The sequence below is a fragment of the Xenopus laevis genome, chromosome 7S (assembly GCF_017654675.1).
Source record: "Xenopus laevis strain J_2021 chromosome 7S, Xenopus_laevis_v10.1, whole genome shotgun sequence".
Taxonomy (NCBI): Eukaryota; Metazoa; Chordata; class Amphibia; order Anura; family Pipidae; genus Xenopus; species Xenopus laevis.
Window position 1 is genome coordinate 43,699,969 of NC_054384.1, and position 144,179 is coordinate 43,844,147.

General features: G+C 39.4%; 4 protein-coding genes across 9 annotated transcripts in view; 1 reads left to right on the forward strand and 3 right to left on the reverse strand.

The window, feature by feature from the left end:
• Window positions 1–35,729: 35,729 nt before the first annotated feature.
• Window positions 35,730–93,040, reverse strand: LOC108703378 (L-threonine ammonia-lyase). 4 transcript variants are annotated; one of them, XM_041571161.1, is made up of 12 exons: window positions 92,773–93,040; window positions 87,753–87,779; window positions 77,689–78,019; window positions 76,679–76,795; window positions 75,906–76,147; window positions 72,829–72,994; window positions 71,371–71,467; window positions 69,516–69,591; window positions 67,306–67,431; window positions 53,641–53,808; window positions 51,185–51,242; window positions 35,730–37,314 (listed from the first exon to the last, which is right to left on the reverse strand). In XM_041571161.1, exons 1-12 carry the CDS (start codon window positions 92,871–92,873, stop codon window positions 37,216–37,218), a joined length of 1,608 nt encoding a protein of 535 aa, XP_041427095.1. In that variant the 5' UTR covers window positions 92,874–93,040; the 3' UTR covers window positions 35,730–37,215. The 4 variants fall into 4 exon arrangements, with proteins under 4 accessions (XP_041427095.1, XP_018094939.1, XP_041427097.1 ...); XM_018239450.2 differs by having other exon boundaries at window positions 92,615–93,040; XM_041571163.1 differs by lacking the exon at window positions 87,753–87,779.
• Window positions 93,041–96,400: 3,360 nt separating this feature from the next.
• On the forward strand, window positions 96,401–119,975 carry LOC108703377 (placenta-specific protein 9). Its single transcript, XM_018239449.2, has 4 exons — window positions 96,401–96,661; window positions 110,273–110,370; window positions 116,739–116,862; window positions 119,715–119,975. The coding sequence occupies exons 1-4, from the start codon at window positions 96,559–96,561 to the stop codon at window positions 119,723–119,725; spliced, it is 336 nt and encodes a 111-aa protein (XP_018094938.1). The 5' UTR covers window positions 96,401–96,558; the 3' UTR covers window positions 119,726–119,975.
• On the reverse strand, window positions 96,959–103,491 carry LOC121396321. Of its 2 annotated transcripts, none has more exons than XM_041571165.1 (2): window positions 102,195–103,491; window positions 96,959–97,522 (listed from the first exon to the last, which is right to left on the reverse strand). In XM_041571165.1, the coding sequence occupies exons 1-2, from the start codon at window positions 103,432–103,434 to the stop codon at window positions 97,407–97,409; spliced, it is 1,356 nt and encodes a 451-aa protein (XP_041427099.1). In that variant the 5' UTR covers window positions 103,435–103,491; the 3' UTR covers window positions 96,959–97,406. The 2 variants fall into 2 exon arrangements, with proteins under 2 accessions (XP_041427099.1, XP_041427098.1); XM_041571164.1 differs by having other exon boundaries at window positions 96,959–98,866.
• A 6,894-nt stretch (window positions 119,976–126,869) lies between the features above and the next one.
• The window catches only part of anxa11.S (annexin A11 S homeolog), a 43,946-nt gene continuing 26,636 nt past the window's right edge, over window positions 126,870–144,179 (reverse strand). The window contains 8 exon segments of one of the 2 annotated variants that reach the window (NM_001094375.1): window positions 126,870–128,026; window positions 128,481–128,603; window positions 129,571–129,629; window positions 133,096–133,191; window positions 133,958–134,051; window positions 135,157–135,213; window positions 136,812–136,891; window positions 140,753–140,843. In NM_001094375.1, coding sequence (NP_001087844.1) covers window positions 127,967–128,026; window positions 128,481–128,603; window positions 129,571–129,629; window positions 133,096–133,191; window positions 133,958–134,051; window positions 135,157–135,213; window positions 136,812–136,891; window positions 140,753–140,843 — 660 coding nt within the window. In that variant the 3' untranslated portion in view covers window positions 126,870–127,966. 2 annotated transcript variants of the gene reach the window in all.

The following is a 144,179-nucleotide window of genomic DNA, read 5'->3' on the forward strand; positions in this document are numbered from 1 at the left end:
CCCCAGTGAAATGTGAGCTCATGTGAGAGTGCTGTGCACACAGCATCATCACCGCTCCACTTTTCCACTTGTGTTTGTGGCTCCATGGGCACCATACTGAGCTTCGTAATATCTGAAGAAGTGGTGGTGGTCCGGAACAATGGCCCCCTGGCAATTACCGTTGTCTTTTACTAAAAAAGCAAGCTCAGCAGACACAAAATTCGGCCACCCTTGACCCAGTAACAGGAGATTGTGAACCACAGGGCAAGTAATATAGTAAACATTTGATTATTTTTACTTACAATTAGCAGCTAATGGTTTACTGCAGGCCCAGCCCTCACATTCCGGCAGCACTACTCTTTGCCCTCCACACACTCACTATTTGGCACACCTGCAATGCGCAGCTATTTGTTAGCATGCGGGGCCCGCCCAGCCAATAGGGTGTAGTATAATTTGGCACTCTTTACATACTTGGACAGATCATCTGTCAGTCTTAAAAAACAGCACCAAAACACAGAGAATTTTTTTTTTAAAAATCAATGGTTCCACATAGCTCCGGTATTATCAATCATTCCATCCCGCCCCGATGGGATGGAGAACAGTCATTTTAAAAAAGTAACGGGACGCCATCCCGCCCCAATTCAACCACTGCTCATACCTCAGACCAGCTCTCCTCTGTGTTCACTGGCCAGGGAACTATTCTAGGCAGTTCAGATTTGGAACCTGTTATCCAGAATGCCAGGGACCTGGGGGTTCTCCATATCTTAAGTCTGCTAAAAAATTATTTAAACATGTAGGGGACATGAGGAATCCTTCCCCTGTCCGTCCAGCCCAGTTGCATGCTGGATAGCGACCCGATTGGCTGGGAACCCCAGTGCATCCTTGGGAGAAAGGGTGTGCCTGACTTTGGAGCCAAAAGCATGGGGTCTCCCAGAGAGAGAGACAGAGAGCCAGCGTGAGTAGCTGTAAGACTGTAAGGTACAGAGAAGAAGCTGCTGAATCTGGGGAGATTGAGCCCAGCCTGTCCCCTGCCAAGTTGCTGCAAAGTCAGAAGGAGAAAGGTGCCACTAGTGAGATTGTTTCTGCTGCAGAGCTGTGTGTAATCTCCAGTGTGAATTCCTCTGAGAGCACTCCAGTGAGTGAGCCACCCAAGGGAGGATACTGGCACGGGTACAAGCGTGGGGCCCCATAGTGAAGACTGCTTTTAACCATTTACCTGCTACGAGAGAGAGAGCTGCTGCCAACTTCAAAAGGGAGAGATACTTTTGGGTAATAAGGTAGTGCTACCTGGGGAATAAGAGCTCTGGGGAAGGGACAATCATTTGAACTGTGTGGTTATTAACCCCTTCCGGAAGATTGGACTGTGATATTTACCAAGGACTGTGTAAAGCAACAGCACCTAATAGTGGTTTAGGTAGTGTCCCACGTGTCCCCCAGTATAGGAGTGAAGTGTGTATTAGTTTGCCCTAGTGTTAAACTGTTTATATAAAGATTTTATTTGTTAATTTGCCAACTGTGCGTTTTATGATTCCTAGTGGAACCCCCTGAGGTGTTTTCCTCAGTGTTCCCTAGGTGGAGGCACTGCGCTGTAATTCCCAGTTCCCAGAACTTTTCATATGCAAAAGGGACTCAGGGCCCCTGGATTGCCAAGGGTAAATTGCTATTTAAAGAGACAGTAACCAAATTAGTGTTACATTTGGAGGCACTGCTGAGATGTCGACTGGGAGGCTGGATATGTTTGATGAAAATATGTCTTCATTTGAAACTCCACAAAATGTTCGCCAGTGGTGTACTAAATTGGGACTTAACCCCCGAAAGGTTGCCGCTGTGGGGCCTATGGTGCCCAGAGTGACAGAAGAATTTATTTACCAAGTTCTAGATGGGGAACAGACTTTTTACCACCCAAGAGTGGCTGCGTCACGCCGAGATTCTGCTGGGGTCCTGCTGAATATTCTTATAGAGAGCCCTAGAGAGATAGATCGTGACCGGTTCCCCCTGATATTGATGCTGAAAGTGAAGGGCCCTGGAAGATTGTTCTGCCTGACTTGTCTGATGACGCAGATGAGTTAACAACCCAGGGTGAAGCCCTTACTACCCAGTATGCAGTGAAGGCACATGAGCGTGTTCCGCTGAACAAGACATTGTTTGATTCACCAGCTGAAAAGAGTCAAATAAAGAGATGTCCATCCTGTGAGAGCATGGTCTCAAAGGGGAGTCGGCATAGCTCTGGTGGTCGGCTGGATACCCCAGAGATTGTGAGCGCGCTGGGACAACTGACTGACCAAAAGACACAGCTGGCCTGGAATGGTAATTTTAAAAGACTTAAAGTGTTTTCCGGCACAGATCCTGTACCCACAGGTGAAGAGTCCTTTGAGAGTTGGAGAGACTCCACTGTTTTGTCCGTGAGAGATTGGACTGGCCCCGAGACGACTATGAGAAGGAAGATCCTTGAGAGTCTCCGCAGTCCTGCCGTGGATGTTGTAAAATCCTATGTGGTTGGTCACCCTGATGCTACTTCAGGTGATCTTATTGAAGTCCTGGAGGTGACGTTTGGCCCTGTAGAGAGTGCTACACTTCCACTCTACCTTCCAGAAAGAGAAGGAAGATTTGTCTGTTTATCTTGTGTGGCTAGAACAAGGCCTGATACTGCTAGTGAGCCGCGGTGCAATTACAGATGGTGAAATGGATTCTCTGAAAATTCGCCTATTGAAGAGAGGGACCCTGAATAGTGACCCTGTTGCCATGACAATTAGAGCTCACAACCAGGATAAGCTACCTCCTGGGTATGTTGCTCTGATGGAGAGAGTTCGGCGAGAGGAGACGGATGCCTATGTGAGGGTCAAACGGAGTTCCACTTCAGGGCATACAGAGAAATCCCCTGCTGATGCTAAACTGTTGGAAGAGAACAAGAAGCTTCGCAAAGAGTTGGAGGAGTTAAAAGCTCAACTGTCTGAGAGAGCCAAACCCCCAGCTGAGGCTAAGAAAGTTCCTAAGTGTTACAGGTGTGGCAAGCTTTGCCACATCCAGCCAAACTTTCCAGTTCCTGATGAAGGTGAAACCCAATCTGTACTGTGTAAAGTACGCCGCAGGCCTAGAAGATTCTATGGAAGATACAAGTGATACAAGTGCCAAGTGATGGGTCATCAGGCCCGGAGTTGTAAGACTTACAAAAATATAACAGTACAGAAGTCTTATTATGAGCCTTCCATCTGTGAGAGTGACTCCCCTGGAGAGGAAAAGGTGTTGAGTCGAGAGAAGACTACTGTGGAGAACCCTGTTGGCATGAAGGTGGTCTCTGAAACCTCTGATACCCCCGATAGATCTAAAGGACTGGGTCTGGGTAAGCGCAGGTCTTCAGGTAGGGCAAATGTTAGGGTCTCAGGTAACAGTAGTGATACCAACATTATTGACTGTTTTACTGTTGAGGCATGCCAGGGCATACGGCAAGCGAGGTCATTCCCAGTTTGTCCAAGGGGAGAATGTAGGGGACATGAGGAATCCTTCCCCTGTATGTCTGCCTGTGACATCATCCAGCCCAGTTGCATGCTGGATAGCGACCCGATTGGCTGGGAACCCCAGTGCATCCTTGGGAGAAAGGGTGTGCCTGACTTTGGAGCCAAAAGCACAGAGAGAGAGAGAGAGAGAGAGAGAGAGAGAGAGAGAGAGAGACAGCATGAGTAGCTTTAAGACTGTAAGGTACAGAGAAGAAGCTGCTGAATCTGGGGAGATTGAGCCCAGCCTGTCCCCTGCCAAGTTGCTGCAAACTCAGAAGGAGAAAGGTGCCACTAGTGAGATTGTTTCTGCTGCAGAGCTGTGTGTGATCTCCAGTGTGAATTCCTCTGAGAGCACCCCGGTGAGTGAGCCACCCAAGGAAGGATACTGGCACGGGTACAAGCGTGGGGCCCCATACTGAAGACTGCTTTTAACCATTTACCTGGTATGAGAGAGCTGCTGCCAGCTTCAAAAGGGAGAGGTACTTTTGGGGAATAAGGAAGCGCTACCTGGGAAATAAGAGCTCTGGGGAAGGGACAATCATTTGAACTGTGTGGTTATTAACCCCTTCCGGAGGATTGGACTGTGATATTTACCAAGGACTGTGTAAAGCAACAGTTAAGCACCTAATAGTGGTTTAGGTAGTGCCCCACGTGCCCCCCAGTGTAGGAGTGAAGTGTGTATTAGTTTGCCCTAGTGTTAAACTGTTTATATAAAGTTTTTATTTGTTCATTTGCCAACTGTGTGTTTTATTATTCCTAGTGGAACCCCCTGAGGTGTTTTCCTCAGTGTTACCTAGGTGGAGGCCCTGCGCTATAATTCCCAGTTCCCAGTATTTTTCATATGCAAAAGGGACTCAGGGCCCCTGGATTGGCAAGGGTAAATTGCTATATAAAGAGACAGTAACCAAATAAGTGTTACAAAAATTTGATGAAACCCAGTAGGATTATTTTGCCTCTAATAGGGAAAAATTACTGTATATCTTAGTTATGATCAAGTACAAGTTATTGCTGTATTATTACAGAGATAAAGAAAATCTTTTTTTAAACACTTTTTTAAACACTTTCAGGGTGACAGGTTTCCGGATAACTGATCCCATACCTGTACTATGCTGCAGTCTTATATTTGTTCCCTGCAAACTCTTTCAGCTACTTTAAACTATGCACATTCACAATTAAGTAATATCAGAAGCTATAATCCAATGTATGTACTTGCCCATTGAGAAACTTTAAATTTAAACCTAAAAAAATCCATAAAAATCTCCTCCTAAGGGTTTTGTGTGCAGCACAGCTTTGCATTATCACGAAAGGTGCAAGGAACTAACCCATTTAAGAACCTGTTGATGTGTTTTTAAAGGAGAACTAAACTGTAAAAATAAATATGGCTAAAAATGCCATATTTTATATACTGCACTCATTGCACCAACCTAAAGTTTCAGCTTATCACTAGCAGCAATGATCTAGGACTTCAATCTTGTCACAGGGGGGTCACCATCTTGGAAAGTGTCTGTGACACTCACATGCTCTCAGGGCCGGATTTACATAGCGGGAGCCCCTAGGCCCACTGCCGTTTGTCGCCCCTGCCCCCTCCCCTTTATTCGTGCAAATTTTCATGGAGATTGTATCTCCTGCGCATCCTCAGTGTTTTTGAACCAATGTGGGTGTGGTTGGGCAGCATGCCGCCCCCCTAAAATCCTGCCGCCCTAGGCCCGGGCCTAGGCGGCCTTCCCACAAATCCGGGCCTGCATGCTCTGAGCAGCTCTTGAGAAGCTAAGCTTAGTGGCAAATTACCAAGCATAAATTGAGGTTGGACTGTAATATAAGCTGATACTACAAGGTCGAGTATTACATTCTGATGCTAGTTGCACTAGTTTCTGTGCTGCCATGTAGTAATTATCTGTATTAATTACTAATCAGTCTTATATTGTGACATGTATATTGTGACATTTATATTGTGAGTTGGTCCCTATGCTCAGTAACTCACAGCAGTGCACAGCATGTGCAGTGAATCCGTAGAAAAGAAGATGGGGAGCTACTGGGGCATCTTCAGAGGCACAGATCTTCCCTAATAAAGGGCTGTGGTTGTCTTGGGCTGGTACAGACGTCCAAAACAGTATGTACAACATTTCTAGCCTACTTCTTTAGTTAAGCTTTACTTCTCCTTTAAAGGAGAAGGAAAGCTACAGAAGCATCTTCACACACGGTCCGAAAATTGTACGAATCCTCGATTCTTACGATTGGATCTTTGCATCTATGGCCAGCTTAACAGAATGTGTTATTCTAAGTAACTTTTCAATTTGCCTTAATATTTTCTTTTTTTTATATAGTTTTTATAGTTTTAACATTATTTGCCTTCTTTCTGACTTTTCCAGCTTTCAAATTTGGGGTTCTGAATCCATCTATAAACAGATGCTCTGTAAGGATACAATATTATTGTTACTTTTTATTACTCACCTTTCTCTTCAAGCCATCTCCTATTCATATTCATACACAGTCACTAGATGGAGCTCTTATCTATCACTAATAACAATCCTCTTATCAATTACTAGTCACTAGATGAAGCTCCTTTCAGGAATTCCATGCTTGAAAAAGATCTGGAACTTGACACCATAACCAGTGATGTTGCTTTAGATGGCACTTTACCAGAAACAGCAAAAAGTCACCCCTGGTAACTTTAAGGGATGTTTTTCTATTTTTGGAACAATATATTTGTTTAGAGCACAACTGCACTTTCAGGACTGAATATGTGCCCCCTAAATTGAACTGTTCTTTTAGATATTGTGCAAGCTCCAATGACAAAATAAAAAGGTGGCGCTGGTTCTTATCCATGAAATGTCGGTTTATTGAACATACGAATAAAAGTATTTCTGAAATACAGTAATGATGATACAAATAGTCATTCAGAATTATACAGTATACTCACACATAGTGATGAGCGAATCCGTCCCATTTCGCTTAGGCAATAGGCAACAAAAACAAAAAATAAAAATTTGTGAAACACATTGAAATCAATACACAACAAAAAAAACTTTTATGTTCGCAACTTTTTTTTTTCTTACTCCAAATGCATTGAAGTCAAAGGGCGATTTTTTGTGTCTTAGATATAGTCTGTCCAAATGCATTCAAGTTAATAGGCATTTATTTCTCAAGTTTTTTCTCACTCCAAATACATTAAAGTCAGTGGGTGTTTTTCCTAATGGCAACACATTTTTTGCTCATCAACACTCATATACATCATGTGCTCAGGTAAGGCAGGAAGAAAAAAAAGTTAGAAGGTGTAGTCACACTACCTCTCAGTCTTTCTGGATCCCCTCCAGTGAAATCCTCCTAGAGGTAAATAACAGCCTTCTAGCTGTGGTGTCTACACTAGACTGGTGTTGTTGGGGAGCACTAACGCCACACTAACTCTCTTTGAGGGAGCAAAGAACTGCTTTTACTAACTAATTCTGTATATTTAACATTCCTAGAGTATTTTATAACATAATCTAGTCTGTCTGTTCTGTCCTCACTACATGTTACCCTGGGGTAGTGAGTAGCTTGACATGCAGCTAAACACCTTCCTTTATTAATCCAAAAGTACAAAACAAGTAAATAATGATCTGCCTTTATAGATCAGGCTTGGGATATAAGTAATACCTACCAACGATGCTACCACGAGGCTGGATGGGGTAGGATTACTGTGGATGTGGTGAGGTACTAGCTGTGCACAGTATGAAGATGGCAGCTAGAGTGATAATTTCCTAGTATTAGACATGGTCAAATGGGGTGGGTATGGTGGTCTAAGAAGAACATTTCTTACAAACCATTCAAGTGAATCATTAGGTGATGCAACATAAACAATAAAACAATGCTGGAGGCATAACACTGTCACTTGCTCAGCCCCATTCATGAGCATTCTATATCTAGTGGCATCATTTTTTATGAGCTCTTTTTTTTACTGAGCTCAAAAGCAAATTGCTTTTCAGGTCCCCAAAATTTCTAGTGGTTGACCTGTTTTACCAATATTTATTAAAATTGTACATTAACTAGGGCATCATAGGGCCCCTTTGCCTTCGAATCCCTACAGCTTCAGGGTCTGATTCCTCTGTAGTTACACCCCTGCTTATTTTACTAGTTTCACTAAGGTTATAGTTACCTTGGGGTTTGAAATTTCCACTGGTAATGAATCCTATGCCCATACTGCACATGGGCCAATTGCAATACCTTCCTATCACAGGGCATAACTTACTTCCTAAGAACTCTTTCACATTACCTACACTTATTGCCATGCTGATACATGTGCACAGATGAATCAGTTTGTCATGATGAGCATATATTGACAAACATATACTAACATTGGTGAGTACACTGTGATGGTACTACACTGTAAGCCCTAGAGGCTAGAGAAAGTAAATCTGGGTAATCTTAGAGTATGGTTATTTTTGCAAAGTATAGCACAGGGGTTCCCAACATTTTTTTATCCATGAGCCACATTCAAATGTAAAAAGAGTTGGGAAGCAACACAAGCATGAAAAAGTCCCTGGGGTGTCAAATAAGGACTGTGTGGACTGGCATTCTACAGGAGGTTCTGTTTGGCAGTACATCTGGTTTGGCCATGAATTAAAAAAAAGCACCTGCTTTGAGGCAAATGAGAGCAACATCCAAGGGGTTGGTGAGCAACATGTTGCTCATGAGCCACTGTTTGGAGATCACTAGTATAGAGTATTCTTTCTGTAGGAGGCTTTGTAAACATAGTAACATAGTAACATAGTAAATAAGGTTGAAAAAAGACACACGTCCATCAAGTTCAACCTTTTTTTTTTTTATTATTGTATCTGCCTAACTGCCAGTTGATCCAGAGGAAGGCAAAAAAAAACACCTGAAGCCTCACCAATTTGCCTCAGAGGGGGAAAAATTCCTTCCTGACTCCAAAATGGCAATCGGACTAGTCCCTGGATCAACTTATACTATGAGCTATCTTCCATAACCCTGTATTCCCTCACTTGCTAAAAAGCCATCCAACCCCTTCTTAAAGCTATCTAATGTATCAGCCTGTACAACTGATTCAGGGAGAGAATTCCACATCTTCACAGCTCTCACTGTAAAAAACCCCTTCCGAATATTTAGGCTGAACCACTTTTCTTCTAATCGGAATGGGTGACAAACCTTTTAGTCTGTTAGTTTTCCCCATGATGGTTATTAGGGTGGGGTCCTGATATTTGGGATGAGGGAGTAGTCCCCTTAGAGTGTAAGGTGTTAGGTTTCCCCTCACACCCATGTTACCACAAGAACTTTTAAGACCATGTTCATATTTATGGTGGTAGTACACAAAAAATCAAAATGGTTTGTGCTCACTGCATTGAGTATCATTCATCATTCGTATGTGAAAAATGTAAGTTATATTAAAACATACCCTTTAATGCATATGCCTCCTCTTTCCCTATGGAAAACCCTACCACACTCACTTCCCACAGGCAGAGTATGGCACCCACACACACAGGAAGCATAGGGCAGGCAACGCAAGGCACACAAGAGCATAGGGCAAGTAGAGTACGGTACACACAGGGGGTACAGGGCAGGCAGAATACAGTACACATAGGAAACATAGAGCAGATAGAGTATGGCACACACAGGCAGCACATGGGAGGCAGAACATGTTGCACAAGGAGCATAGAGCAAACAGAGTATGGCAGCCAAGGAGCATAGGCAGGCAGAGTACAGCACACAAGAATAGGGCAGGTAGAGTACAGCACACACAGAGAGCATAGGGCAGGCAGAGTATGGCACACACAGAGAGCATAGGGCAGGCAGAGTATGGCACACAGAGAGCACAGGGCAGGCAGAGTATGGCACACAGGGAGCATAGGGTAGGCAGAGTATGGCGCACACAGAGAGCATAGGAAGGGCAGAATACAGCAGGAGACAGGGACACTCTAATATGAACAGTTTACACTATGCTACATACATTGACACAATGCTGGTGCGCCTCCAGCAGTGTGTATGAGGTCTGGGTCTGAGGTGTGAACAGTACAAGGCTTTATAGGTGTGAACAAATCAATGGGGATTACAAGTGTAAACAATAGATGTGTGACAGGTGTGAACAGTGCAGGGGGGGATTACAGGTGTGAACAATGCATGAGTTTACTTTGTGTATTTGAGGATTACACAATGCAAGGACCAGTTAATCTCAGTCCTGATACTTTATAAAATTTACACAAGGGAAGCAATCACAGCAGGCAGACTTTCATGTGGGGGGGCACTCAATCTGGCCCACAGGCCACCAGTTGGACAGCACTGCCCTAGGTTATAAAAAGAGAAGCACACATGTGCAAGTGAATAGGTGCAGGGGTAGTTTTGTTAAAATCACTCTAGGAGTGAAAGATAGGATTAGGGGCTAGTTAGCAGAGCAGCCAGAAGCTCATAAGAGAAGACCAGGAGGGACAGTACCCTGCAGTAACAAGGCTGACAGAATACTCAAGCAGTTAGGTTCAGGGAGAGAGAGATCCTTGGAATGAGGGGCCACTGGGAGATTTGCCTACAACGAGTATTGTGCGCCAAGGCAGGCAATACTACCTCTGGGGTGTTCTGAATGATAAACCTTAAAGTTTGTGAGTATGCATTGGATAATTATTGTTGGAAGCATTAACTAATTGATTGTGTACCATCAAAGTCAGCGCCCACATTCTTTATTTTTTTTTTTTAACTTTCTCTTTATTGATTTTTCACATTTTCATTTACAATAAAGCATTGGAATTTTCAAATTTTCTTTTACAATAAAGCCTTGGTTTTTCACATTGCCGTTTACCATATAGCCAACATTATACATCCACATACATTCACATAATTGGTACAATCATGAGGCATTTATCTTTACCAGGAAAAAACATACTCAAGCAATTAATCCAGAGCTATGGGTAAACCATCCGTACTCAAGCTTTGGCAGCTACCTCAGGATATAAGTAAGGAAAATGTGAACCAACAAATAGTAGAAAAAAATAAATAAAAAAAACTCCTCCTTGGGCAAATCCGCTACAAAGATATAACTGTGGTATTTTTGCTGAAACATTGGTGGCTATAGTTATGGCTGTGGCTCCCCCCTTTATTAACCCTTTCCATCCAAGATCCTATTCCGTGTGGACATGGGTGTTGCAATGAAAAAAAAAAAAAAGATGAACGAATGATTAAACCTGGCCAGATCAGTTCGATAGGCCCCTATACAATCTGTTGTTGAAATATTTTATTTTATTTTCACATTAAACAAATAAAATCAATAAACAGCAAATATTATGCAGAAGAAGAGAGAACGGTACAGTCGACTAAATAGTATTTTATTGTCAAAAAGTATACCATATAAGAAAATTAACAAGAGCTAACAAAAATAAACTAACTAACTAAGTCAGTGGATGCAAATATAATAAAAGAAAGAAAGAAAAAGCCCATTAATAATCTGGAATGTCGGATTGAACTTTTACAGTTGAAGAAACCGCATAATATGATCACCAGTTTTAGAGTTGCATATTTCAAAATAAGGAGACCAAATCTGCCTAAAAAAATCTCTAGAATCACTTCCTTGAGATTTAGTAATTAAGGCTTCTTGCCAGCAAAGCTGATTCACATAAGAAACGGTGTCCGATAATGAGGGGGGTTCCTTTTGTAGCCAAAAATTAAGTAAAGCTTTCTTGGAAGCAGCTAAAAAATAAGTAGTTAGTAATTCATTTTCATGGGAGATAGACATTGACTTAGAAGTTGAACAAAACATATTATTATTTAGATGCAGTAATGCAAGACCTGGAGACAATTTAAATTTTATCTTCAATCTTGTATTCAAAAAATTAGCGACTTCCTTACAAAATAAATTCATCTTTGGACAGGACCATAAGTAATGGAAAAGTGAAACATTAGTCTCATCACATTTAGGGCAAAATGATAGGGGAGTATTAGAAATGCTTTTAGAAAACATTTTCCCATAGCCCAAATGGATAAGCTTAAAATGCTGAACTCTCCAACTCTCTGCTAGAATTAATTTATTATAATTATAAATAGATTTTACCAAGTCTAAGGGAGATACTTGAGTTTGCAAAAACTCAGACCATTTGATGGACGAATTTGATAATGGGTGTGAGTCTATACTATAAATGTTCCAAAATTTTTTAGATAAAGAACCAATAGAAATTGAACAGGGGAGTTCCATGAATTCTGCCAATTCATCTGCTAGTTTGTGGTCAGCTAAAGCCAGATTTTTGTTGTTATGGAGCAGAGAAAGACCACACTGACAAGCCAAATAATAGTATCTATCAACATCATTGAGCTTTGACCAAGACATTAGGGTTTTTGTAAGTGGGTCAAAAATGTCTTTTACTAAAACTAATAAGTTTCTCTTAATAGAAAATAAAAAGGAGTCAGACTTTTGATAATCTGAGGGTTTAAGTAAAAGTTTAGCTGGCATGAAAGGGGTTTCTGTATAACTATACCCATGTCAAGAAAATAAATGTTTCCACACAAAAATGGAATCACGATAGAGAGGGTTTCTCTTAAAATCACAAGGAACCTTTCCCCATTTACTATGTAAAACAGATAAAATATCAAAGAAGGGTTCTTGAAAGATTTCAATGTCAGGATTTGTAAACTTATTACCTAGAGAGATCCACTCAATGAGATATCTAGTAAGGGCTGATAAATTAAAAGCTCTGAAATCAGGAAGGTTTAATCCTCCAAGTTTAACTGGAGCTCTCAATTTATAGAGGGCAATTTTTGCCTTTTTACCATTCCAAATAAATTTGGTTAAAGCGGAGTCAAGTTTCTTAATATCACAATGTCTTACAAGCAAAGGAAGATTAATTAATGGATATAGCGTATTAGCTTGGGAAATATTAAGGATTTAAAAAAAGAGCGTTCTTCCCTTAATGTTTAGGGGAGAATTGGCCCATTTGTAACACATGGAAAAAACCTTTTGACAGGCTGGGGTAATATTCAAAGAATATAAATCATTAAGATCTGAAGGAATTATTAATCCTAAGTATTTAATTTGATTCTTTGGGTTTTTAAGTTGAAATTTCTTAAGTAATGAATTAGAAAAAGAACCATAAATATTGATTATTTCTGATTTCTCAACATTAATTTTGTAACTAGAAAAAGATTGAAATTCTTGAAATAGATCAAAAACAACCCTAAGTGAAGACTCAGGATTCTTTAAAATTAATAATAAATCATCAGCAAAGGCTAATACCTTGAGATGTCTACTATTGATAGAAATTCCCTTAACTAACTTGGATTGATCCAGGGAACAGATTAGCGGTTCTAAAGCAATATTAAATAATAGGGGCGACAAAGGACAGCCCTGTCTCGTCCCTTTAAATATTTCAAAAGGTGGTGACCTAGCTCCCCCCAAAATTACTTGTGTTCTGGGATTTTTAATATTTAATATATTGGAAGAAGGGGCCCGTGATACCGAATTTTTTAAGGCAAAAAAATAGATGTTCCCAAGTAATATTATCAAACGCCTTCTCAGCATCAATATTAAGAATAGAGCTAGGGATTTTGTGTTGTTTGGCATAATATCGAATATGAATTGGAGCTCTAATATTCTTCACTCCTGATTTATTCTTAATAAAACCATTTTGGGCCTCGGAGATTATAGAGGGTAGAATTAAAGAAAGTCTATCAGCAAGGATCTTAGATAATATCTTGATATATTGATTTAATAGTGAAATAGGCCTATAGGAGGAAGGAAGGGATGGATCTTTGTCTTTTTTTGGGATGACTCTAAGGTTTGAAATTTCACTAGAAGGTAGACTTTTTCCAAAAAATAAGATATCATTAAACAAGTTTGTCAGAAAAGGTGAGATTTTATCCTTCATAATTTTGTAAAAACAAGGAGTAAGGCCATCAGGGCCACCTGCCTTTGCTGATTTTAGATTCTTAATAATTGTGGACACTTCCTCTGTGGTAATTGGACTATTTAGCTATTCTAACTGAATTTTCGAAATCTGGGGGATTTTACAATTTTCAAAGAAATTCTCCATTTTCTCAGAATTATAATTGGATTAAGGTATAGATCTTTATAATAATCCTTAAAAATACCTACAATTTTATTGGGATCATTTGTTAGCTGGTTATGAATATCTTTAATCTTGATAAGTTTAGCCTGTTTATTTTCAGCCTTAGTAAGATTAAAGAGTAGGTTATTTGCTTTGTTACTCAAATTGTTGATCCTAGCCTGCGAAAAAGAAGCAAAAAAGTTTTGCCTCACTTTGATCCAAACTTTAAGTTCTTCCAAAATATTTTTATATTTTTGAGCATTTTCAAATGAAGGATGTTGTTTAAACCTAATATAAGAGACACTTTGTCTTTTACTCAAATCAAGAACATTTTTGTGTACTTTTTTAAAGAAGTGAGATTTGAATGAGGATATTTCCCCTCTAGCCACTGCCTTCCAAGTTTCCCATAATAAGGAAGGGTCTTTCAAGTGTATTTTGTTTTCCTTGACAAACAGATCCCATCTATTAAGTAGCATCTCTATGAAGTCAGGATTGTCCTTAAGCAAATCAGGAAAAGACCATGAGACAAAATTTCTGGGAGCAAGTGAAGTGGAGACAACCAATGAAATTAGCGCATGGTCTGAGATGTTAATATTCCCTATATTTGTTTCAATAGTTCTATTGATTAGATTATTGGAAATTAGAAAATAATTTATTCTTGTACACACATGATGAGCAGATGAGAAAAAGGTGAAGTCTTTTTCAGCAGGGTGAAAAAGTCTCCAAGCATCATTAAGGTTAGTATCTCTGCAAAAATTATGTAGGAGCATAGACTTCTTACAAGGATTATTCAATTTCCAATCTGATCTGTCCAAAGAACTAAGAACGGACTCATTCAAGTCCCCTGCCAGAATTAAATTCTGGTTTAGTACTATTTGGAGCATACACGGAACACAAGTGCCACGTAACATTGTTAATGAGTACTTCGGTATAAATAAATCTGCCAAACTCTTCCTCAATTGACTTTGTAATAGCAACATTTAAGTTACGGTGGAATAAAATAGCTACTCCACATTTTTTATTAACAGCAGGAGAAAAGGCTAGTTCACCAACCCAATCTTTTTTCAACCAGATATTTTCTGAACCATTTAGGTTTCTTGTAAAAATGCTATGTCACATTTGGTTTTCTTTAAAATTCTGAGTATGCTCTTTCTTTTAGAAAAGTGATTCAAACCATTAACATTCCAGGAAACAAAGGACAGAGAATTTAATCTAGATGAGAACGCTAACCTGAAAGATGAACTTGGGCAGATTAAGATAAAATAATACATATTTAGTTGCATCCACTAGTAAAAACAAAACAAAGCAAACAGTATTGATCCACAACAACATATGGAACTGAAAAATAGTGATCTATAAATCCTAATAACAGATTAGATGTATAAAGTAATAGAGCACTTCCTTTTTTCCCTAAGGATGGAAAGCTAAAAACTCTCTCTCTATGAGATGAGTTAAACAGAGAACAGAATACCCGCTAAAGGGTCATATTGAAGAAAAATAAGACTTCCTGTTCAGCGCCTGAGGTGATGGAAGCACAGAGGTAGAGCTCCTGCTTACCAGGGTCTAGAGTCGGCACATAGAAGCTGTTCTCTTCATTTGAAATTTGTTCGTGTTGGTTCCCGGAGTGAGGAGAGCCAGAGGAGCAGAGAGGAAGCAGGTTTTTTGGTGATTTGGCTTCGTATGACTACTGAGGTGTTCCTGATGTGCTGAGCTCTTTAGTTACCTCAGATTCTGCCATTGCATTTGTCAAGCCCACGCTGTTTTCGAGATTCACCTGTGAACTTGCGGTTCTCTTAACCGGGGGCTCTGCTGCATACTGGTTATATACTACATTTTGAGTCAGTTGTGGCAAGTTCTAAGCAACATATTTGTAACAAAATGGTGGCCTCTGATTTCCTGCTGGGACACTGAGTTATCAGCTAACTTAGTCAGAGCTGCTTGCTGAGTCTTATTTTGTGTCACATTGTTTCAATCTTAGTGACAGGAATTTGTCACAAAAAAACAGTTATCTCTCTGCTGACTAAGACTAAACATTGTTAGTGATTGCTGTCCTCACTGATACTTTTGTTACACCTTTATTGTATACAATGTTGCAATTGCTTGAGGAGGATTGTAACCATAGCAACAAATCAATGGTTACTTCTTTGTGAAAGGAAAACAGAGACAAAGAATAAAACAAGAAGGAAAAATTGACTTGTAATAAAAGCTTTATTAATATTGGGATTGTTGCTCAGGTTTTCTAATATATGAAAACGTATTCTCCTTCCTTCACAATGTCTTCTAAAGCTAATGGCAAAACATATGAGAAGGCTAACAAGAAAAATGTAAAGCTACAGGATAGGGATACAAATAGTATTTTCTTATCTCACAACTCTGCTCCTACAAGAACATCTTTATCTGACGACTACTCTCTTATTACTGCTGAAGTAGCCAGACTCATCAATCCAGTTATAGAGTCAACAATTAGTAAGGCCATTGACAAACTGCAGATCAAAATGGCTAGCATCTCAGAAAAGCTCTCTACACATGATAAAAGATTCGGCGAGATCGAGGATGTGGTTTCTCAACTCCAAGATGATATGATTGATTCTTCATCCAGGTTGGACTCTTTAGAGAAACAAAATCAAGAGCTTAAGTTGAAAGTGGATGACCTGGAAAATAGATCTCGGAGAAACAATCTCAGATTCATAAACATACCTGAATCTTTCCAGAATGATTCCTTAAGCATGTTAATTTCCAAAACAATTCCCATCAAACTGGGTCTTCCTCAGGATTGTCAATGTTTCAAAATAGAGAGACTTCATAGGATTGGTCCACCTAAAGATCTCCAACCCATGAGACCAAGAGCAGTAATTGTCAAATACCTGGACTACACAGATAAAAATAGATTATTTCAAGCCTACAAAAAATTGAATACACTTGATGTTGAAGGAAATAAAATTTTGATATTTCAAGACTATTCATTGCTTCTGTCTCAAAAACGAAAGGAATTTTCCAAAACTTGCCAATCACTGGCTAATCTTCATATCAATTTTGCCTTGATGTATCCTGCTAAACTTAAGATTTTTCTGCCTTCTGGAGCCAGGGTTTTTAGTGATCCTAGAGAGGCGCACACTTTTGTTTCACATTTGGAAAAGAAGAATAGTGGAAATCTTGCTTTGGTAACACCATCTTACTCAAAATGTGGCTCTCCCCCAAAGGATCAAAGATGGAAGAGATACGATACCCCTCGACAGTCTAGATTTTCTAAGGACTCAAAACCTTCTCAAGTTCAGACCAAATCTAGGTCTAGGTCGAGATCTCCACTTCCTCCTAGAACAGGCAGTCTTCCACATTCCAGTGAAGAAGATATGATCCCTGATACTTGACTCTAAAAGGGAATACACTTTTTTTCAATATGACCCTGTAGTGGGTGTTATATTCTCTGTTTAACTCGTCTCGTAGAGAGAGAGTTGTTAGTTTTCCATCCTTAGGGAAAAAAGGAAGTGTCCTATTACTTAGTATACCAAATTTGTTATTCGGTTCTATAAGTCACTATCTTTCAATTTTACATGTTATTGCTGATAAGTATTGTTTGCTCTGTTTTTTTTATACCAGTGGATGTAACTATATATGTATTATTTTACTTAAATCAGCTCAAGCTCATCTTTCAGGTTGATGTCTTCATCTAGATCACATTCTTTGTCCTTTGTTTCCTGGAATGTTAATGGGTTGAATCACTTTTCTAAGAGAAAGACTATACTCAGAAATTTAAAAAACACCAAATGTGACATAGCATTCTTACAAGAAACCCATCTTAATGGTCCAGAGAATGCCTGGTTGAAAAAAGATTGGGTTGGCGAACTTGCCTTTTCCCCTGCTATTAATAAAAAATGTGGAGTGGCTATTTTATTCCATCGTAAATTGAATGTTGCTATTACAAAGTCGGTTGAGGATGAGCTTGGCAGATTTATTTACACTGAAGTACTCATTAATGATGTTGTATGGCATTTATGTTCTGTATATGCTCCAAATAGTAATAAGTCTGATTATTTTATTTGGCTCACAAAACAAATTTCTCTGCTTCCTGCTAACAATTTAATTCTAGCAGGGGATTTGAATGCATCATTTCTTAGTTCTTTGGACAGATCTGATTGGAAATTGAATAAGAAGTAAGAAGTCTATGCTCCTACATAATTTTTGCAGAGATACTAACCTTAATGATGTTTGGAGACTTTTTCACCCTGCTGAAAAAGATTTCACCTTTTTCTCATCTGCTCATCATGTAAGTACAAGAATAGATTATTTTCTAATTTCCAATAACCTGATTAATAGAACTAGTGAAACAAATATAGGGAATATTAATATCTCAGACCATGCCATAATTTCATTGGTGGTTTCCACTTCACCTGCTCCCAGAAATTTTGTCTCTTGTCTTTTCCAGATTTGCTTAAGGATAATCCAGACTTCATAAAGATGCTACATAGTAGATGGGATTTGTTTTTCAAGGAAAACAAAATACACTTGAAAGACCCTTCCTTATTTTGGGAAACTTGGAAGGCAGTGGCTAGAGGGGAAATATCCTCTTTTAAATCTCATTTCTTTAAAAAAGTTCATAAAAATTTTCTTGAATTGAGTAAAAGACAAAGTGTCTCTTACATTAGATTTAAACAACATCCTTTGTTTGAAAATGCTCAAAAATATAAGAATATTTTGGATGAACTTAAAATTTGGATCAAAGTGAGACAAAAATTTTTTACATCTTTTTCACAGGCTAGGCTCAATAACCTGAGTAATAAAGCAAATAACCTACTCTTTAATCTTACTAAGGCTGAAAATAGACAGGCTAAACTTATTAAGATTAAAGATATTCATAACCAGCTAACAAATAATCCCAATAAAATTGTAGACATTTTTAAGGATTATTATAAGAATTTATACTCTAATCCAAGTATAGATTCTGAAAAAATGAGGAATTTCTTTGAAAATTGTAAAATCCCACAGATTTCCCACAAAATTCAGTTACAAAAGTTAAATAGTCCAATTACCTCAGAGGAAGTGTCCACTATTATTAAGAATCTGAAAACAGCAAAGGCAGGTGGCCCTGATGGCCTTACTCCCTCTTTTTACAAAATTATGAAGGATAAAATATCACCTTTTCTGACAAACTTATTTAATGATGTACTATTTTTTGGAAAAAGTCTACCTTCTAGTGAAATTTCAAATCTTAGAGTTATCCCGAAAAAAGACAAAGATCCATCCCTTCCTTCTTCCTATAGACCTATTTCCCTATTAAATCAAGATATCAAGATACTAAGTTCCTTGCTGATAGGCTTTCTTTAATTCTTCCCTCTATAATTTCCGAGGCCCAAAATGGTTTTATTAAGAATAGATCAGGAGTTAAAAATATTAGAGCTCTGATTCATATTTTATATTACGCCAAAAAAGACAAAATTCCTAGCTCTATTCTTGGTATTGACGCTGAAAAAGCCTTTGATAATATTACCTGGGAACATCTATTTTTTTTGCCTTAAAAAATTCGGTATCACGGGCCCCTTCTTCCAATACATCAAATATCTTTACAAAAATCCCAGAACTCAAGTACTTTTGGGGGGAGCTAGGTCATCACCTTTTGAAATATTTAAAGGGACGAGACAGGGCTGTCCTTTGTCGCCCCTTTTATTTAATATTGCATTAGAACCTTTAATTCGTTCCCTTGAACAATCCAAGTTAATTAAAGGAATTACTATTAATAATAGACATCTTAAGGTATTAGCCTTTGCTGATGATTTATTATTAATTTTAAAAATTCCTGAGTCTTCACTAAAGGTTGTTTTTGATTTATTTCAAGACTTTCAGTCTTTTTCTAGTTACAAAATTAATGCTGAGAAACCGGAAATAATGAATATATATGGTTCGTTTTCCAATCCACTACTTAAGAAATTCCAACTTAAAAACCCAAAGAATCAAATTAAATACTTAGGATTAATAATTCCTTCAGATCTCAATAATTTATATTCTTTGAATATTACCCCAGCCTGTCAAAAGGTTTTTTCCATGTGTGAAAAATGGGCCAATTCTCCCCTTAATATTAAGGGACGATCGCTTTTTTTTTTAAATCCTTGATATTTCCCAAACTAATATATCCATTAATTAATCTTCCTTTGCTAGTAAAGCACTGTGATATTAAGAAACTTGACTCTGCCTTAACTAAATTTATTTGGAACGGTAAAAAGGCAAAAATTGCCCTCTATAAATTGAGAGCTCCAGTTAATTTTGGAGGATTAAACCTTTCTGATTTCAGAGCTTTTAATTTATCAGCCCTTACTAGATACCTTCTCGAGTGGATCTCTCAAAGAAATAAATTTACAAACCCTGACATTGAGATCTTTCAAGAACCCTTTTTTGATATATTATCTGTCTTGCATAGCAAATGGGGTAATGTTCCTTATGACTTTAAGAGGAATCCTATCTATCGTGATTCTATTTTTGTGTGGAAACATTTATTCACTCGACATAGGTATAGCTATACAGTAACCCCTTACATGCCAGCCAAACTCTTACTTAAACCTTCAGATTTTCAAAATACTGATACTTTTATATTTTCAATTAAGAGAAAGTCACTGGTTTTGGTAAAAGATATATTTGATCCGCTTAAGAAAACCTTAAAGCCCTGGTCAAAACTCAAAGAACTATACAAGCTTCAAGATTCTGATAGATACTATTATTTAGCGTGTCAATTCCCTGCTACGTAATAATAAAAACCTGGTTTTAGCTGAACATAAGCTTGCAGACGATTTGGAAGAGTTTTTGGAATCCCCTGGTTTGATCTCTATTAGATCTCTTTCTAAAAAATTTTGGAATGTCTATAGTACAGATTCACACCCGTTATCGAAACCTTCTACTAAATGGTCTGAATTTTTGCATTGTCAAATAACTCCCTCAGATTTGGTAAAATCTATTAGGGATTATAATAAATTAATTTTAGCATAAAGTTGGAGGATACAACACTTTAAGCTTACCCACCTAGGCTATGGAAAATTGTTTTCTAAAAATTCTTCTAACAGCCCTATTTCATATTGTCCTAAATGCGACGAGACTAATGTGTCACTTTTCCATTACCTATGGTCCTGTCCAAAGATAAATCTATATTGGAGAGAAATCTTTAGGTTTTTGAGTTATATATTGAAGATAAGGATTAAATTATCTCCGTGCTTTGTCTTTTTACATAAAGGTGATGTTGAGTTGTTTTTCAATTCCTAACTCAAATTTAATTTCCCATGAAAATAAATTATTGATAGTTTTTTTTCTAGCTGTTTCCAAGAAAGCTTTATTTAATTCTTGGTTACAAAGTGAACCCCCCTTGTTGGCAGATGCTATTTCTTTTATGAACCAACTTAGTTGGCAAGAAGCCTTATTAACCAAAACTAAAGAAAATAATTCCATAGACTCTTTTCAACTGATTTGGTCTCCTTATCTTGAAGCTTGTACCTCCAACACAGGTGAACAAATAGGACGATTTCTCCAGTTGTAAGATGCAATTTCTGACATTCCAGTCGACGAATTATCATTTTTCTTTCTTTCTTTCTTTCAATATGTACACATCCACTGGTTTAGTTTAGTTAATTTTATTTAATTTCAATTCATTGTTGTCAGTCTCTTTAAATGATATGTAGTCTTTAATAATGCAAATCAACAAAAGAGCTGAGAGAAAGCAAACGAAGAGGCAGAACTTGCTGCTAAGTGCTCTTTATTGCACACAACATGTTTCGGGCCCAAAGCCCTTTATCAAAGTCTTTAGTCTTTAATAATACTATGTCATTGTATCGATTTCAGCATTTCTGTCTTCATCTGCAAAATATTTGTTGCTATACTGTTATCGCTTGTTTAACATGAAAATCTAATAAAATATTTTCAAAATAAATAAATGTGGTCACACACTTGTAGCCTAGATAATTAAGCGAAGTCCTATAAAAGAGTTACCTCTAATTTAATTTTAGACCAATAAGAATTGCAGGAAAAAGTGGGCTTTTCTTTAAGTGAGATCCATATCTGTCCCTTAATAAAGGCAATGTAGGCAAGATCAAAAGCAAAGCAAATAAGTCAGCCAGCAGCCCTGACTAAAGAAATCTTTATTGCCTCAGCGTCTCAGAAGCTAGACCCCAGCCGCCATTTTGTATCTTCTTTTCTTAATTGAAATCGGACTCCAAGTGTTTTACTGAAACAAAAGTATCGAATATGTAAAAGACCTCACTGTCAAAGTCATTGGCCCCAAACAAACTTGTCAGGAAGAAAAAGTATTGAGCTTAATTTTGAAAAGAAACTCCCACAGCACAGCACGATAGTAACTGTAGCAAATCCTGTGGTAATTGAAATGGACTCCGCTCCAAGCTCCGCAATATAGGTCCAGGCAGCCTCTTATCGCTAACCACAGACCTTTCTGCAAACTGAGCTAACAGCCACTAACAAACTGCCTGGCAGACCAAGCACCAAACAGATCGCTGAGCAGTGAGAAGGTTTCACCGCACGGAGACTATATCAGACATGTCGGGTCCTGAGGTGATTAATGCGGACACCGCCGCAAAATTTGCGCAAGCTCGGGCACCAGCAGGACAGCCTCTCTGCACTCGCTAGCATCCAACAAAGACACCGGGAACCAGTAACGATACTTGGTAAGGGGCTAAATAGATTTTTTTTGCAGACTTTTGATCCCAAATAGCAGGAGCTCTAACCCTGCGCTGCCATCTCCTTGGGCGCCGAAACCGGAAGTCCCTATACAATCTGAGTAGAGTCCCAAGCAGACCAAATCCTGTCGAAACTGTCCACTGTATCATTACGAAGTGCTGTTAGGTATTCCATCCTCCTGATGAAGTGGACTCTTTCCAAAACGTCTGTTTCAGATATGGGATGGGTACATTCCCATTTCCCCGCAATTGCACATTTTGCCGCAGTAAGCAAAGCATTCACCAATTTCTGCATGGGATTTTTGAGGCTGGGGACTCTCTTCCCTAATAAAAAAACCAACTGTTTGTAGCCAAAGTCTCACCATTGTCCAATATGTTTGAATGCCTGGGCAGGACCAGAACATATGCATTAATGTCCCCTCCATGTTACAGCCCCATCATCAATTTGGGGAAGTTGTCAGTGGGAACATCTTATATAGCAGGGGGGGGGGGTATGATACCAGCCCATCATTATCTTATATATGTTCTCTTTCAAAGTAATACAAAGTGGAGTTTTAGTTGCATTTTCCCAGATATTATGCCAAGTTTCTAACTCAACAGGGTGACCCAGAGCTTCTTCCCATTTGCTCATATATGTATGGGGGGCAGTGGAGAGATTTTTTTCATTAAACAGTGAGTACCATTGCAAAATTAATTTTCTCTGGGAGTAGCCCCCCCCCACATATACAAACCACGGGTTGTTTTCTGGCGTCAAACCATTTGGGCATAGGGATAGGGCCAAATGTCTTAACTGTAGGTATTGCAAACTAGTGAGGCCTTCCAGTCTAGGTTCTCCAAGCATTTCTTGGTATTGTTTCATTTTCCCAGTGAGGGGGTGAAACAGTCTACCCAAGTGAAAGAGATCTCCTCTAATGGCTAATGCAATAAATTCTCTAGTACAGCCAGGTGGGAACTCTGGATTCCTAACCAGGGGGATTGTTTAATGTTTAGATTCTCCATTGCTTTACGCCATAAAGATATGGTATGGGCAGTAGAGTTAAGCATTCCCCCCTTTTCCTTGGATGTAAATGGTCTACCAGTCCATACATAAGATGCTAGATGGGGAGAGTGGACATAATCCATTTCTATCATGGCCCATTTTGTGGAGGGGATGAGATTCATCCAGTCCCCAACCTGTTTGATCTGAGTGGCCAAATAGTAGTTTAAGATATTTGGTACCGCTAGACCTCCTGTAGGTTTTGAGCAGTACAAAGTATGTCTAGGTACCCTATGGCGCTTATGTGCCCAAATAAAATTGAAAAATGCCTATTGCATGCTCGTGATTTCCGCCTTAGGAACAGGGACCGGGAGTGTGTCAAAGAGGTATAAGAGCCTAGGCAGGAGGTTCATTTTTACTGAGGCTATCCTGCCCATCCATGATATTGCGTACCCATGCCAAAGTTTCAACTCTCGCTTCAGCTTGGTTAGGAGTTGGGGATAATTTTGTTGAGAAAGAGAATCATAGTCTGCCGTTAAATGTGCCCCCAGATATTTGAGAGATGAGGTTACCCACCGATACGAGAAATTTAATTGAAGTAACTTAAGCTGTGGATGTGGGGTTAGGATAGGTAAAGCTTCAGATTTATCATTATTTACTTTATACCCCGAGATCTGCCCATATTTTGACAATATATTGTGAAGGTTCGGGAGAGTGGTCAAAGGATGTGTCACCGTAAGTAAAATATCATCCGTGTAAAGGCCCAATTTGTATGTTTTGTCCCTGAGTTCAATGCCTCTGATGTCCGAGCATTGACGAATTGCTTGGGCTAGGGGTTCAATACTGACGGCAAAAAGTAATGGGGATAATGGGCAGCCCTGCCTGGTCCCATTCCGCACTTGAAGAGGCACTGATAGGATGCCTGGCAGTTTAATCTGAGTTTGTGGAGAGAAGTAAAGGGAATGAAGAGCAGTTAGGAAATGTCCCTGGAAGCCCATGGTCCTTAATATCAAAAACAAATAATCCCATCTAAGGCGGTCAAAGACCTTTTCGGCATCTAAACTAAGAACTAACAGTGGGATTTTTCTCCTGTTTGCTATATCTATGAGGTTGGCAGCCCTTCTGATGCTATCGCCCACCCTACTGCCCAGTACAAACCCTACCTGGTCTGTATTTATTAAACTAGGTAACAATATGTTTAATCTATTTGCTAAAATCTTTGAAAATATCTTCAGATCAGAGTTTGATAACGAAATTGGGCGGTAGTTAGCACACTTTGTGTGATCCTTACTTTCTTTGCGAAGCAGAGTTATTAATGAGCTCAATATAGTCTTAGGGATATGCTCCCCTTCCACCCAATTATTAAATAATTTCAACATGTGTTTGCTTAATTGCCCTTTAAAGGTCTTATAATACCCATACGGCAACCCATCTGGGCCAGGTGATTTGTTTGAGGGCAAGTGTTTTAGGGTCATTTTAAGTTCCTCCTCTGATATGGGAGCGTTAAGATCTTCCCTTCCCTGTACAGTTAATTTGGGCAGATTTAGGTGATCTAAAAAAGTATGGGCTTGCTTGGCCCACCCATCTGTGTTATCAGTAAGGAATAAATTGTATAGATCTGTGTAATATGCAAGAAAGTCCTCTGCAATTGCCTCTGGTGTGCAAACATTACCATGAGCTGTATGAATAATCTGGGAGGTTTGCAGGGCATGTTGGGCTCTTTATTTTTTGCTAATAATGTGTGGGGTCTATTGGCCTTTTCATAATACAGCTGCCTTTACCTGTTCATCAACTTATCTGCTTCCACCACTTTAAGATCTTTCATGGCATTTTGTAATGTTACTACCTTTGCCAGAGTGTGAACTGAAGGGGCCTGTAGGTGTCTTTTCCAAAGTTGTTTGAGGTCAGATTCTAACTGCTGGCTTTTTTTTTTTTTTTTTTAAATAACTGTTTATTGAGAGTTTTATACACAAAAAGAAAACATAAAAAGGGGGGAAAATAGAGGGGGGAGTATGACATGGAAGGAAGGGAAAATACAGTGCTGTAGATACAAGCCACATTGGAATCTTCATTACAATAATAAATGACAACATAGGGTCACATAGCGAGACCATCAAAAAAAAAACAGGAATTGCCAGGCTTTACATTGAACATGACACTGAAAGAAGGTTATGTTAAACTCCTAGGAGAGTGATTGTTTATAGTAATCCGACTCCTTAAATGAAATCCATCTATACCACTTAGTATTATAACTGAGATTTGGATCAGTATCAAACAATGATAATTGTTCAAACTTGTGCAGTTCTTCTATTTTATGAAACCAATCTTGTAATGTGGGGGAGGTAGTTTGCTTCCATTTTAATGGGATCAACATTTTAGCTGCATTCAACAGGAGAGGTTCAATAGTGGAAGTGAAATTGCAAAGTGATTTGTCCATATGAAACAACATGCACATACGCCGGATCGTCAAACTGTAGGATACGGCTCATGGTTAGTATAATAGTATTCCAAAAAGGAACGATAAGTGGACAGGACCAGAAAATATGTAACAACGTTCCCTCCCCAATTCCACATCTCCAACATCTGTCGCTCGTGTGTCTAAAGATGCGTTTGAGTCTGGAAGGAGTTAAGTACCATCTAGAGATTATCTTATAGTTAGTTTCTTGCAGTCTACAACACCTGGAGCTTTTAAATAATTTAAACATACAGTCGGCTAAGGTCTCTTCCTGGAACTGAACACCTAGGTCTGTAGACCACCGAGCCAGGTAGGATGAAGATATGAAATGGTGAGGTTGACGCAGTAGTTTGTAAATTATAGAAATTATGTGTCTTGGAGCCGTCCCAGTGGAGCAGAGGGATTCAAACGGAGTCAGTTCTCGTCCCAGTGCAGAGGAACCTCCCATACTCTGGAAAAAATGTTTAATTTGGGCGAATTTGTAATGGTCAGTGGGTGAAAACGGGTGAAGCAATTGGAATTTTTCTTTAACTATAAAATCATGGTTATCCAATAGATGTAGAAGTTGTAAATTATCCTTTATCAGCCAGTGGGAGAAATATTTAGTTTGTTGGCCTGCAGGAAAGGCTGGATTATTAATTATGGGAATTAGCGGGGAGGGGAATTGGGTAAGTTTAAATCTAAGGCGGCATTTGTCCCACAGCGAGAGAGTATGAGTGAGGAGTGGATGGTCCACGTATTTGATTCGCTAACTGCTGGCTTTTGAGTAATCTGTTTTTTTTTAAAGGCTGAGGCTTGTGCTATACATTCTCCCCTAACCACCGCCTTGTGTGCCTCCCACAAAGTATTTAATGAGTCCACTGATGATTCATTTATATGAAAGTATTCTTCTATACCGGATTGTAGCTTATCCCTGGAGGAGGACGATTTTAAAATGTTTTTAAACAAAAATCTGCAATAACACATATCCCCCCCATTAGTACATACCCAAAGAAGGGGAGCCACATGTAAAGCCAAAACCACCTTGCATACCTGAAGAGTGCCCATAAGAAAAAATAAAAATAATAAAAAAGAAATAAAATAAAAAAGAAATGAACAACCATCAAATTTCCAACTTATCGTCGGTCCAATCGGTCTTTCTATCCAATCTGGCCGGCAGAGAAATAGGCCCAGAATAAATAATATGCAGGCCTGACCCATAGTGGGATATAGAAAAAGGAAGATCAGGAAAAAGATCTCACAGCTCGTGCTCCTTTTCCTCCCAATGACCAGTGCTGGCAACATAACTGTTTTCATTAATAAAGGCAAAAAGAACTGTGAAATACAACGGTGGAAAAACTTGAAGCCCAAAAAAGATATGGGCGCAATGTACCTCTATTAAATCAACCCCGTGGATCTCTCAACTTGTAGGGGAATGAGCTCTGTAGTGGATCCGATGGAATTCAGGTGGGCGCCATCTTTGGAGTAAGAGGCACCGGAGAGGTGTGTGGAGATCCTTGTTGCCGTCTGGGTCCTGGTGACACTGTGCTCCACGTTGGGGATAGTCGGCTCTGCTGTTGTTGCAGAGAATGCAAGCCTGAGGGGACATCATTATTATCTAGTCCCAGCTGCCATAGGAATTGGGAAGCCCTGTCAGGATCCTGGAGTGTAAACTGAGAACCCTTGCGGTTGACTATCAAACAGAAAGGAAAGCCCCATCTGTATGGAATCCATGTGACTGGTCTCATTGCTCTCCTTTTAGAGAGTGTAAGCAGGGATAAGTCATTAAAGACTTGGATCTTAGCTCCCTGATGTGTATAGTGGGATTGGTTGCTCAGTTTTAGCGTGATGGACTCCTTGCTTTCAAAATAATCCAATCTCACCACTATATCTTTTGGTAGATTGGAATTTGCTGGGGGGCTCCCCAGGGCTCTATGAGTTCTGTCCATCCTCCATGCTTCCTGTGGAAGGTCAGGGTTGATTGCTGAAAACAGGCCTCTCAAGTAGGCACTAAGGTCTTGATTTGTGACGGAGTTAGGGACCCCCTTGATTCTCAGGTTTTGGCGCCTCTCCCTATTTTCCAAGTCCTCTTGAAGCAGTATTACACAATGTAATTCTTCTCTTAAAGAGGTATTTTTATCTCATATGTATGATCTCATCTGAGGTGTTCTCTAATTTTTCTGTACGCTCTCCCAGGGATGAGATTTCCTGTCTGAGCTCAGCCACTGCTGATTTTAGAGAATCTGTGATGCTATGTGATAGTTTATTGTGTAAGGATTCGAGCTGCGCAGATAAAATGTCCGCTGTGATTGCTGTCTGTGTAATAGGGAGAGGGTTCACCTGTGTATCTGGATAGGTGTCCGCCATGTTCAGTTGCTCCGTCTGCATCAGCGTCGCTGCTTCAGATGTGTGACTAGGGAACTTGAGGCACTAGAAGACTAATCAGCGCCATCTTGGATTTCCTCCCCAGCGCGGTGCGAGGCTTTACGATTCAGGAACGGCGATAAAGCGCCCTTCAAGTTTTTTGTGCATCTTCTGCCCATGCCAGGTACCTTGTTGCCTCTAATAGTGCCTGGTGCAAATGGAGGCTCTACTGTAAGCTTTTAGCAGGCTTTAATTGGGAATGTGCACGGAGCTCTACCTAGTGTGCGACCATCTCCAGTCCCGTCAAGCTCCGCCCCCATCGCCCACATTCTTAAAGTGTGTAACCAGTCAATAAATAGTTCCTCTGCTTTTAAAGAATCACTAGCACCCAAGTTTATTATAAAAAAATGTGTCTTATGGAGGAGACACATTCAAAATCCTATTTCATCACATTAGTCAAGCAAAATGAACTTTAATTATACAATATAAATTATATGAACATTGTTTACCTTCAGTCTGGGCATTCATAATTACAGCAAGCAGGCAGGAGGCATTTTGTGGACACTGTTATTAAGGCAAGCCTTGCATCATCTCAGAATCTTGTTTGTGCATCAGAATGGAGGACCCGATGTCCATCCCCATACCCTGGCTACACAAACAGTGAAGAGAACGGGGGAATGTGTGGAGAACAGAGGGGAATGTGTGGAGAACAGAAACATCTAGGAAGTGCTGAACAGAAAGTGAAAGTAATTGTCTGCCTAAGGCATAGAGGAGGTGCAGACTATATTTGATTGATAGCTGAGATTTTTAAATGAGCTTACAACAGCTATAAAATGCTTTAATAAAAAACAGAAATTGTATTTCATGTTTAATCTGAAAACTACTTTTATTATACAGCTTTTTGTATCTGGGTGACAGGTCCACTTTAACCCTTCCTCCAATAGTTATGTGAGGGCCCACATGATTGACAAGAGATCTGTGCAACACGTCTACTGGGAGTTGCTACTGCCCTAAAGCCAACCTGGGTAAGATCTACTACAGTACAAAGTACTAGTGAGCACCTTGTTTCCTAAAACATATTACACTTCATTTTGCAGATTGTAAGTGTTTTGGTACCTTTTTTAGTACTTGCATTGCTTCTAAGTTATTATTAGAACTAGACATTAAGCCCGTTAAATTAACGGGCGCTAGAACATATGTAGTCAAACATTCGCCAGAGACGGTAAAGAGGCAAGACGCTCTGTGAGGAGCTGGTGGAAGTCTCTCTCAACCCCGAACCCCCATTTACCTTTACTGACTGCGCCGCGGACTCCCCGGTCATACATCCCACAGCTCGAGCTGCTCCTCTGTCACATGGTGCCGGAAAATCGCTAGCGCAGGCTTCGCGAGCATTCGCCGCACTTCGCCAGGCGAATTTTCGCCTGCGCTACGCAAATTCACTAAAGTGCGAATTTACGCTCTGGTTGGCATCTATCTACTTCGCTAGCGTAAATTCGCCAGAGACGCTAGCGTAAATTCACCAGAGACGTTAGCGTAAATTCGCCAGAGAATGGTCCATGGGGCACATGCGCAGTAGCGCAATTCCACGGACACAGGGACTGGACGCAGAGACACTTGAACTTTATTATATAGGATAGGATTGTTATTGTACCCCCAACAGTCTCCCTGTCACCTGAGACAATGTGTTTATCTCCCCCGATGCTTCCTGCTTCCCCACATCCGCCACTGCTTCTTTATCCCCCCCGGTCCTACTATATCCCCCCCGGTCCTACTATATCCCCCCCCCGGTCCTACTATATCCCCCCCCGGTCCTACTATATCCCCCCCCGGTCCTACTATATCCCCCCTCCGGTCCTACTATATCCCCCAGGTCCTACTATATCCCCCGGTCCAACTATATCCCCCCGGTCCTACTATATCCCCCAGTTTTGCTAATCCCCCCGGTCCGGCTATATCCCCCCGGTCCGGCTATATCCCCCCCCGGTCCTGCTATATCCCCCCGGTCCTACTATATCCCCCCGGTCCTACTATATCCCCCCGGTCCTACTATATCCCCCCGGTCCTACTATATCCCCCCAGTGATACTATATCCCGCCAGTGCTACTATATCCCCCCAGTGCTACTATATCCCCCGGTCCTACTATATCCCCCCCAGTGCTACTATATCCCCCCGGTCCTACTATATCCCCCCGGTCCTACTATATCCCCCCAGTGCTACTATATCCCTGGGGCTGAGAGCTCAGGTCTCAGCCATTGTCGCTGCCAGACAACCCTTCAGCCCTCGGCCCCTGACACTGCTCATTTCCCTGAGTGTCCCTCGCCCTACACATCCCTGTCACCTCTCTCTAAATATATATATATATAGTGCCACATCCCCAGTAGTAACAGCAGCAGCAGCAGCCGCAGGCTGCAGGCGCGGGTCTCCCTGCAGAATCCCAGACACATCCTCCTGCCGGGGCAGCTCCAGAGGGAACCGGGTCAGAATGAAAATTTTCCCTTGTAGTGCGCGGAACGTGACCATGTAGCGCCTACGCACACAACACTCGACGACGTCGGCGTCCACACACGACGTCACTCAGCGCGTGGCCATACAGTTCGCGTCTGTGAGAGAGGATTGAGCACGCCACAGATCGCACAGGGTAATTCTGTCAATCTGACTGCTGCCTGGCTGCAAGTAATCTGCAATTTAAGTCTCTCCCCGGTGTCTCTCCCCGGAGCACAAACTTGAGCGCTAGGAGTGGCGCCTCCCCGGGCACTGGATGCACAGCCGCTGGCTCTTATCAATCATGTGTTGTGCTTCCTGGTAAATGATCATCCAATCCCCCCTTCCGCGGGGCACATGCGCAGTAGCGCATTTCCACGGACACAGGGACGGACTGGACGCAGAGACACTTGGATTTTATTATATAGGATTGTTGCAGCTTATCTATACTTATTCCTTGCATCAATATACTGGTTGTACAGGTATGGGACCTGTTATCTAGAATGCACGGGACCTGGGGTGTTCCAGATAATGGATCCGTAATTTGGATCTCCATACCTTAAATCTACTAGAAAATCATGATAATGATTAATTATATCTTAGTTTGGATCAAGTTTTATGGTACTACTGTATTTTATTATTACAGAGAAAAAGTAAGTCGTTTTAAAAAATATGGATTATTTGGAAAATAGGAGTCTATAATTCCCATAGTTAATTGATTTACAGAATAGGGTGGAAGGTAACATACATAGTAACATAGTAACTGTGAGGGATAAAACACATATTGCATATATAACCATATATTATGCTACTTCCTTTTGTAACAAACACGCATCGTATATATATCCTGAGTTACTCCATTTTGTAATACTGTATCCATTTTGTGTAGAGTTCACTACAAGGCATATATCCCATAATAATAGTTTATTTCAAACTTGTGTTTTGCAAGTTTGCAGGTTTTTATCTACTCTGTTTAGTTGTCTAATTAACATCCTTGATGTGTACCACAGCACATATGATGTTACTCATCATACTCTTGTGTTTTGGATCATTGTGACCTGCCATCCTGTGTGCCTTATTTTCTTGTTCCCAAGCTCGTATTACCTAGCTGGAGGTCTCCCTATAAGGATTACATTCATACACTCATACAGTTGAAAAAAGACACGTCCATCAAGTTCAACCTTTTAAAAAAAAATTCAAACCTGCCTAACTGCCAGTTGATCCAGAGGAAGGCATAAAACCCCATCTGAAGCCTCTCCAATTTGCCTCTGAGGGGGAAAAAATTCCTTCCTGACTCCAAAATAGCAATTGGACTAGTCCCTGGATCAACTTGTACTATGAGCTATCTTCTATAACCCCGTGTTCTTTCACTTGCTAAAAAACCATCCAACCCCTTCTTAAAGCTATCTAATGTATCAGCCAGTACAACTGATTCAGGGAGAGAATTCAACATCTTCACAGCTCTCGCTGTAAAAAAAAACTCCTTCTTTTCTTCTAATCAGAATGGGTGACCTTGTGTTAGCTGGAAAGACCTACTGGTAAATAAAGCATTAGAGATTATTATATGATCCCCTTATATTTTTATACATAGTTATCATATCAGCACCTCTTCTCCATCGTGAACATCCCCAATTTGGCCAGTCTTTCCTCATAGCTAAGATTTTTCATACCTTTTACCAGCTTAGTTGCCCTTCTCTGTACCTTCTCTACTACAATAATGTCCTGTTTGAGTGATGGAGACCAAAACTGTATGGTATATTCTAGATGGGGCCTTACTAGTGCTCTATAAAGTGGAAGAATGACCGCTTCCTGCCGTGAATCAATGCCCCTTTTAATACAGCTCAAGACCTTATTTTCCCTTGATGCTGCTGACTGGCATTGCTGGCTACAGCCAAGTTTATCATCTACAAGGACTCCAAGGTCCTTTTACATAATAGATTTGCCTAGTGCAGTCCCACTAAGGGTATAAGTGGCTTGGATATTTTTACATCCCAGGTGCATGACTTTACATTTATCAACATTGAATCTCATTTGCCACTTAGCTGCCCAGATTGCCAGTTTGTCAAGATCCTGGATGGAATTTTTTGGTCTAGATAGTTTTGTGTCATCTGCAAACACTGATACATTACTTACAATACCCTCCCCTAAGTCATTAATGAACAAGTTAAATAAAAGTGGACCCAATACCAAGCCCTGAGGGACCCCACTACAAACCTTACTCCAATTAGAGAATCTACCATTAACAACCACCCTCTGTACCCGATCCTGTAGCCAGTTCCTATCCATGTGCAAATGACTTCATTAAGCCCAACAGACCTTAGTTTAGAAAGAAGTCGTTTATGGGGCACGGTATCAAACGCCTACTGCACTATCCAGTATCTTACTTACCTCATCATAAAAGCAATCAAATTCATCTGACATGACCAATCCTTCATAAAGCCATGCTGACTGCTGCTCATAATGCCATTCACTAGGACAACATTTGTAATGTGATCCCTTAACAAGCCTTCAAATAATTTGCCCACCACAGATGTAAAATTTAGTGTCCTATAATTGCCAGGCTGAGATCGTAATCCCTTTTTAAATATTGGAATGACATCAGCTTTTCTCCAATCCATAGGTACCATACCAGATGAAAGCGAATCTAAGAAAATCAGAAATAGGGGCAATATACTGTAGGTGCAATATACTATGGTGCTAGAGAGGCCTGTACTTTATATATGCCTTGACCAGTAGTAATTTGAGGTTTCCTATTACCCAGGGTCAGACTGGGCCCCGGCCCTCATGGGGAGGTGGGCTTTTGGAGGGTGGGAGGCCAGGAGGGCCCTTCGCTTTGCATTCCCGAATGCGCCAGTCCGACTCTGCTATTACTAGTTGCACATATAGGTACTCCCAATTTGCGACAGTTGATATGGATGCAAACATCATTATTGACAGCAGATGCACTCATAAATGTATATTCAATTTGCACCTGATTGATCAAGTAGACATCTACCAGCAGATTAACATGTTTGTAAATGCAGTTGTTTTTGGTCCATGCCCCTGTATTTTACTAGTTCTGGGAGTCCCATAAATACATTTCTGTGGTTATGCTGCATTTTGTTCTTAAGAGCTGTGGTTTTGTGGAGGGCCGGATTTACATAGTGGGTGCCCCTAGGCCCACTACCGTTCGTCGCCCCTATCCCCTCCAGGGGGACAGGAGCAATGGGGATTGGCACATTAAAAAATGATTGTATTTCCAGCGCATCCCCTGTCTTTTTGAACTAATTTGGGTGTGGTTGGCCAGCATGCCGCGCCTCTAAAATCCTGCCGCCCTAGGCCTGGGCCTAGGTGGCCTTTCCACAAATCCGGGCCTGGTTTTGTGGGTTGTTTATTTGCATTAATCAAAACCAAATTGATCCAGATCCCTTTCTTATACTCGCCACTTAAACTTTTTGTGTAAAGCAATTCTGGGCCTAAAGTCATATCATGCAATATCTATGCAGCTGTGGGAATGCAAGAAAATACTGAAAATATATCTGTGATGTATAAAGACTATATGAACATAATTTCTTCGTATTAAAAAGTCTTTAGAAAATAAAATGGGGGTAGGAAGCTACCAAGAACAGCGTGAAGAAAGCTCTTATTTATCCACAGTTGGAAAGAAGAGGTTTTGACTTCTTTTGAAGAACATTTTGAGGGAATGGAGGTATTTTAATAATCAGGCAGGGGATGACAGGGGTTACTTTGGTAGTAAGGCAGATATGTACTGATTGTTTATGTTCTGAGAAAGTATTGAAAGACTCCTATGTAAATAAATTCTTCTGTTTTGCTTATGTTGGTAATTTGAGATGCTAATTCAGGTCTCAAAATTGAATACCACACTCAAAAGTCTTAAAGCTTAAAAGGTTTGTGCATGTTCAGTAAACAACACATCATACCCTGTATATATGTTTTTATGTGTTCAGCAAGCATCTAAGCATCATGTTTATCATGTTTATCATGTTTATCAGTGCTGGGCAAGTACGTCTTAAAGGGATACTGTCATGGGGAAAAATGTTTTTTTCCAAAATCAGTTAATAATGCTGCTCCAGCAGACTTCTGCGCTGAAATCCATTTCTCAAAAGAGCAAACAGGTTTTTTTATATTTTATTTTGAAATCTGACATGGGACTAGATTGTGTTTCCCAGCTGCCCCCAGTCATGTGACTTGATAAACTTCAGTCACTCTTTACTGCTGTACTGCAAGTTGGAGTGATATCACTAACAACAGAACACAAGATAACAGCTGTATCTCTTGTTTTGGCTCCCACTTGACCCTCCTTGGTGGCAGTGGTGATCTGTGGTGATGGCAGAGGCAACAGCCTCAACTCCTGACTTCCTTTCAACCCATCCTTGCCATGGATTTCTTCCGCTTGATCTTTATAGAACTTAGAGCAAGACAGGGTGGATGGGAGGAGCAGCAGAGTGCCCACAATCTAATTTTATTTTTTCAGATTGGGCCCCTCAGAACAGGGCCAGGCCAAGCCGACTGGACGCCTTAGGTAACATAGCTGGACACCACACCCCTGCATGTGCCATACCAGAAGGGGAGGGATGGAAGAGTAGCAGAAGGGAGGGCAGGGGCGAGTGACAGAGGGGAGAGTGACAGAGGGTAGGTGAGCGTAACAGAGGGGAGTGAACTTGGACTACAGGTAGGCAGAAGACCCTTTAACAGGTACCTGCCCAGGGCCCCCTCATCTTTGGGCCCTAGGCAGCTGCCTCTTCTGCCTACATGGAAAAAATATATATAATGGGATGCTAGTCTCTACAGGAGCCCATGATTTTTTGGGATAAAGCCCCCAGTTCAAAAGTGTATAAACATCCAAAACCAAAAAAAGTTATCCCAAAACTCTATATTATATTAAAAATATATGGTCTTTATTCAAAAATCATGTTGAAATGATAGGCATACAGACCACATGGTATTTCGCCTTACGCGTTTCATGGTACTTAATCATAGGCATTAATGTCACCCACCAGATTTATACTCAAAATGGCCCCATCTTTTTGTTTCTAAACCCAATCAAATATTGCCACTAAGATGTCAGAGCAGGTTTTTACATACACATTGTTAGGGTTCCATTCCTCTGTCTGCCCATATCCAGCATTAAAGATAACTTAAATAGTACAAAATTATAAATATTATAAATATATGTTATGAACCCTGTTAAAAATACTATAAAGGTAAGCACCATACAAAATGAATATTAAACAGGGTAATTGCTCCAACTTCAATACAATTTACCATTTTTTAAATTGATCTCCAGTACAGATATTTTACTCAAATATATATATTACAATTAATGTAAGTTACTGAGAACTCATATCTATTAAATAAAGCATGTCACGTCAAATTCAAAGATCAAGTGGTAAACAAGTGTGCAAATAAAAATCCAGTACACCTCCCTTTTTGCTAAAAGACCTAACAGATCCCCACCTCTCAGACCAAGCTTAGCTCTTTCGAACCCTTGTACTGAGAAATTATTTACATTACTCCCATTACACTGTGAAAAATGTCTTGTTATATTACTTTTTTCAACTGCTTTTTGATTCTTAATTTGACCTAAGTGTTCTCTTATTCTTTCTTTTAGTGCCCTATTAGTGCAACTCACATATGGCTTCTGACACTTCAAACAGGTGACTGAATAGATCACTGTGGATGTGTTACAGTTTATATAGTCATTAATCTAATAGCTCTTTTTTGTTACTGTCGACTTAAATTCTTTTGATACTTCGATACATATGTTACCATGTAAAGCATCTGTGACTACCACATTTATAACTACCATTAACTGACAAAAGATTCCCCCTCCCTATCCTTTCTGTTTTTTCTTCCCTAAATAGGCTTCTTAATAATATATCCCTTAATGTATAAGCTAGCCTAGGGACACTACTTATTCATGGTTTTAACACTTTATAAAAGTCATCATATGCATAGAGTATTGGTAGATAGCTCTTAGTGGCATTCAAAATTCCATGATATTGTTTACTGTATCGAGTAGCAAAGGGGACCTTGTTGTTACTAGATTCAGTAAACAATATCATGGAATTTTGGATATCATTAAGATATATCTACCAATACTCTGTAAAAACCTGCTCTGACATCTGAGTATGATGTGGCGGAATACAATGTGGTCTGTATGCCTATCTTTTTAACATGATTTTTGAATAAAGACTATATTTTTAATATAATATAGAGTTTTGTGATAATTTGGTTTTGGTTTTGGACCTCTTCTGCCTACACCTAGTTCTGGCCCTGCCTCAGAAACTTTGCCCTAGGCAGCTGTCTACCCCTAGAATTCTACTCCTCATAATGCGTTTATTTTATTAGAAATGCCTCCCATAGCAAGATGTTTGCCAGTAAATGCTACCTGTTGAATGGTTGCTATTGGTAAGCAGACTGTAGCAAACTTTGTACATTTTACCTGAACCTTGTAAGAAATAAAAGGTTGACAAGCAATCGATAGTCGATTTGCTTTTTAATCACACAAACAGCTTGTCTAATGATAAACAACTGGATAGATCTCATCCTTCTTAGTAATATATATTTCTTAACTCTCTTCTGTTATGTGAAGCTGTATCTGTAAGAGACTATTTGTTTCTATGAGGATATTTTGTCCTACTGAAGAACATGACTTTGATTAACAAAAACTAATTAAGGTAAGGTTGATTTACAAAGAACACTCTAAAAGCCAGAAACATTGGTAACATGTACACATTTTGAGCGGATTAGCTGCAAAGTCATGCACTGGGCAGAAGACTGTGACACCAACTTTAAACTGTTCTCTGCTCACTGGTCATTCCACTTTAACGATGAGTATTTTTCTGTCAATGTGTCCTTTAGCTGCATAGTGTGTGTTTTGTCTCTGGTTTCCACTAGGCAGGTTACCTGGAAGACAGGGAAATAATATTGATCAACATCTTAATATGTAATCAGAGATTTCTGTACTTTCATGTTTAAAGCTAGAAAAAATATCATAAAAGGGTGTAAATACAATTCTTATTTATAAGCACCTTGTAATGTCATGGACACTTCATTAAAGACACAAAAACAAACTGATGGCATGCTGGAGGGTGATGGCACGCTAGGAGAAAATTCCCCTGTGGTAAATCTGCGCTATTGTGGGCAACTGATCTCCTGAGAATGCTTTTCCACTGGCAATAATGAAAATTGCAAAAGGGAAAACAAATGTGTTGCTTTGGGGTTTCCTCATGAGACAACTTTGTGCTACTTCAGAAAACAGAAGTGACTTGTAGGTTTCCTTACTGGCAATTTACATTATTGCTAGTGAGAAGGAAATTAGGGATGTTTTGACGCCTGCAGTAGTACATATTTATTGCGCATGACAAAATGTTCCATATACCATTGCCCTAAAGGAAAAGGAAAGATAGAATACATTTGGGGTGCCTAGATTTTATTTTGTTCTGGTGTCCCATGCATCGCTTCACCTCTTAAAGCTAGCAACATAGAAAGTAAATAAATTGGGCAGTAAAGTATGCATTATAATGCCCAAGTCAGTGCAGGGTTTACCTGGGACACTAGAGCAATAAGTCAGCATGGCACTCTCAGGAAAGATATTCCTAAAAAAAACTCTTTAAAACTCGATTTTTGGGTGTGTCGAAAAAACTTGACTATTACCAAATTTATAAATAATCTCAAATAGGGTAAACTTGAACTAAAAGCTTTCCTTTTAATCCTCTCGAAAACTTGAAAAGATTGAGTTTGAGGGGGGGGGCCGCATGTGGGAATCACACCACCTGGACATTGATGGAATGGGAGTGTTTCCGATTACGGAAGCACTCTGGTTAATGGTGAGGTGGTGTGAGTGAAACATGAGAAAGCAATGAGAGGCAATTTGTAAATTGGCCAATTAGGAAAAAAACCTTCAATCTTCAATCTTATCCAATCTTCCTGGGTTGAGGGGAAGGATATGAGCCTTCCCAAGTGCAGCAGTAGTGCCCTCAGCATTTGCATTAGTATTCTACTAAAGGTGGGCTGGCTCATGCCAATGGGTTGTGAAAATACCTGCTGGAAACTGCCAGTTGCCCAAAAATTTAAAATTGCAAGCAACTTGCACATCCCAGGAAGTGCCTCAGATCATGCCGTAACAGGTTCAAGCTCCTGGTTGATGAGCCCATTGATCTGGAGGATGGACTGCTCAGGCAGCAGATCTTTACAATCTCATCATCAAGCAGCTGGTCAAGAGAAAGTGCTGGCCTCATAAAGTGATGAGGCTTCCTGATCCTAGCATGAATCAAAGGGGCATGTTGCTGTTGTTGCTGCTGGTGCTGCTGCTTCTCCTCTGGCTGTTACTGCCTTTCTTGCCAAGCAATTATTGCTAGATCAATGATAGGCTATAGATTGTGGTTTCTGCCAAAAGCCATCTTTACCTCCAAACACTCTCTTTCAAACTAAAATTGCATCAGGTGAGGGGGTTTATTGGTAACCCAGTGTTTCCCAGCATTCCATGCAGCCTTTAACCATTTCCTGAACCATAAGGACAAATAGCCTAAATTGAGATTTTGAGTTTTAAAACTTGAATATTCGAGCTTTTGTAGTCTCTTAGGAAACTTGTCAGGTCAAAACAGGCGAAGAAAAAGTTTTCACAAATATCGAATGTACAGCGCTGCGGTGCTCCCCCCATCACGCAAAAGGGACGTGTTGTGTGGGGGGTTGGTTAACTTGCGATTGGGGGTGGTGGTGGCACTTGCAACTGGGGTGGGGGCAGCAGAACCCATGTGGGCCCCAGACACCCCAGTCTGACACTGCAAATATACAATTCAAATCTCTCTACTGAACTCTCTCGAACTTTAATAAATCTGCTAAAAGTTTAAAGACTATACTACGGGGAACCATCTTTTATTAATCGGTTTTGATATGTCATTACCCAAAGACTGAAGAAACTAAAACAACTTTTTTCTACTTCAGTTCCCCATAGACTTCAATAGAGCTTTCATGTGATAAACAATTAGATTGGGGTTTTTTTCTGAATTTAACTGCATCTCAAATTGAATCCTGTCAATTGTTTTTTTGACCCATGGCCAAGGGACCTTGATGTGGAAATTGAGCTTACATATTTTGGCCAAAGTGTGGCACTAACTACCCACAATTTGCAACTACTATTTCTATAAATTTACACAGGCTCGAATTGTGTTCTAAGTACATGGAATTGGTTTATTTAGTCACCTGATCCCTGTCATGGAAAAGGTCAAAATTCAACCCAGAAGCACTTAGAAAACTCTGCTGGTCCAAGGGGCACAGTTTTTTCATAAAATCCAAGATTTTATGCTTACTCTTGTTGCCTTGTATACCAGCCCAGTGCCACAAGATGCTACTGGAGTCTTGATGTAACTGTTCGTGTATAACAAAGTGATTTATTTGACAGTACTGGGAATGACTCAGGGGAAAATGTAAGTAGGATTTTAAATAAGATTTTAAAAATGTGCATTGTGCATTGTTGAAAATGAGGAAGAGCAAAATGAAAATCCATTACTTGCTCATTATGTAAATGTGTCTTAGTTCAGTCATTGCCTTTCTGGCATCTTAAAGTATTTTCCAATACAAGCAAAATATCCTTCTATTGAAAACAAAGATCAAAACCAGAACATCAAATTAAAACCAAATGCTGATACCTATTGTTATTTCTCTTTAAAAAAAAGCATGTTCCAGGGATGAAACATCTGAGACAATGCTTCTGAGTCATTGGCTACACACTGTGCTGCACTTTTATGTAGTGTTAATATGTGTCGAGAATGCATATCTGTTTTTCTGTTTTTGGCAATGCCATGACTGGGAAAAAATGTATATGTGTAATCGCCTTAGTTTGCACATTTTTGTAAAAAAAAAAAATAATAATTCTTAGCCCTTTGAACTTGCAAGACTAAAACTCCCAAATAGAAGAGGGGGATGGTGGTCAGTACGAATTTCAAACGAATTGTGTCCAATTCCTTTATGGTTGCTCTGTGCTGCTACATGCGATCCAAAATTGAAGAAGGAAAAGGAACTCCAGCTGAATTACTGCAAAAATAACTCGGAATTAAAGTTTTATTTTGCAGTAATTCTGCTGGAGTTCCTTTTCCTTCTTCAATTTTGGAAGACTACAACTCCCAGTATCCTCCAACATATAAACCAAGGTCCAGGCCTGCTGCAAGTTATATTAACAAGGCTAAAGATTTTGAGATTACTGACTGTAGTTGTATCATGAAACGACAGGCAGATATTGGCTTGAGGGGGTCAAATGCTGGCTCACCACCCACCCACCTACCCTAGTTCAATCCCTCCTATGAATAAGATTACTTGATCATTCTTGTTATTTCTGTTGAAAGAACAATTTTGAATCTGTGTAATATATTGGAAGAGAGCAGTGGTGCCTTTTCTATACTACATTGGCATGGCTGGTCTTCTGTTACCAGTCTAGACAGTCTCGGGTTTGACATGGACAGTGGTTTGTCCCTGCATGAAAAACTCAATTACTCACAGATTTATAATTATGTTCCTAGTTGGAAGCAGACAGTATATTCTTGGGACTAAGGGCCCTGTCCTCCTTCCAGCCCACCCCTGTGGGCTGGAAATGTAATGTTATTTAAAGTGCCCAAACACATCTGTGAACAGTACAAATCCAATTAACAGAAATGCATTCTGCTTATTGTTTTATGAAATAATGTTTTCACTTCAATGTATAGAAAACTAAAACTGGTTCTTTGGAGCACCTTTTAGAGGCTGACATAGTAGATAATTATTTCTCATCTGGAAAGCATAAGGCCGTAGAAACATAATGTTCTAAAATGAGCTCATGACACAATGTCTCCCTTCAGTAAACCACACCTACTTTCTGTCCTAATGTTTGAAAGCATAATAGTTCTTGTCCTGGCTAGTTATTTTGGCATAGGCAAAATGTTGTTGTATCATTGCTCACTGGGAAACTGTGATAGGGCCAGTGTGTAGTTCTGCCTGTTAATGCTTTTACAAATTTAATTTATAAAACCAATGGTACAATTACTACACATGTGGTTTTGTAACTGCCTTTACAGTTAACTTAATATTGTATTCTTGATACTGATTTTAAATAAAGAAAAAGGCTGAGCTGCTTTATACTGTAAATGGTTTACATATACAGTAGAGGATCAATGCTTCCTCACTTAATTTTTTGTGATGCACAAGGCTTTTGTGTAGCATTACAAAAACTATTTAACATGTACAGAGGAAAGTTATGGTAAAAGGATAAGCATGCATTTTGCATGATACTTTTTTGGGCTTGCTGCACCATGTATCAACTTTAATGTAGCAATGCACAGCGCTGCAAAATATGTTGGTGCTATATAATACATGTTAATAATAATGTTAATAATGCACGTTTTAATATTATGCATGTAATGTATTATTTTGTGTGCAATATCATTTCTTATGCATGCTGGCATCACAGCATGTGCGCACACACACACACTGAGAACCTATCTCAAATCAGATATTTACAGACTTTAAGCAGCCCTTTGTTTTCAAACATTTTATAATGCCATCATATTGAAGTACATGGTTTACATATTTATAAAACATTTTTGTAGGTCATCCCTTTTAGGGGGTATTCAGTGTGCTGTTCTCCTCATAGTTAATTGCTTACATTATTATCAATCCTTCTTATCTATGTTATTTTCTGTGCATTGTTGTACTGCTGCTTTCTGCTGGACAAAATTTGCATGCTGCACACCTCTGTTCTTGTTAGTAAAGTTTTTCCTCTCAGGGGCGTGGTTTTCTGCAGCTCAGTCCTTGTCACTTCCGGCAGCCATTTTCAGTGCCTCCTTACTGTGTGACTGGACATTCAGACATTTTGGGCTTGTGAAGGCATCAGTTTTTGACCAGCAGTTAGCCTCAGGAAAGTCATATACAGGACAGTATTGATACCACTACTACAGACAGTATTGTATCACCGTTTATTGCTGTATTCTGGATCAAATAAACCCAGGCTGATTTCATCTCTGTGTCTACGTTTGAATCCATCCAACCTGAGCGTCTGCCGGTCCGGTCTGCCCCACTGCTTGGATACGAAGGTAGGAAGTCACACAGCTACTATTAGTTATACCTTCATTCGCCTTCATGTGGGGACAGAACAGTCAAAAACTGCCTTAATGCCCATACCCTGGCCACAGATTACCTCACAGTTCAGTACCACACTCAGGAATCTCCCTGGCAACAGGCCCACCTGCAGCAAATCTGCCCAGATACAGTGCACGTCACAGAAGCCAAAGAGCAAGCACCACGTGTCTGCAGTATCTATACTCTCACCTGAAAGTCCTCCACAACCCATCAAGCCATTTTCTACATCCTGTATTAACCTTTGTTCGCATAGTACAAGAACTGTTAATGCACGTGGGGTCCCCCTCCATCCAAACCCCACAATTCACTGAAAACACTTTAGGAATCTTGTCAGGGTGCCTCGGCGGAGCTGCACTGCTATTTACAGCCCCCAATTCAAAAGTTTTATTTTCTTAAAGAGACAGCGCACCTTAAATCAAAATGGCCGAAAAAGACCTCGCACAGGTTCCCAGTGATGAAACAATGCTAATGCAACCTGATACTGATCATTATGAAGAACAGGAAGCAGATTCCACACTTCCAGCAGACCAAGTCGTGCGACCAAGACGCTCTCTCAAACCTACAATAAAGGTCAGAGAAAACTATCAAACCAAGAAAGATGAGCTATGCGATAGCCTGGAAGAGCTATGGGAACGAGTCTCTTCCATCATGTCAGGACTTAAATCCTCAGGTGATGCCACAAGTTTACAAGTTGCTATAGGGCGGCTGAATACAGCTCATGAAAGATATAAGAGACTGTCCACAAGGTATATAACCTTTCTAAAAGATGCTAATAATGATGAAGCCCCGTCAGAACTAAGCAAGGCAGAATTAATAGACGGACAAAGAGACGCCATGGTGCTGCGCGCTAAAGATAAAGCGGAAATCCGTATCTCCCATCTGCAAGAAACTAGATCCCACAGATCAAATTCATCTAAACATTCCTCTCGGTCATACAGATCATCGTGCTCAAGAAGCTCAGCCCTAAGCGACCGACTACTAGAGGCCCGCATAAATGCAGAGCAATCCAAGGTGAGACGTTCCTTCACTGAAAAAGAAGCTCTCGCAAGGGCAGAAGCAGAGACAAAAAGAGTAGACGCAGAGGCTAAGAGGGCAGAAGCAGAGGCGGAGGCTAAAAGGGCCATAGCAGAAGCAGAGGCGGAGGCTAAAAGGGCCATAGCAGAAGCAGAGGCGGAGGCTAAGAGGGCCGCAGCAGACGCAGAGGCTAAGAGGGCAGAAGCAGAGGCTCGAATAAAGATTCTTGAATCAGAGATGGAAGAGGAAATTGCATTAGCTAAAGTAAGACTACTTGAGCAAGCATTGAGCCAAGGCCTTGACCCAGTCTGCTTGCCACCACAGGAGATAGATGATCCAGCTGATCGCACCAGTGACTATGTACTGAAGCAGTTACCTGCACCACCCCCAGTTTGCAGTACTGTCCAAGCCGACAACATTGAAACCCTCAAGTCAACTCTACCTACAGTGCCAGTGCCACCCACAGCACCTGAGCAACCTGATGACGTTCACCCAGATGTGCCCTACCAAGGACAGGTGTTACAGCAAAAAGGCTACCCGGCATTTCCTGGCCTACCGCCACAGCTCAAGCAGCAGTCATCACAATCTACAGAGGCTAGACCACAGCTCAACCCTGCAGCAACATCATTCTACCCAGAAGCATCTCACCCTTTCACGCCACGCAGCCCACATGCCCCGGGGGCATCACAAGTTGTCATGGCAACAAGCAGTGAGAAATCGGATATGTCGAGTTTGCCAGGTTTATGGTGAGCAGAGAGCTAATTAACACAAGTCTCTCAAAATTTGATGACCGTGCAGAGAGCTACAGAGCCTGGAAAGCAACTTTCGAAGCCGCCATTGCCAACCTCAACCTGACCGCAGAGCAGGAGCTCGACCTCTTGATCAAATGGCTGGGCCCAGGCTCCACAAGTCGTATTAAGAGCCTCAGAACTGTCTATGTGGGACAAGCAGAAGCAGGTCTCGCTGCCGCCTGGCAGAGACTCGAACGTACATTCGGCAGTGCAGAAGCAATAGAGAAAGCCCTATTCAAGAGACTGCAGAACGTCCCAAAGATCAATCTCAAGGATGTCCATAAGCTTCAGGATTTGAGTGATCTCCTCATGGAATTAGAGCTTGCCAAAAGAGACCCTCGCTTGACCGGCCTGTGCTACCTGGATACAGCCCATGGAGTGAACCCAATTGTCGTGAAGTTACCCTACAGTCTGCAAGAAAAGTGGGCGGCATCAGTCTCAAGGTACAAAAGAGTGCATAACGTCACCTTTCCCCCATTTATTCATTTCTGCAGATTCATCGATGAACAGTCCCAGATGAGGAATGACCCCAGCCTCGATTTCCTGGAGTTCAACACTACAGCTTCAGCGACACCATCTTCAAGGTATGAAAGTGTCTTGCATAAAAACAGAGACTTTAAGAGCAGCGTGAGTGTCAGAAAGACTAACCTACCACCACCTGCAGCACCCACGGGTAAACAGTACAATACCTCATCAGTAGACAAGTCCTTCAATCGTGAATGTCCCATTCATAAAAAACCACACTCACTGAACAAATGCAGAGGGTTTAGATCTAAAACCATGCAGGAGCGGAAGAAAGTTCTCAGCGAGCTTGGGGTATGTTTCAGATGCTGCGCTTCATTGGAGCACATGGCTAAGGACTGTAAATCCATCATCAAGTGTGAGGAGTGTCATAGTGAAAGACATGCCTCAGCTATGCACCCAATTCCGCTCACCAGAGACTCATCAGCTGTCTTCACCACCAGTCCTGCTCCAAGTCATGGCGGGGAGCCTCAGAATCACGCTAACACAGCCACTGCCGTTTCTTGCTCATGTTTGGAAGTATGTGGCGACAGCCAGAGTGAGAAATGTTGTGCCCGAATATGCCTAATCAAGGTCTTTCCAGAGGGACTACCAGAAAAGGCAGTAAAAATGTATGCTATCATTGATGACCAAAGCAACCGGTCCCTAGCAGGACCTAAATTCTTCGATGCCTTTGGAATAGAGGGACCATCAGAACCCTACATCTTAAACACCTGCTCGGGCCGCATAGAGACTAGTGGAAGGAGGGCACAAGGATTCATTGCTTCTCCCATCAATGGGAATACAGAAATACCCCTACCAACACTGATCGAATGCGATCAAATACCTAACCATAGGGATGAGATCCCTACCCCAGAAGCTGCATTTCACCAGCCACACCTAAGGCACCTTGCTAACGTTATCCCACCTATGGACAACAACGCAGAGATTCTACTCCTGCTCGGCAGAGACAATCTAAGGGTGCACAAGGTGCGCCAACAATGTAATGGTCCCGACTACGCGCCATATGCCCAGAGACTGGACTTGGGATGGGTAGTCATAGGAAATGTATGCTTGGATCAACCAAGAATTAACTCCTTCAAAACGTACGTGCGTGGAGATGGACGCACAACTTGCATTAAGCCGTGTCCTCATCACTATGAAGTGAAAGAGAAGTCTCCAGACCTCATACAACCACCCGACATCATTTCTCCCCTCTTTGCTGACAACTTGGGGAGATCGGTCTTTCACACAACCAAAGATGATGATGATAAAGTAGCCTTGTCAGTAGAGGACAGAGAGTTTGTCAAGATAATGGACAGTGAGTCCTTTAAAGACAAAACAAATCACTGGGTTTCTCCATTACCCTTCCGAGCCACCAGGGTAAGACTCCCGAACAATCGAGAGCAAGCGCTATCCAGATTTAACTCTCTTCAGCGTACCATGAACAGCAAACCTGAAAAATGGCACTATGTACCATCCGAACTCAATCCAGCAGATCATGCCACTAGGCCTATGTCTATAGGTTCTTTTACTAACTCTTCTTGGCTTACAGGTCCAGAGTTTTTGCTACGAGAGGCGGATGAACGTGTACAGGAAGACTTCAGCATCCAGGATCCGGATAATGATCCAGAAATCCGCGCTGAAGTTAGTGCATTAGTCACTGAAGGAAGGCAAGCCTCCAGCCTCCATCGCTTTGAACGTTTCTCCAGTTGGATGAGACTCATCAGAACTATTGCAAGGTTAGTGCACATCGCTAGATGTTACCGCAATGCTCAGGAAGATAAAGATTGTCATGGTTGGCACGTCTGCCATAAACCCTTCTCTGCTGGGGACATTTCTCATAGCGAGTCTCTCATAATACGTCACGTCCAGCAGGGAGAATTTAACGTAGAATGGAAGTGCTTGTACAACAAACAGCAGATTCCTATAAAGAGTCCTCTTGCCAACCTAAACCCATTTATAGACAGTTTTGGCCTGCTCAGAGTTGGTGGTCGTTTGAATCAAGCCCACCTAGGAGTTGCAGAACAAAATCCTCTAATTATTCCCAGCAAACATCATATCACTGTGCTGCTGATCCAACACTATCACAAAAAGGCTGAACACCAGGGCAGACAAATCACCGAAGGCAAATTAAGGTCTGCAGGTCTTTGGATTATAGGTATGAAAAAACTTGTAGCCCGAATACTGCATGACTGTGTGCACTGTCGCAAAGCAAGAGGGAAATTGCTACACCAACAAATGGCTGATTTGCCTGCGGATAGACTATGTTCAGAACCGCCCTTCACCTATACTGGCCTGGACGTCTTTGGGCCATGGATGGTGTCCGCACGCAGAACCCGTGGCGGTCACGCAAACAGTAAACGTTGGGCTGTGCTATTTACTTGCATGAGTGTGCGAGCCGTTCACATAGAGGTGATAGAATCCATGGACACATCCAGTCTCATTAATGCCTTAAGACGGTTCTTCGCAATCAGAGGACCAGTGAAACAGTTGAGGTCAGACCAAGGAAGTAACTTCATTGGAGCCTGTAGAGAACTGAACATCGACACTAAGCCCATTCAAGATCAGTTGGCGGAGAAAGGTTGCACCTGGATCTTCAATCCTCCTCATAGTTCCCATATGGGGGGTTCCTGGGAGAGAATGATCGGGATCTCACGCAACATCTTAAATTCTATGTTGATGGATGTAAACTCTTCAAGACTCACGCATGAGACTCTTGTTACCCTTCTTGCCGAAGTTTCGGCTATTATCAATTCAAGACCCCTTGTGCCAGTGTCTATGGATCCTGAAACACCAGCCATACTGACTCCAGCTACTCTACTTACCCAAAAAACTGAGAATACACTAATGCCTAGTGAAGAATTTACTCACGCGAATATCTACCAAAAACACTGGAAACGTGTACAATACCTGGCGGATTACTTCTGGAACAGATGGCGAAAGGAGTATCTCAATATTCTTCAAGGAAGAAGAAAATGGCAACACCAAAAACCAAACTTGAAAGAAGGAGACCTTGTATTGATGAAGGAGCAACAAACCGAAAGGATTGCTTGGCCTATGGGACTAATTACAAAGGTTTTCCCTAGCAAGGATGGCAAAGTCCGAAAAGTGGAGTTGAAGATCTTCAGGAAGGGCGAGCTTAAAACGTTCGCAAGGCCAATTAACGAACTCATTTTGATATTACCAATTGAGAACGTTCCTGCAGGATGAACAGGACTGAAGTTGAACTATAGATATCTTCTTCATTACAAGCCAACTATATTTTTATGTTTATTGCATTCTAACATGTTTTTGTTGCAGGTTTGTGTTATATTTCATGAACATTCGTCATAGTGAAATCTCCAAAGTAAATTTCAGACGGGGAGTGTGCTGTTCTCCTCATAGTTAATTGCTTACATTATTATCAATCCTTCTTATCTATGTTATTTTCTGTGCATTGTTGTACTGCTGCTTTCTGCTGGACAAAATTTGCATGCTGCACACCTCTGTTCTTGTTAGTAAAGTTTTTCCTCTCAGGGGCGTGGTTTTCTGCAGCTCAGTCCTTGTCACTTCCGGCAGCCATTTTCAGTGCCTCCTTACTGTGTGACTGGACATTCAGACATTTTGGGCTTGTGAAGGCATCAGTTTTTGACCAGCAGTTAGCCTCAGGAAAGTCATATACAGGACAGTATTGATACCACTACTACAGACAGTATTGTATCACCGTTTATTGCTGTATTCTGGATCAAATAAACCCAGGCTGATTTCATCTCTGTGTCTACGTTTGAATCCATCCAACCTGAGCGTCTGCCGGTCCGGTCTGCCCCACTGCTTGGATACGAAGGTAGGAAGTCACACAGCTACTATTAGTTATACCTTCATTCGCCTTCATGTGGGGACAGAACATTCAGTACAGCAAATAAGTATTCACAAAATTATCATTTTTAATTATTGTCAATCATCTATCTAGCTGGATCACATATATACTCGTTTTCTATCTTTGCAGGCCTACCCCCTTAGTTTAGGAACCAAAACAGCAAATTCCATTTTTAAAGTAAAAACCAAGGGAAAAGGAAAATGTTTAAGGCTTATAGCCAAAGCCAGACAATGAAATATGTGATGCTAACTTGTTTACTGTGTCTGCCTTTATTGTATATTTCATGTACTTATATTACATGCTATAACTTATGATCTTTATAGCATGTACTTATATTACATGCTATAAAGATCATAAGTTATCCAAACTCCCTGCTTAAAGACAAGTAAGCCCGTTTAAACACATATGAGAAAACAGTTAGCACTTTATAAAGACAGACAGGCCCCCTTTCCGAGCCGCATCACTCAAATTCTTAAAGGGACTCTCTGTGTAAAGAGAGTTCTGTATTTTCTGATGGTACCCTGCTCATTACAAATTCATGTAAACAGGCATTTTGAGGTGTCAGCTCTTGGAAGGTTCTTTTTAGGATAGAGATGTGAAGGTGTGCAATTTAAATTGCATTTAATTGTGAATTCATTTACAGTACAACTACCAAATACGATATATGTAATAGTCATTGTTACACTCTTTTATTTCATAAGGAGCCGATTCACTAACTTCGAGTGAAGGATTCGAAGGTAAAAAACTTCGAATTTCGAAGTTTTTTTTTGGGCTACTTTGACTATCGAATGGGCTATCGACTATCGACTACGACTTTGAATCGAAGGATTCGAAGTAAAAATCGTTCGACTATTCGACCATTCGATAGTCGAAGTACTGTCTCTTTAAAAAAAACTTCGACCCCCTAGTTCGCCATCTAAAAGCTACCGAAGTTAATGTTAGCCTATGGGGAAGGTCCCCATAGGCTTGGCTAACTTTTTTTGATCGAAGGATATTCCTTCGATCGTTGGATTTAAATCCTTCGAATCGTTCGATTCGAAGGATTTTATCGTTCGATCGAAGGAATTATCCTTCGATCGTTCGATCAAACTATCTGCGCTAAATCCTTCGACTTCGATATTCGAAGTCGAAGGATTTTAATTCCTAGTCGAATATCGAGGGTTAATTAACCCTCGATATTCGACCCTTAGTGAATCGGCCCCTAATTGTGATTAAGTTATGCAATTTTTAATATGTGAAAGACATTTCCAGTTAGAAACATATATTGGTTGAATCAGAACCAGGGACTGACCATAGAAATTAGGGTGAATTAGCAGCTAACCAGTCAACTTTATCCAGTCCCTTTTCTGTACTTTTTTCCACGTTGTAGGCTTATAAAGCATTGCTATGCCGCTTGGACGGTCAAGAAGTAAATCTATAACATGTTATTGTCCTTTTCCACATGTTTTCTCATTACCGGAACTAGGAATAGCCTGGGTGGGTGCAACTTGGGAGTGGGGGTTGTGATTGTAAAAAAAAAATTTGCACAGTTCCTATCTGCACTTCTGGGTGTGTGTCTGTGGATTGGCAGTGAATAGGCGGGTGGTGCAAAACAAGAGTTGTGCTTGCAGTAAGCAGGCAGGGAGTTAAATGCAGATAGCAATGGTGGGGGTTTGAAGGTAGGTGATCAACATGCCCAAGACTGCTCAAGTTGCACAATCCAGAGCATTTCATGTGCTTTTCCTCTGAATTCTCTGTGTATAACAGGTAATAAAATTTTATTCTTACCATTTTGAAAGCAGTTTCTATTACAATATTTAACAAGTGGTTAATTGCCATTGAAATGTCACGTAAAATATAGGATGTGGAACACATGCAAATGATAGAACATTGCTTTCTGCAACTTTTCAATAAAAGCTTTTCAATGATTTTCATATGGAAGGAGACTTAACAGGTGATGCTACTCCCCATTAAGGATATGTATATGGTGTATAAATTAGTGCATTATGCATGCATTATGAATGTTTTCTAAGAGCAAAATTAAGAACGTTATGAATAAAAGTAAAATAAAATTACAAAACAACATATTTCTTTAATTAGCCATTTTGCTATGACCAGTTTCACAACATTAAAAACTTGAACATCTGCTCTGAACAGCTTGTAACAATTATTGAGAAGAGAATATGTAGGCATGAAAACTCATTCCTTTCTGCTGATGTTATCATGTGTCCTCCATACAAAACATGGGAACAGACTCAACTTCTGTCAAATCATTCTATGAGAGCTACAAAACACTCCCTTAATATTTCTAAACTGAGAAGGCACAGTCTTATTTCTTACATAATAAAGGATTTTCAATCTCCTTGTGTGAGACGCCAACAGCAACATGATCAGCACTTAATCCTAACATTATTGTTTACACGCTAATATAAATGTGACTTTTATACCACAACCATACAAATGTTTGACTTTAGACTGCAGATATATAAATATAGTGAAATGTCAGCACTGGTTTATTTCCTACCTCTATTGTGAAAAGGTCAGTATTCACGAAGATATTCTCTTTCTGTATATCCAGTACCCTGAAATACATGATTGATAATCATTAGAAAACATACAAAGTGTAACCTCCACTGCATGAAGCTCTGTTGTAAGAGGGTCTAACAGGAATAGAAATATTAAGTTACTGGAAATGATTTTAAATGATAGATTGTTAATAGATGCTACATCTCCAGACTGCAATAAATCCAGTACTTAGTATAGGAGAATCCCTGTTGGCATAGGGGTGTCAGGTGATTTTCCCTAGTGTATGAAAGGGTAGGCATACCAGGTCAAGACATGGATGAGACAGGAAGGTTCAAAAAAGAAGAATTTCCCTAATAAAGAAGTGTGCCTCAATAAGGACTACCCCCTATTAAGGAATGAAAGATAGGTAAAGGATAGCTAAAGTGAGCATATCTCTGCTCAACCAAGGAGTGTGGGATTAGTATCCTATAGGTATCCGACGGACTTTCCTGATCGATATCTGGCTAAAAGTCAGTCAGATCTCGATTGGACGGGTTAAAAAATTCTGTCAGATCAAGGCTGCATCTCTGCGTGTATGTGGTCCCGCAATCCGACCGCCCGTTCTCCTGCATTATGATCCAATCGTTGGGCCCTAGGTCCCACAATCGGATCAGCCCGATATCGCCCACTTCAATGTGGGCATATCGGGCAGAGATCCGCTCGTTTGATGACAAACAAGCGGATCTCTAGGGCCACTTAAGCAATAACCTGCTAGAGATTGGAATCTGTTAGATAGCTGCATGGTGGTGAATATTTCCTTTGAAATAGTATAGAAAGTCAGTATGCTGCAGTTGGGCAAAAACACCTGGCATGTTAGTAGTACTGAGTAATTACATACTGCATGTATTGTTACCTGTATCTATTGAGGAGCCAGTATATTATGTTCTAAGTAAAGGTTCCTCCAGCAAAAAAGCTATTGTTTTTAGAAAACAACTTTAGTAACCCCTTTCTTCACCTACTATGTAAGGCTCCATCTGAGACCAATTGAAAGCATACTCTGCTAGAGAGCAGTGGTGGATGTGCTCAAATTAGTCTTGCATAACATATAGCATTTTAAGTTTTGGGGGTTTTAGTTCTTCTTCAAGATAACATTATGAGAAAGAGTTGCTGTCAACATGTACTAGCAGCCACAGCGTGGTGGATTTATCCATTCATTTTGGTCTCCACAGGTGGATTTATTCATTTATTATGTCTCCAGCGCTCAAACATGACATTATTGAAATGGAGAGGGTACAGAGAAGGGCAACTAAGCTGGTAAAAGGTATGGAAAATCTTAGCTATGAGGAAAGACTGGCCAAGTTGTGGTTGTTCACACTGGAAAAGAGGCGCTTAAGGGGTGATATGATAACTATGTATAAATATATAAAGGGATCATATAATAATCGCTCTAATGCTTTATTTACCAGTAGGTCTTTCCAGCTGATGCAAGGTCATCCATTCCGATTAGAAGAAGGTAGGTTCCATCTAAATATTCGGAAGGGTTTTTTTTTACAATGAGAGCTGTGAAGATGTGGAATTCTCTCCCTGAATCAGCTGTACAGGCTGATACATTAGATAGCTTTAAGAAGGGTTGGATGGCTTTTTAGCAAGTGAGGGAATACAGGGCTATGGGAGATAGCTCATAGTACAAGTTGATCCAGGGACTAGTCCGACTGCCATTTTGAAGTCAGGAAGGAATTTTCCCCCTCTGAGGCAAATTGGAGAGGCTTCAAATGGTGGGTTTTGCCTTCCTCTGGATCAGCTAGCAGTTAGGCAAGATATATATAGAGTTAAAAGGTTGAACATGATGGACGTGTCTTTTTTCAACCCAACTTACTATGTTATGTTACTATGTAATTGTATCACTAAAACCAACCTACTTGGGCTAGCACTACATGTGGAGATATATATATATATATATATATATATCTGTTACTTGTAGCTGGCTACAGGTTTTCCAAATACTTTCTATTGTGGCACGACAAATGGACTAGCAATATTATCTTTAAATATTTTTTAAAGGGGTTAACGACTTTTTTTAAAACCCTGCACAAATCACTGTGAATTTGGAGAACCTCAGTTGCTAGATAACTCATTAGTTAATGATTAATTATTAAAAGTTCTGGTAAAAGTAGATTAGTGTTTTAAATTGGATAAATACCTGAGCTTATAGTTACCTAACATTTGATCTTTACATTAGGTCTGTTTACCCATAGTGCAATAAAATATATTTAAATATGCTATATTGTAACATACATTTTATGATCTACACACAGATAATGGCTCTAAAAGGTAATCCAGACAATGCACATCACAAGTTACAGTTAGCCTTACAATTATGTGTAAATGGTAGGTCTTTCTTTCCACAAAAAATAATGATGCAAACTTTTAGTTTCATAAACTGTAAAAAGTCTGAAAAGGGTTAATGACAGTTACCTGACTTCTTCTCGACTAAGAACTTCAAGGAGCTTTGTGACTTCCCCAGGAAAGTCTGAAAGTACAACAGAGAACTTGCAGACTCTGCGGTCCAGGACCAGGGCTTTGTCTATGCAGTGTCGGAATAATGGCAGAGGAAGGTTTCCACTGCAAACAACGACAGCCACTCTAAGAAACAAAATGAAGAGCTGAATAAAACATTACATGTGTTTTGAAGTAGTAATGTACCATGTATGTACAATATAAGGCATATTAAAAAGTTGGCATAATATACATAGAGCAGATGGGTTTTTGCTCATTATTTCATTTCAAACAGTAAAAGCTGTTTTTTTCTTTCTACTATCTGGTCTGATCTAATAGTTATCTGTGTTACAACTAATTTGTAACAACATGGAAAATTGTTTTTACTGATTCAGTAAATCCTCTATAGAGAAGAGATTTCCTTTAGGTTTATCACATGAAAAGTCATGGACAAGATTGAATTTGAGATGCAATTCAGTTCAGAAAAACTCTCACAGTTTATCACGTCAAAAATCCTGTTGAACTCTATGGGAAATAAGTAGAACTGAATTAGGAGAAAAGTTTTTTTTCTCAAAGGTATCTCATGGCTTATCACATGAAAACTCATGGAAAAGATTAAATTCAAATAGAAAAAAATATTTTCTCTAAATTCTATTGCAGTTTTTTCCCATAGACTTCAAACGTGTTTTCACTTGATAACCCATCAGATACCTTTTTCTCTTTAAACTGAATCTGGCCTATAACCTGTAATCCAATAGGAATTTTGGGTATTCTATTATACATACACAGCCAGCTGGGCAGTATTGTTGAAATTAGCATAGTACTTCAAAAGACACCATACTAGAATGGAGCACAAGTATCTGAGTTCCCCTCATGAATACACTGCTGTCTGTATTCATGATAGGCAGGGAACCCAGATGAAAGTGCTTTCTAAATGAGCATTAAGGGATGTGATTTTACTTTCCTTATTGCTCTAGCGGCTAACCCATGTGTTTAGGCATCAATAATAAGGCTTAATAGCCACACTCCTCTAGATCAGGCAGAAGCCATTGAAATAAAATGGATAAACTAAAGTAGATGTGAAAAAATTGTATAACATACAGTATAAAATAAAATTCCAGTAGGACCCCTTTCATTCCACATTTTAAGAGTCAGCAACACATTCATATAAAATAACCTTTCTAAATATGTGTGATCTAACGTGTGAGCTGTGGTATTAAAGTGGAAATTGTGAATTGTATTCTTCAACTGTATTCTATGCTTTTTTTAAACCTATATTTGTAACAGTGCTCCTAGATGTATAATTCTTTGTTGTGAACTTAATGTTAAAGTAATACCAAATGACAATTTAAGATAATGGACATAGAAAAAATGTGTAACCTATTACAAAAACAGGATTTATTTGCCAGAAATCTCCTCCAAATGAATTCTAAGCTGATATCATCATTTTCAGATAAAATTGTTTTGCAATGATACCATGAACCCAGAAGTATTAGTATTTATCCTGTGCATGCCGTTCCAGTGTTGTAATGTGACTAGCCCTCTTTACAAAATACAATGGAAACATTATTTATGAAGCGTTCTGGATACTATTGCACTGCAGGCTTATATTGTATAATAACAATGTGAGTTACAGGAAATGATTTATGGCTGCCTACAGTGGAACTAGTCTTTTAATTTGCTGCACATTCTGGTGTTCTCTTTATTAGAACCAGATATGCTAAAATGACAAACTTTTTGCTGATTACTTGCCAATTTCCTGTATTTAACCATTTCATGACAGTGCACACTTTGTCATTTGCCCTGCATAGATTTCATATAACAGAGATATGAATGTGTAAGTTTAATTTTTCTTTTTTTAAAAGTAAATAGTTAAAGTAAAGTAAATAGCTACTATGCTCTTCCACAATGCATTCATCCTAATGCAGCCATCCTGTTTAAAGTCTTTTGTAAAACAGCAGGGGTCATAAAGATTGTGAGACACTTACTCAAAAAGATCTTTTTCAGTGTTTTAAAGGAACAGTAACATCAAAAATCAAATGGGGGAATTAATAAAAATTGTTAATGAAAAATATATTCGAAATGCGAAAAGTTATGCCTTTGTGCAAAAATTTTTCCATTGTGCGAATTTAATATAGCTTTTCCGAACTCGGAAATTGTTTAGCGACCTCTCCCAACAGTGGAAGAAGGTTTTTTATAGTTCGCACCAGTGCAAAGTGAATGTAATAGAACTTCTTACTAAAAAAGTTATGTTTGCTCCAAAAGATTGCAACACCTTTAAGCACTTCCTAAAAGTGGGCAATGCGCAAATAAAATTCCCAATACGCACTGAAAATATGCAATACAATAACAGATTAAGGAAGAATATTACATTGTGAACTGTTAATTTTTTATTGGTGTTTGTGCAAATTGTTTTGCTCTTTGTGATTTTATTATATCCCCAAAAAGTGTTTTAAAGATATGACAATATAATGTATTGTTGCCCTTTACTGGTAAAATGGTTGTGTTTCCTTCAGAAACACAACTGTAGTTTATATAAATAAGCTACTGTGTAGCCATGGGGGACAGCCATTTAAGCACAGGATACACAGTAGATAACACATAAGATCTGAAGAATCCCTTTGTATGCTACAGAGTTTATCTGTTATCTGCTGTGTATCCTGTGCCTTTTCTCCTTTTTCAGCTTTGAATGGCTGCCACCATGGCTACACAGCAGCTTGTTTATATAAACTATTATTGTGTTTCTAAAGCAAACACAGTTTTACCAGCACAGGGCAACTGTACATTATATTGTCATTCCTTAAAGACACTTTAATTTTTTGGTGTTACTGTTCCTTTAAGTTATTTTCAGTGTTAAAACTACATGCTCACAATTAAGATGTATTTTAGAAAATAATTCCTTTTTGACTATACACCAGTGAACTGCCAAATAATTTTTAAAGGGTATACATAGGGGCACATTTACTAAGGGTCGAATATCGAGGGTTAATTAACCCTCGATATTTGACCATCGAATATCGAAATCTAAGGATTTACCGCAAATAGTTTGATAGAAAGGGAAAATCGTTCCATCGAACGTTCAAAGGAAAAATCGTTCAATTAAATCCTTAGGATCGAACAATTCGAAGGATTTTAATCCATCGATCGAAGGATTTTCCTTCGATCACAAAAAGCATAGAAAGCTTATGGGGAAGGTCCCCATAGGCTAACATTGATGCTCGGTAGGTTTAAAGTGTTGAAGTAGGTAGTCAAAGTTTTTTTTAAAGAGACAGTACATCGAATGGTCGAATAGACGATTTTTAGTTCGAATCGTTCGATTCGAAGTTGTAGTCGAAGGTCGAAGTAGCCTATTCGATGGTCGAAGTATCCAAAAAAAACCTTTGAAATTCGAAGTTTTTTTCATTCTAATCCTTCACTCGAGTTTAGTAAATGTGCCACATTGTGTTGGCAATTGCTCATAACAGAGGGTAGGGCTCAGGTAAAACAGTTCTTACAGAGGAGACAGGAGGCTTAGGTTTGCAACAAAATGGACAGGCTCCTGCCTGGGGTTTATTGTTCAAACCGGACAAACTTAAATAGGCACAAGTTCCGTGTTATAACAGTAAACAATAAGCGAAAACCTCATCGGTTTACAGTTTTACAGAATACAGGAAAACGTTCAAACCTTAGCTGAACAGTTTTACACCTGACTTTGGGCCTCCTCTGCTTGCTGCATGTGTTCCCTGACTATGGGCATGACTACAGCAATTCTATCTTGCATGAGTGTAATATGTTCCACTACACTCTTATGGGGTGTTATCTCTTGATCCCAGGTCTCCTTTGCTACATCGATGAGACCTCTGGGGTGATAACCATACAGTAACTCAAAGGGCGAAAAGCCCGTGGACTACTGAGCCACCTCTCTAATGGCAAACATAGGTACGGTAAGAGGCAGTCCCAATCCCTCCCATCCATATCTTCTTTAACATGTTTGTCAGGGTTTTGTTAAAGCGCTCTATCAACCCATCAGTTTATACAATTCCTTCATAACCCTAGACATAGGTCCCTGGTCTGTGAGGATTTCTTTAGGAATGCCAGTGTGGGTAAACATATAGAACAGCTCTCTAGCAATATTTTTGCAGGCTGTATTTCATAAAGGGACCGCCTCAGGGTACTGGGTAACACTAGAATATACTGATGGTCCAGGGCTGACTTTACCAGTGGCCCTACCAAGTCCATTGCAATTCTTTCAAACGGGACCTCAATGATAGGCAATGGAACTAGATGGCCTCGGAAGTGAGGTACAGGGGCAGACAGCAGGCATGCTGGACAAGAGTCACAATTAATTCTTTTAATCTGGTTTTAATGTTCTCCTTTTTCTACAGTTTATCTGAGGATACATTGTGTGTCTTTGACTGAAATGGGACTACTAATTGACGTATTGTCAGATAAGTGAAACATTGTGCTACAATTTTGATACTTAGATGCAGCCCCTAGAGGGTGCTATGATGTTGGTGTATATAAAGGAGACTTTGTATAATGATATGCTAGCTTGACAAAGAGCCGTGCGAGGCTCGAAACGTTGCTATGCTGCCCTGCTGTATGTGAATAAAGGCTTTTTTATCCTATCCTGGAGTGCTGCCCATCTCTTCTCTGGCTTTGGCAATCTGGTGTGGAAGGACACCACGGGAGGTGCACCCAATCAAACGAAGTAATTAACCAGGTGTGTGCCCCTCAAATCTTTTTCTGGAATTGTTTTCCTTCTGGAGGTGAGCACCACGGTGGAAATATGAGCTTTGCATATACTACTGAAGAAGTTTTACGTATAACCACTGCAGTCAAAGGCAATAGTGAGTTTCTTTCCCAACATGATGTGTTATGTGATTTTCGAGAGATTGAGAAACTACACAGAAAAAGTATTGCTTGGGACTTACATTTAAGAACCATGGCTGAATATGTACGATTGCAACGGATCCCACGTGGTCTGCGCTCTCATCTGAGACCCACGCTGTTTGCGGATGATGAAGAGTTTACTAAAAAGTGGGAATCCATTTTAAACAAGTGTTCGCTTGACTTAATGGTGGCCCTGATGGAAAAGATCCAGAAGGAATCGCCAGCGCTGACACTGCATATCACCAAGAAGGAAGCAGAGATGCGGAACCATTGTGCTGAGAAAGAAGTTTCCGAGGGACAGCTTACAATGCAGGACTCGCTCAACAAGTTCCGTGTGGCCCTGGAGGTGCGGAAGCGGGACAAGTTCCGACGCGACGCTGAAGATTACAGCACAGGCCTGGTGTATAGATGGCGGAGTATGAAAGACCAGAGGCAACACGTGGGCTGGAACCGCGGCCGCATTATTAATAGAAATGGCGGAGGTGAGCGTATGGAGGCTGATGGCGCAAGGCCCAAGAGATCCTCTGCGAACGCACCAACGACGGCTTTTTTATCCAGCTCCCAGACATCGCTCACTACAAGCGAAACAAGCGGCGAGGAGGCAAGCGGGCACAACACAAAAGACAGCAAACTGCGGAAGAAACATCGCCCACGACGGTGGTAAATACAACCGAAGTCACGCTGGAGGGAGAGGAACTTAAGGTACTCAGTAAAGGTTTCTCTTTTGCGTTAGTTACTGGCCCGGACTTTTTTGAACTGGACTTGGCGTTATTTAGATTCTTTAGGAACCTAAGGTTAAAAGCACAATTTGCTAATGTTGATGTTTATGAGGAAAAACTGGCCATGGGGACCTTTTATGCCAAAACATTGGGCCTATCCAAACTTAGTAATTTTATGCCTGACAACAAAAATGCTCCAATTGAAACGTATGTACACATGGTAACCACTGAAATGAAATCATTAGAAAATGCCTATAGGCGTGGGGAAATACATACAATGACCCCTAACCTGACAAAAGATGAATTTGATGCACTAAACAAACTTACAAATCGTAAGGATTTAGTTTTTAAAAGTGCTGATAAGGGGGGTGCAGTGGTTATCATGTCTACTGAGTACTATATTGGAGAAATTACACGATTACTATCTGATGATACCACGTATATTAAACTGAGTGGGGACCCACTGTCTGACATACAAAAAAAGATTGGGACACTTTTACAAAATGCTAAAGATGTACATGTCATTGATGAGGGATTGGCGGCATATTTGACACAGGGGAACCCTGTGACCCCTGTGTTCTATATGCTGCCGAAAATCCATAAAAATGTAAAAAAACCACCTGGAAGACCAATAGTGGCTGGGATCGACTCAGTTTTTACCCCTTTAGCAAGATTTGTGGACACCATTATCAGACCACATGTTATCTCCCAGTGTTCCTATATCCAGGATACAGGTGACTTTTTAAATAAAGTGGCATCTATTTCTTTACCTGAAAGGGAAGTGTGGCTAGCCACAATGGATGTGGAAAGCCTCTACACCTCCATCCCACATGATGGGGGTGTGGAGGCGGTTCACATCTGTTTGGAACAAGATGAGACCCTTGATGGAGCCCAAAAGAGATTCACCTTAAGTTGCCTGGAAATGGTATTAAGATGGAATTACTTTTTGTTCAGAGACGAATTCTTTTTGCAATTGAAAGGGACGGCCATGGGATCAAACGTGGCTCCTTCATATGCGAATATATTTATGGGTAAATTTGAAGAAAAATTCATCTACACGAATCAACTTTTCAAAAAACATTGTATAAAATGGCTACGCTATATAGATGATGTATTCATAATATGGGAGGGGCCACGTTTGTCCCTAGAACAATTTCATAGGGAAATTAACTCAGCATGCTCACATATCAAGTTTACTGTCCATGTAAATTCACAGGAGATTGCTTTCCTTGATACCAGAGTATACATGTGTGATAACATACTCCATACTGATTTATTCACCAAAGAAACAGATAAGAATACTCTGCTTCATTTCTCTTCTTTCCATCCACCACAGATCAAAAAATCACTTCCTAAGTCACAGTTCACACGAGTGAAACGGATAGTCTCGGATGAGAAACTGTCAAAAGTAAGGATGGATGAAATGTCTGAGAAATTTCTTTCTAGACATTATCCTAGGATGGTGGTGGATGGACAAAGAGGGAAAGTCGAGAATGTTGATAGGGAACAGCTGTTAAGAAAAAGAGAGAGAGAAAATCATGCCAGAATACCATTTATTTCAACTTATAACACGTTGAGTGATAATATAGGGAAAATTATTAGAAAACATTGGGGTATTTTAAAAACTAATCTGGGGGGCGTCCCTGCTTTCCAGAATCCACCTGTTATGTCTTATAAAAGGGCCCGTACTATAGGCTCCATGTTGGTGAAGTCAGATTTGGGCTCAGGGAAAGAGAGTAGACAGACGGTACTACGTCCGGTTAAGAAGGGCACATTTGCCTGTTGCTCATGCAATTGCTGTAGCAATATACAAAAGGGAGAGGTGATTCACCACCCTAGAAGTGGTATCCCTATTCCTATCTCTGGCCATTATTCCTGTACTACCACATTTGTGGTTTATGCAATAAAGTGCCCTTGTGGCTTAGCTTATGTGGGTCAAACCTCACGCATGGCCAGAGATAGGATTAGAGAACACAAATCAACTATAAAATGTAAAAGAGTGGATCAGCCGGTCGCCAAACACTTTATAGAATTGGGACATACGATATCACAATTAAAATTTCAGATCTTGGATGCTGTCCCGAAGTTGAGAAGGGGAGGTGACAGGGTCAAAAAATTGCTATATAAAGAGGCATGGTGGATCAGGAAATTAGATACCCTAGCACCGAATGGACTTAATCTGGAATATGATCTATCTCCTGTTTTTAGATAATTTATATTAATTCTTTTAATCTGGTTTTAATGTTCTCCTTTTTCTACAGTTTATCTGAGGATACATTGTGTGTCTTTGACTGAAATGGGACTACTAATTGACGTATTGTCAGATAAGTGAAACATTGTGCTACAATTTTGATACTTAGATGCAGCCCCTAGAGGGTGCTATGATGTTGGTGTATATAAAGGAGACTTTGTATAATGATATGCTAGCTTGACAAAGAGCCGTGCGAGGCTCGAAACGTTGCTATGCTGCCCTGCTGTATGTGAATAAAGGCTTTTTTATCCTATCCTGGAGTGCTGCCCATCTCTTCTCTGGCTTTGGCAATCTGGTGTGGAAGGACACCACGGGAGGTGCACCCAATCAAACGAAGTAATTAACCAGGTGTGTGCCCCTCAAATCTTTTTCTGCAAGAGTCACAATACCCCATCACATCAGAAAAAATATTGAGCCAATAAAACCTTTGCAAAATTGGCTATTGGGTTTTCTCCTTATGTAGGTGACCACCCAGGGGGAGATTGTGGGCCAGGTCCAAGACCATTCACCAATAGTATTGGGGCACCAACAACCAGGACTGCCATCAGAAATCATGGAGCCCTATACGACAAAATTTCCTGGGCCGCACCAACCCCAACACAATCCCCACCCACTGGTCCACCCACCCCACCGTAAAAAAAAGAGCATTGGTGGTCAGGGCCCCCCATACATTAATAAAAAAATAAAAACATTGGTGGTCAGGGCACCCCATAAAATTAATATTGGTGGTCAGGGCCCCCCATAAAAAAAATGTTAATTAAAAAAATTGTGGTCAGGGCCCCCCATTATAAAATATTGGTGGCTAGGACCCTCACACGTTAAAGAAAAAAACCGGTGGCCAGGGCCCCCCAAATGTTATAAAACATTGGTGGCTAGGGCCCCCCTCACACATTTGTTTAAAAAAATTGTGGCCAACCCCCCCAGGAGTTTAAAAAAAATTGGTGGCCAGGGTTCCCCCCATACAATAACAGGGACCACTGGATTCAATTTAGGGGGGCCCTGCCATGTTGCACCCCTGCTGTCAATGAGCTGCCAATTTCAGAAGGGAGTGGGGAGCACAAGTGGCTGCATCTTCTGTCTAGTAACAGCAATCTCTTTCCTTATTCACAGTCACATTATTTTAAGTTCCGTTCAAGCGGCATGGGGATTGGATGAGCTGGAGGGAAAAGCTATCCAATCCCTGAGCAGCTCAACCGGGACTTAAACTTTTGTGACCAATCAGGGAAGAGAATGGACAAAATGCAGTCATCTGTGCTCCTGCCCTCCTTTCCGAAGTCGGCAGATCTGTGACAGCAGGGGGGCCCAGATAATTAAATAAGTGCAGCACAGCCGGGCCCGCTTAAGACCTAAAACCCTCCAGGCCCGGGACAACATTCCCCCCTGCCCCCCTGATGGTGGCCCATCCTTAACATTTTCTCAGACCCTGCACAGTAACCGTTTCAAATGTCACTATAGCAGTGAGATAACATTTAGAGTCTCCATGACTACAGAACTATACAAGACTACAGTCATTAATTTGGTCTGGTCTCACCAGACTGGCATGCACCAACGTCACTAAGCTCCCGGAATCCAACAGAGCTTGAACAGATTTGCCATATGCAATTCAGTGTCAATGGTGCACACAGGGTGAGCAAACAATGACACCTGCTGAGCAGAGTTACAATCCATGGGCTCAACAGGTAGTGGGCATCTGGCAGCAACATGTACCCACTCATTATACCACCAGCATCGACCCTTTGTTGGAGGAGACAGCTGGGTTTTGTCAGCTTCTTTAGGCCATTCTACAGCCTTTTGGTCAGCCCCTGTGTCCCGAGGCAACAACTCGCTGGCTTTTTCTAAGGACCTTGCGGAAGGATGTTTTGTGGCTGGCTTGTGCTATGGTGGAGGCGACACTAAGCTGTCCTCAGTGGCAATATGGTGTTCCACCATTTCCACTAGGTGACCGGCTGACTGAGAATCTACATGACTCACCCATCTCCACAAGGTTGTCGGAAAAGCTCTCAGAAACCATCCATAATGACTCTTTCCACTATTTGAGGAGCTGACAGGGATTCTGATGAATTAAGTCATACATCTGGGCACGGAGGGACCTCTCCTGCTGGTAGGACTACTTGTGCACCCTTGAGCTTGCATGGCTGACATGACACCCAGTCGTTGAAGTATCTCCGATTTTAACCTGTAGTAGTCTTTGGCAAAACCAAAGTATGCCTTTTGGAAGACTCCAGTCAGAAATGGTGCCACCAGGCTTGCCAACTGGGACTTGGGCCAAGCCTCCCTCTCAGCGATCCTTTCAAAGGTATGCAGAAATGCCTCAACGTTGTCATGTGGAGTCATCTTATGCAGAAAATGATTGGCCCTAATGGGAACATCCACGCTGGGGGCCACAGGCAATACCTCCTGGCCCCGTGCAGCCAACTCTGTACCAACTCTGTCAGGCTTGGCAGCTGAGCTGCGAGCAGATGATTAGTCTCTTGCTGGGCAGCATTAACCTCCTGCTGACTAGCATTGACTTGGGCAAACTGCAACACCAGTTCATCCATGCTGTTGAACTATACTCCCACAGTCTGTAGCAAACAGCACTGCCCTTTTAACAACTGCTGTCCTTTTATGCTCACTGGGGCTCATTTATAAACACTGGGCAAATTTGCACCTGAGCAGTAAACCATAGCAACCAATCATTGATTATCTTATTTCAACCAGTTGCAAGTCGAACACTAAAAGCAATTATCTGATTGGTTGCCACTGGTTACTGTCCATGTTCAAATTTGCCCACTGTTTATAAATGAACCCCACTGTCTCTCTGTTGCCCGCATCCGAAACACCATTTGTGGGGAATTGCTCATAAAAGCAGGTACGGCTCAGGTAAAACAGTTCTTACAGAGGAATTGGAATTGGAATCTTCAGCGCTGGCCGCGGAATCAGACACTTGATGTCAAAACTTTGCAATAAGGATCACTTTACTGGGTCACGATTCACGATGAAACCAAACTTGAGTAAAACAATTAAAGCTTTATTAAACTATTTAAAATGCAACAAATGAAGCGGGCAGGGGAACAAGCTTAACACATTTCGTGACTCATTGTCACTGCATCAGAAGCCTAAGCGCCCCCTGCAGGTGAAACGCTTATATAACCACACCAATAAAAATCCAATGATAAACCTGATCAAAAAGTCACAATACATACGTAAGCATTAATTTAAATTGGTGTAATTTAATCCATGTTCTTAGCAGCATACTGACATTGATTGATATTTTCAGATAAATAAATAAACAAATATCAGTGAAAGATAATGAAACGAGAAGCAGTATGATGTCAATTCATAACCGTAAATGTAATTAAGAATAAATAGATAGATGAATAAATAATTAATTTATATAAATCCAAATAATGTTGTGTTAATTAGTTAATTTGATAAAATCAAAATTCATCAAACTTCACAAATTATATAATTAAAGGATAATTGAATTTAGATTTGCCCTCATGATGTTTAATCAAATGCTTAGCCATGGCAGAAATTATTTTCTGCCTAGAAACACAATTTAGATGTTCCGATATATGTTTCCTAATGGATCTTATAGTCTTACCTATATACTGAAGTTAGACACGTTATAAGGGCAAATTTACTAAAGGGCGAAGTGACTAAAGCCAGCGTCATTACGGTACTTCGCCGATTTACTAACGGGCGCTGGCGTAAATTTGCTAGCGAAGGAAATAGACTCTAGCTCTCCTTCGCACTCTAACGGCAGGCAAATTTTCACTCTGGTGAATGGACGTAACTACGCAAATTCACTAAGATGCGGATTTTACTGAACGTTACCTCTTGAACGTTACCTCTTGCACCAGACTTGCCTTCGCCACCTTCACCTAGGGTATTATAACAACTCTATTTTCTTTTATTAAGGTTCCCTGGGCATGTGTAATGTAATGTATTTCCTGCAACATATACGTCCATTTAAATTTAACTTCCTGCCGTATGCAAATTAGCCAACGCTTGCGTAACTTCGATTTGCTTGCCGAATTAACGCTAGCGAAACTTCGCCATCATTCGGCGTCCTGGACGCAACTTAGCATTTTTGTGAATTAGCGTTGTCCTAGCGAATTTTCGCCTGACGAAGTGCTGCGATGTGAACAGCATGGTTCCCAAATTACGTCCTCTTTTATAAGCAAAATTTGGTTGTGGGAGTAACACATGATTCAAAGTGTGATCCTGTTTCAGTGCTTTCCAGTAGTTCTGATAGTTCTACATACATGTGAACTATCCCTCGAATAAGTCGTAATAATTCCCTATTGATATTACTTCTCTGTTGTCCAACATGATCTCTGCTACCTTGCTTTGTCCTAATACTCAAAAGGACCTCAAGATTAGTCCCAATTGCCATATCTTAAGCAGTCTCTAAATGCATATCCTCATTCCACAAAACAATCCCATAATGAAATTGACTGATTGAATGAGTCTCATGTCGTACATATCCTGGGCAAACGCAGAAACTGCCCCCTGTGATAGCCTGTAAAACAGTACTAGGGTGACAACTATCTGCATGAAGCATAGTGTTACGTGTAATTGGTTTTCTGATATAAATCAGTAATAATAGTATTGCTATCAACACTGAATTTGATATCCAGAAAGGACATTTTATAGGAAATATTCTCACTGGTGAAAGAAACGCCCCAATTTCTGTAATTACAATACTGAATAAAGTCCCCTCTTTGGAGTTGCAGTAGCATTCACGGTTTGTTCAAAGAAAACCACAGCGTTTGTTCAGAGCTTTTTTGTCTCCCAGTTCACCCCATACTGCACAGCCAGGCTGCCTTAAAAAGCTCCACCCCCAGGCTCCACCTGCAGACTAATTGGGCAGCGTACTGGTTTAGCCCTGCTCCAGGGTCCTAGCCTGTCTTACCCTGGAGATTTAAAGGAGACAGTACCTCAGGCCGGGTAATATATACCTATCACCATATACAGCAACCCTACTGGGACAGAGCTCTTTGTCACAACAGGTAATGGTTTCTATTGTTTTACAGAGAATGCTTAGTAAGAATCAAGTACAATTTACTGTTTTGTTATAACAGAGAAAGAGGAAATCATTTTAAACAATTATTTGCCAAAATGGGCTCTATGGGAGAAGGTCTTTCTGTAATTGGGATATTTCCAGATATTGGGTTTCCAGATAAGGGATACCATACCTGGATGTCATTTTGGTGCCAGCAATTATGTACATTCCCCTAATTGTTCTTTTTCTCTACCTCTTGGTTTCAGAATGGGCTGGTGCGGCAAATGCTACTGACAGGGAAACATGTACCTGCATGGCTAGGTACTGTAAATGGAAGAGCATCATTACTGTTGGAGATGTGGTGAGATATTAAATGACATATGTAGAGTAAAGTCAACATAGCACTGCCCTGTATTTAATACCATATTAAATATACCACAAGATACAAGTTCAATGATATTCTGAGGTAGGTGCAGTTACAAAAAGTGCTGCATGTGGTGTGTTTTACACTGCTTAAGCAGTTGGTAGCACCAACATATTAATATATGATTGAGGGAGTTACTCCCGAAACGCGTCAGGTGATGTGGGTCAGTGACCTGTTGGAATAAACCACCTTTTTATCTAACCGGAGTGCCGCCTTTTCATCCTTTGAGCTACCATATTAAATATACCACAAGATACAAGGTTGAATGATATTCTGAGGTAGGTGCGGTTACAAAAAGTGCTGCATGTGGTGTGTTTTACAATGCTTAAGCAGTTGGTAGCACCAACATATTAATATAATAAGCTCCAAATGTCTCCCTATGACATACCTTTTCCCTTTCAGTTCCAGTAGTTTATCTGCTATGAGAGCAGCAAGTCCCATTGCGCCCTCAGCATCAGCTGTGACTCTCTCACATTCCAGAAGTCTCAGCATAGAAAGCAGTACATCCTCCTCCCTGCAAGCAAACATGGGCCAGCAATTGTGTTAGATGTAATGAGACCTCAAGCAAAACACAAATTAAGGATAAGTATTTTATCGTAGGGAACTTATCATTTACAGTACTTACATACTTACATACATAGTTAAATTGGGTTGAAAAAAGACAAAGTACATCAAGTCCAACCCCTCCAAATGAAAACCCAGCATCCATACACACACCCCTCCCTACTTTCACACAAATTATATATACCCATACCTATACAAACTATAGAGTTTAGTATCATAATAGCCTTTGATATTCTGTCTGTCATTCATCAGTGCATTGCCCTGTGGTATGTGCTACTTTGACATGCGTGAGACTGACTTTGCATTGCCTTTGTGGTCTCCAATGCTTAAAATCTGTCCATATGACCTATGTGTTCATGATAAAATAAATTTCTCTGACACTATGGCTGGTGTTAAGGTAATAGTATATCCTTAGGGGGTTTGCAGAAGGCCAGACTATTATATTGGTTTGAAAACTAAACTAAAGTGTGGCTATGCTGTAGGCTAACTTAATTTTAGCAGTGAATCATAGAGCAGATGCACCTTCCCCCATTCATCTGATTTTTTAATAAAAAATATACCACATTTAGTGTTTGTGGTACCCATTCTGAAATCAAATGCCCTCAACTGAAATGCTCAATGCCATCCACACATCAACACAAGATCTATTAGAAGGGGGGCAAGGCTTTTTGGACAAGCACACAAGCATCACTAGCACAATGTGAAGAGCTGGGTAAAGTGATATAAAGGACTCATTTTTCATGGTTTTGTTAATAAATGTATATACTGTAGATTTGCATGACTGTGGATGCAGTATATCTGTGTATCTGTGGCTGCATGAGTATGCATGTGGGTCTGTATGTTTCTGTGGCTACTACATGAGTACATGTGTGGAACCTTATGTTTCTGGCAATGTATGAGCAGATATTTACTGGGCTGTATGAGTTTGTCTCAAGTGGCACTTTGGGCGACTATTGAAAATGCATCGCCGCGTGTGCATTAGCGCAGGCGATTTTGCGCTGTAGCCTATGAAGAAAAACCGCTGAGGCAGTTCGGGGAGATAGTCGCGCAAAAGACGTGGCGATAAGTCGCCAGGCGACAAAATCTCCTCGTCTGGCCTTACCCTAAAAATCCTATTTAAAAAAAAACTTTGGAAGAAAAACACATATATATGTGCTAATGAATTAAAAGAAACTTTATGCCACAATCAACAAGGTTGTTGTCTTAAGAGATATATGTAAAGGAGATACTGGCCAAAACAGGAATCCTCTGCAAAGTGGCATGTGATGCCTGAAACATGTTGTGCGCAGAATAAATTTCACTTTGAAAAGGATTCCTGTTTTGTCTGGCATCTCCTTTTTTCTTACTTAAAGGCGAACGCCACAAAAACATAACTTAAGCTTTTTGAAAAGTAAACACAATTTCAAGCAACTTTGCAATATACATCAGTTAAATAATATGCAGACTTTTCATGATTTTTAATGGGTTCTGACAGTTCCCTAAGCCTAGCCCCCTGCTCTCCTGCTGACTACTTTGCTGAGCTGGCTGACTACTGTTACTTTGTATCAGCAGCCAGCTGTCCTTAGCCTGCATCCTCCAAGCCCCACAATTCCTTGCACACGTGATTTCAATAAAGAAAGGAACATCACAGTGCAATACATTGTGGGTTATGTAGTTCCTGCATGCTGTCTGTAAACTGTGGAGAAGTTGTTACAATTTGTAACATCAGTGTTTTAGTCCCTCCTTTCCTGCCAGGATTTCAAATGATGCAGAAAGAAAAGGTCTGTTAAACAGCTGTATTTCAGCATAGAAAATGGCATTTATTTAAACTTTTTGAAGAAACTGATAACGGTGATGGGTATATTAGGGGTTTCTGTGTTAATTGTGTCCCTGCCAGAACCAAGTAGAAGAAGAATGTACCTGAATGGGCCTAATAGAGTGTAGCAGTGTATTTTATTGAAATGTATTTATTCCAAAATATTTCCTTAAGGATGACCTCAAGTGAGCACATTATTTTAAATTTCCCATAAAACATGCTTTAACTATGTACCATACCTCACAGAGATCATCTTATCTATAAGCTTCTTGGTTAGTTTTAATGTATTGGCACCAAAGGATGGTCCTCCAAGCTCTAAAAAATAGATTGCAATTGGTAAAGGGCTGCAATGATTAGAATAAAATGTAATTACATTTTCTAAAATACAAGGTTTTATACTGTATATTAAATAGTGTTAGTTTGGAAAGAATATTCAACATTCAACATTTCAACATTATACTAAATGCCTATATGGGGGGGAATCTATCTGCTTCTTTTCTAGCAAACAGAAGTTCCTCCTCTGCTTGATGAAGCTGCGAGCAGGACTTTTCCCAGGCGGCCAGATCGCTTGTCTGGATTCTGAAGGGCAGAGTGGGGTTAACAATAAATAAACAAATGAAATAACCCCCGCTCTGCTTCCCTGTCCTTTGGAATGCAGGCAAGCTCAGCAGTTCCTGATAGTTTTCTTATTACTCTCACTGGCGGGCTGGAAAAGGTCCTGCTCGCAGCTTCAGCAAGCAGATGAGAGGAACAGTGAAATCAGCTACACCGAATCAGTTATTTTAAAGAAATGGTACAAAATTTCTAATTGAAGTACATTGCATATATGCTTCTTTTTAGGTTTATGTGCAGTACATGCAATATTATTTATTAATTTTAGATTCCCTTTAACAATGGGAGAGAAAGACAAAGGGACATAAACAGAAAAAGACACAATCATTTAGACACCTGTAGCATGTAACTGCTCTGTGGTCGTTTAATAGGGTGTTTTTTATTTACTTGTTTCAAGAATTGTAACAGATGGGACATTTTGACCACCAAGGGTAGCAGCAATCAAAACACTGTGTGCCTTTAGCCATAGCCCTTTTGTCACATTTTCTGGTTTCTTCCAGGTGAAAAACTGCTGATGGTGAAAATACCAAAACTTTATGATTTAGCTTGAGCATGCAGATAGTGACATGAATGTATCTACCTGTCACTACCCACATGTGGGGGATTTTAACTTAGGTAAAATTAGGCAGTTTGGTGTTTGACATTAGTCTTAAGGCTAAGGCAAAGGTAGAATTGCAAACATTTTGCTTCCTGTATAATTTCCAGTTTTGCTTCTAGGTTGCAAATTACTCAAAATTGTTCCTTCATTGCCCTGAGCAGGTCATGCAGGTCATTATAGCTTTGAAATGATCATTGGCATGTTTTCAAGTCATAATAATCACCTGCATACTGGCTGAGCCCAGGCTATTACCATTCAGAGCAATGGAGGGGCAATGTTGAGCATTTTGTCCTTCAAGCTCGTAATCATATGGACAGCAAAATACCTGCAACCAACTTGTATGCCATTGCCCTTAGGCTACTGTCACATGTCAGATTTTCTCCACTGGAAGTTTTATTTCTTCATACTAGGAATTAACCCAAATCCAGGATTTGGTTAGGGATTTATCCAATATTCAGCCTTTTTCAGCAGGATTTCAGCCGAATCCAAGTGCCTGGCCAAACTGAATGCTAATCCAAAACAATCACATGACGTTTCACCACAAAAACAAGGAAGTCAACATTTTTTAAACTACCCTCCCTCCTTTTCCTAATTTGCATATGCAATTAGGGTTCAGATTCAGTTAAATATTCAGCCTAATCTTTCACAAAGAAATCACGGGGTTGTTTGCTATAACTTGCATTTAAAACCCTAGCAATTCTTGCTATCCTTGTATCATGGCTTTTAAGTTTTGAACACCTTTTGGTTTTCAATGTACTTAACACATAGCTTCACATGCAATGTTTAGATCACTGTGAAGTATCTAATTTATAGGTAAAACAAAATATATCTCAGATTTGATAGGAAAGGAATTTAAATTATTTTTGAAGTTAAAACATGTTTACCTCCATACAGGGGATGCGTTATGCAGTCATATTCTGTTGAACAGTGTCCTGCTTTCAATGACTGTTGTACAATGGGAAATTTCTCACTCTCGACACCCTAGAAAATGGATCAACATTGAGATACAATCAAAGACAACAACCACTTAAGCACTCTCTTTAGGGTTTTTATACCTACTATATGTGTGTTTACACATGTAAAGTAAAAATCCATTACTCAATGAAAATCCAGACCTTTTTGTTTTATATATTGTGTGTGTTTGTGGCAGTGAACAAAGTGTAAGTGAGTGAATTGACTACTTTACTCCACTCAGCTTATATATTATATAATCAGTATATATATATATATATATATATATATATATATATATATATATATATATATATATATATATATATATATATATATATATAATAAAATTAACACTCACAGGCCTTACTCAATATAAAAATATAAAAAATATAAAAAATATATTAAAATATTTATTACAGTAACATTTCTGTCTCTACAAATATTTTTCAAGGTCTGTAAAGACCAAAATATGTTTAATAAATATTTTATATAGAGAGAGGAAGGTGAGATAATACACTCACTGCACTTAAATATGAGAATGTTATAAGTCACAAATTAGTTCTGTGATAATATAAACAATATAAATGGAAGAAAATTCCAAAGTGACTATGAAAATCGGTTTCGGTTTATGATTAAATTGAAGCTAAACTATCACCATGCTGTTCACTGATGAACCCACTCTCTCTATACAGCTGAGGTGGCGATGCATGACATCACTGCTCACGTCATGCATGCTACTGAATGGGTGATCTGTATATAAAATCAAGGTTAATATAGGTGTTCTCAGTTGGGATTTTTATGTGACAGAGAGTGAAGCATCATTACAATGATACGTTCTAACATTACAAAGTACACATAAAAATATTTTTGCAGAATATTTGAGTTGTGATGGGCGAATTTGTGCCGTTTCGCTTCTCCGGAAAATTTTCGAAAATTCGGATATACGGCGAAAAATTGTTTTTGACGCCGGCGAATTTTCGAGGGCGTTTCGCAAATTTATTCGCTGGCGGTGAATCGCGAATTTCGCGCCTGACAAATAAATCCGCCCATCACTATATTTGAGGCTTACATTATATGAATTATATTTAAACAAACAAGTCCTTACAGGACAATTAATGAGACCTATTGTATACAGATGATTTCAAAGCACATATGGCATTGAAACCAAATAAAAGTAAGAGTAATTAATTGTCTACCCAATATAAGGAATGAACAGTAATATAAGAAAACTGGACATATCTTAAAAGTGAAAGGATGATTTGGCAGTAAAGAGCATTATATATATGGTGCATAAGACTTATAAAAAGAACAGTGTTTTAAAGAACAGAATGCAGTAGTGTTATAAAGCAAATGGAAATGGAAATCTAAGAATTGTTGTGTATACTTACAATCACTCTGATTTTTGGGTTCAGGTGTTTCAGGGCAGCTGCTGACCCAGCCAACAAACCACAGTGCCCTCCTGCTGGGAATATAACTGCATCCAAATTGGGAACTTGCTCATATATCTCTAGACCCACAGTGCCCAGACCAGCAAGGTAGTCAGCACTATCCTCCCTTGGCAGAAAAAGAACAATGGTTTATAAATCAGTTTTTGTTTTGGGCCAAGACATTTGCAAAAAAAAGAAATGAAAAAAAAAAACATGGTGAACATATTGTCATTGTTACATAGTAGACGTATGTCTTAGAACATATAATGATAAGATTAGCAAATGCAAATCTGCTTATTCTGAATGGGAATAATGTATTATTGTATGTACTGTCATAAGCAACTATTCTGGTGTAAAGTATAAGTGTTTTTAAACCTTTTAGGATAGGGCCACATGGTGGCCAAAGCCAACTAGGGGAAATCAGCTGGCTGAATTGTGCCAGGCCTGGACTGGCAATCTGTGGGTTCTGGCAAATGCCAGAGGGGCTGCTATAAGGTCTTATGGAAAGTCAGTGTTTAGTGAGCTGGTGGGGGCTGTTTGGGGGTCTATGTGGGCTGATTGGGTCTCTGTGTATCTGAAATGCAAGGGCCTATTTTAATTCTAAATCTCGACCGGAATTTTTCTACCATACCACGGGCAGTAGTCTCCTCTCTCTTTGGCATTGAATCAACTCTGTGAGAACAAACTCAGCAAGTTTCAACAAAGAACTGTGAGTGTCTGCATTTTGATACAAAATCTGACGATGTCTGTTCGCAACAAGCCGATTAAGTGCTGAAGAGAGAGGAGACTACAGCCTGTGGTAGGGCAGAAATCAGCCTAACCTAGCGGTTTTCAGCCACCCTGTGGCACTAGCCTAAGATGCCTGAAGTGATTAGGACTATAAAATGCTACAAGTGCAAATGGGTAGGAGTTTGAAAACACATAATGTTTACATAATAGACAGCTGACCCTTTTTGGTAGTGAAACTCCAACCTAGTAGAGGCATTCCGCCATGGATTACAAAAACTTTTCCTAACATCTCTGAAGGAGAAAAGGCAGACAGGTTAATTAAAATCACATTGACTCACACTTCAGCTTTTTTTAGACTTGGGCTGCCCAAGAGTTCAAATACTGTATGTATCTTGGGTATTACATCTTTATTTTAATATAATGCATTGCCCAAACATGTTTTATCATCCTACAGCATTTAACACTGTGTTTGACTTTATATACAATAATTCTAATGTTTTTCAGACTTGCCAGGATTCCTTGGTCTGTTCAAAGAGATGGGCTATTTGTATAGACAATCACAAGCACAGACTGCTCCTTCCCAGACCATCTACATTTCAGCCCCATGATGCTTTAAACAAATAATGTTCTCTTAGTCTGAAGTTTTCTGCTTTAGAAACATATGTTAAACAGTACAGATGTTAATGCCCCTTGAGGTTTGACAGGTGTTTCCCATTGGTTAGGAATGTGAAGGATGAAAGTTAATGTTACTAGTGAGGCAGGCAAACTATATTGTGCTTGGTTTTTTAGAGAGTCCTTATTTTATGGCAATGTCCTAATGATACCACACAGAAATTATATTTGCTTAAAGGGTATTTATTAGTGTTTGGTCTATATCTTTGTAGCAATAAAACCGGTACTTGTGTTCCAGTCTCCATTGACACAATATGATGCTAAAACATAACATAAACATAATTTATTGGACTTTTTTAAATCAAGCACCACTTTGATATCCAGCATTTGGTCAGGCCTCCTATAAGCTTATTATAAGGTATATATACAGTATATATACTGTATATATATATATATATATATATATATATATATATATATATATATATATATATATATATGTATCAAGAAGGCATGAGTGCACACTGGGATTTACTTAAAACATATGATGTTTATTTTGTTACATTAAAACAGGTCAACGTTTCGGTCCACCTGTAGGACCATTATCAAGACACTGAATGTTTTATAATGTACCCTTTAAGTAGAAAAAGGGAAAAACACTCAATGTCATCAAGTGCCCCAGATAGAGTCATGTGATCAAGAAAGGAAAGGCCAAGCGCCAGCATGTGTGACATTAACCATTTAGTGCAAGTATTACCAAGGATTTATATATATATATATATATATATATATATATATATATATATATATATATATTTATATATATATATATATATATATATATATATATCTATATATCTATATATCTATATATATATATATATATATATATATATATATATATATATATACAAGCATTGCTGTATCAGCCAGTCAGACATACATCATAGAATATACAGGACAAGAAGTATGCGTTCACCCCTAATTGTACCTTAATTGACCTTCAAGATTAACTTTAAGAATATTTAAGAATAAATTGTTCAGATTCATTTTGTGACCCAAATCATAGTTTCAAGTTTCAGGACAATGATCCATTACTCCATAGTGAGAATACTATGCTTCAGCATCCCTGTAGTAAACCAATAGAAAGAAAGCAAAACAAGCAGCTGTATTCTCACCTTAAATAGCTGGGGGATGGGTTACAGTGAGGTATATCTGATTAAACATTGGCTAGACTCTTTATGATATTATCTGGAAATTATCATATTATATGGATGCTTATTATAGGAAGGCAGTATATATTGTATGTGTTACATGTTTATTATTATTACATTTAATATAATACAATATATAATATAATGGTCTCTATAACATAAATTTAAAAGCATGGAAACATTTACCAACATATTTTTTAATAATGAAGTACATTTTCTTTCATAGAACAACTTAGATTGGTGTTTTAATATACTGTAGGTCTGTTACTTAGGAAAGAGACAAAATTGATGGCTGAAATTGTAAAGTTGGTCCACTCAACCTATGGCTCTTCTGCCTCTCCAAAACATCAATCAGAATTGCTGAGACATGTTAGGATTAGTAGTTTAAAAACAGCAAATGGCCAATACATATTGAGTGCAGGTTGGCTTCCTTTTATGTTTGATGAATGAATGACTTAGCAACATTAGGATCCTGGTACTTACTCCTCTACATACAGGTATCCATTCTCTTGAGCTAATCTCCTTGCATGGCTCTGTGCATCCCGAGCCGTTGGACCAAATAATATAACCATGGCACCATAGTCACGGCACATTCTGACCCGGCCTAGGGAGGTTCCAGCTGACATTATGACAAATACAGGTATTTGTAGCTCTGAAGCATGAAAAGCCACAGCCAAGGCAAAGTTACTGTCTGTAGCGACAATCACACCTTTCCTTTGCTGATCCTGTTGGCACAAGAACTTAGAATAAGTCATTGGACAATGTATTTTAAAGATCATCAGTTTTGCAAATTAATGTATATATACCTATTATTTTTATCATTATTATTGTTTATTTATATAGGGCTAACTAGCATATTCTGCATAGTTTACAGACATTATCCATGTTCCAGAAACTCCAGGTAGCCTCAGGAACTGACACTACGAATGGAGGCTTCTGCAATGAGATCAGAGTTAGGAGAAAGACTGCTTTGTCTTTGGTGAAATATTTGCCTATAGAAGAAAAATCTCTTTAAGTCACTATGTGAAATTTATGGACAACTGTAGCCACCATACTAGTCTCCCAATTTTATTGTGAAAAATGTATTTAACCTTGATTTCCTATAAATTATTTGTTTTTGATTAGTAAATGTAGGAGACCTCCAGTCCCTATACTTTAAACTGCAACAAGAATTCCTTATCTAGCAGATTGCTTCATTCTATCATAGCCTGTGATATTTGCCAGCAAAATGTGTCAATATTTATATGCAGCTTTACCTGGGGCAGAGAAGTTAGCAGGTAGAGGACACCTCTCTCCTTTACAGACCCTGTATACTGAAGATACTCCTTTTTCAGGTATATGTCGATACCAAACTGCTTTGAAAGCCTTGAAAACTGGAAAAAAAAATGATGAATATGTTGCCATTACAGAATATGTGAGGCACACAAATGTTAAGTGCCATTACTGTAGTTAAAACCAGTCTCTATTTCTTCCTCTATTCACTATAACAGACATTTGCAAGTGCAGAAAAATCACCCGGTACACAGTATCTTTCATGTCCTTTTAAGTTGTACTAAAACAGGATAGATCTTCAACTAAATAGATATTTAGTCGAAGACATGGTAATGAGACAGTAGCAGTAGCCACAGTGTTAAAAGTAAAAATAAACAAAGACAACATGTTTTCCAACAATATGAGCATTATTGCACCACCACTAATTTTGTACAAAACTCTAGATGCATATAATGTGACCATACTGGTACAAGGTTTTTGGCCCTTTGTAATATGTGCAAATATGGGGTTGGAAACCTCCTTACAGGTATGCCATAGGTAATGTGTATAAGAGGACACTGACTTCAATGTAATCTTCATATTCTACTGTGCTGATACACACTTTTCTCTACCCTATTATAGGAAGGTTAATAAAAGTTTACCTTTAGGAATATTTATATTCTTATCAAGTTGCATAATGCCAATGGGAGCAAATAATTTCCTCACCTGGTCAATATTAGTATCAAGCAGTTAGACTTTGGAGCATATATGTGTGAGAATGTATACACTGTTAGTACACTGTAGTACAGTGAGTACTCATTAGATACTTATTGTGTTGCTTTATCTGCTAAAATGCTCTCTTTCTGGAAATACTGAAAGGCTAGGAAATATGATTTTATGGAAAATGCTAAAAATTATAGTAGTTTTATTCATAGCATATACATTTCTATGAAAATGAAAATTGCATACTATATGCAGTGGCAATGAATAATGCAAAAGGCATTTAACTCCATACCATGCAGGGAGTTTTTTGGATTCCACTTTGGATTTTGAAGGCAGCTGCACTGATATCCTCAAATCGCAGAAATTCATTCTTTGGTCTCACACTTTTTTTTATAATCTTTGGAGTAACACTTTCAATAGCTTCTTTAAGCTGGTCCCCAGGGTTTGCCACTTTCATTTCCCATGTGGTCAAGTCCCCATTTAGATATTCTTCTTCTACAAAGTCCTTCAGTCTTTCAGGGTTGATGGGTAATGGACGCGGTGCATTGTAGTCACTTTGAGCTTGACCATTCTTTTGGCCATGCTGTTGGTTTGAATCTTGTTTTTTGGTTGCATCTTCACCTCTGATAGAAGCAAGCACAGACAAAGCCTTATCTCCCTACATTTATAGTCTTGTAAGTTTTTTTTCTTTTTAGTTATTTAAAAAGGTCACCGATTAAAATAAATCCCCTTCAATACACAAAGCTTTGCAGTACAAAACCAGAAATATGCATAGAGACATGCAAAAAAAGTGTTTCAACAATTCTGCTTTGAAAAATAGAGTAAAAGATCAAAGATTATACAATAACTATATTCAGAACAGTATATACAGCCCTTTCAAAAGAATGGATCATCTTCAGTTTTTCTGTACTTATAAGTAGAAGCATAAGGCCATTTCATTTTGTGTGCACAAAACTTCTGCATATATACATTATATACTGTATAAAGTACATGAGTGGGAACAACTATGGTTCTTGACTTGTTAGACACATACTGCTCATGCTGATACTATATATGGAAAAAGCAAACAAATACTAGCAAACAAATATTTTGAAAAGAACTCAAAAACTTATACAGATGGTATACAGATGGCAGGTTTGGGTTATCTTTATGATTTAGAGCAAGTGGGAACAAACATCACAAAATTCTCATAGTGTCACATAGAGAGAAAACACAGTCCTGGAGAAAATCACACCATAACATAAGATAAACTGGGCTGAAAGGGAAAGTAAACTTAAAAATAAGTACATTTTTAAAATAAGTTCATTTTGTGCCCTGAAATTTTACTTTGTTATATAGAATGTAAAATGACTTTGGGGGTTATTTACTAAAACTCGATTTTTTTTCTCATTATTTTATTAAAACAAATTCAACCAAACTCCCATCCACAATTTTACCTTATTTATCAATAAAATAACTCAAAAACTTTGTGAGGAAAAATACTGTACAAATTTTTCAGATTTGACGCCACGTCTGGACTGAGATTCAAAATAGACGCTGGCATTTCAGCTACACAGAGGCCCAAACAGCACCTCACCAGCCCAATAAATAGTGCCTGTCTATGGCAACTTACAGCAGCCCCTCTGGCATTTGCCAGAACCCACAGATTGCAAGGCTGGGCCTGTTTGACGCCTGAAAACTCATAATTTTTCACATTGAGCAGAAAACCACAAATAATTATTGATTATTGTATAAAAAACCTAGAGCAGATCATGATATTTTCCAATTGTAAAAGGGCATCTGCCATTAACTTCTACATAACTTCGACAGGTTTCAGATGGAGTATTTTTGGATTTGTACTTTTAGCGAAAAATTTGAGTTTTCCCCTTTAAAAACCAGTCCAGAAAAATTCAGGGTTTTAGTAAATAACCCCTTTAAAGTAACCTATAGGTCACGTTGATCATTTTTTTCTGAAAATTCTGCTTTTGTAATTGTTACTTGAAGTTCCTATACCTGACTGTTTGGCCAACCTGACTGTCTAATGCTAATGGCTTACTGATGTATAAATACAGTATGGTGGCTCCACTCCTCTCGTGAGTGCTCCCCCCATGGGCGTCCACAGATAGGTGGTCCTTAATACTAAGGATTATTTAGGGGAGGTGGAACGACAGCTCTCAAACTCGGACCACTACCTTAAATTAAGTAATGATCCCACTGCAAGGTTGAGAACGGATATACAGATATTCTTAAATGATGCATGTGTGACAGGGATTATTACCCCAGAAATAGAAGCCTTGCTACTGAAAGAAAACCCTAGGGTACCGATCTTTTATCTCCTTCCCAAGGTACACAAGACTTTAGTCAACCCACCGGGTAGACCCATAGTGTCGGGGGTAGACTCACTCTTACAACCATTGGCAATATATGTAGACACCTTTTTGCAGGAGATTATACCTAAATTGGACACTTGCTTGAAAGATACCACACAATTTCTCAACTCCCTTAGAGAAACGCCGTTACTGCCACCATCACCTATTGTCTGTACAATTGATGTGAAGGATTTGTACACCTCAATAATACACGATGAGGGAATAGAATGCTGTAGGGAGTACCTTCTGGAGGATAAAGTACCATCACATGAAGTGAATTTTCTTTGTGAGTGCTTGGATTTTATTTTGAAGCGAAATTACTTCCGGTTTGACTCAGATTTTTATCTACAAGTACAGGGCACCAGTATGGGAGCTAATATGGCTCCGGCCTATGCAAATATTTTCATGCATAACTTTGAGCATTTATTTGTACTGAGTCATCCGGTCTACAAGCACCACATAGCAGTATGGAAAAGGTATGTGGACGATATTTTCATGGTATGGACAGGTCCACCAGCTTTACTGTCTGAGTTCCACGCATACCTGAATACCGTCCACACTACCATAAAATTCACTATGTGTGAGGGTCCGTTGATAGTAAATTATTTGGATGTACAAGTGACATTGATTGATGGGGGCTTCCATACTGATTTATTTAAAAAACCCACAGATAAGAATAACTTATTGCATAAAAACAGTTTTCACCCAAGGGGGGTCACTGGGGGACTACCCAAGAGCCAATTCATCAGGGCTCGACGTATTACATCCTCGGATGAACTATATGAACAGCAAGCTGATGATCTGGTGAGAAAATTTCATGAACGGGGATATAATAAACACGATCTGCAAGGGGTTAAAAAGGATGTCCTAGATATGGATAGGGACAACCTTTTGAAAGTAAGGGATAAGGATAAAACCCCTAAGAAGCAAAATGTGGTATGTGTAACGACATATGGGCCCCATTCAACCCTACTTAGGAAAGTAATAACACAACATTGGCCAATTTTACAAAAAGATAAAATCTATGGTAAATTGTTCACAGAGAAACCACTGTTTAGCTATAGGAGAGGAAAGACTATAGCAGATGGACTAGTAAAAACGGATTTTAGAAGGAAACCAATGCAAAAACCAGTATATAACAGGGTGGGAACTTTCCCATGTTATAATTGTGGCCACTGTAATGGGATCATCAAAGGAGAAATTTGCAAGCATCCGAGCCAAGGGCATGATATAAAATTAAAGCATTTCGCAACCTGCATCTCGGAGCGTGTTATATACCTGTTAAAATGCCCTTGTGGGTTATGTTATGTTGGTCAGACCTCCAGGGCGGTGAGAACGAGATTGAACGAACATAAGAGTGTAATAAGGAATTTCAAACCAGAAGAAAAGGAAGGGAATACTGACACTGATAGGAAGAAAGGAAAGGAGAAATACAATAAAGAAACAGTATTGGCGAAACATTTCTTCGAGATGAGACACAATGTTGCTCAATTGAGATGGCAGGTACTGGAGGTAGTGAGGAAAGATGTAGAAAATGATGTAAAAAATTTTTTATTGAGGCGAGAGGCCTTCTGGATTTGGCAACTTAAGACATTAACTCCGGGAGGTCTAAATGAGAATTTCAGCTTGACATGCTTTTTATAAGATAACGCACAATGCTTTTAATATGCTTTTAATTATAAAAGTTTAAGATTTTTGTGTCTTTTCCATTTTTTGTTTTAGATGAGAAATATCCATGTGAGGACTATCAAAATGGGTGGTGGTTAGAGAAAATTAATGTGGTCACCGATAGTGAGTAATGGGCACTAATGCACTTTCATATTTTTTATAAACGTTTTATACTATTTATATAACTTAACATTTATGTGTGTGATTTAAATTATTGTATAACACTGATGATATATGAGAATAAGGATGGAAAAGAGTAAATATCACTAATAGAAATGTATAAAGTTTTAACCCATATAAAGGGTTAACCAGAAGTTGCATCATGGGAATAGAAGGAGGAGCATTGCACTTATAAGGGTTTGTGTTACTTGGGTGTTTTATCCTGATGAAGGGTGGTGAAAACCCCCCGAAACGTTGATGTGTGGTGAAAATAACAATAAATAACCTGCTGATTATGAAGTGTGTGCGGAGCCGTGATTATACTGCAATTCGTCCACAGATAGGGGCAGGGGGGGCACTTGCCCCACCCCCTGGACTTGTACTTGCCATATGTATATTTTTTTTGTTTTGTTCTTTTTTATATGAACACATTTCTTAAAATTACCATTAAGCCTGCCATTACCATTAAACCTGCAATAAGATTATAAAAGGCTTACATCTTATGGTTAGCACCCCTTAAAATAATGGAACATCCCAATACCCATTCTACTGCTAAGAGCAGCAGTTGGGATTTAGCTCCTCTTCCCTCTGTGAGACAACTTCCTGTGTGACGATTGAGAGAATCAGAGTAGAGGGCGAATCTGTTGTGTTGAACTTGAAATGTGAATGCCAGTTTAAATATATACTGTATGTGTGTGTGTGTCTTTGTGTGTATCTATGCCTGTGTGTAAAATGAACTGTTAGGGGCAGATTTATCAAGGGTCGGAGTGAATTTGAGGGAATTCGAAATTCGAAGTAATTTTTTGGATACTTCGACCATCGAATAGGATACTACGACTTTGAAGTAAAATCGGAGTAAAATCGTTCAAATATTCGACCATTCAATAATCAAAGTACTGTCTCTTTAAAAAAAACTTTGATTTCAATACTTCGCCAAATTAAACCTGTCGAAGTGCTATGTTAGCCTATGGGGACCTTCTAGAGCATTTTTCTACGTTTTTGGAAGTCGAAGTAAAATCATTTGATCGATCTCTGAAATCCTTTGAATCATTCGATTAGAAGGATTTAATCGTTCGATCGAATGATTTTACTTCGACCGCAGGATACCAAAATTTGCTGAAAAAAAAACTTCAACTTCGATATTCGAAGTCGAAGTATTTCAATTCGATGGTAGAATTTCAAGGTATTTTTAACTTCGAAATTCGACCCTTGATAAATCTGCCCCTTAGGGGCCGATTCACTAACTTCGAGTGAAGGATTCGAAGGTAAAAAACTTAGAATTTCGAAGTTTTTTTTGGGCTACTTCGACCATCAAATGGGCTACTTCGACCTTCGACTACGACTTCGAATCAAACTATTCGAAGTAAAAATTGTTCGACTATTCGACCATTCGATAGTCGAAGTACTGTCTCTTTAAAAAAAACTTCGACCCCCTAGTTCGCCATCTAAAAGCTACCGAAGTCAATGTTAGCCTATGGGGAAGGTCCCCATAAGCTTGGCTAACTTTTTTTGATCGAAGGATATTCCTTCGATCGTTGGATTAAAATCCTTCGATCGTTCGATCGAACTATATGCGCTAAATCCTTCGACTACTATATTCGAAGGTGAAGGATTTTAATTCTTAGTCGAATATCGAGGGTTAATTAACCCTCGATATTCAGCCCATAGTGAATCGGCCCCTTAGTGTTAATGTGTGTGTGTAAGAGTAACTGTGTGTAAGAAGGTCTGACAAACTGTGTGTGTGAGTGTGTCTCTAATAACCCTCTGCCTCACTTTATTAACTGTCCTCTTTTATCCTTTCCCCTCTCATTCTGCTGAGTTACCCCCACACTCACCCCTCTCTCTCTCTTTCTGTCTGTACCAACCCAGCCTGTCTGACCACGCTATTCCGTCAAAAATCCTTGGTAAACAATCTTGCCCCTTTGCTTGTCCAGAACCCTTGCTAGACTCCTCTCTTATTAAGACCTGGCGGCATCCGATTAGCGGAGGGCTCTTCCCGAAGTGAAGGCCGGCAGCTACAGGCAGATGTGGAGCTGAGTCCAGGGAGCCTAGCACTTGTTCTGGATATAGGGTGCCAATCGTGACAGTGTGTGTGTGTGTATCAAAGCAAAGTTCTGCATTTTGTTACTATTTGTTCATTGTATGTCCAAGGTGAATTCATGCACCTCAATACCCAATGGACGACAACTGCATTTTAAAATGTCATTAGATGCATAACTTTAGCTACCATGCAGCCCCATCGACATTGTTCGTGAAGGGAAGTATTGACCAAATAAAAAAGTGAAACTGTACATTTTTAACTACATTTCCTAAATGCAGCTTTTATCCAAATGTATTGTCGGGGAGGCACATTTATCAAATGTTGAATTTAGAATTCATGTGAGTTTTCTTTAAACTTCCCTAAACTCCCAAGTCGAAATGTATTAATAACATCAAGGGGCCCATTTACTTAGCTCGAGTGAAGGAATAGAATAAAAAAAACTTCGAATTTCGAATGTTTTTTTTGGCTACTTCAACCATCGAATTGGCTACTTCGACTTTCGATTTCGACTTCAAATCGAACGATTCAAACTAAAAATCATTTGACTATTCGTCCATTCGATAGTCGAAGTACTGTCTCTTTAAAAAAAACTTTGATCCCCTACTTCGCCACCTAAAACCTACCAAGGTGCCATGTTAGCCTATGGGGAAGGTCCCCATAGGCTTTCTATCAATTTTTTGGTCGAAGAAAAATCTTTCGATCAATGGATTAAAATCCTTCGATATTTGCGGTAAATCCTTCGACTTTGATATTCGAAGTCGAAGGAATTACATTCGGCAGTCAAATATCGAGGGTCAATTAACCCTCGATATTCGACCCTATGTAAATCTGCCCCCAAATGTTTTAAACTCAAACTAATTGAAATGACCGGAAAACTCAAATCAAACTCGAATTTAAAAAACTTTATTCGTGTTTTTTCTCCGAAAAAAACTCGAGAGTCAGGAAGGCTACAAATATCATCAAATTGATCCCTGGACCTCTTCCATTGACTTATACAGTAATTCGGCAGGTTTTAGGTGGCAAATAGTCGTATTCGAGTTCTTAAAGGGCCAGAGTATGATAAATCTAGAAATTCGAATTAAAACTCGAATCGAGTTTGGATAATTCACAATTCGAATTTGAGAGTTTTGACCCAAAAAAAATTTGATAATTTGAATTCAACTTTTTACTCCGACCCTTATTAAATCTGCCCCTTAGTGTTACACTATCTCATACCCTGTGTTACCTTCTTTCAAATTTTGCAGCTTTGTTGCTCAGCATCTCAGCAGAATGAATTTGTGGTTAGCCCTTTTAGTTAACCTTGCTTAGTGCTCTAAGCTGAACTGTGCTTTCTGCCTTTCCCACTATTGCTGTTCTCCTATTAATGCCGTGATGCTCTACGTCTTATCTGCTTGGCTGATCCTCTGATGACCTCTCTATCCACGGTAACAGCCTTTGTGTTAAAGATCTAATCCTTTCTATTTTATGTCGACTTTTCTTACATGTAAACCTTTTAATACAAATGTAATTACTGTATTTTAGCTTCTCTTTCTTTTACTTACAGAGGCAGCTACAACAGGAATGGAAGAAATGACAAGGGGAAATAATTGATAACACATTTAGTGGAGGCAGGAAAGGGTTAGCTTTACACAGAATATTCTTCTTATAGGCAGGGCCTCTGTTTATAAGAATGCCGCCCACATCACACATACACAACAGGGGAATAATGATATTATTTTTTCCTCTACGTATCAATCCAAGTCAATCTGTTTAAAGAATGGTTAATGGAACTGAAGTGTAACAGCTACACATTTTGTAAATGCAACTTATTTCCAAACATTCAAAGATTTTTCCAAAGAGTTTTGGTGGTGTATACAATTTGATTATTTATCCTGTTAGCATGCTAAACCTCCCATGCTTTATACAATAAAAAGGAACTGGAGACCTCAGGTTTGCCTCTTACTCGATAAATTCAATTTACTGCTCTGCCATTTGGAGCCAATGCAACAAATTTTACTTCAATGTGTTGCTTTCAAAGCCATGCTGCATGCTACTATATGTGCTAGAAGGAGTCAATTTCTTCAAAATTTACTACCAACAGTTTAAGTTCTTTATAAGCTTTTTAGGACGCTGTTAGTGTTACACATGCAGTTACAGCTCAATTTTATGCAATCATTTTAAGTTTTTAACTTGAGGGCCTTTACAACAAGCTTTTATGAAGAATCTCTAAATACTTGAGTCCTTTGAATTTTTTTGTCTGTCTGGCTAACCCCTCTCCAAGTTGTTTAAATACCTGATTCTTATTAATAAAAATATAATGGTATTGTAAAGGTAAAATCAAGTATTTAACCCCTTGCAAGTCTGCAGCAAATGGTGCTTTAATCACATTGTATGTTTTCCACATGAGCTAAGAATATTGTACATTTTTACAGTTTATCTGCAATTACCCAGTTATATAATATAGACTTTTTTTTTAATAAAAAATAATTATTATTATTAATAATTATTAGTGCTATATTTACTAGCTGTTCAATTTACATCTAAAGGTGATACTGAAAAAGACTATTTTTTTTTTGCAACTGCCAGGAACAGATTCTCCCTAGTCTGCTGTGAAAAGTCACTGTCCTGCTATGGATACTTTCACATACACACAATTTGCCTGGTTATAATTATTTCTAAGTAAAAATATCTTCAAGGACATGTGTTAAATATGATCCTGACGCTCCAGTTAGGGGGCTGGCATCGTTCCCTGAACCAGATGATGCTTACCAACAGCTCCAAATAATCCTCCACTCTGAGCTCAGTATGAAACTAAGCTTGCCTTTCTTTGCTCTAGATTTTTTTAATATCTCCCATTGTACTTAGCAAAAACACACACATTTGGCCGAATTTGAGTCTGCTGTGAAAAGTCACTGTCCTGCTATGGATACTTTCACATACACACTTTGTCTGGTTATAATTATTTCTAAGAAAAAATATCGACCAGTTAGGGGGCTGGCATCGTTCCCTGAACCAGATGTTGCTGACCAACAGCTCCAAGCTGAGTATGAAACTAAGATTGCCTTTCTTTGCTTTACTTTTTTTTTAATATCTCCCATTGTACTTAGCAAAAACACACACACACACGTTTATATATATGAGGGATGTGATTGGCTATTCCCTACATTGATTGACAGCCTACAGTTTTACTTGGCAGTACACTTAGTTTTCATGTAATTAAAATTTGCTTATTCAAAAATTTGCTCCTGGTTTGGGGCCACTGAGAGCAATATCCAAGGTGAGCCACTGGTTGGGGATCAATGTTCTAGAGCAGTGATCCCCAACCAGTAGCTCGTGAGCAACATGTTACTTTCCAACCCCTTGGATGTTGCTCCCAGTGGCCTCAAAGCAGGTGATTATTTTTGAATTTCGGGCTTGGAGGCAAGTTTTGGTTGTATAAAAACCAGGTGTATTGCCAAACAAAGCCTCAATGTAGGTTAACAATCCACATAGGGGCTACCAAATGGCCAATCACAGCCCTTATTTGGCACCCCAAGAACATTTATCATGCTAGTGTTGCTCCCCAATTCATTTTACTTCTGAATGTTGCTCACGGCTTTAAAAGGTTGGGGATCCCTGTTCTAGAGCTTGTTATTCAGACCCTCAGTTAGGGGCATATTTATCAAGGGTCGAATTTCGAATTGAAAAAACGTTGAAGTTCAAATTCAAAACGACCGACAAGTTTTTTTGGGTCAAATAAGTCCATTTTCGATCGAATAGGTTCATATTTGGCCGAATTTCGAATCGTTCTAATCGAAGGAATATCGCATACAAACAAATTCGATTGAAAGTTTTTCCCCAAAAAAACCTTTCAAAGCCCACCAATTGACTCCAAAGCCCAGCAATTCGGCATGTTTTAGATGGCGAATAGTCAAAGTCGAATTTTTAGAAACAGAGACAGTACATGACAAATTTCGATATTCGAATTTTCTAATTTTTTGCAAATTTGGACTATTCCCTAGTCGAAGTACACAAAAATAGCTTGAAATTTGAATTTTTTCAATTCTAAAATTCACCTCGACCTTTGATAAATCTGCCCCTTAGTGTTGCAGGAAAATACAAGTCAGTTTAAAAAACATGTATTTACATATTAATATATATATATAAATCATAGGAACCTACTTGTCTGGTAACAGCCTCTCGACACAGCTGTAACAAAGTAAAGGAAGGAAGGAAATTTGGATGGGCACTATATCATGCAATAAGATACACAGAACTAATAATACAATGAATCAGCAAAGAAAAATGCAAATGTGGAGAGTTTTAGTTAACGGGGTTGGTCAACTTCCAACACTTTTTTCGTCCAATAGTTCACCAGAAATAAAAGGCTTTTTATAATTACCTTCTATTTTTGATTGCTTTTCTTATACTGAAGCTTAAAATTTAAATTTTCACCTTTTTATGTCTTTGTAAAGCTACACTTGGATTGGGGGGAGGGTTGTCACTGACTTTGCAAACTGTTCTAAATTAATACACAAGTTTATACATTTTCATCTTTTGTCCTGCTGAGCAGAATCTCTGATTTTCATTAATGGCAGCTGTTAGAATTGATACAATAGTTGCTAATATTCCACAGATGCTGCTGAGAAATGTAGCAATTAATGTAGCAAATTGTAACAGTTCAGAACCTGCATCTGCCTCACTGAGCTGCCAAATGGAAACACCAGAGACAGGAACATAAAACTTTAAATCCAATCAGCCAGTGTGCGCTCACACACAGTGGAGCTGAAGCTGAGGTCAGCTTGGAGATGCCTCCTATAAGTGTATTTGGGCTGACCTCAGCTTCCGCTCTGCTGTGTGTGAGCACAAACAGGCTTATCAGATTCACTTCATAGAGCAGTGGCACTGAGCAGATCTGCTTCTCTCAGCCTGCAAAAATACACAGGAGCTTTCACCCTGTGTGCCCATAACCTTAGGGCTCTGATGATGTTTTTATCTCTTCAGGAGGGAAAACTACAGTCAATAAATTACATGGTGTCTAACAAAGTCAGCAGATAATGTGGGGCACTTCAAAATATCTAGATTGGGTGTACCTACATATAAAATATTGCAAACTGGTGTAGCAGACTTACCATTCTTCTGAACAACACCATGTTTACAAGGTAGATAATTCAATTTTCACTATAGAACCATTTCTCTTTCCTCTTTGTTGTGACTATTTTATTAACCGGTGTCCATTATGTAGGTGGTGCACTGACTAACTACTTTGCAATGACCAAAATGTACTTTTTATAAAACATTAGGCAAAGTGTATGTTAAAGGGATCCTGTCATCAGAAAACATGTTTTTTTTAAAACGCATCAGTTAATAGTGCTGCTCCAGCAGAATTCTGCACTGAAATCCATTTCTCAAAAGAGCAAACAGATTTTTTTACATCCAATTTTGAAATCTGACATGGGGCTAGACATATTGTCCATTTCGCAGCTGCTCTGATAAACTTCAATCACTCTTTACTGCTGTACTGCAATTTGGAGTGATATCACCCCTCCCTTTTTTCCCCCAGCAGCCAAACAAAAGAACAATGGGAAGGTAACCCAAACAGCTCCCTAACACAAGATAACAGCTGCCTGGTAGATCTAAGAACAGTACTCAATAGTAAAAATCCATGTCTCACTGAGACACATTCAGTTACATTGAGAAGGAAAAACAGCAGCCTGCCAGAAAGCATTTCTCTCCTAAAGTGCAGGCACAAGTCACATGACTGGGGGCAGCTGGGAAATTGACAAAATGTCTAGCCCCATGTCATATTTCAAAATTGAATATAAAATAATCTGTTTGCTCTTTTGAGAAATGGATTTCAGTGCAGAATTCTGCTGGAGTAGCACTATTAACTGATGCGTTTTAAAAAAAACATGTTTTCTGATGACAGGATCCCTTTAAGCACAAGGCACAAGCCCTATTCATTGAACCCATGTTGAACAAAGGTAATGTTACCCTTTTAAACACTGTGAACTAATGTGGCCCACCATTTTTTCACAACTGGTTGATCCAATTTAGGTCTCATGTGTTAATTGTACTGAAGTGATCTGACATGTTATATACAATATCTGAAAATGTTTTTAACCAAATAGGTCTATTTCTCAAACTTGCTGTAAAAAATGTTTAGTCCAAACTCATGTGTTCATAATTCAACTTAGAATAGTGGTGATCATCTTTAATTTGTATTATATCCTTTTCAGATTTTAGGGGGTATCTTATTCATATATAATCTTTGGTCACTTAAGGAGTACTTACCATATTTTATCTTAACAAATTGTTACTGACCTTGCATGTATATATAAACATTAATCATTTCTCCCCAAAGGCACCCTTTTCTGTAGGAAAAAATTATTTAAATAGCCTGTCTTCATAGCTGCAATATAAACCCTCCATTGTAAGAAATTCGATTTTTTCTTTTTTATAAACTCTTTGATCAGTGACATGAGGTCTGACTTGCATTTTCCATGGGTTTGAATTTTTTTCTGTCCTCTCCCAGGATGAAATATTCTAAAATACATTTATTATTTATAAGTATAAGAGCTAGGATAGTGGAATTTATTAAAACTCCAATTTTGTGACACATTCACCTACCTGCAAAGAACACACGCAGCAGCACTAGGCCTAGTTTGTTGGCACAACAAACCACTGTCATAAGATTCAGAGTGCTGCAGCGTGTGTTCTTTGGAGTTATATGTGAGTCCCTGGCAGGGGGACCAGCACCTTGCATCGGACACTACAACAAGCAGATAGGTATAGTTGAGCATTGTCCGCATTGGTTGTACATTCACCTACCTGCATTCCTTGCAAGAAGCGTTCTGTGCCTTATATCGTGGCTTAGTGTATCAAGGACAGGGCAATATTAGGCTTTTAAAGTGCTGCCTGAGACAAAGTTCTTGCAAAGCGGTTATATCTCAGTAATGTAGATGCATAACAGATATATAACAAGGTGCACAATGTAGCTATAATCAAATAAACCACACCAAATTCACTTATTTGACACCCAGGATGCACATTAATGGACTGTCCACTACATCCTATTCATTTTTTTAGGCACCATTTCTATATGCTGTTAAAATCTTTTGTTTTCCATTGCAATGCAACACCTTAGGTGCAAGGACACAATATTTTGGCAACAAAGTGCCTTAAAAAACTATATAAATTGAAGCCAGATGTAGAAACCCAAGTTCCACAGCCGGAGTTATTTCACTGGTCTACTCATTACTAATGGACAATCCTCCGGATCTTATTCCCTCATATTCGAGAGCGTGGGAAACGGACTTGGGCTATCAAATATCCCCAAATAAATGGTCCACAATTTGGAACTCGATTAGACATATATCTCCAAATATTAGTATTAAGGAAACAGCATATAAAGTTGTAATGAGATGGTACACCACCCCAGTTCAAAAACAGAAATACCTGGCAAATTACCCAGGGACATGTTTTAGAACCTGCTTAGAAAGAGGGTCCTATTATCACACATGGTGGACTTGCCCAATTGTTCACAATTTATGGCTTGAAATATATCAGATTGCAAACCAGATATTTGAATCTCAGCTTGCTCCAGATCCAGAGAATGCTCTACTCTGTCTTCCATCAAGAAATCTCTCTAAACCACAGAACAAACTATTTGCTCAATTATTGGCTGCAACCAGATGGTCCATAGCCTTGAATTGGCTTGCACCCACCTTATCTATAACTCAAGTTAAGTCGAGAATTGACTATATACAATCTTTGTCTTACTTATCAGCCCTACTTGCTGATTCCTTGGACTCCCACAAACAAATATGGGATCCTTGGGAAAAATTTAAAGTTAACATGAACCCTGTGAATAATGCTCCGCAAGTGTAGTTGGGCTTCACTTAATCCGATTTCAAAACTAAGAGAAGATGATGTATGTTATTATGCTTCCCCCCCCTTTTTTTTTTTTTTTTTTTTCCCCTTTACTGTTATAATTTATTGTATTACTTTATTCCCTGTTCATGATGTTACAACTCATTAAGAATTGTATGATAACGTTTTATCATAATTTGTAATGTTACTTTATTACCATATATGCATGCTTGATATCTGATAATACAAATAAAGAGATATAAAAAAAAAAAAAAACTATATAAAATGTTAAAATGTCATTTTTAGGTGAACTAATCATAAACAGTTATTTTTGATGTTTACAGAACAACATGGTAGGGGTACATTAACCTCTATTGATATTATTATTATATTCACTTTAAATGCTTTGGTATTTGCTTAAAATGTGTATTGGCAAAACGGTGGCATCATGACAAAATTAGAATATAATTGTACCCACCAAAGTGCTTTAAATTTAAGACTAACTTTGTATGTCCAATACTAATAGAGTCCAGTAATTCTCACTAAACTTTAAATATGCTTTATACTGTGTATTATAAACTATAATGCTCCCAATAAAAAATGTTACTATATGGGGTACATTATAATATTATTGTTTATAAAACAGCAGTATTTTCTCTGAAATATCTTACTGCAGAAAAGGGCAGAAACTGCTGACCAGATGGTCATTAAAAGCCTCCCTTTGTTTTACTCTTAGGACACCAGTAACTAGAGCAGAGGTCACTGCTTACACTGCTCATACTTTTTTAAGGTCATATTTGACTAAACCATGTTTTAAAATTAATCTTATTTCTTAAATAAGATGTAAGCGTCAAGTTAAGTTTGACTATTGAATTGCTTTGCAGAGGGTGTGGAGAATCATTGACCCTGGCAGAGAGCCAGAAGGCAGATATATATTTATACTGTTTAATGGTATATTTTAGTAGCTGTTACATCTGTATGTTTTATGAAATTAGAGGCATACTGTACTTCTTATGACCTTGAATAACCTCACATTTGGGTGCTGCAAATTGCACAGTAAACTATTCTAGTTCATAACTATAAAGATAATGTTAACTGCAGTGAACTGTCAGATCATGCTGGAATATTGTAGATACAAAAATAAAGGCAACAAACCACTCTAAGGGAATTACCTATAAAGCACAGCTATGACAAACACAGCGATGTGAAGCAGACATCCAACTATTGCTCCCAAGGGTGGAAGGAAATTGACTGAATATTGGGGAACACTGAGACCTTTGTCACTCTCCATGCCTCCTAGATAGATACAGTGAGCTATGGGTTATCCAACCTGCTCCAGAAGGGATCAGTGTCTTCCTCCCGTTCAGAATCCTGGGTAGGGTCGCTGTTGCTTAGTTTCTTGGAATATAGGAACTGAGCTGCAAAATTCATAATTTTCCTCCACTTGATTTCTTCTCCCACACTTCTGTGCCCACCAAGAGGTAGAGGTTACACCCCTCCCTTGGGCACACTGTGTTGAGATGTTACATATGCAGTTCAAACCACAACAATCTTCAACACAAACAAGATGGCTTGGAGTGTTGTCTTCTACTATATATAGAGATTACAGCATATGCCAGTCTGTCTCTGCCAATTTAACTCATGCCTAGGATTATAGTGTTCTCTGAAGAGGTAAAATTGGATAAAGCCTTTAGGAGATTAGTGGCTATATATTTTCTACATCACTGCCCCAGTTCATTAAAGCACCAACTTAAACCTTTTCTGAAAAGCAAATTCTAGTTCAGATCTTGTAGCAGGAAAAACCTGAAAATAGCTTTGGATTGGAGTCTGTTTGCTGCATTTTCTGCAATTGGAAACAAGGCATTTACCGGGATATATTCCCTTTAATATGATCTGATGCCTATGGCATTATAGCTTCCTGAAATTTCAAGTTCCAGATTTTTTGAATTATGCAATACTTTTGGTACCATTTGGTCATATGATTTGTTTTGCAAGGTCTATCTCTGACTCTGTCCCATATTATACACAAAATACTGTTTATTTGGAAATACTGTAAATGAATATTGAAAGTATGTGGATTGGGGGTTCTTTGTTAAGAGTGATCATATACTGCAGGATCATGAAGTGTAAAATTTAGAAAACTAGCCTTTTTGATTATTTTTATTAATAAAAATAAACGCCATTTCTAATTCTAAATTCACTGGCATAAGGGATCAGTACAGCCAAGGCATGGACCCTGGCCAACTCTCTCCTCTAAGACAAAAAAAAGGTCTGTTTTAAAAGAGAAATTTAACAAAACGTAATTATTTGCCTACAAAATGTATTTCTCTCACTCGAAAAACCTTCTCCCAAAATTACAATAATTTGACGGTACATTACCTTTCTATATAAAAACACTAAGGGCCCAATTTCAGAATACTTGCACCTTCGGGTTCCTTCCTTCCAACACATCAGCTATCTGCTCGCCAGCTTTTAGGTAGCAAGCTTTTTATTTGTGAAATAACATGCACAGGGGAAAAACATGCCTGGCAGAAAGCCAAGGTATTCGAAGGAAAAAACCATGCAAGAGTTTAGGAACTATTGTGATTTTTGGACCTGAATGCTCAAACATAAGGCTAGAATGTTCTTAAATTGGACCCCTAAGTAGGTTCTTTTTGGCAGGCCCATCTTTACCTCTTGTATTGTTATTGGTTGCTGCTTTGTATGTAATTCTGTATGCTCAATGTATAAACCCATTTATTGTACAGAACTGCAGAATATGTTGGCACTTTATAAATGCATGTTATTAATAACAATAAGTAACATAGTAACATAGTAGTTGAGGTTGCAAAAAGACACACAGTCATTGAATTTATACAAGGGCTGAGAGTCACTAAAGCAGAGACTGAAAATGAAAAGTTTCAGTGTTTCTGCTGTAATGTATCAATCATTTAGGTCTGTAATATACAATAAGCAGAAAATGAAAATAATGCTAAACATCAGACATGATGGGTGTATCATTGTGATATGATAGTAGTAAGAACATGATAAAGAACATGATAAAGTGCAGATGTGCTCATAGAGAACAATTATATCCAATGGCTATTTATTTATACAATAAGGTCAGATGGAGTGTGAGTGTGAGAGAGATCTGTCCGGCCCCTGAGTATTCAGGAGCCTTATGGCTTGGGGGAAGAAACTGTTACACAGTCTGGTAGTGAGCACCCTAATGCTTTGGTACCTTTTTCCAGATGGCAGGAGTGTGAATAGTGAGGGGTGTGTTGGATCATCCACAATGCTGGTGGATTTACGGATGCAGCGAGTGGTGTAAATGTCCGTGATGGAAGGAAGAGAGACACATATGATCTTCTCTGCTGTCTTCACTATCCTCTGTAGGGTCTTGCGCTCCATGACAGTGCAGTTCCCAGCCCAGACAGTGACAGATGTGTATGTGTACCTTGAGAAAGGTCCCAATGGGGACCAAAACGTTGGTTGTGCATACCATGCCATAATACAAGTTCTGCAAAGATCCTTGCTGTTTTTAGTATATATATATATATATATATATATATATATATATATATATATATATATATATATATATATATATATATATATATATATATATATATATATATATATATATATATATATATATATATATATATCTTATTGTAGTGGACAGCACTCCGTTCCAAGTCCTTTGCCTGGGTGCTCGGTAAGACCAGTATATAAAATAAAAAAAGACCAGCAACACCAGGTTTTTGCAAGTAGAAAAGTGTTATTGCATATGTAACCGACGTTACGTTTCGGTCCCCTTTGGGACCTTTCTCAAGGTGAGAGAAAGGTCCCAAAGGGGACCGAAATGTAACGTCGGTTACATATGCAATAACACTTTTCTACTTGCAAAAACCTGGTGTTGCTGGTCTTTTTTTATTTTTATATATATATATATATATATATATATATATATATATATATATATATATATATATATATATATATATATATATATATATATTGTTCTAGTATGCATTTTTTTGGTTGAAGTAAATAAAAAAGGTTATTTTTAACATTTTACAAACTCCAGCATGTTATACAGGTTTAAAAGTTAATACACAAGATAAACCAACCTATACTAAGCTATATAAATGGTATTATGTTTCTTGCCTTCCTCTGGATCAAGTAGAAGTTAGGCTTATAAAGACCTGAAAGTTTGAACTGATTCATGTGTCTTTTTTCAACCTAAGTTACTTTTTAAGCAACAGCCATGTATATTGCATGTAAATTACAAGTAGCTACTGTATAACAGATTTGAGCCAAGATTTGAGCTCTACTTCTTTGTAAGTAGCACATATAGGATACAAACATGAGGGCGAACACATTTTGGCACTAGCACTAAAAGTATAAATTGCTGGCATTCAACCACGTTAACAGGAAAACCCCAAAATAATGTAATTCTAAGCAACTTTTTAATATACATGAATTAAAGATTTTCACTGGTTTTAACTGTAAATGTATTTTTAGAGAGCAATATTTTATCTCTTTATACATTACTGAGAAATGTAGCAAAAGTCATCTCTTTCCCAGCCAAGACTCCATTTCCCACAGCGCATGCTTTTTCAGATGGCTTCTGTCACACTGTATCAATAGTCAGTATGAGCATGGATAGAGTAGCAAGGGTTAGAGAGATGCTGCTTTCAACAGCAATAGCAAATAATTTCAAAACATTGTAATTGGGCAATATTTTATGTTTGAGGTTACAGCTTTTTTAATCCATATATTTATTTTGTTCTATTTTTCATTTATTACAGGCCCATGAGATACCAAAAGGGTTAAAACATTTGGCATTTTTTACTCTTTTCCTGTAAGGTTGAAGGCTGGCCTTTGAATTCCATGCACGCCCTGTGTGTTTAAATACAGAGGGGAAGCTAGGAGTCACTCTGGATTCTTGCCAGCTTGCTGAACAACTAGCTCTGCTGTTTGAGAACTTTAAAAAACAATCTAACCAGTTATGTGATTATTTCCTCTTCTTCCAGTTACAGGCAGGCGGCCCCTCCCCTGTCTCCCTTTTTGGAGCAGAGTGTTACAGTACGTCCATGCCCAGAATTCTTCTTAGCAGCGAACCTGAATCTGCATGATTTTATCACTGGGAGTGGATTTTGTACCTTACATCAACATGCATATCCTCCTTACTGCTGCTTTCTTATTACTGGGATTAATGGCTGGCAGTTTTACAGGTTAGTACAGCTTTAAAAACAACTGTTAATGTGTTTCAACATATTTCTTTCAGCGAAAGAGGCTCCACTAGGAATATAAAGAATCATATTGCATATTAAAATGTAAATTGTTTTTCTGTTGATGTGAAGGATATCCTATCTTTACGTACCTATGATGATAGATCAATAACAAGCATTGTTAACATTAGTTTAAGATACAGTTGCACCTCTAAAACATTAGGCTAAGGATCCCCCTACCCCCCTTCCGTTGTGCTTACCACCAACCTGAATAAACCTGAATAACGACACGGAGACTTCTTAAGGTGGCAAAATCTGTGGAGGTCACGTATTTTATTAACAAGTTATATATATATGTGCTAAGGACTAGGTACACCCTGACCACCAGCTGCGGCTCCTATAATCGCCAAGAACGTGGGCCTGGTGCCCACACCGTACCAAACAGTTATTTTAGAGAGCAGGGATCATGGGGCAGAGCGCCCTCTGTTGACCAACCAGTAGCCCATCCCCCTGCTCCCTATCATGTGCAATAATGGCGCTAACCCAGCCTCTCGCATGACACAGACAAGACCGTGCAGTCAAAGTCTGCTCCACACTCGCGACTTTCCGAGGGTAGGCCTGCACTTCACTGAAGAACCATCCGTCTTCCTGGAGCCGCACTGATGCCTTGTAACTGAAAACGCAGCTGTGTCAGGGTGGTACCCATTGACCTACACAGATAATGGTGCCCCAGAGGAAGGCAAAAAACTCAGGTGCTTTTTTGGCCAATTAGCAGCCTGGTGAAAAATTCCTTCCTGACCCCATAAGGGCGATCGGTTGCTAGAACCCTGGAGCACCGTCTTTTCGTATCTTCTTGCTCTTTACCTGGGATGGGAGGGTGGGAGAAAGAAAAAACAGGTTATGTTACACTGGCCTCCTGCTCCTCCTTAAAAACCCCTTCCAGGCTTACCTGCCCCCCGGCTCCGCCCTTCAGCCCGCCCCCTTTTTTCCCGCCGAAAAAGGGGCCCTATTGTTGTAAACTCCCTGTGCTAGGGAGTGGGGGCGGACCGGGCCGATACTCCCAATACACATCTAGCGGGGGGAGGGGGCCCAGCCTAAACTCACCTCGACCCTAGGTGGGCCTCTTTCCTCCTAGGCTAAGGATCCCCCTACCCCCCTTCCGTTGTGCTTACCACCAACCTGAATAAACCTGAATAACGACACGGAGACTTCTTAAGGTGGCAAAATCTGTGGAGGTCACGTATTTTATTAACAAGTTATATATATATGTGCTAAGGACTAGGTACACCCTGACCACCAGCTGCGGCTCCTATAATCGCCAAGAACGTGGGCCTGGTGCCCACACCGTACCAAACAGTTATTTTAGAGAGCAGGGATCATGGGGCAGAGCGCCCTCTGTTGACCAACCAGTAGCCCATCCCCCTGCTCCCTATCATGTGCAATAATGGCGCTAACCCAGCCTCTCGCATGACACAGACAAGACCGTGCAGTCAAAGTCTGCTCCACACTCGCGACTTTCCGAGGGTAGGCCTGCACTTCACTGAAGAACCATCCGTCTTCCTGGAGCCGCACTGATGCCACCCAATGGAAAAGAAGGGAAGGGTGCCACCTATCCTTTTCCATGGCCCACCTAGACCTCTTGTGACCTCCACCATTCCTCTATATAATTCCTGAAGTTTTCCCAAAACAAATCCAAACCTTCCTCAGTCAAATGTACTTTATCCTTTCTAAAAAGCTGTGTTTGTCGGTACCTTATATTGTCATGTCTAATTACCCCGTTACCTGAGGAACACATGATCTTGTGCATGGCCCGGTTTACTTTTTTCCTGGCTCTTTCGATGCCCTGGGGGGAAACTGCTCCTCGCCATTCTCCTCTCTGTATGATGTCTGACCAAGCAACTCCCCCTATCTTGTTGCTGGACATTAAATCCTCTAAGTCCTTTCTCATGCTTTCTATCAATGCCGGGGTTTTGATTGACGTAAGGTCATTTCCCCCAGCATGTACTATCACCAGGTTTATGAACTTGAACTTCTGTATTGCACTATACAACCGGCCTCTCATTTGTTCCCACTTCATGCCTCTCCACCCCTGCCATGTAATCTTCATGTGTTCCTCCGGTAAAACCAACTGCTTGCCTGCTGCATGCTGTCTTGCCCAAAAAATAAAGGAATGGCCTATGATCAAAATGTTGCAGGTAGCTTTTCCCCCTGCAGCAACAAACCAAAGAAAAAAGGAGGGGGGGGGGGGATAAGTTAAAAATTGTAGAATTACTACAGTGTTACATTTATGGGGCGTATGTATTTTTTGTATGCTTTTGATTTCCACCTCCCAATCCCTTTTATCCTATCCTCTGTTTCTCCCCTCATTGCTGCTTCTGTTGCTGCCCCTATCCTGAATGAATGTGATCCAATTTTTTAGGATCCCATCCATTCGCAATGACAGCCTTTTTGAGCACTTGCCTAAATTGAAATGCTGACATGGGGGATAAGTCCCTGTGAATTAACAAAAGGTGCCCCCCTGCTGGGCGCATCCCTATGTAATCCTGCAAGGCCTTGACAGGGCATGTTATCCTTGAAGTTTTTTCTATACTGAACCATCTGCCCTTACCCAACTGATCTGTTTTTGATCTACTGATGTAAACTAACAACTTACTGTCCTGTAACGAGACCTGGCTATACATTAAACCTTTATCTGTTACCTTCTTGGATGGGGGGACCAATTCGCTTATCCTAAATGCTCCTCCGAAAGCCAGAGCAAAGGCTGCTCTAAACAAAATACATTCGAATTGGTCTGAACACACCTCTTCAAGAGAGTTCAGAATCATTTTTAGTCTGCATTCAATTATGGGTTCTCTCTTATCAACCCTGGGGCCTTCAACTCTTGCCCATCCCTTCATTATTTTCCTAACTAATGGATCATGTGTGATATCTGTCCTACCCTTTACTATGGAAAAATGAGAAATTGCGGCTAATGCGTTGCTGGCTCCTGCTCTTGACTTTCCTTCTCTGTACAGGACCATTAAAAATGACACCAAATCCTTAGTGCCTTGATTGCTCTTACCGCTTCTGCAGAATATTTGCCATCTCTTCCAGGCCTTTTTGTAGCTGGAAAGAGTCTTTTCGGATACTGCCCTTTCACACAATTCTTCTAAGAGGGGGTCACGAGCTGCCATAAATTTTCAGGGCATGCGTAAGCTGATTTTTCCGCATATGGAGCGCACTTAAAAAACATATCCCACTTTTCTCTAGACAAGGCGTCTGCTATAGTGTTTTCTACCCCTGGTACATGTTGGGCTCTGAACGATATATTAAACCGCATACAGATCAGAACCAGATGCCTTAGTAGACCAATTACTGGGATTGAGTCTGATGACAGGTTATTCACTGCGTGGACCACTCCCATGTTATCAGAAAAGAACTTAATTGCCCTATCCTTCAAATCTTCTGCCCAAAGCTCTAATGCTACCAAGATTGGGAATAACTCCAACAAAGTCAAATTTTTTGTCAGACCTTTGTCATGCCATGCTTGCGGCCACCTGGCCGCACACCATTTCCCTGCCAAGTAAGCACCAAAGCCTACGCTCCCGGCAGCATCTGTGAAAAGCTCTACCTCTTGATTAATTTGTGCCTCTGCTAACCATAACCTGACACCATTGAATTTAGATAAGAAACAGTTCCATATTTTCAAGTCTGCTTTCATTTCCTTTGTGACCCTTATTTTATGAAATGGCTTATTAACCCCTGATGTGGATTTTTCCAATCTCCTGTTAAAAATGCGGCCCATTGGTATTATCCTGCATGCGAAATTCAATAAACCTAGGGCTTGTTGCATTTCCCTCAGTGATACTTTATTCGCTGCTTCCAATCTTCTAACTGCTTGCCTAGTTTTTACTACTTTTTCTTTTGGTAATCTACACATTTTGGCCCCTGTATCAATCTCAATACCCAAAAAGGTCAACTTTGTGGTTGGTTGTACTGTTTTGTCAACAGCCACTGGCACTCCTAACTCCTTCAACATATTCAGAAATATTGCTAATGTGTCTTGACAGATTGCAGAGCGTCTAGGGCCTATGATCAGGAAGTCATCCAAATAGTGAGCTATAGCTTTGTTGCCTGATCTTTTATACAACTGCCAATGCAAATAGGTGCTGAAAGTCTCGAAAAATGAACAAGAGATTGCGCAGCCCATAGGTAGACATAGGTCGACATAAAATGCTCCCTGAAAATGACAACCCGTCAATCTAAAGCTTTCTGGATGTAAGGGTAACAACCTAAATGCAGATTCGATGTCTACCTTTGCCAGCAATGCCCCTTTTCCTTGACTCCTAACTGTTTCCAATGCCTCATTGAAAGACTGGTATTGTACTTTACACTGTTCCTCATCTAAAGCATCATTCACCGACTCACCATCTGGATATGAAAGGTGCTGTATCATTCTAAATTTTCCTGACTCCTTTTTTGGGACTATACCTAACGGTGATACTACTAGCCCCTCAATAGGCGAGTCCTCAAATGGTCCTGCCATTCTCCCTGCTTTTATTTCTTTTTCGATTTTTTGCTTCAAAACTTCGGTATGTCGACTAGCCGATTTTAAATTTTTAAGAACTTTGCTGGGTGGGGGAGGGTGTAAAACTGGGATCCTAAAACCTTCCAAAAAACCTTTTGTTAAAAATTTTGCGGCTTCCTTGTCTGGGTAACTTGCCAACTCTTTACTTAGCCTGGCTGTTTGTATTGGCGTTTCCGCTCTTCTGGTAAGCTGCTCGAAAAGGCTGCCTGTTTATCTGACCTTCTTTCTTTTTATTACAGTCAGCTACTGCATGAGAAAATCCACAAGCCAAACAAGAATGCTTAAACCTGCACGCATAGCCCCTAGTACACCTTTTCTCGTTGTACGCAAAACAGATGTTTTTGGGCTTAAAAGCATATGACCCTTTATTGCTATTGCCAGCTGAACCATTATCTTTTGAAACCAATCTCGTCCACAAATCTATATCCTTTTGTCCAAAGGACAAAACCTTGCTACTCAATATCTTCTTTCTAAAGGCCCTGTCGTAATCCGACCATGAAGAGCCTTTATAAAACAAGTATGTGTCGACTATTGTGTCTATGTACTTTATAATATTCAAACATTGTTCCGGTTTTTTCTCTAAGTACACGCTAGCAAAAACCAAGAATCCCTTCAACCAATCGAAAATTGTTTTCCCCTTTTTTTCTTTCTCTTCGGTTTTCACCCCGTCCTCCTTTGCCTGAACAGCTTCCCTAGTCAACTCATAGATATCCACAAATTTTCCAGCCTCAATATTTTTCCTAGTTTTCCTCGGCAAGTGATCTGCTGTTTCTGTCAACGCGCATGCATAAGTATCTGCTGCTCCAACTATAACCATTGACTGACTACTTTCCTTTGTTTTTCCTAAACCTTTTTCTTTTCCTTTCCCTCTAAAGAATTTTTTCATTAATGATAATATCTTTCCTCCCTCAGTCTCACTATCTGACCCCTCAACATCAGATTCTGAATCAAAAGAAATACTCAACTCACCCCTAGTAGTCTTCCGTGTAGTCACCTTGGTCCTGTCGCCATTCTGTGAAGACTGTCCTTCTGTACTGGATGAAGCCCTCTCCCTTCCTTCCTGCCGTCTTGAAGGTCCTGCTTCCTCCTCTCCCTTCTGCTCTCTCTCTTTTCTCCATTGGATCCAACTCTCCTCCTCCTCTCGGTTTCTAAAATAAAAACTTGGCACCCGGTTATTTACGTAACCAATGTCTTCCTGCCACATTCCTCTTACTGGCCTCCTTTGGCGATGCCCGTGGCTGCTTGCAGGAAAAAACTCACAATCATCCTCGTAATTGTATTCCTCGATAAAATAGCAAGAGTCATCATCTTCCCATTGGTCATACTCCCCAGACCACTGTGGCTGGCTCCGGTGTCTTGGGGTTTGAAAATATAAGTGACCGCCAGTTCCCCTGGGCCTGGAGTTCCCTCCCCCCCTTGGGAAAGGTCCTGGGTGCCTTGCCCTAGATTGGTTTGGGGTGGATTCTGCCTCCATCCCCCATTCTCCTTCGTCCGAGCCCTGCTCTTGTTCCCAGCTCCCTCCACCTCTATGGGCATTCCTATGGATAGGGGGGGCTGTGGGTGCTGGACTGCTGGGGTTGTTGGTGCGGGCCTGGCTTTTCCCCCCGCGTTTTCCAGGTCCCCGGCCCGTGCTACTTGTGGGGACCCCCCTCTGGCTACTGGGAGGGGGGTTCCCTGTTCGGGCGGGGGTGGGGTTTGTCTGGCGGGGTTTTGATGGCCTAGGGCCCCTGGTTGTTGCGTTGCCCCGTGGCGTAAAAAAACCCCGATCGTTGGTGGGCAGGCGTGGTGAGCGTATTTGGGGCCCCTTGGGTGCTGCCTGGGGGATTGTGGCCTCCTGCTCCACCGGCTGCGGGGATATGTGGCTGGGAGTAATAGGGCCGTTAGCGGTGTAGACCGCTCCGGCTCCCTTACCTACTTCCGGTGCGATGACGTCATCCAAGTCTCGCGATGCCTGCAACTCCGTACCGCCGACATCTTCTTCCGACCCGCTACCTCCGAACTCTTCCTCCGGTCCGTGGCTGCTGGCGGCGTCTTCTCCAGCGATGACCTCCATCATCCTGCGTCGCCTGTTGGAGCGTCCAGCTAGAGGGGAGAAATTTACCTTCCTCTTCGCACCGGAAGCGTGGACTCGACCGACCTCCTCTTCGTCACGGAACCTCTGAGGACGCAGCACTCTCCTTCTCGGCGCAGTGAATCTTCCTCTCTCCATCTTCAACGAAGCTGGCAGCGTACCGGTAAGTGTCCTCTCTGAAAGAAAAAACAGGTTATGTTACACTGGCCTCCTGCTCCTCCTTAAAAACCCCTTCCAGGCTTACCTGCCCCCCGGCTCCGCCCTTCAGCCCGCCCCCTTTTTTCCCGCCGAAAAAGGGGCCCTATTGTTGTAAACTCCCTGTGCTAGGGAGTGGGGGCGGACCGGGCCGATACTCCCAATACACATCTAGCGGGGGGAGGGGGCCCAGCCTAAACTCACCTCGACCCTAGGTGGGCCTCTTTCCTCCAAAGACAAGCATGACTATGCTTTCTTTAAGAAATACATTTGTCATATTGAATTCATGAGCAAGTTATTTCCACTTCTCATCTCCCTTTAGTTGATGTACCACCGCTTCAGTATGTAGAATTAAACTGGAAATACATCCGTATGATTGCCATTAATCCTAAACCTAATCTATACTCAGGTAAACGCTATATGGATAGAGTACCCAGGCATTTTATATACCCAAAAGTACCTGGAGACTAAAAAACATTTATCTTGTCATCATTTAAAACACTCACTGCCAAATTCAAACGTGTCTTTTAAAGCAATGTCAGCACAAGAACTATTTGTTGGAAGTATGGATTGTTTTGAATGAACAGCTGCTCACAATCCTAATATAACCATGTGCAATGCATAATTTTGCCTTGAGTAGAGTAAATATTGCCACCATTGGACTCTGGAGCAGTGGAAATGTATTCTCTGAAGTGACAAGTCATCTAAAAGTCTGACAGGGTTTTATAGTCTATAGGGAATTCCATGAGAATAATGCCTACTTGTTTGAAAATTACTACTTTAAAAAAAGATTTTAAGTGGATGGCCCTTTGCTGTTTTAACACAATAATGATTCTATGCACTACATGCCCATGAAGAATTGGCGAGATTGAAGTGAAAATGTACTGTCCTTCACTGAGCCCTCACCTGAACCCAAATGAACACATCTGGGATGTAATGTTATTAAGATATGATTCATTTCATGCTCCATTAGTCAAAAAGTCACTTTCAAAGAGAGGGTAGATGGTAGTGGACATGAGCAGTGATGAGCTAAATTTTTCACCAAGTTTCAACGCCAATAGACTCCGATGGGTGAAAAAGATTGTTGTTCGTTAAAAAACATAAAATTGTCGCCCACAGACTTCAATGCATTTGTCAAATTTGTCGCTGTTTCGCACATTTTCTGCGAAGTAAAACAGGTCACATTCGCCCATCAGTAGACGTGAGGATAAATAAAATGGAACAAAAATATAAATATAAATATAGCGTTTAACCTGCAAAAAAAGGCTTTAAGTTCAATATCAAGATGCAAAACATCTAGTTATATTCTTACTGCATGAAAATACCATAACTTGAATGTCTGATAGGTAAATGGCAGATAGGTTTAGCACTGCATTCTACTGAATTGCTTTCTGCACTGTTGCTCATCTACAGGGGAGACAATTATTGTTGTTGTATGTTGTTTCATAGGAAGCTAGGATCTGCAACAAGACAAAGAGAAGGTGTCTTTCTATTCTTTAAGAGCTGCAGAAGAGTCATCCCAAGAATATCAGTTTCTTGGGATGACATGGGCATCATTTTCAGATAATGTCAGTATTAGGGTAATAATGTAAGTCCTGTCACTAATTTGTTCTGGGGGACCATCAATGAAAACATTGCTCTGGGACCCTGTTAATTGATGATAAGTCCACCATCTCACAGTAATCAGCAACAAATCTGTTTGCTATCTTTCTACAGTGTTTTACCATTCTCCCCATCCTAACAGACCTGGCACCAACCTTACAGAGATGTATCACATTTACGTAGACATTATCAGCTTTGATTGCCATTGCAAGATCACTTATCTGATTTGCCCCAGGTCATTCATGCATGTACAGTATAAATAAAATGGCTGTCAAACACCCTGAACACCTCACCACTTTGTGATGTACCTGTGTTTACATCTTTCATCTTTTCCAAACTACCCAAGAAATGGGTTTGGCCGGTGTTAAATTCTAAACCCATCCCATAAGTTAGCTCTTTTTATAACTTTTTCTGTAGACTCAGTAGATGAGGAGACAACCAACTAGAGGATATGGTAATTTTATCTAGACATTTTTGATGTCTGGTGCCTTCACATACATATACAGTAGTCATCTTTTTTCACCTTTCTATTTTCCTCTTTCATCTGGAAGACCAGCTCATTCTAGTGTAGCGCACCCTTAGGTGTTGGCAGTGGTGGATGTTGGGTGTTGGCAGTGGTATATGTGAGTCTGCTTTCTCTAACCCAATGACACCCCAAGTCCCCAGTAACCAGGCAAACAAGATGGCAGTACAACAGGTCCAACCTGACTTCTGCAGCTGTAAGAAAGGATTTGTTAGAAAACTGGCGAACAATAACCAGACAATTAAGAACTTAACAGCTCTGGCTAAAACTGCAATAACTATAACAATTGAGCAATAAAAGCCCCCAGCAAAACCTCTTAAACCCAAGTGTGCACACCTATGTCCCACAGCACGTTGCCAGCTGGATATATTGGGTACCGGTGGGGGGCTCCCTTATAGGGTTGAAAAGACTGAATGGGCTGCAAATGGCACAGCAGCCTAAATGAAATGTAACGGTAATTTCCACTTTTGGTTTCTGCTGAACTGAGAAACTGGATTGTATCTCTGAGTGTAGAAGCAACGAAAGATTGTGATGTGTCCCTTGGTAGGGGTATAAACAGTGCTCCCTCTGTTACAGTTTGATGTGTGCAGCAATGCTGTCGCCTCTCCTTGCACAATATGTCTTTCCCTCCAATGTCTGTTTATATAACTTTCAATGTTCCTTAAACTGGCACTCCTGGATCAAACTAGGCTCTTGAAAATAAACTTCCTCCAGGGAACAGCAGGGAACAACTCCAAGCAGGCTACACACTGCAGTGTTTTCCCCTTGCAGGTCAACAGCAGTCTCTTTACAGCAGTCTCTCTCTCTCACTGGTCATTCACCAGGCTGGAACACAAAACTTCCAGTCTCTAAATCTCCCAGCACATCTCTCCTTTCCTGGCTGGTTCCTCCTCCTCCTGTTCCTGGCTCATTCCTCTTCCTGGCTGTATGGGTAGGACCCAGACCGTCCCCCTAATTATTGCCTGGAGAATCCCTTCCTTCCTGCAGGATGAGGCATTAACTAATTAATCTGTGCTGTAATGGAAGGTAGAGGGGACTACATTACCCAGCAGTCTTACCCCTTTCCCCCCTACTTACCTCCATTTAGAGAGCAGTTAAAACAATTTCAACTTCTGTTGGAGCTTTATCAGCCTGAGTAGCTAACTCTCTCCAATAAACCACATTATCACGAAAAGAATAAATCTATTGAATCATTTGGATAAGCTTACCGCTTTCTCAGTTGGGTCGGGTGCTCATGCCCCAGACCTTCAGCATAGTGGAGTAATTCACGACAAGCATTAGGCAGGCACCAATCCGGAACGTCCAACAAAAGTAGAATCCAAGAGCCAAAAATTGAGTATAAAAAATATATAGTTCTTTATTTTACATTACATCTAAAAGGATAATGCCTAACGCGTTTCGTGTCGCACAGGGACACTTAATCATAGGCTCATAGCAACCAAAAATCATAATGGACAGAGGCCCAATTATCAAGATTCTGGTTTTACTGGGTTTAATGGTTTTTGAAACCACAAAAAAATTAATATTCACTAAAATGGCAAGGTAACTATTTAAATTTGAATATGTTAATAGCCTTCATGACATTCAAGTTTTTTTGGAGGAAAATTAGATTTGAGTTTCGTTCATATTCAATTCAAATTTTGGATCATTCCCATTTGATCGAATTTAAGACGTTCACATTTTTTCATAAATAACCTCCCATTCAAGTTGTGAGTATATTCAAATATAAAATTCACATAAATTCGACCTTTGATAAATCTGCCCACAAGAGTTTGCAGGCTGCTGGACTTGTAACTAAATATTTTGTGGCAGCCTTCAGCGCACTCAACCAGATTGTAGCCCATTGCTTGCATACTGACGCTTCCTTCTTGGAGATAGTGGTGTCAGTAAACACGTCTTTAGCCCCTGGGGCAGACTGGGATTTAGCTATGCATACCCTTCTGTATTTTTATTTTCAGCTGGAATGTATTGCACCTAGGTTACAAGAGCTCTATACCCTTCACCCAACTCCATAATTGCAAAAACAGGTATTGTAAACTGAAACATGATGGCAATAAAGGGCCAGTAGGCTTACTAACAGACTGCAGGCTTACTAACAGGCTGCTAAAACAACTAAAAGCACAACTAAAAGCAAACAAAAGTGAAAAGGATAAGTATTTTTTATTAACTGTTATTTTATAGTAAAGCTGTATATTTAAATACCGTGGTTTAATTTTTTATAGTTTATTTTTTGTCTTGGGTGCTAAATAGCAAAGTTTGGTGTGCTATTGTGCTTACAGCAAGTTTGTCACAACCTGCTTTACTTTGCAGTTAGTTTTCCCTCAGTTTGAGGGGGTGGGGTTTGAGTAGTTGCACCTTAACAGACTGTATAAATAGAAGCCCTGGGATTCCAGTGGAGCTTGCTCTAGTGTTTAGCTGCTCTTAAGTGGGGGATCTGTAAGTAGGGTTGCCATCTTTTCCTATATTTGTTACCGGCTGGTGGGGGGCGGGAACCGAAGATGGAGGACAAAAGCTAAGTTACAGGGGATTGGGGGCAGGCCGAAGGGTCTTTTTGAAAGGTATTACAAATTTACCGGCAGCTACATTGCCGGTAAATGTTTAATACCGGCTCCGGCCTTGGCAGGTGTTTTAGCGGCTAGGCCGGTAAAATACTGGCCGGATGGCAACCCTATCTGTAAGTGGGGGATCTATAAGTGGGGTTGCAAACATAGGAGTTAAGTGGGGGATCTGTAAGTGGAGTTGCAAACTAAAGGAGGTTAAAACTAGGTCAAGTTTATTCTTAACCCTAATTTTTTTTTATTCCTGTTTTGATCTGTAACTGGGATAATGAGTGCTAGCAAGATTGAAGGCCTGACCCAGTGCACATTCTGCCATATGTATGCAGATTTGGAACAAGAGATCCAAACTGCTTACCTCTGGGGAGATTGTGAGCAAATTGCCACTTTGGAGGCTCAAGTTAGAGCACTAGAGCAACAAATTGCAACACTGCGGTCGATTGTCAATCTTGAAAGCAGTCTCTTGCTCACTGAGCAGGACCTAGTGGGGTCAGATAGTTTGGGGGGAACAGAACAGCAGCAGGATGTTGAGGCAGCTAGCTGGGTGACAGTTAGAAAATCTTAGGTGGGCAAAAGGAAAATGGAGGCTGATCCGGGGTTTATACACCCCAACAAATTCACTAGATTGTGTGAAGATGATGGGAGTATGAACTCTGGATTGGCAATTCTAGATGGGGCTGATCTCTTGAACAGCCAGGAGACCAGTTTCTCTAGTAGTGGTGGGGAGGAGAGCAGAGTCAGGCCTAAACAGATTCAATTATTAGGAAAGTGGATAAGGTAATCTGTCATCCGGATTGCTACAACCGAACAGTTTGCTGTCTTCCTGGTGCCAGGGTTTGGCATGTGGTTGATCCGGTAGACAAATTATTGGGTGGTGCTGGGCATGACCCAACTTCTTAGTACATATTGCTACTAATGACAAAATAAACGTTAGTGATTTCAGGGCTCTAGGCTCTAATATTAAAGGAAGGTCTTCCAATGTAATTTTTTCTGAAACTTTGCCCGTGCCACGTGCAAGTTTTTTATTTAAAAAAAAAAAAAGCATATTTGTATCAGTCATAGTCTTTGTATGACCTGTACTTTCCCAGGCAGTGCGAGGTCACATGCACAATAGGAGTGATGTCATTGTTTTCAACTTTAGGATTTACTGCATGAAATGTTAGTGCAGAAGTGTGCACCGGAAAATTAGTGTTGCTCAACCACCAGGGCAAAAATATGCAGAATGATGAATAATTTAAATACACTGCAAAATAATTTAGATCCTTGACTAATTTTATTTTTTTAATTTGAACGAAATTAAACATAATTTAATCATTTTATTAGAGTGATACCGACACTAGAAAAAATCTTTTCAAAATATTATTTAACTACGTTAAAAGTTACATATAGGTCATGTTGATCGTTTTTTGCCGATAGTTCTGCTTTTGTAAGTAATTAAAAAAAAAGTTCATAAACCTGACTGTTTTTCCTACCTGACTGTCCCATCTCAGACTACTGCTGCACAAATATGACAGCCCCCTCAGAGGAACATTGGGGTAAGAAAGGTAATGTATGCTTTTATGGTAAAATTGGCATTCAAAGATAATGTTTTGATGGATATAAAAAAAGGTTATTTTCTGGTGTCCGTATCTCTTTAATGTGTCATGGTTCACACATTTAATACTTTTTTGCAGGAATAACAATTTTTAGGGGAGTTTTAGGGGAGTTTGTTGACCATGAGATTAAAGTAGAACTTCTTCTTGAATAGAGACATTGGGCTTCATTGATAACTTTGTTAAATCGTTGCTGTCATGAAAATTGTCTTAAGATCAGATAGAAGTGCCAAGTTGGAGAGGAGGCTTGTGAAATAGCTTTCAAAAAGGATGCTTCAGTATGGGAGAAGACCATATAAACTTTGGTACAGACAATACCTTATTGGGAGTTGACTAAAGGAACTATTTATAAGCCCTTACATACTTTTTTTTTGTAAGATTTTGTAACTAGAATCATTCTGCATTTATTCATTGATTGGACCATTGGCATTTTTACTTTGGCTCCTTAACAATTGGCACGTTATGACTATATTAAAGTTGGTTCAGCACTTTTTTATTGGGTTTTGCAGTTGCAGATCCTGCCAGCATCCTCCATGGACCCACACAAAGAGGAGACTGGTGTAGTGAACACAGACTGCTTCACCGGCGTATAGATGTAATAGAGGAGGTAAGAAATCATATTTTATAATATAAATAAATAAATAAATAAATATATATATATATATATATATATATATATATATATATATATATATATATATATATATATATATACAAGAATTACTAAGAAAGCCGTTGGTAATAGAATGGCCTAAATAAAATACCAATAATTACAGGAGAACTATCTTTAAAATCTTTGAATAACAACAAGAATTGATGTATGTAATGTGTGTAATTCACAATTCTGATGTAAACAAACAATTTCCTCCAATTAAATGTCACTTTTATACATTCCTAGCAATATTTACTATAGATATTATCTTAATAAACTGTAGAATAATTCTGAATCCTTTGTACATGAAATTAAAAGGTTGTAGCAGTTGAATGGTGAAGCAGAAGTTGATTACTCTGCGATGCTCCAGTTTTCAGCAAACAGAAGAACCGGCCTGGGGTATTGGCTAAGTGATTATGATTACTGGGTGGTGCCTAGCTTTTGGTACCTCCTAATTATTATTACTTTACTTCTTACATTTTCACTGTAATAATAAAATAGTACCTTGTACCTGACCCTAACCTATTGGGCTTATTTAATATTTAAATGTTTTTAGCAGACTTAAGGTATGGGGCTTAAAATTACTTACTTGGGTATAAGTCCCTAACATTCTGAGTAGGATTTCTGGGAAGTTTTCTGTTAATCTTACATTAGGCATCATAGAAGCTAAGATATCAGCCATGAGGCATGTGTATTCTTTACATAAATTTTAAGGATAAGATAGCCTAAGAGGTGACTCACTCCATTTACCCAAGTTCCAGGTATACTTCCATATATTTCATTCTTTATGTGAACTGTAAAATCTGTCTGCATACTAACCAGATTACTCCTTTAGTTAGGGTACAACTGAACTAGTGGTAAACCACAAAGACTACATCCAGCTTCTAGTTCATATAGATTAGAATCATGCTACAGAATGTAAAAATATTTTTTGCAAAATGATATTCAGACTGGTACGTGAATTAGGATTGTACTATATGTTTTTAACACTGTTACTAATGGGTTTCCCAGGGCCCATCTTGAACAACATCTTCCTTTATTAACCAAGATCAATTTATCAGGTATAATAACACTTTAGGAGTTTTTTATTAAAGTCTGATTTGTTTTCTGGTCTGAGTTTTAAAGGAGAAAACACAATTTTTTCAGAGGAAAAGAAAACTTGAATTTTTCATGATTTATTAAACCCAGAAGCTGGTAAAAGTCCATATATAAAAAGTACTCCATCTCAACCCTGATGAGGTTATGTAGAAGTCAATGGCTGATGTCCCATTTATAATTGGAAGATTAATTTTGTGGTGTTTAGGTGATAATCCAAAAAAAAATTGGTTTACGGGCGTCAAATTTGAAAAAAATCCGATTTTATTGACTCTTTTCCTCACCAGATTTTTTCAAGTTCATATATTGATAAATATGCTAAAATGTGCACGGGAGTTTGGTCGAAGTGGTTTTAAGAAAATAATGAGAAATCTTTGGATTTTAGTAAATAACCCCCTCAGTGTTCTGAAGACCGAAATTATACTGCATACTGTATACTATAGACAGTACCTTGATTCTTTATAAAGGGGAAGAATTCCACCTGGCCTCCAAAACAGATATACCTTTTTTTTCAACACAACCATATACATGTATTCACATACACTAAATATGCCTGACATTTATTAAATAAAGGAAACATATAAACATAAAACTATCTTACATTATTGTTTAAGAATCATCCAACTGCTCTATATCAAATCAAATTTTACTGAATAGTCTTTTATCACATAATTTAATCCTTGCAAGAATCATTCTAACCAGGTTAATCCACTAATACAGGGATGGGAATGCAGTTTCCATCCAATAGATTATAATGTTCTTATGAGAATAAAATAATTGAGATTGAATCTTTACCTTCATCTGCGCTGATGGAATATGAGCATCATTTGCACCAAACAGACATAATTTGGGTAAAATCCCACTTGGATCTCAATAAGAGACAACACTTCCAGTATTCAGTTATTTTTGTATATGCACTGCTACTCCCTGAATTGTGAGTCTAAGGGGCTGATTCACTAAGGGTCGAATATCGAGGGTTAATTAACCCTCGATATTCGACTGGGAATTGAAATCCTTCGACTTCGAATATAGAAGTCGAAGGATCTAGCGCAAATAGTGCGATCGTACGATCGATGGATTATTCCTTCAATCGAACGATTAAATCCTTCGAATCAAACGATTCGAAGGATTTAAATCCAACGATCGAAGGAATATCCTTCGATCAAAAAAAGTTAGCCAAGCCTATGGGGACCTTCCCCATAGGCTAACATTGAGTTCGGTAGCTTTTAGATGGCGAACTAGGGGGTCGAAGTTTTTTTTAAAGAGACAGTACTTCGACTATCGAATGGTCGAATAGTCGAACGATTTTTAGTTCGAATCCTTTGATTCGAAGTCGTAGTCGAAGGTCGAAGTAGCCCATTCGATGGACGAAGTAGCCCAAAAAATACTTCGAAATTCTTAGTTTTTTTACTTCGAATCCTTCACTCGAAGTTAGTGAATCGGCCCCTAAATGATCCACCTGGTAGGGAGTGGAAGGGGGTCACTTACATGTCTCCCCCAACCTCTTGGTTGGCTTTCCTGGATTGATTGGGGTGATGGTAGAAACATGTCGGTATTTTTTGTAATTTACAAAAAGTATTTTTTGTAGTTGCACACTGCCTTACTGCTCATGCAGTGGCATTGTATCGAAAGCCTTTTGAATATATCATCAGATCACATATACTGTGACTACCACTATCAGAGATAGCAACTAAAATACATTTGACCATTCAGAAAATCAGAGGTCAGTAGAAAAGTGACAAAGGACTTGTTAAGTGTTTGAGACTTTAATTATATAGTATATATAAATTATATATTATTATTATTACAAACATTACTTTATTTTCTCGGTCGAAGGTTGTCCTCTTCTAGATGGTATTTTCAATTTAAGTGCAGTAAAAATTATACTTGATGCCAATGCTATTAATAGGTAAGAAAGATAAAAATATAGAAGGCTGGTATTTTTGTCTAGAAAAGTTGACAACACACATACACTTTGTAATTGCACTTAGCATTGTGTTGCAGCAGTGTTTAGTGTCTCCAACATTGTTTTGGTGCCACACACAGGGGGGTTTATTTATTAAGGTCCAAATTTATCTCAATATCTGCTGCTACAAACTCCGAACTAAGCCGCTCGGGTTTTTAACGCTTGTTTATTATTACATTTTCAAGAAAATTTGCTTTGCAGGAAAAACTCACATTTTCACGATTTTTTCGTGAATTTTCCCCAAAAACTCAAAATTGTGAAATTGCCCGAAACCCCCGACACAACCAAAAATCAATAGGACTGTTCCCATTGACTTTTATGCAACCTCGACAGGTTTGAGATGCAGTGTTTTTATATTAGGGCCTTTTAGCCTTCTGGGTTTAATAAATTCCGAAAAATTCATGATTTTTTTAAAAAGCCTATTATAACACAAAAAATCTCAAATTTTCGGATTTCGGGTATTCGGAGCTTAATAAATAACCCCCACAGTGTATAAGTGCCTCTGCCATTGTGTGTATCACACGAGCAGTGTGTAACTGCCTCAGGAATGTTCTGTTCAGTCAAACAAGCATTGTTGCTGGTAAACAACCTGGTAATGTAGAAATGGTGGGTGACCTGTTCTTACTGTATAAATTACACATAGTTTGTTCCTTTTGAAATAAAGGATATTTTGATGTAGTCACTCACTGACAGATCAATCTAATCTGGTTACTTTACCCTTTATTTTTTAGGGATACAGAATACAAAATAACTTTCAGATCATTCTTGTGCTACAAAGGCTTGTTGTGTTGAGAACATGTACACTGCACTTCCAGCTGTTAAACAAAAAAAACAGAGCCACCCAGTGGCAAAACATATTGTGACATACAAAGCAGACTATTACAAAGTGTCATTATTAGCCCATATTAAAGAGATAGTGTCCTCTTGAATTTGGGGCTAAAATTAACGTTTGTAGCCCTCCTCACTTAGAATTACATTTCTTTTCATTATATTTTAGTTTAAATAACTGTTTTTGGTTGGACATGCTCTTAATTTGTAACACATAAGGGGTCATTTCTGTTACCTGTCAGAAGGCAAGAACACTATAGGGCAGGGATGTCCAACCCCCCCCCCCCTTCTGTGCTGTTTCTATTTACCATATGTAAGATTTAAAAGGTATCCCTAGAGATTAACTGGCCCCTGTATTGTTTAAACCTCAAATTCAGACTGTAATCCCCTGTATTGTTCACACTTGACACCTCTATTGTTTATATCCTAAAGGCCTGTACTGTTCACACCTCAGATCCAGACTGAAACTGCCCACATTGTTCACCTGTTCACACCTTGTTCAAAATGCTAATGGAGCACCAGCACTGTGTCACTGTATGTAGTACATATTAGAATGACAGGTTTCCCTGTCTCCTGCTCTGTTCTGCCTTCCCTCCCTGTGTGTATAGAAAATATTCTCAGATGGAGGGCACTCTAATGTGCAATAAATATAATATAGTTAACTTATGGGTGCAATTAAGCCCAAAAAGTGGCCCCCATATAAGGCCAGACACAAAATTTGTATTAGCAAGAAGGGCCTGCACTCCAAATAAAGAGACCAAGTGGTATTTGAATAGTCATATATTAAAAAAAGAAATCACATACATACACCTTGTGGATATCAGGATTTTAGATTAAAATTATATATATATGGGTATGTATTGTATAAAATGCAATGATTATAGAATAGGACACTGCCACAGAACAGCTGTGTTAGACTCTACACTTCAAGGTTAGAGGCCTTTCTACTAATTAGGGTTGTAGAATGTTTACATAGAACTAGGAATACATCTGTTGCCTCATGTCACAAGTATCCCTAGTGCAAGGTTAAGAAAGACACTTATAGCCCCAAAAACACACCCACTGCACAGATACCATTCTGGACACTGTGCTAGCACAGCAAATGTACTTATTTGGACTATACTTAGGTCAGGAAGAATTGTACTAAAATGGACATAGAGGCATAGTTATATTAAACCAAGGACGATGATTGGATGTCAAGGGATCAGCCCCATGAGGGAAGAAATGGTTAAAAGGTTGCATGTAATATTACTAAAATGTCCCCCAACGTCCTCACGAGCTTTCAGGGCGTGTGAGCTATTATTTAATACTCTGTATTGTAATACTCTGTATTAATGTATACCTCAAATAAAGCTGTCTGGTTAATTTCCTGAGAGAATCTGTTTGGTTCAAGTCAGGCCCAGGGGGAACTTCGGGGCCAGGCTCGATTTGAGTAAGTATTTATTTAAATCCAAGAGAGACTTACTCATCGTGGCTGAGAATCTTATATCCCTGGAGGACTATAGGAGCATAAATCCGACACACCTATGTATGTGATTTACTTCTTTTTAAATATATGACTATTCAAATACCACTTGGTCTCTTTATTTGGGGTGCAGGCCCTTCTTGCTAATACAAATTTCCTCCCTGTGTGTGCCATTCTCTGCTTACTCAGTGCTGCTTGTGTGCGCCATTCTCTGCTTGCCCGGTGCTGCTTGTTTGTGACATTCTCTACTTGCCCAGTGCTGCTTGTGTGTGCCATTCTCTGCTTGCCCAGTGCTGCTTATGTGTGCCATTCTTTGCTTGCCCTATGCTACCTGTGGAATGTAAGCCTGTTAGGAGTTTGTTAGCATTTTGAAATTGTTGTTAAGGGCCCCTAAGGTGTTTAATCATGTGTTGGGGGGTTGTTGTGTTATCCACAGGGAGGATGAGGCATATGGATTTAAGGGTATGTTTTAGTATGGCTTAAATTTTTCACATATGAGTGATGAGGGATTTCCCTGCAGTGAGCACCAACCATTTGGTTTTTTGGTGTGCTACCACCGTTAATGTGGATATGATCTTAAAAGTTCTTGTGGTAACATGGGCGTGGTTTAAAGGGGGAGTGGCCAACACTGACTTCTATTATCGACCCTCCACCACATAGGCCAGTAAAATTTTGTCCCTCTGTACCACAGAAGTTGGACAGCACTGGGGGCATAAAAATAGGGTGTAAGGGACAGTTCTTCATGATGGCCTGCAACAATTTTTCAATGAGCAGGGTAGGGTGCAAAGTTCAAAAACTTGGTGGATTGCCCTCTGCCCTTCATAAATGACTCCTATTTTCTTATACTAGATACTACATACCTTTTCTTAATATTACATACGATTTTGCAGTAAATATAAACAATTTATATGGATGAGTATGCTTGCTCTACTTACATTACCATATCTGTCTTCCTCTTCTTTTTTGCAGCGAGTAGAGAAAACAGTGGATTATCTTTTTTCAGAGATTAATTCACTGCTGGACTCCATATCAGGGGCATCATGGGCACTTCCCTCTTCTCCTGGGACACCTTTCTTGGATATATTTGATGATGGTAAGTGGAGTTTAAAGGAGAACTAAACTCTAAAAATTAATGTGGCTAAAAAAGCCATATTTTATATAGGGAACGTATTGCACCAGCCTAAAGTTTCAGCTTCTCAATAACAGCAATGATCCAGGACTTCAAACCTGTCATGTGGGGGGGGGGGGGGGGTCACCATCTTGGAGACACGCACATGCTCAGTGGGCTCTGAGCAGCTGTTGAGAAGCTAAGCTTATGGGTTGTCACAAATTATCATGCAGAAAATTAGGTTGGTCTGTAATAAAAGCGGATGCTACAATGCTGATTATTACATTCTGATGCTAGTTGCAATTGTTTCTGTGCTGCCATGTAATTATCTGTATTAATTACTAATCAGCCTTGTACACTGTATTGTGACATTTATATTCTATGTGTACTGTATATTGTGAGTGGGTCCCTAGGCTCAGTAAGTGACAGCAGCACAAAGCATGTGCAGTGAATCAGCAGAAGATGGGGAGCTACTGGGTCATCTTTGCAGACACAGATCTTTACTGCTAAAGGACTGGTACAGAAGCACAATACATAATGTAAAACATTTGTAACCTACTTCTTTAGTTAGGCTTAAGTTCTCCTTTAAAAGGGGGCCTATTTTTTAATACAGCTTTAGCTTTCAGGCACATTCATGCAGAGCATAAATATGTCCAGATATTTTTAAAGACAAAATGTAAAAATGACCAATAGATTCATATAGATATGATTATTATGCATACATAGTACTAAATGAAATAACTAAGTGAAATAATAGTGAAATAATTTATTTTTGATCACTAAAGCCAGTAATGATATAGGCCTAGGATATTGGCTTGTTACCGGCTTTGTATGACTGGAAATTGACTGGAAATTGACTGGAATATGACTGGAAATTGATCTGATGTGGCTGACAGTCACTACATATAATATTTAGTATATCATTTTAATGTGACATCTAATTTTTATAAAGAAAGTATGATTTTTTACCTGCCTCTGTATTGAAAAATGGTGGTGTAATTCTTGGTGCAACCAACTGTATATTAAAACTATGTCCAACATTCAATTTGCATAAGTACATGGACCCATAAAAACTCCATATGATGCAGTAGAAAAGTGAGCTCAGTTGTTGGAAAGACTGATTGCAGTCCAAGTAGCAGCATATGAAAAATGCACTTGCTCATGTCTTTAATGATGCAAAGTCAAAAATATATTGACACTCCCTCTATTTATTGGAACTGGCTGTTTAAGCTATACTCATCATTTCCAACACAGCTTCCTCTACATTATACAATAAAATTCTTGAAAATTCTGTGCTTCCTCCTTTGCTGTAACATTTCGAGAAAGGCCCTTTCCTGTTTCAGCAGGATAACAAAGTGCACAGAACTGGTCTGCAGGGATGGGAGTAGAAAATTTTCCACTCCCATCCCTGTGCAATTGACCTGCACAGAGCCCTGACCTCAACCTAATTGAACCTGCGGGGCTGAACCTGAACACTAATGTGAGCAGTGGCATAGCCAGGGGCGTTCAGGCCCCTTTACTTAGCTCTATACAGGGAGCAGATTACCTGCGATTTTGTGTGAGACCTGCGACTGATGTGAAATTATTGGTGACCTGCAATTTAGTTGGGGAGGGTGACGATGTCCAGGACCACAAAATGAGCTAAATGTGAGCCAGGCCACGATCCCTTAGTGCTCAGACACAGAAATGAAGTCAGTCACCCAAGCTATATTACACGTCTATTAGAAAGTCTTCCTTGAGATGTAAATGGAAATGGCTGTTCTCTCTGTATTTAAAGGACCAGTAACGTCAAAAGTTTTTACAAAAAAATTCGTTAGAATACAACAACAAAAAAACACCAACACAAATTAAAATTTAAAATAGCAAAGCCTTTATTAAGAAATAACTTACAGAAACTCCACTTCCTGTCCTCTTCAGAAACGGCGAAAGGGCGACCATCCATCTGCATCGCTCGATTTCTCCTCCTGGCTATACACTGACAGCGTGTCCTCTGCCAAATCGCCTTCTCTTCTTCTCCAGCTCTTCTTCATCCAGCAGCAGTAGGAAGGCGATGTCTCCAAACCCTGCTCCTCCGTGCCGACCCCAGTGCCCATTCCGTCACTGTGAAGGCAGCTGAAACAAAACAGCCGGAAAAGAATGCTTCCAACGCTGAGCCGGCAACCGCAGGAGGAGTACATAAAAGTAAATCAAATAACCCCCGCTCTTTGCAGGTCCGCATTGAGTGTATTAGGAGGCTGCACCTCTCCAGAGCGAAAGCCTGTCCCCCCCCCCAAATCCTGCCGGCTGCTTAACGATTCAGCCTTCAGCAGCCCAACAGCAGTTTGACAGAGGGAGCAGCAGCTGCAGGCGGGGAGCAGCAAGGCTCACCAAGAGAAGCTCGTCCTCCTGGGGTTGCCGACTCAGTGTTGGACGCATTCTTTTCCAGCTGCTTTGTTTCGGCTGCCTTGACAGTGACAGAGTGGGCACGGGGGTCGGCAGTCAGGGCTGCATTCCCGGAGCAGAGGAGCGGGGTTTGGAGACATCGCCTTCCTACTGCTGCTGGATGAAGAAGAGCTGGAGAAGGCAATGGGGCAGAGGACATGCTGTCAGTGTATAGCCAGGAGGAGAAATCGAGCGCTGCAGATGGATAGTCGCCTTTTCGCCGTTTCTGAAGAGGACAGGAAGTGGAGTTTCTGTAAGTTATTTCTTAATAAAGGCTTTGCTATATTAAATTTTAATTTGTGGTGGTTTGTTTTTTTTGTTGTATTCTAACGAATTTTTTTGTAAACATTTTTGACGTTACTGGTCCTTTAAGAATCTTAAATCATTAAATAATGTAACTTTTTTTTGTTTTGCAGATTCAAGATGAAGCATTTTCTCTTTCTTCTCCCTGTATTTTTCTTTGTTCACACATTTAATTGACTTTGTCACTGAGCACTTACGGAGAACAGATATTATATTTTAATAAATAAAAAGTCTGATTTCCTGGTACTCTGAAAGAATACACGTGGCACATAGCACATTATGAGATAAATTTGGGAGATAAATATGTATAGTATGAATCTTACTTTTAACTTTAGAACTATTATTTTGGTGGAATAAATGGGTATATTTCTTCACTTGCAAATGCTGAATTATTTTTCATTTTGCTCTCCTTATGTTAATGTACTGTATTTCACACTGGCATAGTTGAAGGAATACAGGTTACAGAAATCACTGCACAGCTGATTTCTCTAGAGTGCAGTTTTTGGTGATTAAAGCTGAAACAGGATTTTCTTACCGGTAAATCCTTTTCTCCCGGGCCCGCACTGTCAGTGCAGACGTATGGGGTTAATGCTGGATATCTCTGGAGGCAGAACAAAAGAAAATTGAAGCCTTTAGCTCTGCCTTCTCCCTTAATTACCCAGCTCTGGCCTTGTCTCTTCAGTTTGCATACCAAAGCCCTGGATAGGAGAAACTTGGAAAACATGCAAGGCATAACGGTATAAACAAACAGTCATACATCCAACTATATAATTAATCTCATTTTTATATATATTTAATCATATATATTATAAAACCTTGGCCACCCGCCAACACCTCCTCTAAAAAACAGGAGGGACTTACTGCACAGTACGGGCCCAGGAGAAAAGGATTTACCGGTAAGAAAATCCTGTTTTCCCAGGGCAGCCCGTCCTGTCAGTGCAGACGTATGGGGACGTTCAAAAGCCGTCTTCACATAAAAACAGGGGGAGGGAGAATTTAAGGAGGTACTCCTGCCTGCAGCACCTTTCTCCCAAAGGCTGCCTCTGCTGAGGCGAAAATATTGAGCCTATAGAACTTTGCAAAGGTGTGAACTGAAGACCATGTTGCTGCTTTGCAAATCTGTTCTGCTGTGGCACAATTCTTCAGTGCCCATGATGTACTGACGACCCTCGTAGAGCTTTGACAGGAAACAATGGCTGTTTTGAAGATTGTTTGTAAGCAAAATTAATTACTTCAACTAACCAGATCTTGCGATCGTTCTCTTGGAAGCCGCTTGTCCTCTCCTTGGCGGCCCATAAGAAACAAAGAGAGCTTCTGATTTTCTAAAGGCTGTACGCTTAGAGTAGTATTTTAGTGCCCTAACCACATCCAGAGTATGTAGACGTTTCTCTGCCTCGTTCTGCGGATTGGGACATAGAGATGGCAGTACGATATCCTGGTTCAGGTGAAACTCTGACACCACTTTTGGCAAATAAGATGGTATAGTCCTAAAGACTACTTTACCCTTGTGGAATATCATCTAAGGAACTTTCAGAGCGCTTGTAGCTCGGATGCTCTTTTAGCTGAACACCAGAATTGCCAGAAGGAAAACTACTTTCCATGCTAAAAATTTGTCAGAACAATCTGCTAGAGGCTCGAATGGAGGTCCTTGTAACACCTTTAGCACCAGGTTGAGGTCCCACGGTGGGATGGGATCTCTATACGGTGGCCTGATATGCATAACTGCTTGAAAAAATTGTTTTATTTCAGGTTGAATGGCCCATTGAAACTGAAAAAGCACAGACAACGCAGACATCTGTGATCTTAGTGCTCCAATGCTAAGACCCTTGTCAAAACCTCCTTGGAGGAAACTAAGGAATTGTTGAATGGAACAATTTCTCCAAGAAATTCTGTTCTCACTACACCAAGACTGGAATATTGACCAGGTTCTGTGGTAAACTTTAACCGTAGAAGGTTTCCTAGCTCTAACTAAGGTCTTTATCACTTCCTCTGAAAAACCTCTGTCCCTCAAGATTTGGGCCTCAAATCCCATGCCATTAAGCGTAATATTTGCAAGTTGTGCTGTCTGACTGGTCCCTGCAGCAGCAGATCTGGACGCAGTGGAAGTCGCCATGGTGGTGAAGCTGACATGTTCACCAAGTCTGCCAATCCAGTGCCACTAGGATTGTTTGAACTTGCTCTTAACAAACTTTCCTTATTACTCTTGCCAACATTGGAAATGGTGGAAATAGATAAACCTTCGTGAACTTCCATGGAACGACTAAGACATCTGTTGCCTCTGCCCTTGAATTGTTTGTTCTCGAACAGTACCGTGGAAGTTTGTTGTTTCTGTGTGATGCCATGAGATCTATCTCTGGCTTTCCAAATTTCCACTCCTGGAATGTATATTGCTGACAAGATTGAGCCCTGACTTTCTGCCCACTGAAATATTTTGGAGACCTCTTTCATCTCTACTTGACTCCTTGTGCCTCCTTGGTGGTTGATATATGCCACCACAGTCGCATTGTCAGATTATATTCGTATTGGACGATTTCTTAGCTTATGTAACCAAACTCTCAGCGCTTTGTAAACTGCTCTCAACTCCAGAACGTTTATGTTATTCTGTAGCCACTTTCCCTGGCATGTCTTGTTGTTCAGCCCGATAGGCTGGCGTCCGTGCTGATTACTATCCAAGGTGGCAGTGACCACCGACAGCCTCTCGCAACATTTCTCTGCTCTGTCCACCACCTGAGTTCTTCTTTTAGATCGTTTGTGAGAGGAATGATCTGAGATAGATCCTTGTGATTCCTGTTCCAATGTAACAGGAAAAACCTTTGAAGCGGCCTCAGATGAAACCGTGACTAAGGAATTGCCTCCAGAGTCAACACCATCAACCCTAACAGCCTCAAGTAGTCCTCTGCTGTGGGCTGCACCATTTGCAGAAACCTTAGAGCTGCCACTTGTAATCCTGCTACCTTGTCTTATGGTAGTGCCACCAATTGAACTGCATTCCTAGGAACCTGATTGACTGGCTTGGTAGCAGGTTGCTCTTCTTGACATTGATCAACCACCCGAGGCGATGAAGTGTACTGAGCGTTTTTTGCGTCTGTTCTTCTGCCAGCTCTGCTGTGGGTGACATGATCAGAATGTCGTCTAGGTATGGAGTTGCTTTTATCCCTTCCATTCTCAAGATGGCTATCACTGGGGCCAATATTTTTGTAAACACCCGAGGTGCCGTGGTCAACCCAAACAGTAGGGCTCTGAACTGGAAATGATCCTGGCCTACTTCATTTAGAAGATTCGGATGTATTGGTACATGCAAGTACACCTCCTACAGGTCGATAGTCGTCAGAAAATACTGTGGCTCCATTGCATGGATCACTGATCATAGTGTTTCCATCTTGAACCTTTGCTTTTTTTACATGAACGTTTAAAGGTTTGAGATTCAGAACAGGCCTCCCTTCTTCTCTACCAAAAACAAATTTGAATAAAAACCTCTGAACCTGAATTGGTGAGCAACTTCTACAATGACTTTTGCTTCCAGTATGTTTGAAATGCACTTTAGCAATCCTTTTCTTTTTATTGGATTGCGTAGTAGAGAAGAAGGAACAAATGCTCTTCGGGAAGGAAAGTATTCAAAGGGAATCTTGTAACCCCTGTTACCTGTGCACTTACATTTTTGTGCCACTGGAGGTCCTGCACGATGCCTTCCCGTCTGAATGCAGAACTCAGGGAAGCATGCTGATCCAATCATCTGCACCAACCCCCACCAAACCACAGCCAGCATGAAGCTGCAGGTGTAAGCAATTTCACAGCTTTTCTTACCAGAGTTGCTGCTTCCTGGTTGGTGCTGGCGATTCCTCCCCTGACCATAGTAGAGGGAATTCGCCGATCCTCTTCTTGCCTCCTGGGCCTTACTGACTGGGTGAAATCTTACTCCACCTGGAGTACTCTTTGGGCTAAGTGGCTCCAAGGACTCCCCACTTGGCAAAAAACTCAGTTGGCAAGGAGGGGGGAGTCCCTACCCAGTCCCCTAGGAAATGGACTCCGCACATTCCCTGTAAAATAAAAACTTAAACAACTAACTATCCTCAACTAGTATAATGGGGGGAAAAAAACCCAGTCCTAGCTCCTAGACAGGACAAAAGAAAAAATTGAAGAAACAAGGCCAGAGCTGGGTAATTAAGGGAGAAGGCGGAGCTAAAGGCTTCAATTTTCTTTTGTACTGCCTCCGGAGATATCCAGGATTAACCCCATACATCTGCACTGACAGGACGGCTGCCCTGGGAAAGATCTTTTACCTTTATGCCACCTTAAAGGAAACTATACCCCCTGAACAATGTAGGTCTCTACAAAAATAGACTGCATAAGACAGGTCATTTGTAAAACTCTGCTTCATCTAAAGAAACCATTACCATATAAATATACTTTTTTTTAGTAGTTTAGTAAGTTTACTGTGGTGAGCTCAAATTTCATTATTTACAAAAACCATGAGAAAGATATGCATGTGGTTATATTTTAAACAGCTTAATGTCACAAACATAACATTGGTTGGTGTAAAATCTGGAAACGGGACCCACTGTATTACTTTGTATTACAGAATTGCTGAGAATAATCAGAGTAAAATACAAGATATTAATAGGTGCAGGAATGTAAAATCGAGTCAATCCAACCTCTTTATACTTGGCTGAGGCCCACCAGAATATCATCTGGTATCTTGCCAGGCCAGTCTGACTCTTTAAATATGATGTAAAGTGTCCTTTACCTTAAAATTTGCCTTCATTACTTATTCAGTAAGACTTTTTTTTAAATGACAAGCATTTCTAGTTTCATACTCATTGTGAAAAAGCTTTTTTTAGTTGTTAGGGTCACTAACCCTGGTAACCAGTAATTATGGACTTGTTGAGTTGTTAACAGGAAAATTTCCAAACCCCAAAAATTCATAAAATTTTGCACAACAAATATATATGTCATTCATGTTGATTTTTTTCTTGGTTATCTAGCTATATGGAGGCTAAGGGCTAAACTCCACAAGCACTTTTGTAGGATGGTGTTAGGTCAACAAAAAGCATCAGGAAAGTCGGATGCTGTCGCATAGGTCAAAACAGAATAGGACTGATAGCAAAGTCTGATGCATAAACTACATGTAAAATTTTTCATCTGATACAACACAACTGTCGGATGTGAGAGCTGCATCCTGTGTCTTCATCCAACGAGATAAAAATGGATGGTGTCTGAAAGACCTTTTTTTCTCAATGAAATATATTGCCTGTTGGATGTAAACACATGAAGAAAAGACCCCTCTAGTAGAGGGGGATCAGATTTTGTAGAATCCTACAATTCCGAGCTGATGCGCAGTGTTGCATAGAGTATTAGATAAAATCTTACCCACAAAATCTGCTGAAAAGTACTCGATTTTTAAAAGAGAGATTTGGCGACTAATCATTTGTTTTGTCTTCCAAATGAGAATAATGTAAATAGCTGGCATCAAAACATACAAGGCTACTTTTAATCGCATCTTGTTTCAAAAGGCACAGAGACCCTTTTCTGAGTAACTTCACTGAAATAGCAATTCCATTACCAATTATTGAAATCTACCAAAGTAAACACTGGGAGATTAGTAGCCACGATTGTATGCAAATTCCACACATTGACGCTATATGTCATTTCCTGGGTGGCGGTTTTGAATTGTTTTGTCCAGTCACCATTCATAATAAAAACAAAATCACGTCAGAGAAAACATTTAAAAAAATTCTATTAAAATGCCATTTCTGAAGCATTTTTTCAATACTGATTGACGTATTGATCGTGTGGGAGGAGAAAATTAGCGTATGGCATCATGGGTAGTAAATCGCTTGGTAGCTCAAATTGCATGAAATGTTTTCTTCACTATAGACGCACGACTTGTCAGCTAAATGCAAATAATATTGCGGGCGATTAATCTCCCCGTGTGCTACTGCCCTAAGTGGATAGAGCTACTGGCTTGCAATACGAGTCACATTCGTGCAAGGAGTTTGTCTGTTCTCCTTGTCTCTGCATGGGTTTCCTCCCAAACTCCAAAAACATACAGGCAGATTAATTGGCTCTTCATAAAATTGTCCCTACTGTTTGTGAATGTGATAGGTACCTTAGACTGTAATCTCCACAGGGGTATATGATGTGTAATATCTGTAAATCTCGACGGAAATGTATCAGCACTAAATAAACATCAGGAAATAAAATAAATAAACTGTCATCTTGATTACATCAACGGACATATTTATCAAGTGTCGAAGTGAAAATTCAAATTTTGTAATTTTTTTTGTCAAACCTCTCAAATACGAATTGTGAATTATTCAAACTCGATTCAAGTTTTAATTGAGATTTCAAGATTTATCATACTCTGGCCTTTTAAGAACTCAAATTCAATTATTCTCCATCTAAAACCTGACGAATTACTGTATAAGTCAATGGGAGCGGTCCAGGGATCAATTTTGGTAATGTTTGTAGCCTTCCTGACATTCGAGTTGTTATAATTCAAATCAAATTCAATTCAAGTTCTCGGGTCGTTTAAATTTGTTCGAGTTTAAATATTTTTGTTATTAATACATTTCGACTAGTCAAATTTAGAACTTATGGGAGTTTACAAAAACTCATGAATTTGAAATTTGACCCTTTAAAATGTGCCTCTAAGAGTGTAAATGCCCATAGGAACTTTTCAAAAATCATTCTAGGGTTATATTGGTTTTATTAACTGAGAATCCTAGAAAAAATGGTGAAAGTTTTCTTATTTCAAAAAGAAGGTGGTGTGGCAATTTTGGCTTAAAGTGATGATTCTGACCTGTACCTATAAAAATAAAAATGTGTTGGTATCAGTGGAAAGAAGCTGCACACGAAATATAAGCAGCTAAAAGCTCCCCAAAGCCACCCTAGCCCGCGAACCCTAGTAATGGCGACCCTCCGACACCATTAAATCATCTTCCTGAGTTGTTTCAGTATCACTTTAAAGAGATCTCAAACGTTCCCTATTTTTTTAGGTGAAAAAACATCAGTGAGAAAACAATAAAGATAAAAAGTAAATAAAAATGTGATTACGAGAGGAAATGTATTATTTTTTAATTAACAGCAAATACTATTTGCGTCTTAACATTTGATTAATCTGCCATTTAAGATACTACTGTAAATACCATATCAGAACTTCCTTTTTTCTTCAGATATGGATAATTTATAACCATTTATAAATATTAAAGATTTGTGATATTTTTAATTAAATATTATGGCCACAAATGGGTTTACAAAAACAACACATATAAGATAATTAAAATGGATTATATTTTATTTATAAACTGTCCATATTTTAAGCAGTGCTGTACAAAAAGTAAAATATATATAGGGGCATGTATATATATATATATATATATATATATATATATATATATATATATATATATATATATATATATATATATATATATATATATATATATATATATATATATCTATCTATGAAGGTGTATAAAATACTTAAATACTTCATCCCAAAATATGTATTGAAGTTTGAGTAAAATAAATGGTGTATTTATTAATTACAGTTATCAGAACATGTGAATTAATGGCATGCCTCTGAATCACACAAATAATGTTTATAAAATAACATCATTGCTTTATACCTAACGCAACACATTAATGTGATAAAAAGGTGCAAAATGATATGTAAGTAGGAGAAGCCTTAAACATGGCTTTTAACATCAAACAAAAGAATATAACAGTATAATTGTTGGTACATTTGTAATTTATTCTCTGTCATGAAATTTTCAGCAGGAGCACTCAAATTAAGTTCTCGTACCCCACTTGCACCATGCCCAGATCCACCTACTTTATGCCCTGATCTGCCAATTCCCTGCCCTGTGAAGTCACTGCCTCACCCCAGTGACATCTCGGCTCACCTCCCCCAATACTGGCCAATACCTTTATTGGCAAAATTTGGCAACGGATACACAGTTTTGATTGAATTTGCATGCTTTACCTTTTTAAATAAAAAAAACTTGCCACATAGACACAGATTAGATGAAAAGTGGGCCATCCTAGGAGCAACTAAAATAGAATAGAAGAACAGAAATCATGTGAAATTAACCTGAAATTATATATTTATACTTGTACGTGTATGTTATACATACATTATAAAGCTAGTGGAATTTACTGCCATAGAGTCCCTAGGCAAATAGAATTAGCCACTTTGTTTCCACTCTGGACTAACTACAGTGACATTGCAAAGATTAAAGGGTGGAGTTGGATGCCCATGAATAACTAAATTCTTAAAACTGTCAATACATCCTCTGACATTCCCAATGTAAAACAAAAAAGACAAGGATTATTTCTCAATATAGAAGAGAAAATTAACAAATATTTAGTCGTTTCCCCCACAGAGTTTTAGCAGAATCTTCCTGTAGTCTCCGGATGTGTCTCCCTGTAAGAAGATAAAAAATATGTATATTCTGTCAAAAGGATCCCCATCCCATTCATGAGTTTGAAGACAGAGTTCCATCAGGAGCTCTGGGTAATGGAATAAGATAACTGCTGTAGTGGCTGTTACTAATTCACATTTACTAGAACATATAGCTTAAATAATAAAATAACTTATTTCAGCTTTCTCAAGTTCAAATAAATAATAATAGATGCCATGTGTGTAGCTTTAGAACAATACAAACATAACCCAATGTTTTTACATGCTCACATTTTTTTTCCATGATAATGTATCCTTTTGCTTATTTTTAACTATACCACAGTACTGTCTTACAACTCGGTACAAGTTAGTCTAACTTTCAAATTAATTGCTGAAGTTAAAACCTACTTTCAGGACCATCAACTGAAGTATTTCTTATGCGACATGTGTCTAATTTTGTCAATATGTTGTGCCTTACCGTGATATCTGTGTAAAGGGATTTGCCATACATCCTTTTATATTCCACACGGATATCAAGCAAGTCTACCTCACTACGGGACACCAGAATACGGATAAGAGTCTTGTCCTTTGTGCCAGCACCCTGAAGAAATTAAACAAAGAAAATGCCAAGAATCATTAAAGTTTGATAAATTAAAAAATTCCAAGCCTTATGTAAAAACAGCATAAAATTGGCATAGTTTTTCAACACTCTTTTTCTTTAAGCAACTTCCACCTGAATTCACTTACAAAGGTCTGAAGCAGTATAAAATAATGGCGGCAAATATGGCAAAAAATAAAACACACCTTGATAAATTTTGCCATTTATTTTACACAGCTTTTTACACCATTTTTCCAATGAATTTAATGCTATACAGCATAATAAATAGGCCTCAAAGGGTCTTCCGAGTTAATTTGCATCACTGTGCTCAAGAGCTGCTCACCAATCAGAGTCAAGTAATAGAACTTAATCTAACTGAACCACTGCTGGGATTTGGCAGAACCAAATCCTGAATGTGAAGAGAAACAATAGTTTTAGTAGACAAAATACTTGGGGGGGGGGCACCAATTTCATACGCATGCAAAGTTTGTTACCAAGGGGCACGGTGTAGAATTCAGGATTTTATAAATAAGTGTGTTCAACTTTTTCTGTTTTGTTATTTAGTGCAGTGGACATTAAAATAAAATATTAACCCCAATACCAAGAAGTACTATAGCAATCAGACTCTAGCTATACTGCATGCATGATACTAACACAGATACAAATTTATATGGAATTACATTTAAATAAATATGAGCCCACATCCCTCAGCAGACTGTGCTTGCAACCAACAAATCTTGTTCAAGATACAGATTTTCACTAAAATATTCAAACTTGATATTGGCACAGAAACATATAGCAATGAGTCACCAGGTAGCCCTTACTGGTCAGAAAACAAATATATGGTGCTTGCTATGGGTTACTAGGACTGGGTAAACTTTCAACCTTCACAGTAACATAATCTTTATTTTAGCAGTGTTTAATGTATACTGTAGTCAGTGATATGTGTGGCATTCCTTATTAAATTTACCTTCATTGATTTGTAGAGACGCTCGGCGAAGAAGGCAGGTGTATTTTTTAGGCACTTTACTGAAAGAAACAAGGTAAACTGCATAAGCACATTTTTTATTATGTTATTTAGACAAACAGAATTGCTTTGCGTAAGAAGAAAAAGCTCAGCTTGTGATTAATAGTTGTACTCAAATATATCTTCTAAATATAGGCTGGAGGCTAGTATTGACTTATTCTGGAAAAAATTGGATATGATTTAAATTGTAATATGAAAATGTAATATCTACAGTGATGGTGCTTGCTTAGGATCAAAGGTGCATCAACAATTCAAATGAAATGCCAAAAGGCAGTTCTTAGAAAAAGTATTCATAGAACTTTGAATCAATGGGAATTAAATTTTTTTTACACTATAACAGAAATAGATTCTTTCTTGTCAAAATGAAATCAGATCGTACTTAAAGGAGAAGGAAAGCCAAAAAACTACTTAAGCTCTAAGTGTTGCCAAGGAATAGTATATATAATTACCAGCAAGCAATCTCCCATTCGTTTTTCCATCAATCTTTTAGCTGCAATCGATTTTTTAAAAAGTGTAAGCATGATGATATAGCATACCTTTGCTGCTGTCCATAAATCCTTCTGAATAGGGCACACGCATGCGCAATCGTTTCAATCTGTGCACTGCGCACGAGAATAGTTTTTTCGCTTGTGCAGCGATGACGAAGCGGTCACGTGACATCTCCGTTTGTCATCACTGACCTCTCTGCCACTGCCTCATCTCTTCATTCACCAATCGCGTGCTCCTGCTCCACCAATTGCTAAGAGATTAGGGTAAGCTTTGAAGCAGGAGCTGAGGAGGGGGGAGATTAAAAAAAGGCAAGCAGCGATCAGGTCTGTATTAACTTAAAAGGAAAAAAGACACATTGCCTCTGAATGCAGGAATGAATGCAAGTATGGTTATGTCACGGGGGGGTCACGAAGGAGGCGCATGCGCATTACAGAGAGAGCACAGGGCGGAAGTGATGCGCCTATTTGAAAATGGCGGCGCCAAACTGTGGAAAGGGGCGAAATTTCCGAAGCATGGTGCACAGAAGCAGGAATGATTTCAGATTTTTTAGTATGGCATTTCAGGAGGGGGCCTGATGGAAAACACCTTGAAGGTAGTATCGTTTTTTTTGTTTCCTTCTCCTTTAAGTCTTAATTAATTAATCTTATATTTTTATTAGGCATTGGTAGGATGCTGCCACATATTATTCTAATCACTGGGGACAGGCAGCAACAGGTTGGATGTCTTTCAACAATTACACTTTTTCTAGCACAGACAATTTTTGCTACATGGTGATTACTATATCCAATTAAAGAAAAAACCCCTGCATCAGCAAAAGGCTGGTGCTTACTGAGCCCTTACAGAGACTATTAAAAAAGCATTTGGACAAAGTTGCTTATACTGTATTAAGGATAATTAAAACATTTTCAAAAAGAATTTGGAACAGACTTTGGACCACAAAATTAAATTCATGTCAAAATACAAGTGTATTGGGCTCTTGCTTAATGCAGTCTTTCTAGGTTTGTATGTTCTCCCTGTGATTGTTTGGGTTTCCTTTACATATCATAGGTTTCCTTCCTCATTGTAATTGACCATACTATGTGTAAATGTGGTAGGGACCATAGATTATAAACTAAATGGAGAAGGGGACAGATACAAATGATGTAAAATCTATGTACAGCATACATATAAAAAAAACATATAAATATGTTTGAATACTGCGACGTAAAATGCAACAATGTAACATTACAATTTGGGTAGTAAGCAAAAATAAAATACTTTCCTGCTGCAAAGCCAATATGTGCAGACTGAACATCACAATAACTTTTTTATTAAGGTAGAAATTCTAATATAAAATAGTAAAATAATACATTCTTATTATTATGTGATATTATTGCTTAGCATACAAACAAACAAATGAAAAAAAGCACTTGAAATACTCCAATATGTGTTGGAAAACAAATATTTCTGATTTGCAGGTTATAATTTATAAAGACAGAATCACTGCAATCTGATCACTACACACATGGTTATTAGGTAGTGAAGCACAACATGGAGCTTGGAAATACTTTAAGAACAGACTTTCCTTCAGTAATACATTGCAGAAAACAAACAACAGATCCACAAAACATGCATGAAAACCACAATGAAGTTACACACTAGGAAAATGGAGCTTGGGTGGAGTTAGTGATCTGAGATTACCAGACATCTGAGAGCTTTTATAAAAAAACAGTCCAAGAAAAAAACAATGAATATTAGTGTTGAAAAACAGTCATCATAAAGTTATTCACACATTATATGTGTGCAGCCACAAATCAGACACAGGCTTGAAGAGCATAACATTTATTATTCATTTAGATCAGGCATGTCCAAAGTGCGGCATGTTTTTAAATTTACACCGGCCCTCAAGCTCCATCATGAAATTAATAATAATGAGGCCCTCCAGCACAGTGCGATTAGGAATCCCATAGCAGTAATATTTGGGCACATTAGTGAAATGATCTGCCACTTACTAGCATGTAGAGACGCGCTGTTTTTCGCATACTTCTTTAGGGCTGAAGGTGTCAATAGGCGTACTGACGTGCCAGTACAGTAAACTAAAGAAGTATGGCGTCACTACGTTCCAGTTCCGTGTCTATTACTAACACCTTCAGCACACAGGCTGCAGTATAGACCAAGTGGCAGATCATTCCAATGTGCCATAATATTACTGCTACGATTACTTGATTCCTGTAATTTAATGTTAATGGCTCAAAGAATGTCAGGCTGAATGGTCGGCCCCCACACATTTTCACCTCACCAAATTTGGCCCTCGTTGCAAAAAGTTTGGGCACCCCTGATTTAGATATAGTGGAAGTGAATAACACAAGAGTCTTACAATGAATCATTAACTAGATACTGAACCCAGTCTAGTTTCTTATCCAATGAAGAACTCCTCATCTCGATCCACACACATGCAATTTTCCACCAAAACAGGTATACAAATATACACCATTTTCATAGATGAGATCACTCATAGCCTATGAAGCAGAATTAATTTCTACCATAGTTATATTGTGTATTTACACAAAATACAGATAGCATTACTAAATCATTGTAATGCTCTTAATATAACAAGACCTGTCTTTCAAGGCACAACGATTGTTCTATTTGTACATTTAAAGGAAAAATAACTGCAGACATACTATGCAAATAGGGTAAAGTCAAACTGTTGGCTAGTGTCAGGGCTGGTGCCTCGATTTACTAAGGTACTGCTTATGTGCTAAAATAAGGGATCACAAAAAAATGCAAGGACACAGGTTTTTTTTCTAGTACACTTCTCAGAGGTAATATGTTAGTTTAACATAAATATTTGAGCCTAGATCAGCCAATGAGGCAATAATACTGTAAGTGACAGAAAAAAGGGCCACCAAGTACTTTATTTACTGATGTACTATCAGGAAGTGGAAAGTGTGCACATTAGTAAAATTATGGCATTGCTTGTGTGGGACAGTAACTTACCCACTGCCAGCATGCCACTTTCAAGGTTCCCAGACATCTCACGACAGATGCTTTTCTCAATATCCCGATTGCACATGCGCTGGTATTCTGAAAATACTGAGAGAAACAGCATATGTAATAATCACAAGTTTTAACATGCACAAAACTACATTTTGATGTGTTGATCTCTTAGTTCATGTGTAGTAAGGAATGAATGACCCTTCTACTATAAAGGTACCAATACACAGGTTGATAAAAGCTGCAGATTCAGTCCTTCTGCAGCATCTTATTGGCCTGGGTATGGGGCCCAACTGATATCTAGTCTAAACTGGGGTAGAGATTGATAGGGCACATTTAAAAACCGCATTGGCTTTTTAATACACCCCTCACCCCAATAGGCTGCATTTACAGTAGGTGAAATACGATCATTAGCCATCAGCTCAGTATCGCCCAAGGTGGGCATACTTGGGAAAGAACGTTGCTTGTCTGGAAAGCTTGCTACACAAGTGGATATTTAAGTGTATCATCATACTACTGATCAGATGAATTAAATGTTACAGGTATGGGGATCCATTATGCGGTAACCCATTATATGCCAAAAATCTCTGATTTACGGAAAAGGCTGTCTCCCATAGATTCCATTTTATCAAAATAATCCAAATCTCTGTAATAATAAAACAGTACATGGTACATAATCCAAACTAAGATATAATTAATCCTTTTTGGAAGCAGAGGCAGCCTATTGTGGCTATTTTTTGTTTACATGATTTTCTAGTAGACTTAAGGTTGAAGATCCAAATTATGGAAAGACCCTTTATCCAGGAAAGCCCCAGGTCCCATGCATTCTGGTCCCATACCTGTACTGCTATATTTGAAAAGTTACCTGCATTAAGGTGTGCCCTGCTGCGTGCACATAGGATGGCATTAAATTTGGACTCATCAGTCCCCAGGCGATTCTCTCCAGCAGCATACAGCTCCTGCACATAATAACATAACAACATGTACCATGGCAAAGAATGTCCGGCTAGTGATTACTCTTTTTTTTGTACTGTACAGAAATCACATTTTATCAAATTAATTCAGAGAATGCTGTAATATTACAGAGCTGCATAATAAATCATCCAAACAACAAATCTAGCATTTAAAAGTAGTTTAGTGTAGTATAGTGTTTTCTGCTCAAAGCAAATACAGCGTAGCGATAGCAGAATGAAACAGAGCAGCCAGTGAGAGAAGAGGAGAAGTACCATTTAAAACATTTGGTGAAATATAAAGTGACTTGTCCATGTTTTGTAGTTTTCACAAGTGTGCTGTGCATATATTAATAAAAAAGTAATTGAAACACCCCTCCACCCCAAAAAACAAAAACTTCAAGCAGATCTTTAAAAATTGGCTACAGGCATTTACAGTTTGAAATTTAGTACAGTCTAGTGAACAATTAAATTTTTTGGTACTTGTTTTTGTGAATGCTCTGTTTACAAATACAGTAATACTCCTATGCAATGGTTGATGCACTGAGAAATAGGCCCTATATAAAAATGACCCTGTCAAATGCAGTTGGAGTTCCTCCCCCTAGGAATCTATTGCACAATAAATAACTGTAGCTAGGATGGTAGAATTCCTGTACTGAGGGCACTATTAATATTTCTTGTTTGCTTAATAAAATGTGTTATTTTTTAACCATTATTATTGTGTGAGCCCTCAACACAGGAATTCTACCATCCTAGGTACGTTTTTTTTAGTTGTTCGATTTTCTGTTTACACCTTTTATTGCATACTGTCCTTTTTATCTTGGAAATAGTGCATAATTTTAAATTGTATTTATATTTAAAATATTTAGAATTATTTCATTGCAATTACATTTTGAAATAATTTTAAAACTATTGCAAATGAATTACTCTCTATTGGAAAGTTGCTTAGAATTACTTTTTCTTTTCATTAGGAAAAATGGTATTCTGGTCTGATGAGGCCCTAACATATCTACAAATATTTTCTTGTTTCTTAAAAAAAAAAAAAAAAAAAAAAGTAAAAGAAAGCATCTTCATTATAATTATGTCCTTTATGAGTGTTTCTTTTGTAACTCACCTGTACATCTCGTTGGACTAATGCCATGTCTACATTGTTGCTTTCATCTCGATTTCCCTGCAAATAAAACACTCACAGATCAGTACTTATAATACATAAGTACTATAATTATGATTTGGGTCAAAATGATAAAAATCTGAACAAAAAATGCAGTTTCACTTGTGAATCAATTTGACCAACAAAATTCCCTTTGATTTTGCTTGAACACCAAAATTCAAGGCTAACATTAACAAGATAGTTCCCCAGGAAGACAGGAAGAATTGGCACAAGGTAAATATCAGTGAAAAAAATTGCTAATGGTTGGTGGTCCCTTGGTATCAGGTTCTTTGGTGGGCCTATGTTGTCCCTCGAGTCTGACACTGGCCTATTGTACTGCTTGGTAAGAACCGTTTCGGGAAAATGTTGAGTGTATGGATGTTTCTATAGGAGATATTTTATCTAATGTACATGTTTCTTGTATAAAAGTTACATGAATATAGCAATACATTGAATGAAAAAATACAGTATGCTCAAAAGAACACCTACATGTCCTTAAAACTAAATCTTCTACTAAAGAACCTACCACTTTCTTGTTGCTGTCAAAAGCAGAACTATGATAGCATTAACATGTCTTTTAGACATATCACCCACTAGTCAGTGAGTTCTATTGTGTACAATTTAGCTAATTTTTGATTGGAAACTAATGTTTTCTGGCACTCAGGATACACGCAGTCCCCGGGTTACAAACATCTAACACTTACAAACAGAGGCTATTACAGTAATGTACTGTGGTTTACTTGTCCTTTATTAGCATTTGCTTTAATAAACCACCCACGTCAATCCCCTCTGGCGTGTGTTGTCTACTGTGAAGCACAGAAATGTAAAAATAAATATGCACATAAAGGTAAAAATAAATACTATGTTAAGACAAACATCTGTCTAAGTTGCATTTAATAGGTAAATGTATCTGTTCCAACTGTTCCAAATTCAACTTAAGAACAAACTTATAGACCCTATCTCATGGGGACTGCCTGTTTTGTTTTCACTTTCTGGAATGATCTAATAAGTACAGGTATGGGATACTTTACCAAAAAAGTTATCTGAAAAGCTCTGAATTACAGAAACCCATTTCCCATAGACTCCATTTTATCCAAATCCAAATTTTTGAACGATTTCCTTTTTTGCTGTAATAATAAAACCTTATACATGATCCATGTACACATGTAATTATTCCTCATTGGAAGCAGAACCAGCCTGTTGGGTATATTTAATGTTTACATGATCTTCTAGCAGACTACGGCATGAAGATAAAAATTACAGAAAGATCAGTTAACTGGAAAGCCCCAGGTCCCTAGCATTCTGGATAACAGGTTCCATACCTGTACTACAACTGAAATTTTGCATATATTCAAGAAAATAAGCCTTGGAGTAGAACAAAGATTCCTAAGCAATGGTGCAGGACCCAAAGGTGGATGGGAAAGTCAGATTGAGGTGAATGCTTATTTGTATTCTGGGATACCTATACCATGAATTCTAATTGGAGTGATATTTGGCATGACTACTGATTTTGTTAAATGCCCTAGATATATTTGCAATTATGGCAGGATGAATAATACAATGTGAAAACCAGTGGACTACATGCACACAAACTGATTACTAAGAAGACCAAATCATACCTGAGCCAGTGAAATTAGCAGCCGTTCGAAGTGACCAGAAGTATCGCTTTTAATAGCTTGTTCCAAAGTTTTCTTATATTCTACATGAAAAGCACAGTTCTATGATATACAACTAAAATATACAAAAGCCACAAATAACCTGTAAAAATTATCCTTATAGACAATATTTAATGATGGTATATATCTTGTTCTTGTGTAATAGAAGAAACAATGTATCCCTATTTTAAATAAAAAGATACTACAAGTCACATCAAAGTTCCATTATCCCCTTTAGGCCTGGACCTGGTACAGGAGTACCCCTTGATGGCGGCCCTGGTTCTGGTGAGCCAGACTTACACTGGACAAGTGGATGAAGTGAGTGATAAAGATAGCGAAGAAATACATATACCAATTTATCTACATTTCCTATATAAATTGATATATGTATTTCTTCATTATATGTACCACTCACTTCATCCACTTGTCCAGTGTAAGTTTTCAAAATAGCTGCCCCCCCCCGATAGCGCAGAAGCTGTGCCACATCTTCCAAAGTCCTGAAATGCTGAAGTCCCGGAAAAGCCAAAAAGCCGAAGTCCTGAACAGCCGAAGTCTCGATGCCGTGTTTTTTTTAAAAAAAAAAAAAAAAAATATTCTCTGGGGCCCCAATATTTTTTCTAACTTTTAAAGGGGATCCTAGCGCCAATGTTTTTTTAAAAAAACTTTTATGGGGGGCCCTGGCATCAACTTTTTTTTTAACTTATGGGGGGCCCTGACCACCAATGATTTTTGAAAAACTTTTATGGGGGGCCCTGGCAACCAAATGTTTTTATTTTAACTTATAGGGGGGCTGACCATCAATGGCTTTTTATAATTTGTGTGTGGGGGGAGTTTACCGTTTTTAGAGCTGATGTCTGTGTGGTCTTTTTACTGTGGTGTGGGGTGGGCAGGCTCTGGGATGGGGCTTGGGCCCGTGATTTCTAATGGTGGCCCTGAGCGGAACACCAGGAGGATTTCCAGTGGGCCCCAGTCTAGGTAGACTATTCTGGGTATGCAGTGAATGTGGTTGGAGATAGGGCACTTTGTCCTTTTGTGTTCTGCTGTCTGTTGAGGTTATGCATATGCAGGGAGGTAGGGCTGAAGGCAGAGCATCTTGTGCTTGACCTTGCTGCCCAACTAAGGTGTGTGGTGGCTTGTGGTGGAATAAGTGGCAGGGCAGCGTAGTCCATCTCCTACAGGTGCCTGCTGGAGCATACTGAAGCCCACAGTGCAAGTGTGACAGTTCAGAATGAAATGTGTATAGTAATACTTAAAAGCAGCATGCTCAGCAAGAATGGAGCTTGCTGTTCTTCAAAATTAAAACAGAGAACAAGCTTACGAAATTGTTCTATGAGTGGAAGGAGTTAAAAGTTAGCAAACTGGGTCTTAAATTATGGAGTGAAAAGCACAGAGAAAATAGGAGGAGGCCAGACTAAATGGCACTTGGATTAAGAGTAGAATGGGTCATGGAAAGAGGGAGGATGGAGCAGAGAAAAAAATCAAAGGGAATGGGAAAAAAAATCAATGAAATGGAAAAAACCCAAGGGAATGACAATATGTGTTGGAGAGATAATGGCAAATAGGAAAAACAAGAAAGAACAAGAGAAGATACTTGTAGATGTAAAAAGGGAAAGTAGGCTAGAAAAGGATGGCTTAAAGGGGGGTTTCACCTTTGAAATAACTTTTAGTAGGATATAGGGAGTGATGCTATGAGACAATTTTCAATTGGTTTCCATTGGTTTAATTTTTTTTTTTAATTTGTGGTTTTTGAGTTATTTAGCTTTTTTTTTTCACCAGTTCTCCATTTTGCAGTTTCAGCAATCTGGTTGCTTGGGTCCAAATTACCTTAGCAACCATGCATTGATTTGCATAAAAGACTGGAATATGAACAGGAATAAAAAGTAGCAATAACTACTACTAACTACTAATAAATTTGTAGCCTTAGGGCAGAGACACACGTGGAGATTTGTGGAGATTAGTCAACCAGAGAACACTTCGTTTTCCAAAGTTGCCCAAAGTTTCCTCGTGAGGCACCCGAAGAAGAGGCGTTTTGTTGCCGGGTGACTAATTCTCCCCGAACCTCCACGTGTGTCGTTGCCCTTACAGAGCATTTATTTTAAGAAGGGGTCAGTGACCCCCATTTGAAAGTTGTGAAGAGTCAGAAAAAGAAGGAAAATACTTAAAATACAAAAAAATTAAGACTAATTGAGAAGTTCATTATAACTGGGCACTCTATAACAAACTAAAAGTTTTAAAGTGATACTGACACTAAAAATTTTCTTTTCAAAATATTAATCTACATTAAAAGTTACATATAGGTTGCATTGATCGTTTTTTGCTGATAGTTCTGCTTTTGTAAGTAATTATGACTTAAAGTTCATAAACCTGACTGTTTTGCCAACCTGACTGTCCCATCTCAGTCTGTCAGTTAGAGTTTCTAATGCTAACGGACTACTTCTGTACAAATATGGCAGCCCCCTCATAGAGAAACATGGGGGAAAGCAAGGTAATGTAAAAGCATCAGTCAAATATTTTTATGGCAAAATTATAAATGGCATTCAAAGATAATGTTATGATGGATATAAAAAAGGTTTTTTTCTGGTGTCAGTATCTCTTTAAAGAAAGGGAGAAAGAAAGCATCTGGTTGCTGGTGAACGGGGGTTTGTAGCAGGTTGTTGCCGACCATGGTGGTGGGCCCTCAAAATCAGGTTCTCGGGTGGGCAACAGGAACCCCAGTTTATCTAGCGCACTTTAATATTCCTGGAAGCTTAAAGGAATACTGACACGTTCCTATAAAAATCATATGAACGTTCAGTATAAATTATGTGCTGCACCCGAAAAGTTCCCCTCAAAGCCGCCCCCAACCCCAGGCACCTGCACTGACCCGACCCTCCGACACTGTTGAATGACCTTCTGTGCAGTTTCAGTGACGCTGGGCTGGGGGCGGCGCGATCCTTCCCATAGGCTGATTACCAATCAAAACAGGATTTCAGCCTATGGAAGGATCGCTCCTCCCCCCAGCCCAGCATCACGGAAGCAACACAGAAGATCTGTTGAGTGTGAGCGGGCAGAGGTATGCATGGCTGGGGGTGGCTTTGAAGTAAAATATTCCGGGTGCAGCACATACTTTATACTAACACGGTCCTATGATTTTTATAGGAACGTGTCAGTATCGCTTTAAGAGCCATAAATGTTTTTATTAAAATAGAACTAAGTTAAATATCAAAATTGTAAAGAGCACTATCTTTTGAGAACTTTTGTTATGTATTTAATTTTATATACATTTATATATTTAATATATACTAGCAGGTTTGTAGTGCTCATAACTGACTTTTGGCTCAAGGGTCTCAGTGGCTTAATGTTAAAACAGATAGGGGTTCCAATAAGATTTTTCGGTTGCTTTGTGTTTCAGCCCCTTGCTTCCAGTCCCCTACTTGCTAAATATTGGGTCCTGTCTGATGTACTCACTTACATAGAGAAACAACTAGCTCTACAATTCCAGGAGGACAGAGTGAGAGCAAAATGCAGAGTGTGGCTGCATCAGAAAAATTGGATATTCAATGATCCCTACTACTAATATATAGGAAATGACTAAAAATAAAAATGTAAAGTGAATTGTTCTTAGAGCACTGGCTTCAAGTCGTGTTACTAATTTTATATGACTTTGGTTTCCTTTCATGGACATGTTTACAACTGGATAATTGCAATCAAAATGCTGAAGATCGCTATACATTGCTTCCCAATGACACTGCATGTAGACCAGAATCTTTAACAGAAATCATTTACTGCTATCCTCTGTGTTTTGACTGGCACCATCTGTTTTCATAAATGCCACTTATACCATATCCATTATAAACAAATGTTTTAGCCACCCATGTGACAATATTATACCAAGTGCCTTTTTTCCCCACTGCTCCATGTCGTACCTGTTTTATACAAAGCACAGATTTCATGTATCTCAGCATTGCTCCTAGAAGCCAGAATCTCAATGAGACATTCTTCATCTGTGCCAGCACCCTGTGTAAATACAATTTCAAGATGTACTTCTAAAGGCAGGTTATGCTGCAAAGCAGTGAGGAACATCAACATTATTATCAACATCATTATTGATTATACAGACAACTAAACTAGCAGCAGAAGGGGAAAAGTACAGAAAACGTACATTGCCTTTTGTTTTCATACAGCATGTGTAGCTTTTTGTATTAGGGATTAATTTAAAGGGATACTGTCATGGGAAAAAAATTTTTTTCCAAAATGAATCCGTTAATAGTGCTGCTCCAACAGAATTCTGCACTAAAATCCATTTCTCAAAAGAGCAAACAGATTTTTTTATATTCAATTTTGAAATCTGACATGGGGCTAGACATTTTGTCAGTTTCCCAGCTGCCCCAAGTCATGTGACTTGTGCTCTGATAAACTTCAATCACTCTTTACTGCTGTACTACAAGTTGGAGTGATATCAACCCCCTCCCATTTTCCCCCCAGCAGCCAAACAAAAGAACAATGGGAAGGTAACCAGATAACAGCTCCCTAACACAAGATAACAGCTGCCTGGTAGATCTAAGAACAACACTCAATAGTAAAAACCAATGTCCCACTGAGATACATTCAGTTGCATTGAGGAAAAACAGCAGCCTGCCAGAAAGCATTTCTCTCCTAAAGTGCAGGCACAAGTCACATGACTGGGGACAGCTGGGAAATTGACAAAATGTGTGTATTTTAATGAAATGGATTAACACCACCAATGTATTTAAACACCTGCCTGTCCAATAGCTCTTTCCTAAAGCAGGGGTAGCAAGGGCTACACCTCTGAGAAAGATTTCCACTAAACATTGCTCCTGTAGCCTGAGTGAGAGGTAATGTGATACCAAAAGCAGTGCCACCTGTTTGTCCAACATTTCATTCCAAAAGGGAAGATATTGGTTTGACCCTCTGCTCTTTTGGGAAGGCTTTCCATTAGATGTGAGAACATTATTGGTGGGATTTGCTAACATGCCAAAGTAAGAGGTTGACCACTGGTGATGGGAAATTTTGGCTGACTTGCACAAACATTCCAAATTATACCACAGGTGTTCAACTGGGTTGAGGTCAAGACTCTGCTCAGACCAATTAAAGGGATTCTGTCATGATTTTTATGGTGTCGTTTTTATTTTTGAATTTTAATGGGAAGGGGTACAAGGGGATAGACAAAACAACACAAAACATGTCACAGTTCACATGTACAGCTATGCAACACATCCTGCAGCATAATATCAATACATAGTGCAATCGGTATCCATTTCGATCCATGCTATGGGCACATTAGAGCCTAAAGATCGCCAGCCCTAGGGGTTAAGGACCCTGTACCAGGGAATAGGAAGGAGTCATGTCTTGTTGGAGTCTAGACCCTACTCTGGGATTTCCACCAGGTGTATATTCAGCCATGGGCCCCATATTTTTTCGAATTTGCCCGGGCAGCCCCAAGCCACATACGTAAGTTTGATTGAGGGCAACACTTTTTTACTAGGCTGACCCAAACCTTCAGAAGTGTGGCTTCTCTACCCATCCATCCCATTATCACCACCTTTTTGGCATAGAACACTAGTGTTCTCATGAGCGACCGAGTCCTGCTTAGGGAGAGTAAATCCTCCACTAGCCCCAGTAGGCAGACCTCCGGGGAGCAGACCTGAGGTAGGTTCAAATTGTCTGCTAAATATTTTACGACCTTCTCCCAGAATCTATGCACTAGGGGACAGTTCCATGCTAGGTGTAGAAAGGACGCCCCAGTTTCCCCACATCGTGGGCACATACCTCCAACCTGCCCTCCCATCCTCTGGATTTTCACCGGTGTGACATACTTGATGGGCAAATCTAAATTGGATTAGTCTATCCCGTAGTGCAATCAAATCATTATACAGCGAGTCAGTGGCGTCTACCCATTGCTCCTCACTAAGAGCTGGCAAAGATTGCTGCCATCTTCTTCGTGATTTGGACTTTTTTTTTATCACTAGCCCGGAGTACATCCCTAGTCTCTCTATCTCTGACAGCCGTTTGCAGGGACCCTCTAGGGTCAGCCAAGAAGAGCAGTAGGTCATCGGCATATAGCGCCAGTTTGTCCTCTAGCAAGCCATATTTTAATCCTGCAATCCTTGGGTTTTGCCACAGGGAGAGGGCTAGGGGTTCTATGGCCAATGCAAATAGTAGAGGGGATAGAGTACACCCCTGCCTCGTCCCCCTGGCTAGAGGAAAAAGCGCATTGACCTTAATACACGCTAGTAGTTTTAAATATAGCAACTGAACCCAGCACAATACTCGCCTCATAAAAGGAGGGAGGAAGTGTTGCCTGTTCAATAGCATATTCAAAAGTTTTGGATTAGGAGGTTACCTTGTAAATTATACCAGGCTATCGAGAACCAATCAATGCCAGGGGTTTTGTTCGAGGGTAGGGCTGAGACTGCCGTTGCTACCTCAAGAGCAGTTATGGGTTGCTCAAGATAATTTACCCCTAGTGAGTCTAGGAAACTGTATCGGCTCTAATGCCTGGGCCAGTTGATCCTGGGAGTATGTGGCCCTAGATTTATAAAGCTCCTTGTAAAAGTCAGCAAATGTTTCAAGTATCCCCTGCGGGGTAGAGATCAAAGTACCCTTAGCATCTCTAATTCTAGGTATCAGAGTTTGGGAGTCTCTAGCTTTGGCCAGTCTCGCCAAGAGTTTCCCAGCCTTATCCCCCTGGTCGAATATCCTTTGATCTGTATATAGTAACCGTTTCCTGGTTAATTGTATTTGACCTAACTCAAGGGACCTTTGGGCCTGACGCAGGATCTGAAGGTTAGCTTCCATGGGCTCCTGGATGTGTGCCTCCTCAGCTTCTTTGAATACTATTTCTGCCTCACTTACTTCCACCTTTGCTAGCTGTCTAGCTGTGGCAATCTCCCCAATTAAAACTCCTCGGGCCACCACCTTAGAGGTTTCCCATAAAATATCTGGAGTAGTAGTGCCTTGATTCGTATCCCAGTATATCACATATGCTTCTTGTGAGCAAAATTACACTGTTTACACTGCAAATACTTTAATCTAACGTGTAAAATTTAATTCCTAACACAACAGGTGTATTTTTTTATTGTAATATTGGTGTGTAGGCATCCTGGTCATGTGCTTTCAGAAAGAGTCAGCACAGGATGGAACTGCTTTCAAGCAGTTTCTCCTACTCAATGTAACTGAAAGTGTTGCAGTGGGACATGGATTTTCACTATTTAATGTTGTTCTTACATCTACCAGGGAGCTATTATCTGGTTACCTTCCCATTGTTCTGCTGATGGGCTGGGGAGAACTTGCAGTGCAGCAGTAAAGAGTGAATGCAGTTTATCAGAGCAC

Coding starts and splice junctions, on each gene's coding strand:
- LOC108703378 (XM_018239450.2), bottom strand. CDS start 92,733: ATGGAGAGTGACAAAGGTCTCAGTGTTCCCCAATATTCAGTCAATTTC. Junction 67,432..69,515: donor GATAAGATGATCTCTGTGAG/GTATGGTACATA, acceptor GTTTGCTTGCAG/GGAGGAGGATGTACTGCTTT. Junction 51,243..53,640: donor CTTAGTCGAGAAGAAGTCAG/GTAACTGTCATT, acceptor CATGTATTTCAG/GGTACTGGATATACAGAAAG.
- LOC108703377 (XM_018239449.2), top strand. CDS start 96,559: ATGATTTTATCACTGGGAGTGGATTTTGTACCTTACATCAACATGCAT. Junction 96,662..110,272: donor AATGGCTGGCAGTTTTACAG/GTTAGTACAGCT, acceptor TGGGTTTTGCAG/TTGCAGATCCTGCCAGCATC. Junction 110,371..116,738: donor GTATAGATGTAATAGAGGAG/GTAAGAAATCAT, acceptor TCTTTTTTGCAG/CGAGTAGAGAAAACAGTGGA.
- LOC121396321 (XM_041571164.1), bottom strand. CDS start 103,434: ATGGAGAGAGGAAGATTCACTGCGCCGAGAAGGAGAGTGCTGCGTCCT. Junction 98,867..102,194: donor TACACGGAAGACTACTAGGG/GTGAGTTGAGTA, acceptor TTGTTGCTGCAG/GGGGAAAAGCTACCTGCAAC.